At 35.8% G+C, this 144,179-nt stretch overlaps 1 protein-coding gene and 1 long non-coding RNA gene across 2 annotated transcripts; one reads left to right on the top strand and one right to left on the bottom strand.

Annotated features, from left to right (window-relative positions):
• Nucleotides 1–68,164: 68,164 nt before the first annotated feature.
• LOC116813388 (uncharacterized) lies at nt 68,165–81,618 on the bottom strand. The gene is made up of 3 exons (XR_004370958.2): nt 81,504–81,618; nt 81,029–81,182; nt 68,165–69,390 (listed from the first exon to the last, which is right to left on the bottom strand). It is a non-coding gene; the product is annotated as an uncharacterized LOC116813388 (long non-coding RNA).
• Nucleotides 81,619–81,793: 175 nt separating this feature from the next.
• On the top strand, nt 81,794–129,512 carry AHR (aryl hydrocarbon receptor). Its single transcript, XM_032759989.2, has 11 exons — nt 81,794–82,478; nt 93,073–93,260; nt 106,213–106,319; nt 111,767–111,856; nt 113,943–114,066; nt 114,744–114,874; nt 117,902–118,104; nt 118,876–118,985; nt 119,657–119,798; nt 122,425–123,673; nt 126,375–129,512. Exons 1-11 carry the CDS (start codon nt 82,414–82,416, stop codon nt 126,516–126,518), a joined length of 2,553 nt encoding a protein of 850 aa, XP_032615880.1. The 5' UTR covers nt 81,794–82,413; the 3' UTR covers nt 126,519–129,512.
• The last annotated feature ends 14,667 nt before the right edge of the window (nt 129,513–144,179 follow it).

Here is a 144,179-nt window from a genome sequence, read left to right as displayed (position 1 = left end):
TCGACACATACACCCTCCTAAGACTAAACCAGGAAGTTGAATCTCTGAATAGAGCAATAACAGGCTCTGAAATTGAGGCAATAATTAATAGCTTACCAACCAAAAAAAGTCCAAGACCAGATGGATTCACAGCCGAATTCTACCAGAGGTACAAGGAGGAGCTGGTACCATTCCTTCTGAAATGATTCCAATCAATAGAAAAAGAGGGAATCCTCCCTAACTCATTTTATGAGGCCAGCATCATCCTGATACCAAAGCCTGGCAGAGACACAACCAAAAAAGAGAATTTTAGACCAATATCCCTGATGAATATTGATGCAAAAATCCTCAGTAAAATACTGGCAAACCGAATCCAGCAGCACATCAAAAAGCTTATCCACCATGACCAAGTGGGCTTCATCCCTGGGATGCAAGGCTGGTTCAACATATGCAAATCAATAAACGTAATCCAGCATATAAACAGAACCAATGACAAAAACCACAGGATTATCTCAAGAGATGCAGAAAAGGCCTTTGACAAAATTCAATATCCCTTCATGCTAAAAACTCTCAATAAATTAGGTATTGATGGGACATATCTCAAAATAATAAGAGCTATCTATGACAAACCCACAGCCAATATCATACAGAATGGGCAAAAGCTGGAAGCATTCCCTTTGAAAACTGGCACAAGACAGGGATGCCCTCTCTCAGCACTCCTATTCAATGTAGTGTTGGAAGTTCTGGCCACAGCAATCAGGCAGGATAAGGAAATAAAGGGTATTCAATTAGGAAAAGAGGAAGTCAAATTGTCCCTGTTTGCAGATGCCATGATTGTGTATCTAGAAAACCCCATCGTCTCAGCCCAAAATCTCCTTAAGCTGATAAGCAACTTCAGCAAAGTGTCAGGATACAAAATCAATGTGCAAAAATCACAAGCATTCTTATACACCAATAACAGACAAACAGAGAGCCAAATCATGAGTGATCTCCCATTCACAATTGCTTCAAAGAGTATAAAATACCTAGGAATCCCACTTGCAAGGGATGTGAAGGACCTCTTCAAGGAGAACTACAAACCACTGCTCAATGAAATAAAAGAGGATACAAACAAATGGAAGAACATTCCATGCTCATGGGTAGGAAGAATCAATATCGTGAAAATGGCCATACTGCCCAAGGTAATTTACAGATTCAATGCCATCCCCATCAAGCTACCAATGACTTTCTTCACAGAATTGGAAAAAACTACTTTAAACTTCATATGGAACCAAAAAAGAGCCCACATTGCCACCTCAATCCTAAGCCAAAAGAACAAAGCTGGAGGCATCACACTACCTGACTTCAAACTATACTAGAAGGCTACAGTAACCAAAACAGCATGGTACTGGTACCAAAACAGAGATATAGACCAATGGAACAGAACAGAGCCCTCAGAAATAATGCCACATATCTACAACCATCTGATATTTGACAAACCTGACAAAAACAAGAAATGGAGAAAGGATTCCCTGTTTAGTAAATGGTGCTGGGAAAACTGGCTAGCCATATGTAGAAAGCTGAAACTGGATCCCTTCCTTACACCTTATACAAAAATTAATTCAAGATGGGTTAAAACTTACATTAGACCTAAAACCATAAAAACCCTCGAAGAAAACCTAGGCAATACCATTCAGGACATAGGCATGGGCAAGGACTTCATGTGTAAAACACCAAAAACAATGGCAACAAAAGCAAAATTGACAAATGGGATCTAATTAAATTAAAGAGCTTCTGCACAGCAAAAGAAACTATCATCAGAGTGAACAGGCAACCTACAAAATGGGAGAAAATTTTTGCAATCTACTCATCTTACAAAGGGCTAATATCCAGAATCTACAATGAACTCCAACAAATTTACAAGAAAAGAACAAACAACCCCATCAAAAAGTGGGTGAAAGATATGAACAGACATTTCTCAAAAGAAGACATTTATGCAGCCAAAAGACACACGAAAAAATGCTCATCATCACTGGTCATCAGAGAAATGCAAATCAAAACCACAATGAGATGCCATCTCACACCCGTTAGAATGGTGATCATTAAAATGTCAGGAAACAACAGGTGCTGGAGAGGATGTGGAGAAATGGGAACACTTTTACACTGTTGGTGGGACTGTAAACTAGTTCAACCATTGTGGAAGTCAGTGTGGCGATTCCTCAGGGATCTAGAACTAGAAATACCATTTGACCCAGCCATCCTGTTACTGGGTATATACCCAAAGGATTATAAATCATGCTGCTATAAAGACACATGCACACGTATGTTTATTGTGGCACTATTTACAATAGCAAAGACTTGGAACCAAGCCAAATGTCCAACAATGATAGACTGGATTAAGAAAATGTGGCACATATACACCATGGAATACTATGCAGCCATAAAAAATGATGAGTTCATGTCCTTTGTAGGGACATGGATGAAACTGGAAACCATCATTCTCAGCAAACTATCACAAGGACAAAAAACCAAACACTGCCTGTTCTCACTCATAGGTGGGAATTGAACAATGAGAACACATGCACACAGGAAGGGGAACGTCACACACCCGGGCCTGTTGTGGGGTGGGGGATGGGGGGCAGGGATAGAATTAGGAGATATACCTAATGTTAAATGATGAGTTAATGGGTGCAGCACACCAACATGACAGAAGTATACGTATGTAACTAACCTGCATGTTGTGCACATGGACCATAAAACTTAAAGTAAAATAAAATTACATTTATAGAAGATGAAAATAATATTAAATCCATAAATTAAATTCAGTTTTACTCAAAAAAAAGAAGAAAAGGAAATGAATGGACTGTAAACACCTAAGTTCCTGAACAAGAAATATATTCACATTATTCAAGTTAGCAACTAAATGTAATACAAGCTCAAAATAAATATTTTCCAATACAAAAAAATGTACAAAGGATCTGAATAAGCATTTATATATCTAAATGCTTATTTATCTTCTAAATAAGATATATATGTGGTAAATACATGAAAAGGTGCTCAACATCATTAGCTATCAGGAAATGCAAATCAAAACCACAATCAGCTACCAGTTCATACCCACTAAGATGCTATAATATGAAAGATAATTAGAAGTGTTGATAAGGAAGTAGAGAAACTGGATCTCTCATAAACTATTGGTGAGAATGTAAAATGGTACAGACACTTTGGAAAACAGTTTAGCAGTTCCTCAAAATGTTAAACATAGACCCAGCATACATATGTTTCAAGATAACTGAAAACATATGTCCATACACCAATATGTTCATGAATATTCTTAGCAACATTATTCATAACTCAAAAGTATAAGCAACTGAATTATCCATCACCTGACAAATGGATGAAGAAAGCATGGTATATGCAAACAATGAAATATTATTCAGCCATTAAGAAAGAGTACTGATATATGCTATGGCATGGATAAACCTTGAAAATATTATGCTAAGTGAAAGAAGGCAGTCACAAGACTATATATTGATATGAAATGTCCAAAATAGGCAAATCCATAAAGACAAAAAGTAGATAGTAATTGCTTAGGACTGGGACTTGGGTTGGGGGTTGGTGGGAAATGTGTAGCTATACCCTGTATCTATTAGCAAATAGATACAAGGGTTCTTCTTTGAGTGATAAAAACGTTCCAAAGTTGATGGTGTTAACAGTTGCACAACTCTGTGAATATATCAAAAAGCAAGGAATTATATGCTTTATATGAGTTATATTTTAATGCTGATTTTAAAAATTAGTATGATTATAACTGGGAAGTTTAAATAGTACCTTCAGCCCATATGGATTCCATAAATACAAAAATAATACCATTTTATTAAAAACAAGGTAGGAAGTCCTAAGAAAGAGAATTTTAGACTTTGAGAGAAATTTAGAAAATACCTAGTCTTATTTCCTAAGTGCCCCCATTTTTTAGAAAAGCAACTTTAACAACAGGGTGGTGGTGAAGTCTATGGATTCTTGGGGTGACAGACAATGGGTCTCCATCACTTGATGAGTCTCCATCACTTGATGAGTCTCCATCACTTGATGACTGAGTCATTCTGGGAAAGGCATATGAACTCTCAGCCTCAACAGACAGAATGAAGGTGGTCTTAAGGTTTCAAAATGGTCTTGTGGTACTTCTGTCACATCTAGAAGTACAGTTTTGCTAAGACAGTACTTATACCCTAGCCCTGGGGATCATTTTTCTTTCCTCTGAATTCTCACTCTTGTTTGACATTCAATCTATTACATGTGTTAATCTGATAAGATGACATAACATGACATCTGCATATCTTAGGGAATCAAATCTGAAAAACAACTGTAGGAAGCAACTAGCTTTCAGTATTTATCCACAGCTTACCCTCTGAGAGAAATAGAGAATAATAGCTGCAAATATTTCTTAGAGTTTTGATGGCATTCTGCATGGTTATAAGGAATTGGCTCCTCTCATACATATGTTTTTGAGGTTACATGATTAATTTGATTATTTACCTTGGCAAATGTTATCATAGTAGCATTTTGATTAGCAGCAAATAAGTTACTTCTACAGAGGTGCCATGTGAGATTATCTAGGTGATATTACACAGTAGATACGTATTAGGAACACTTTATAAGTGTGCACTTATGCGCTGCTGATTAGATTACCTTTTGATGCAACTGTTCTGAGGGGGATTTTGGCAAAAGATCTCAAAATCCTTCAACCTTTCACTCACCATTTCTATTGCCAAGGATCTGACTAACAAAAATCACGAAATATATGCCCAAATATTTGTTTATTAAAAGTTGACCAAAAAATTATATAAAATCATGACATCTTGAAAACAACTCAAATGTTGCATCATGATGACTTAGGAAATAAAATTAAACATGTCCATGGTTTGTATTTAAAAGATTGTTTCTAATACCTTATGTGAAGATTTTACGTAATATGTAAAATACTGTAATGGGTTTCAGAATAATATTCATAATAGGGTTGCAATATTTTTAAAATAACTCTGAATACATTCTATGTGTGCATATATGTGAATACATATATGCATTAAACTTTCTCATTTGGACTTGATTTGCAAAGCATCATTAGTTTTTTTACTTAACCTCAATAATTCCTTTAGACATGTGAGCTCTGCAAATCTATGGACTTTGCAGCAGAATGCCTTCCTTTAGAAACCACTGTTATCAGAATAGGAACTGTGAAGACAAATGAGAATGCTCTCATACAGTTATTTTATGGTCTATCAGTATTAATGAATTGTATTCAGTTCACCCTCAGTTTTTAGACTCTGAAAATGTAGATACCGTGAATGTTTATGCAAGAGTTTTTTAATGAGTATTTTCAGTGAGACCTATTATTGTGTTAATTGAATATAGAAATCCTTTATATTAATCCTTGTAAAATATAATGATTTTTAAAACACAATAGGAAAAGTAGAAGGTCTTGTCTGCCTGATGTGCTCCCAATGTGATGTGGTATATTTGAAAGAGATCCAGATGTTATCAAGGCTCTTTTCTTGGTATTCTTCTACCTGTCATCCACTGCTAGGCCTTAAGGCTTGGCAATCTTTCAACGTCTTACAGAATTATAGGACATATATCAGACTGCATATGTACTAGATATGACAGACAGTGGTCATTCTCTAAGTCTTGTATATCTTTCCTGTTTCTGTTTTGAGTAAAATGTCCAATACCACTGGGAATGCCTATTTAACATTGCTAAGAGAACAAGAAAATTTATCTTCTTTGGATCTAACCATCTGAGCCAACTCTATTTTTTCCTAACCACTTTACTGAGGTGCAGTTGACATATGAAAAGCTGTGTATATTTAAGGTATACAACTTGGTGAGTTTGGGAATAAGTATACGGCCATAAAACCATTACCGTATTCTATGCCATCAACATATCCATCACTTTCAAAGGTTTCCTCTCATTTTACTTATTATTATTTTTGTGATAAGAATGCTCAGTATAAGAGTTAACATTTTAGTAAATTTTCAGCATACAAGACAGTATTGTTAACTATAAGTGCTATGGTGTACAGTAGCTCTCCAGTACTTACTCATCTTGTAAAACTAGAGCTTTGTACCTTTTGACTAACATCTCCCTGTTCCCTACCCCCAACCATCCCCTGACAACCACCCTTCTATTCTCTGCTTCCATGAGACTATTTTAAATTTGCCATAAAATTGGTATCATACAACATTTGTCCTGTTCCTGGCTTGTTTCACTTAGCACAATGTCCACCACATTCATCTATGTTGTCACAAATAGCACAATTTGCTTCCTTTTCAAGGCTGAATAATATTCCGTCGTATAGGTACATATATATGTATATACCACATTTTCTTTATCTATTTCTGTAAATGGACATTTAGGTCACTTCTGTGCCTTGTCTATTGTGGACAGTAGAATTAAAATCAGAATCTTGAAGAGATTATTACCGCTCCCATGTTCATGGTAGAACTATTTGTAATAGCCAGCTCTATTCTTTTTCCAAAAGAAAGCTGAACTCATGTGAATACATAATACAAAAACTGGAAAGTATAATAATTATACAAAGAAATAGAGAAGCTAAAAAATTGAGATTCAATCAGTGCTTTTATCATCTCATTGGTAAATTCCTTCAGTATGATGGTGAGGTATCTTATGTTACCATGTTCTTGCACAATCAAAACAGTGACTGTGGTCAACAATACCCACATACACTGAACTGATGGCATGCATTCCACTATCAGGTAGCTCTTCCTCTAAGTATTACTCTAACCCTACCCATGGCTTCTCCCCATAACCTCTGCCAATCTGAGGTCAAAGTAATTCCTAGTAGGCTGTTTCACAGAAGCTATTTTGACATGTGCTTAAAAAAAACCATATATATATATATCTCTTGATACACATATATATATGGACTCTCCTGATATATATATATATACATAATCTCCTGATATATATATATAATCTCCTGATATATATATATATAAAATCTCCTGATATATATATATAAAATCTCCTGATATATATATATAATCTCCTGATATATATATAATCTCCTGATATATATATATAAAATCTCCTGATATATATATATCTCTTGATATATATATATCTCCTGATATATATATATCTCCTGATATATATATGTATCTCCTGATATATATATATATCTCCTGATATATATATGTATCTCCTGATATATATATATGTATCTCCTGATATATATATATATGTATCTCCTGATATATATATATGTATCTCCTGATATATATATATATATCTCTCTCCTGATATATATGTATATATATATATCTCCTGATATATATATATATCTGGAGATCTATATCTGGAGATCTATATATGGAGATATATATATAGAGATATATATATGGAGATATATATATATATATATGGAGAGATATATATATGGTTATATATACGGAGATATATATGGATATATATATGGAGATGTATATATGGAGATAAATATATATCCCTCTCCATACATATATATCTCCATATATATGTATATCTCCATATATATATATACACACACACACAATTTTTATATATATATATATATATATATATATGTATATCAGGAACACTATGCCAGCAAATTATTAAATTGAATGTTTCTTGATTTAAAAAAAAATATTTTCCTTCCCCAGAAAGAGAGATGTATCAAGCAATAAAATGGCTATTTTCTTTCCAAATAATTTACACTGATTATTTGAAACATCTTTAAAATTCACATTAAATATCCTAAGAGTCGATGGTGGTTTTATTTTAACAGAAAGATTAATGATTCACCCAAAGTTCGACATTATGTATAACTCAGAACTCTTCATAGCAACTTTCAAATAAGACTATCAGAACTTCTTGCATGGATTGGCACAGGACTCTGGGATACATTATCCTGGTAAGAATTTTGAGACTTACTACTCTGGACAAGAAAGATAAACTACAGAGGATGCTGGCTTCCTCCCCAAACTGGACACTATAGATGCTACATAAGAGAGAGAGGAGAAAGATGGGTCCACTGAACTAACATGATAACTGGATTTCTGCAGGGAGGAAATGCAGATGTGGTTTGTTGTGAAGGAGACAAGCAGCCTGCAGGAGAGACACGGATCAGGTAACACTGTGGGAGCGAGGCCAGCAGAGGAGGTTTTAATTCTTTAGTTTCATTTTTTGGTAAGAGAGAATAGCAGCATCCTACATGGCCACCTGTAAAGGAATAACCTCAGTACAGTCCCAACAAGAGTAAGGAGCTGACGGAAACAAGTCCGACAAGGGAATACTAAATTATCCCTACTTCTCCTCTTCTTGTCCCTGCAATTGCTCCAGGAACTAGTAGGTTATCTCCACCATCTTCTAAGATGATTATTTTAGAATTACCCGATGAATTTAATGGCAATTCCTAACGGACGTCATTTTCCTGGTAGCACGTAGTAGCAATGTCTGAGGCATTCACAAAAAGTGTAATAAGCCTCAAAGGAAGCTTTAATACCTTCCCAAAAGCACAATATCACATTGTCTGTATTTTCTATGGTAGAGGAAAACTTGAAATTAATAAAAAGTAGCTAGAAAAAGAAACTTTTTGTTCTTAAAACTAATACGCTTTCCTCTGTCTGATATGTTTATTTTTATTGAGTATAATTTGTTCATGTCCATCCATTAATTTTCATGACTCTATGATACCTGGATAATATTGCATAAGGATATACTAATATACATGAGAATGAAGTGGTTTAAGAAACCCTCTTCCAAAGAGCCTCAAGTAACTTAAAAAATAGAAGTTTTTATTCATAACAATAATGCAATCATTTATTAAACAGCTATTATGCTTAATTTGTTTCTTATGTATTTTGTGTCTAATTCTTAAAAACAACTTCTCACATTCAGAGTTAAGTAACTTGCTTAATGTCACGTGGTTAGTAGAGGTTGAGTCAGGATTTGAGCTGTTTTGCAAGATCATGAAGTTAACTCTGTTTATAGCAATAACCGTTCAAGCTGAAGATAAATGTTGTCTAGAAGTGGATTTGTAAAGAATTATGTATGTCTGATTGAAAATCATGTTAAGAACGTTAGTATTCTTGTATTTTTAGAACTATACCATTCATTCATGAAACAATTTTTGTTGAATGTTTACCATATGGAAGACATCACAGAAAATATTTACTGATAAAAAAATGAAAAGCTGTAATCTTTAAGATTTCAAATTTAACAAACAGCTATCTACAAATAACAGAAATGAATCTCCTCAGGAGTCATCTTGAAATTATGCTAAAATGCAATTTTCCTTTGAAACTGGAAAATCCACTAAATGAGACAACATTTGGTAATTAGTATTCTTCAGCAACTAGTAGGCTGCATAGTGGGGAAATGAAAATAGTAAAACCATGAAAGATAGAGGGAAAAAAGGCTTATAAACTAAACCATCAACGTAAGTGGCTCTTCTGCCTTTTTACTGATGGTATGTAATGTACTAGGCATGGTACAATTTGCACTCTTTAAAAGTCATTTCTAAACAAAAACCTTAGAGACTTTATCTTTCCTAGTAAACACTTATGATTATAGGTGGGGATAAGAGACAAAATTGTTTATCAAAGAATAGTCCTTTTACACAGACAGATGAATAAGAAGTTTCCTCTCATTGAACTTTGAATCAAACAAGTAGCTTAAATGTAAAGAGTTTAATTACAAACATTAATTCCAGTACAGTCTCGGACATTTTAGCATATACAGTTTCAAAGAAAAAAACCTTCTAATTCAAAACCATTATATATAAAATAAAGCAAATATTTTCTCATTCATTTCAAATATGGATGTTTGCTTAAGTCTTTGGTCTAAATAATATGAAATGGTATACTAACCTATCTAATGCAGACACTAAATATTTTACACTATTTGATCTTGAAATAATATAAAACAATATTTATAGTTGGAGATTTTATTTTCCTCATAATGTGTGAACAAGTAATTCTTTTGATCATTATATGCCATGTTTTCTTTACTAATTCAGAGATTTCTTCATTTATCTTTAGATTTATGTTTTCATTTCACAATTGTTTAATTGTAATACAGACTAGTTTATGTGTATATATTCTTGATTATGTTGTCAATTGTATTTATCATTTATCAAAGATTATTTTTTGCTGGTCATGTGTCAAAATATTTCTGACAAGAGACACAGAATGGAAATATAAGGATGTAATGAAGGGAATTTTTATGGCCAGAAATACAAATCCATGAACCAAAAAATCATTCCTATGTGTCTGTCATCTTTGAGAATTAGGCTTCTCTTCTTATTCGAAGATAAAACCTATACCAATAAAATATTCTTACAGAAAATGTAGATTTAAAGCACTTTACTTTGAGCTCTGCACAAAGAATATGCTTTAAAATGTTGAGCAACTGACTGAGATGTAATTACATTTGACGTATTAAACCTCTCTAGGAATTTTCATTATGATCTTTCCTTTGGGCAAATTGAGCAAGTCTGACCTTTGGCACATTCGAGTTTGAATCTATGTCATAACACATTATTTGAAAACAAACTAAAAATACAATAGAAACATCTCATCTCATGACATCTACATGAAATGACATAAAATAGTTAAAACTCAATTATCCATAAATAAGCATTTCAACTTTCCACCACCAAAGCTAGAATACAAAAACTGGTTTTGAATAATTTGTTGTTGTTATGGCCTCTCAGCTGCCTCCCCACTTTTGGGCCTATAAGGCAGGTCATACTCCTTAACATTGCATCATAAAAGTCAGCTTCAGATAGCAACAACATTGAAGGACATTGTTTGAGACCCCTCAGCCACCAGTCCATTTGATCTCAAGCTGTTTTCACCCTCTGGTTCTGCTTTCTTGACTTGACATCCAGCACGTATCCCTCTGTTTTGTCTTTCTCTTACAGATTTGTTGCTTTCTTTCCACTCTTCTGGCATTTGGGCATTATGGGCTCTGTCTTAACCCACCCCCTTAGTCTTAGCTTCTCTTACTTTTACTTCTTTTTTTTTTTTTTTTGAGACAGAGTCTCGCTCTGTCGCCCAAGCTGGAGTGCAGTGGCGCCATCTCCGCTCACTGCAAGCTCCGCTTCCCGGGTTCATGTCATCCTCCTGCCTCAGCCTCCCAAGTAGCTGGGACTACAGGCACCCGCCACCATGCCCAGCTAATTTTTTGTATTTTTAGTAGAGACGGGGTTTCACGGTGTTAGCCAGGATGGTTTCGATCTCCTGACCTTGTGATCCGCCTGCCTCGGCCTCCCGAAGTGCTGGGATTACAGGCTTGAGCCACTGCGCCCAGCCTATGCTCCTCTACTTCTAAGCCCTGCAGAATAGCATCCCTTTTTGGTTTCCAGAAAAGTCATCACCATGACCATCATCATTATAACTAATGTGCTGTCTCACCTAATACTCATAACAACCTGATGAAGCAGGTACTGTTATTTCCCCATTTTGCCTTGGTCAGTTGTAACTACATTTGAATGGCTGAAAATGTCTCATCGCAAGGATCTTTCTAGGCATAATGCCTTTGCCAGTGCTTGGAGACCTTGATAACATTCTTGGGTGTCTGGCTGTTACTTTCTGCTGCTTGCTACATGACAGATATTAACTTGAAGTGTTCTAATAATAAAATCAACTTGGCTAGTGCAGGCTAAAACTTGGGGCTTAGGATAAGCCCAATTCAAGGCAGTGTTTCTAAACTCTAAAGGAAATCTTGGTCATCAGCTGCTACTCTGTTTCCATCAGTACATGTGACCTCACCAAAACCATCTATCTTCAAACTAGGTATAGACTTAGAGATAGTAAAACCAGGAACTTTTAACAAAAGGGTACCCTCCCCACCCCAACCAGTATCTTAGGTACCTGCCAATTTTGACAGCAACAAGTCAGGTTGGGTTTGGTAGTCCCTGAACAGAGCATGAATACATGTTATTTTTAGTTCTTAAAATACTATAATCACGTGAGGAGCTGGGTGAACCACTGACCTTTCCTAAAGAGTTAAATTTACTGAGGAAAATTAGGAAAAGAGGGAAGAGGGGTGAAATTTGAAGTACAGCTAAGGAAACTTAAGAGTCACTACATATCCTTGTTTGTCCCAGGGGTATTCCAATACCCCCAGAACTGTTACTAACATGTCTAATAGTTATGATTAGTTGACAGCAACCAGGGTCATAGAAGTTGGCCTGGAAATGGTGCTATGCAAGCTATCCCAAGTATTTTCCATAATTTTATTTCTTTGCTCAGATTTTCTATATTTTTATTTGTTTTAAGAGGATTTGTAATTGATTTTTGGTGTGTTTTATGACAGCCGCTTTAAAATCTTTGTCAGATATTCCAACATCTAATTTATCTTGTTATTGGCATCAGTTGATTGTCTTTTCTCATTCACATTGTAGCTCGCCTGGTTCTTGATGAATGATTTTCTATTACATCCTAGACATTTTAGTTCTTATGTTAGGAGACACTTGATCCTATTTACATCTTCTGTTTTAGCAGGCAATTGCCCTGTTTAGGTTCTGCTTGTCAGGTCAGTCCTACTTTTATTGGCTTTAGTTCCAATGAAAGTTTAGTTTTCTGAGCTCTTGCAATGTTATTCTGGTTGAATCGTTTTTCATTTTTCCCATGCTATTGGGCTTACTGCTCAATCAATGTTCTGGTGCCATCTGTGGAAATGGAAGGTACTTCCTTGGGCTACCTACTGTCATTGGGCAACCTGGGGAAGGCCACTGAGGAACAGAGAAAAGCGAGGATATGCCATCTTGTTCCAGAATTGGGATCCAGCCCAGGTCATCAATCATCCCTCTAAGCATTCTTGAGAATCTTGACTGCCAAATGAACAAGGATGTTGTCCAGAAAACACTCAGGTAGAAGAACATCTAGATGACAACTTTCAATAGAGTATTATACTCCTTTCCTTAAAGTCAGTCTTCTATTTCTCAGTCTTACCTTGTGCTTTCTGTAAGGCTCCAGCTTTGTGAAAACCCAGGCTCCATGGAGTTGGCCAGGAGGCCTGCTACCAGGGGATTGGGTAGAAATTCCAAGGAGTAACTCCACTGAAGCCTTAGAATTCCTGGCACAGATAAGCTCTCTATTGTCTTCTCTTTGAAGAAAATGTTTACCCCATAGAGGAAGTAGAGGGTGTTTTTTATTATTTACAAAACATTTTATTCCAAGATTACCTGTCTACACACCACTCAAAAACTACTTAGTATTCCAGATGCTTGTTCAAAGATCCTTCTATTCCCCAATTATATCTCAGCGTGATTTTTCTTCATTTCCTGGCCCTAATCCAGCACTTGACTCAATTGTGCTATTTCTGCCTTAGCTTTCTCAGTATGTCCTGGCATCTTTTTAGTGAGTGTGACTCCTTCTCTAGCTCCAGGTGTCTCAACATACTGCTCTAACAGCTTTGACCAGGCAAGGTCCAAGTTGCTGATATAAGTTTACAGCTCCTCACACTAGTTCTGATTTCCTCTGCAGCAAGTCAAATGGTGCTGATATTTCAGATCTTACAGAAGTGGTGCAGTATAAATCTTGCTTCAAAATAAAACTCCTCTTAAACTTCTGTCCCTGTCAATTCATGCTTATCCCTTATTCCTAGTGATAGGGCTTCTCAAAGACTTGGGTCCATAGCTTTGCGAGTACCCTGACAAAGAAACAGTGGGTGGAATGAGCAATTTATCTTATACTTCTTGGTTAATAGGCCTGTTGCAGAACTTCAGTAGTGATTGGCTAAGAAGCAGGTTAATTTTTTTTAAATTTCAATAGCTTTTGTGATACCAGCGGTTTTTGGTTACATGAATGAATTGTATAGTGGTGAAGTCTGGGCTTTTAGTCTACCCATCAACTTGAATAGCATACATTGTGCCCAACAGGCAATTTTTAAGAAAGAGACATTGCAGCAGATATTTCTTGGTCCCATTGAGAGGTATTGGGACAATGAGAGAAAAAAAAACACATCTTAATCTTTTCACCAGCTAATCCTGACATCAGAGTTTGCGAGACTTTGTTATTGTTGTTCTTTGTTGAACAAATAACTTTAATTTACGTGCATCAGACTTATGGCACGATGACCTTTTGCTTCTTTATCCAATAAGGAATTTTGAACACACTCTTTTCTACATGGCATTATAAGGCACACATATGCAATGTTTATTTACTATTTTACATTTTCTAGTGATGCATTTATTTTAGATTTTTATCTAACAATTATCATAAGGTGCAAAATGGAAGATCTTTAACACAAAGGTATAAACAACTACCATATCCCAGGGACTGTGCAAAATGCTGGAAATACAATGTTTTTTTTTTTTGAAATATGAATCTGGATCCCAGGAATTATGCAGTATAAAAAAAATAAATACAGGCACACAGGATGAAACAGACAAAATATAGCATTATAAAGGCAACATCATAAATATGAACAGGAGTAGTGGTCCTCATAAGAACTGCTTTTAAGTCAGTGAAGACTCAAGACAGCAGGTGATATTTGAATTTTGTTTTGAGGATAAATAGGAATCAATCACGTAGGAAGAGAGGGAAGACATTTCAGGCTTATCAAAGCCTATGCACCAAGTCACAGAGGTGTGGAAAAATAATACGAATTCAAAGCTACAAGTAACTAACTCTGTGATGCTCAAGTACAAAGAAGAACAATGAGATGAGGCCGTCAAGTGCTTTGCATCCCATAAGGAGCTTGGATTTTAATATTCTAAAAAATAGGAGACCTACAATAAATTTTAAGGTAGAAAAAGATGACAAGATCAGACTTGCATTTTAGAAAAATCAGTGTGTATTACACATAATACTTAATACTTTTTAATAGTAAATTTAAATTTATAATCTTATTCAACCATATTGCCTCCTCAAAGAGAAGAAGAGCTATAATGTTATATAAATTTAAGCATAAAAAATATCAGGCATCCCATACCTCTCAGACAAGGCTTTATGTAAGAACAGCTGAGAGCTTCCTTCTGCCCTCATGAAACCATAAAGAGAAAATGTGTTATCTTAACAGGGAAAACTTTCTTTTTACATTTTCTAGGAAGAATCACAGCCAAATGAAAACAGTATATTCCTGGAATGCCTTTAACTGTCTTGTCTTACCAGGACTTCTTGCTGAGAGAGTTCCTGCCCCCTGTAAACACAGGACATGCTTGTCTGTGCTGTTAACTTATATCCTCTATATGTCTTCCTGACAACTATCCGTACAAGCGGCTTTCATTCCCTGTTTCCAGATGAGAATTGAACTCAATGCACATATTGAAAGGAAAGAAACCTAGGTTTTATATATGGAAATATCCACTCATGATTGGTGCCTTCTTATGCATACTTAATGGTATTGATATTTTTATGTTGCTTGATAAAGATGATTGTCAAAAGGGATCCACACAGACAGTGGCTATAAGAGTAAAGGTGCACAGGTCCCTTTGTAGTAGTCAGTCTCTCTCCTTCTTCCTGTCTCATCTCCTTCCCCTGCCACAAGGACCCAGAGAAGCAGGCAGGCTGGCAGTGTGATGATGGTATCTTACCCTGGCTCTGACGTTGACACAGATTTCACAGGCCACTTCTATCACTGCAAAAGCACATCGGTCTGGAGTTTATGAAGAAAATACAATTTCTGTTGGCATGTTAGGGACATTATATAAAATGCCCTGCGTAAAGAAAGCAGTGCAGTTAAAAGTGAATGAAAGATAAAAAAGAGTAACAACATGGTTTCTCAGTATTTCATGGTACTGGTAGATATGACCTTCACAGACAAACCTAAATCTTTCTTATGTAACTGACATTTAGTCCGTTAGCCATTTTTAATAAAAGAGTAGAGAAGTTACTCTACTGTGGCTTTCGCTGGTACTTTTTATAGCCGTCGTGTGGTAGGAAGTAGGCCCCAAGTTCCCTTGGCAACAAGTAGAGTAGAAGCGATACACAGAAAACTGAATCATCGGTGAATCATCTGAGGATTTCTGTTTCCAATCCTTGGAAATAATTTACTGATTGTTTTTTATTTGTGCAATGTTTGCTGACTCTGAGTGAACACCTCAGAAAGTGTAACATCTTTGGTCAATTTGGTTAATCATTTAAGAAACATTCTGGATGCTTCAAGTAGACCTTAAGATTGATATCCAAACAAAACAAAACTCTGCTTGCTTTAAGATGACACTCACTCCTCATCTGAGGAGGAACAGATAGGTGAGTCAAGGTATTGGCAATGGGGAAGTCCCCTTTCTACAAAGAAATCTGATGTCCCCAGAAAAATGTTTCATGACATTGTCACATTTAAAATGTTAGTCACAACAAATTTTCAGACACCTAAAAAGAGAACAAATATGGTCTCATACATTTTCTCTCTCTCACTCTGTCTGAGACTTATGTTCGTCAGTTACTCAATTCCCCCTATTTTTTTAATTATTATTATACTTTAAGTTTTAGGGTACATGTGCACAATGTGCAGGTTTGTTACATATGTATCCATGTGCCATGTTGGTGGGCTGCACCCATTAACTCGTCATTTAGTATTAGGTATATCTCCTAATGCTGTCCCTCCCCCCTCTCCCCACCCCACAACAGTCCCCGGAGTATGATGTTCCCCTTCCTGTGTCCATGTGTTCTCACTGTTCAATTCCCACCTGAGTGAGAACATGCGGTGTTTGGTTTTTTGTCCTTGTGATAGTTTACTGAGAATGATGGTTTCCAGTTTCATCCATGTCCCTACAAAGGACATGAACTCACCATTTTTTATGGCTGCATAGTATTCCATGGTGTATATGTGCCACATTTTCTTAATCCAGTCTATCGTTGTTGGACATTCGGGTTGGTTCCAAGTCTTTGCTATTGTGAATAGTGCCACAATAAACATACGTGTGCATGTGTCTTTATAGCAGCATGATTTATAGTCCTTTGGGTATATACCCAGTAATGGGATGGCTGGGTCAAATGGTATTTCTAGCTCTAGATCCCTGAGGAATGGACACACTGACTTCCACAATGGTTGAACTAGTTAACAGTCCCACCAACAGTGTAAAAGGGTTCCTATTTCTCCACATCCTCTCCAGCACCTGTTGTTTCCTGACATTTTAATGATCGCCTTTCTAATGGGTGTGAGATGGCATCTCATTGTGGTTTTGATTTGCATTTCTCTGATGGCCAGTGATGATGAGCATTTTTTCATATGTCTTTTGGCTGCATAAATGTTTTCTTTTGAGAAATGTCTGTTCATATCTTTCGCCCACTTTTTGATGGGGTTGTTCTTTTCTTATAAATTTGTTGGAGTTCATTGTAGATTCTGGATATTAGTCCTTTGTAAGATGAGTAGATTGCAAAAATTTTCTCCCATTTTTAGGTTGCCTGTTCACTCTGATGGTAGTTTCTTCAGTTACTCAATTCCCCCTATTTTTTTTTTTTTTTTTTTACAAATACATCTCTTATATAATCCCTTTATCTCCACAATTGTTGCTTCTACCTTATATCAATGTTTACCATTTCATTTCTCTTGGCTCAGATTGTCCTTTACTTCATTGGATGTACAAGGAGAAAGAAAAAACCTCCCCTAAAAATGCTTTTTGGCCAGGTGCGGTAGCTCAAACCTGTAATCCCAGCACTTTGGGAGGCTGAGGTGGGTGGATCACCTGAGGTCAGAAGCTTGAGACCAGCGTGGCCAACATGGCGAAACCCCATCTGTACTAAAAATGCAAAAATTAGCTGGGTGTAGTGTTGCACGCCTATAATCCCAGCTACTCAGGAGGCTGATACAGGAGAATTGCTTGACCCAGGATGTGGAGGTTGCAGTGAGCAGAGATCATGCCACTGCACTCCAGCCAAGGCAACAGAGTAAGACTCAGCCTCAAAATAAATAATAAATAAACAAACAAACAAATTAATTAATTAATAATGCTTTTCATCTGCCACCAGGGACCTAATCAAAACTCTTTAATAGTTCAATGGCTTCTTGAGGACCATGACTTATTTATTATCGTATCTGCAGCACCCATCATGGTGTCTGACCTATAGAATATGTTCAATATGTGTTTATTGAATGAATTATAATAATTGTGGTATTTTTGCTTATATGCACCCCCCTCCCCCCCCCCCCCCCCGCACACACGCACGCACTTGTTAAATCTAAAGCTTCTTGTGAGCAGAAGGCTTATCTTGTAAATTGTTGTATCCCTAGCTCCTGGAAGGGTGTCTGGTATGTTACAAACATTCAATCATCATTTACTGAAATGGTGAATGAAATTCAAATGCTGGGCTTATACAAGTATATGGTATCCTCCCATACCTAGGTGAACTCATCTCTCACCACTGCCTTCCTTCCTGTGAGGTGAGCCTTTGTACCATTCGAACTCCATGCAACTATTTCTACCAATTGCCTCATATGAACTACCTCATACAAACCATTGCCTACTTAAATTCTATCCTCCTTTAAGGCCCAACTGAAGTCACATTCTGTTCACAAATGAGACTTCTTGACTCCTTCAGCCCTCACAGATCTTCATGTCATCCAGACTCAGAGTATCTATGGCCTTTACTCAAATTTGTCCCTACTGACTCATTCTTCCATTGTTTGCCTCCTTTTAAATTCCTGGATGATGTTATCTATTTCCTTCACTTTGGCATCTCTCACATGTTAATGCCACCACCCTCCTTCATCTCGAGCCCTGATCTCAGAGCATCAAAACTCATTGTTTCGCAAGTCCTCAGGCTCAAAAATGTTAAGTGAGTTCGTGTTTTTCAATTCTGAATGTATGTTCATTGTATTGTTTTTGTCATAATGAGTCTTTTTGCTTTTAGAGTATATATCAAAATACTTGTGGATGAAATGATATGCTATCTCAAATTTATTTCAAAATAACATGGGAGGAGATAAAATAAAGTGGGTATATTATTCTATCTCCTATTATATGTGTTTGAACTTTTTCATAAGTTTTTAAAAACTTTTGTTTTCTTCAGTCATCACCTTCCATCACTTTGAAGCTGCTCTTCTTTTGCTTAAATGCATCACTGTCCCCTGCATCTCAACTTTCTGGGACACTCACCAGGGGAAAAGAAAGATTGACATGTGAAGCTGAGTCAATTCAGTTGCTCATGAGATAAGTGGCTGAGTAGAAGATACTGGTGCCAAGCCAAATTTTTTTTTTTTAATTTTTTGAAACAAAGGGGTCATCTATATTTTTTAAAGAAAAATAAGAGAGCTGAGTTATCCTACCACCCCACAATGTTTCCAACTTTGTGATTCTCTAAAAAGAAGACAAGAGAACATCCCAAATCCACGGTTCTGTTGTTTCCTTTTTTGAACCACCTTTCCCTTCTCTCATCTACTTAGAAACCATCTACTGAAGCTTTGAGATTCTGCTCAACCATCATCCTGTCTGTTGTATTCCTGAATCTCTGTCTCCCATAGGCAGAATCAAATACTTTTTCATCAAAATTCCTATAGGACATTATACCCACTTGCTTTTTTAGTACTTACTGTGGAATATAAGTTATTAGTTTACATGTGTTTGGCATTGTGCTGATGTGGATGGAGAACTAACTTAGGTCATCTCCCCAAAACTCTAACCTCTGAGTTTTCCTCTCCCTCTTTTCCTCTCCTTCATCCCCCAATTAGCATAGTATATTGGAAAAAGTGGATGTTCAATGAAAGTTTGAAATCAATCAGACAGAATCTAATTTCTTCATATTTGTTGCTCCTTTTTTCTCCTAATATTCATACATCAAATCTTCTTTCCTAATCTCCCCAATCCAAAAGGGCTCCTTCTTCTTCTGAACTCACAATTTTTTTTTTTTAAGATAGAGTCTTGCTCTCTTGCCCAGTGGGGAGTGCAGTGGCACAATCTCAGCTCACTGCAACATCCACCTCCCAGGTTCAAGCGATTCTTGTGCCTCAGACTCCTGAGTAGCTGGGATTACAGGCATGTGCTCTCACACCCGGCTAATTTTTGTAATTTTAGATGAAACGGGGTTTTGCCATGTTGATTAGGTTGGTCTCGAACTCCTGCCTCAAGTGATCCGCCCACCTTGGCCTCCCAAAGTTCTGTGATTACAGGCATGAGCCACTGCGCCCAGCCCACAATCTTTTTTTCCCTTCATAGCACACGTGTCATAATCTGCTTTGATTTTGGTGAGATGTATCCCATCTCCTTTCTTGTCCAAGACTTTTGAGAACAATGATCATGCCTTTTCCTCCTGCTACTTTCTATACTTCTTGAGTGCACTTGATAAATTTGTTGAATTGAATATTTGAGTGTAAAAGAAATGAGGAGAATCTCTCTTTCTTATATGAGATCAGCAGTACCAAATACTTGAAATCCAAGATCTGTCTAAATGATTTCATGAGCTCCATTATTCACTGAGGGAATAAAGAGGTCTGTGTAGGCTGCCACACTTGACAACAAGAGTACTCACGCAATTCTTTAAGGTTTTCAGAATTATGCAATAGACTTGAACCATTTCATTACTTCTCACAAAAACACAATAATTAAGGACTTGTATCTCCATTTTAGAGTTGAAGAAACAAGTTACATTAGTAGCAGTTTCAGAGACAGAGTAAAGAATTTTATCCCAAGGCTTTTTGTGAATCCAACTCCATTGTCCCCTCACTCCTAGATGCCTGTGTATAAATGAGAATGGGCTTAGCCCGTCTAATACTTCTCACCCATTACAGGTATTTTAAAGAAGCATTATAGCAAAGAGAGTTAGGAAAAATCTTCTGAAACCAGATTGTGTTAAATTCTGGTTCTACCTAGCTGTACGACCCAGGACCAGCCAACAATCACTCTGAAGAGGGGGCAAAAAATTACTTCAATCGCCAATACTCCACACTATAGGTAATGGTTTGCTTTGATTACTACTTTGAATATTTTTTTAAAGAGTAGAGCATATGCAATATATTTTGTATAATGGGAAAGGAAGAAGTATTTAGTAGCTTTTTGAGATCAATTTTTGAGACTAGTTCTAAGATATTTATGACATTCACATCTAAAATCCCTTTCATATTCTCTACAACCTTTCCAAACATACTTAGTTTGCAAAATCAGATTGGAAATTATACAGCAATAGTTTTTCTCATAGTATTTCAGTACTTTCAGTTCCATTCCAGCTGGAGTCTAAAATATCATAGGATGCAGAAATGTAAAATTATGTGAAAACAAAATAATCCAAATGTATTTTTTATCCATTTTCAAAAACATGTTTTTGGTTCACATGTGGAATAAAAATAAATTATGCTATTTATTTGATATTATTGGAATATGAATTAATCATCTCAATAACAGGGCAACACACTGAGCACTATGCTGATGTCTGGTTGTGAAATAAAACTAGCAAAGTTATAAACATGGATATAGAATTTATTTAATCATTGAGTCTATAAATATCTATCTCATATGAGAGGTGGTGCTATAGAAAAAGCACACCTTTTAAAAGTACTCCACATGGGGCTTATACCTCCTGGTATAAGGAGAAATAAAATAAGTGAGTAATCACATCCTTTATGATGGATGCTGTGGAAGGAATGCACAGAGTGATATGAGCTGCTAGACTGGGAAGCAGAAGGGTGACTTTACATAGGGCTAATTTGGAAAGCAGCAAGAGGGAGTGGAAAAGACGAGGCAGAGACAGAGGTCTTATGATGGTGACCCTTGAGGCCATTTCACAGAACTTGGTGACACTGTATTATGAAAAAATAAAGAAATATCAACCATAGAGAGAGAAATTACCAACAGTATTGGGTTTTCTTTTTTCATTTTCATGCTCACTCTACATATATTTTTGTTCCTATCAGTAAAATTCTTGATTTGGTTCAAATGTAGTTAAAATAGCTTAGAAAAAGGTCAACATTATCCAAGATTCACGTGGTTGTATGTCCCTTTTTTTCCTTTTGGCATAAAAGTGCTACTCATATTAAAAATTTTTGAATAAATAACAGAAATTAAAAATAAAATTAAGTTCACCCACAATCCCAAAACCTAAAAGTGAATGTTATTAATATGTTGGTCTATTCCTGAAGCAGGTTTGTTTCCAAAGTTCTGTTTGTGGTTATCTAATCTTTGTGAAATGCGGTTAAATAAAGCAGGCAGCAGATTCAGTTTAGAAAAAAGACAAGCGGCAGCAGAGGTCATACTGATACTCAGAGTTCAGATAGTAACAGGCATGCTTTGGCTTAAAAGTTACAATTGATCAGCAAAAAATGGTGTGGTCAGAACAGTATTGCCAGAGAAGTGTTTTGATTTCAAATATTGCTAAATCTTATCTCTCTGAGTAGTTGTGTCAATAAGAGATAAGGTCCTGCCTCACTTTGGAAGTAATAGCTTTAAGAGAAAGAGACCCTCAAGGAATGAGCCTTGTTCTGATGGGCAGAGGCTCCCGTGATGGGTGGTGATGCTTTTGGCCCTGACAGGGTCCCAGTTGGGCCCCAGTCCATAACTAGGCCATGGCAGGGAATATTATTCATTCATATCATTTGAGACCCAGTTTTTCATAACGATCAACATCATATTTCCTCTACCTTCTCTCTCTCCAACTCTCAGACTTAGAAGCCTATAAGTTATAACCTGCTTTTTGAGGCAGTACTGAACTTACAGACCTTAGAACCACCCTCCACTGGACAGTGTGAGACTTGTACTTCAGGGGCTCAGGGCACACAACATGTTCTTCACTTCAACCCTAAGAACAAGCAAAGACATTGAAAACAAAGTACCAGCAGATGCCAAGTCTTTTAACAAGAGGAGTCTATCCATATCCACTCAAATAACAATATGCTGATTTGAAGAATCTTCTGCTGGGAACCAGGGATGGGAAATTAGAGGTAGAGATGATTAGACCACTCTTAATTGTTCTCTCATTTTTTCATTTTACACAATAATGAGACTTTTCCCTTTTGCAGCTCCTAGTGTTAAAGAACTGATTAGACTGAATGATGAACATAGGCTAGGGGAAATTAAAGTAACATTGATTTTATCTCAGGAATAACTTGGAAATTATTTCTTCCAAGTAGGTATGTATGTGTGTATATATATCTCTCTCTGCAAAATTATATGTAGTATATAATATATAATCCAAGTATATATATGTGTGTATATGTACATATATTCTATATATATATATTAGTGTGGGTGTACATTCATTATTATAAATACAATTCTGTATCTTTTTCATTAAACATAAGCATCTCTCCATGTCATAAATTAATCCTCAAAAACACCTTATTGAATGACTAATAATCTATCATCCAGATATATCATAGTTTGTTTAATAAAAAGTACCCTATTGCCAAACTTTCTGTTGGTTTTCAATGTTATAAATGATACTACAATGAACATCCTAGAATATTTATCTTTTTCTAGTCACTATTGGTTTTTTAGATTAAAATCCCTAGATACAGATCCAGTATGATCAATCATTTGTAGATTTGTTAAGTTTCTTGACCTATATTGTCAAATTGCTCTTCTCACTAAACCCAGCAGCATTAACGATCTTTTAAAAAATATTTACTGGCATTACTTTTAATAAAATTTAAGGTATCAGTCAGAGTCACTTTTTATATTCCTATTTCTCTTTATTTCTATATTCTTAGGAGGTAGGGAGACTAAAATAAGACTTGCAAAAAACTATTAACCACAGTTAAAACACACACACACACACACACACACACACATACACACACACGAGCACGTAGTTAAAAAAAAGGCACACAAGGTTGGTCTATGTGTTTATTTTTCAGGAACACTGTTTTCTTAGGGCAATTCCAGTGACCTTGGTTAATACGGCTTTTGAATCCCACACAGCCAACTTTGACTATTTTCGAGTAGAGAAATTCCTAGAACTTATTTGGATACTAACACACTTGAAACAATATGAACCATGGGTTAACATTATGCATTTAAACTACACAGAAGAGGCTGGGTGCAGTGGCTTACACCTGTAATCCCAGCACTTTGGGAGGCTGAGGCAGGCAGATCACCTGAGGTCAGGAGTTTGAGACCAGCCTGGCCAACATGGCAAAACCCCATTTCTAGTAAAAAAAAAAGAAGAAAAAAAAAAGAAAAAATTAGCCGGGCATGGTGGCGGGCGCCTGTAATCCCAGCTACTTGGTAGGCTGAGTCACGAGAATTGCTTGAACCTGGGAGGTGGAGTTGCAGTGAGCTGAGATCATGCCATTGCACTCCAGCCTAGGTGACAGAACAAGAGACACCATCTCATAAATAAATAATAAATTACAAAGCAGAATATCGGAATAGTTTGACTCAGGGAATAATGTAGAAATAGCATGGTTTAAACATTTAGATTTACAATCTACATTGTGCTTGTTTCATTTAACTATTTCTAAGTGAAAATAATTTATCCTTTGAAATATTTTAGAAACATTTCGTTTTACTAAAATATGTAATAAATTAAAACTTCATTCTGTGGGATTCAGCTGAACTGGTAAAACAAATTCTTTTCCATAGCTGTCAAATCAGACAGCTGTTTTACTTCTAACAACATGTTATCTTTTTCATATTTGTCATTTCCTTTGTGGAAATTATAAGAGAGATTGACTAACTTTTCCCCATAATGCTCATTTTCCTCACTCTCTACCTACCTATAATTTATCTATTTTTATACATCCTTCTTATTTAAAATTTAAATATTACAAACAAGGCCACTGTACCTTTGACAATAATCCTAAATTCCAATCCCCGTTCACAGAGCCAATAATTGCTACCAGGTTAGTGTGGATACTTCTACACTTTTTGTTCTATGAATTTGTAACAATCAATAGTTAACAATGAAAATATATAGTGTTGTTTCGTGTTCCTCTTTTATATAAATGGTATAACAATACACTTACTGTGAGACCAGAAATCTAATTGTTTTTCCTTAACAGTGCCTTCTTTCTTTTAACTGCTGCATTATATCCTATATTGCATCATCTAGCAATCTCTCTATACACAGACATTTAATTCTCTTCCAGTTCTTGGCTGTTAGAAATAAGATGGTGCAATGAATAAGCTTGTACATGCCTCTTTTTGCACCTAAGCAAGTAGCTCTAAACAAAAATAATGCAAATTAGAAATTCTGGGCCATAAGTTATGAATATTTGTATTTTAATAAATATTCTACAAAATTAATTTCAAAATGGTTGTACCACTTTAGTTCTCGTCAGTTGATTATGAGAGTACCCATTTTCCAACACTTTAGAATAAACTCGATTTTGTTAAGTCTTTTTTTTTTTTTTTTTTTGAGACAGAGTCTGGCTCTGTCGCCCAGGCTGGAGTGCAGTGGCGCAATCTCGGCTCACTGCAAGCTCCGCCTCCCGGGTTCACGCCATTCTCCTGCCTCAGCCTCTCCGAGTAGCTGGGACTACAGGCACCCGCCACCACGCCCGGCTAATTTTTTTGTATTTTTAGTAGAGACGGGGTTTCACCGTGGTCTCGATCTCCTGACCTCGTGATCCGCCCACCTCGGCCTCCCAAAGTGCTGAGATTACAAGCGTGAGCCACCACGCCTGGCCAAGTGTTTTATTTTTTTCTAATTTAAACAGTTGAAAACAAGTGATGCTGGACATCTTTGAATATGTTTATTGGTCAATTGTATTTACTCTTTTATAAATTGCTGTTTTATTTTCTTTGCTTTTTTATCTCATTGTATGTATATTTTTATTTCTCTCTGGAAGGTCATGTGTATTCTGGCTACTAATCCTTTGTCTATTATATATGTTGTAAAATTTTCTTCTACTGGTTTTAAAAATTTTGTTATATTTTACTATCATGAGTTTTAAATTTTGATGAACTTGAACTGCTTAATTTATTATTCTGTGTCTTTCTATTTTTTTAATTAAAAAACCTTCTTAATCTTAACATCAAAAAGACATTGCAATATAGTATAATACTTCTATGGCATTATATTTATGCTTAGATTATAACCTTCTGAAATTTGTTTTTATGAATAAGAACTATGTATTTCTAAATAAGTAGATAATTCTTCCAAGAACTTACATTAAGTAATATACTTTACCCATTTAAAATGCCACTTTTATCATTGAGTAAATAATCATATATATTTTAGTTTATTCTTAGATTCCTAGCTCATTCTTTTGATCTAGTTTTCAATTCCTGTCCCAGTACTACATTATTTTGATTAGTATAATTCTATAACATGTTTGACACATATTAGGCATATTTTTAGTTTTCTTCTATAGATTTATTTTTATTATTTTTACATATTCTCTCTTCTTTATGGATTTTAGAATAAGTTTTATATTTCCATAACACATCCTCTTAGTTCGTGTTAGTACTGTACTAAGTTCATAGACTATTTTGTAGAGAACAGACATCTTAAAAGTATTGAAACTTCCCATTCACGAACAAAATTGTTTTCCTCATTTATTTAGGTTTTCTTTTATGCCCTTCAGTAAAGTCTTGTCAGGATTGTTCCGAAGTATTTGATATGATGATTATAAATAGACCTCTTCTTCTTATTTTATTTTCTGACTTCTATTGTTGTGAATAAAAGCTATAGTTTATTTTATGTTGAGCATATACTTAGCTATTTTGATTGAACTTTCTTACTGGCTTTAAAATTTGTCACTTTTGGGTTATCAGGTAAATTCTTATCTGCAAATTGTGAAAATGTTGTAACTCCCTTTCCAATATTTGAAATGTTTTTCTTGTTTTATTACATTAGCAGGGACCTTGAGTTAAAAGTTAAACAGTTGTCTTCTAGTCAACAATGGGCCTGCTTCTAATATCTCACTATTAAGGATAGTGCTTATTCTTGGTAGATTCTTTTATGAAGACAAAGAAGTTACCTTATATTTCTTTATTTTACAAAAGTTTTTTAATTATTATAAACATATTTCCTTCAGAACGTTTTTCCGAAATCAAGTGAGATGATTAGATTTCCTTCCCTAAATATATTAATGTAGTGAATTACATAGAAATATTTCTAATGTTGAGCCACCTTTATATTCCCAAGATAAATCCATACTTCATTATGCTATTATTTTTAATTGCTGTTTTCAATGTGTTACCATTTTATTATTCATTTTGTATCCATAGTAATCCTGTTTAAGATAGAAACTTTTAAGCAGTGGCTTATGCCTGTAATCCCAGCACTTTGGGATTGAGCCCAGGAGCTGGAGACCAGCCTGGGCAACAGGGCAAAATCCCACCTTTACAAAAAATATACAAAAATTAGCCAGGCATGGTGGCGCATGCCTATGGTCCCAGCTACTTGAAAGGCGGAGGTGGGAGGATTCCTTGAGCCTGGGAGGCCGAGGCTGCAGGGAGCTCTGATTGTGCACTGCACTCTCCATCCTGGGTGACAGAGTGAGACACTGTCTCATACCAAAACAATAACAACAAAAAATACTTGCTTATAAAAAAATCTGAGACTGGAACAGACAGAGTGAGACACTGTCTCATACCAAAACAATAACAACAAAAAATACTTGCTCATAAAAATATCTGAGTCTGGAACCTTGGTGGGGGCTGAGAGGTAGGGAAAATCATTACTTTATTACCACTTCAATGTCTATTATTTTTTCTCTATTTAGATTTTCCTGTTCTTTTGGAAGTTTAATCACATTAGCCAAATATAGGCTCAACATATAATAAACTGTGGCTTTTATTCACATCAATAACAGCCAGTTAGAAAAAAATATATATACCTCTGTGTCTGTTACTATTTTTTCATTATTTAAGTTTTTCAGTTCTTCTTTTGCCAATTTTAGTAGTTTTGAAATATACAGATATTCCTCTTATTTATTAATTTTTAAAATCCATACTTTATTTTGTCTTAATCCTAATTTTCAAAGGTTGATTTATTTTATATGACCTATTAATGAATTCATTTTTTCCAAATTATTTCAATGAATAGTTTTATTTATTCATTAATTGTTATATTTATCTTTCTTCATTCCTTTCTTGGATTTATTTTTGTTCTTTTTTTTAGATTGTTAGAATGGTTGCTTAGTTCTTTTATTTTTAACCTTTCTAAGTTTTTTTTTTTTCCTTTTTTAGAGACAAAGTCTCGCTCTGTTGCCCAGACTAGAGTGCAGTGGCAAGATCTCAGCTCACTGCAAACTCTGCCTCCCGGGTTCAAGCAATTCTCTGCCTCAGCCTCTTGAGTAGCTGGGATTACAGGCGCCCGCCATCACGCCCGGCTAATTTTTGTTTTTTAGTAGAGACGGCCAGGCTGGTCTTGGACTCCTGATCTCGTGATCCACCTGCCTCAGCCTCCCAAAGTGCTGGGATTACAGGCGTAAACCACCGCACACAGCCCTAAGTTTTTAATAAACGCATTTAAGATGACAAAATTTCCTAAGTATTACACTGGCTCCATATCACAGGTTTTGAGAAATGTATTGTGATATATATCTACGGATAGATATATAGATACAGATAGATATAAGCTTTCATCCACAGTTCCTGGCTTATAATTCCCATAGCCCTTGTTATTTCCTAACTGATTAAACAACGAGCATATATTTTATTAAAGTATTTGGCCTTTGTTCTTGGTTCCTGATGCAGCTTCAGAATAGTTTCAGAGCAATAATGGTAAAAGATAGTATCTTGTAATGTTGGGGCACTTTAGGCCTCAGAAACAGGCCTCAGAAAACAGAATATCTCTCTCTGACTCTCTGACTCCCTCCTTTCACCTTCTCCTTTTTCTCCCCAAGACAAGCTGCAGAAACTAAAATCTACTCTAATTTCCCCCAACCTTTCTGTCTTAGAGCTGGCCATAAAGAAATTCTCTGACCTACTTTGTCTGATTGTAGGTCATAAGACCCTCATTTCAGAAGAGGTCCTGCCCATACCTGGAAGGAATGCTATACAGTGAGACCAAGAAGACTGAACAGAGAGGCCTTTCTGGGTTTCCCCTCTGAGTCTATTAGCATCAGCTCTATCCCTTTTGTTCCAACACATTTCTACATGGTTGCTCAGTCTTCAATCATGCCCATTCAGTGAAATCTCCATAAGACGCCCAAAGAGGATGGGGTACAGAGAGCTTGGACAGCTGAACACAAAGAGGCTTGCAGGAAAGTGAACAAGACTCATCTACAGTAGGGTGGGAGCACCCTAACTCCATGCGAATGGAAGCTCCTGCACTTGGTACCTTTTCAAACCTCGCACTATGAATTTCTTTATCTGGCTTTTTATTTATATCCTTTAAAATATCCTTTATAATAAATGGGTAAATGTGTTTTCCTGAGTTTTGTGAGCTGCTTTAGCAAATTGACTACACTTAAAGAGGGGGTTGTGGGAACCCTAACAGGAAGCTGGTAGGTCAGAAGTTCAGAGGCTCGGACTTGCGACTGGTGTCTGACGCGGGGTAGTCTGGTGGGAACTGACACTATCTCCTGGAAGATGACATCAGAATTGAATTGGATTAGAAGACGCCCAGCTGGTATCCACTACAAAACTGATTGCTTGCTTGTTGGTTGGGAGAAATCGCCACACATTGGGTAAAAGAAGTTTTCTGTGTTGATTGCTGTGGTGTAAGAGCAGAAGAAAAAGTTTTTTTCTACACAGTATGTAATGGTCTTATTTTGAATCTATTCTAAACATACTTTTTGCAATGTTTGCTAACATGAAAATTTACATTTTCTTTAGTTATTTAATTTGCTATATAGCCTTATTATCCTTTGTATTCCTTGGATACTCAGTAGAGATGAAGTGTTTATTCTCTGAAAATAGAAAAGTCATGTAGACTACAGAGATCATGCTGGGTGACTAGAGATTGAATAGTGCACAATATTTCATTCCTATAAACATGAATCCTTAACGTGTGACCCGGAGAAAATATTATCCATGTAATGTCCAAAAAGACTTAACACTCCTTTGAGAAACAGAAGAACAATAATCAGTTGAGACTGGAACTCAACAAGCAGGCTCACATTATTAATATTTTTATTTCTAGGCTCTAGAAAAAAAGCTGCTTCTAATTATACTCAAGGTCCAATCCATTGTAATGTCTTTTAAAAAATATTAACAGTTCCCTCTTGTAGCCTTGGTCAAACATTAAGTCCTAAACTGGTAAGGACGTCTATTGGACTGAAAAAGATATTTCTCAGTGTCTGGGAAAGGAAGAATTGGTCAGATGGTGTGAAGTTCAACTGTGGGACTCATAATCTCTGGCAAATTATGCTGCTTCTAACAAAAACATTCATGCACACTCATATCCTTTCTTACACCAACTTAATACAGAATTCTGCTAATTTAACTAAGGTAAATGTTTCACACAAAACCCAATTTTGCAGACATTTTATTTTTCTTTTATGTTTTGATTATCACCTTTCAGCTCAAAGGGTTTTAGGGAGCTAGAAACTCTATTTTTGCAGTTACAGACTTTCCGTTTCTCCTTTTCATTCACATTTCTAAAGATGATTGGTTATGAATTTAATCTTGTTAACACCATGACCTTTTCACCCCCAAGTTTTAAGAATTACCTGTTAGACCACTGAATAATACCACTAGCAAGTAAAGTACATGGGATATATGAAGTTATCAGGCAGAGCAGTATTTGTTCCCTATCAATGTGTATCTAACAACACATTACACAATACTTTCTGCCTGCTTTAAAACATTTCGATTAATTTTCTTTTTTGTTCTAAGATGAATAATATTTACATTTCAATTAAAATTTAACTGAATTTGGCAAGCCGTGGGGAGTTCAAAAGTTTGTGAAGGTCCAGAAACCTTAATATTTTATTTGAATTGAATACTCACTTTTTAACCTTAGCCATAAAGCTATATTGGTCTGTTTCCCACTTAGAACTCATCAATTCTTGTACATTATTCAATAATTGGTCAAGTACCTGTGACCCAGGAGTTGCTGATGTGACATTGTCCTTAAAGAAATAATATTTTGCAAATAATTTGTGATACCTGTAAAGAATTTTTGGGGTCCTAAGTGGTGGAGACAGATTGTGACTGTATTTACTGATTTTTACTAGAAAGTTGCTCAACTCACTACTTAACCCTTGCCTAAATGGGTAATGTGTTAGCATATACAAATTAAGTGTACATATCAGATTTAATTTGTAAGTTTTATTGGTTGTTATAAAAAAAAAAAAAAAAACTTTCATTTTGGCCGGGTGCAGTGGCTCACGCCTTTAATCCCAGCACTTTGGGAGGCCGAGGTGGGCAGATCACGAGGTCAAGAGATCGAGACCATCCTGGCCAACATGGTGAAACCTCGTCTCTACTAAAAATACAAAAAACATTAGCTGGGCATGGTGGCAAGCGCCTGTAGTCCCAGCTACTGGAGAGGCCGAGGCAGGAGAATCGCTTGAACCTGGGAGTCGGAGGTTGCAGTGAGCCGAGATCACTCCACTGCACTCTAGCCTGGGCAACAGAGCGAGACTCCATCTCAAAAAAAAAAAAGAATAAAAACCTTTCATTTTAAGAGTAAATCCTAGATTAGAAGTAATAGCAATCAACTGCCAAATAATAAAACCTTGTTAATAAAATATTAACAAATTGAAGGAAAAAGCTCTGAAGTTTTTATTAAAAATTGTATACTTATATCTACCTTTTTTCTTTTAAAGAGAAACAGAAAGCCTTGTCTTTGATTTTTAATTAGTAAATATTATGAATTTGTATTAAGTGAAAGAGGTTTTTAATTTCTACTTGTGTAAAACATTTACCTCCCTTAAATTATAGTCATGAAAATGAAGACAAAAATCAAAATACAGTCTCTGCCATCAAAGTCAAAGAACATGATCTTTTTTTATCTCCAGGTTAATTTTTAGTGTGAAAGCAAACTATCTTAGGCACAATCACATCCTCTTATAATGGTGAAATTCACCTTGTTTTGAGGAGAAAGGTTGCTGTGGAACTTCTTTTGAGAATTGTCTATTCATGTCCTTAGCCCACTTCTTTATGGGATTGTTTTTTTCTTGTTAATTGGCTTGAGTTCCTTGTAGATTCTGGATATTAATCCTTTGTCTAATGCATAGTTGGTGAAAATTTTCTCCCACTCTGTGGGTTGTCTGTTTACTTTGCTGGTTATTTCTTTTGCCATGCAGAAGCTTTTTAGTTTAATTAAGTTGCATCCATTTATCTTTGTTTTTGTTGTGTTTGCTTTTGGGTTCTTGGTCATGAACTCTTTGCCTAAGCCAATTGTCTAGAAGAGTTTTTTCGATGTTATCTTCTAGAATCTTTATGGTTTCAGGTCTTAGATTTAAGCCTTTGATCCACCTTGAGTTGATTTTTGTATAAAGTGAGAGATAAGGATCCAGTTTCTTTCTTCTACATATGGCTTGCCAATTATCTCACACCATTTAAACATTTGAATAGGGTGTCCTTTCCCCACTTTACATTGTTTTTTTTTTTTTTGCTTTGTTGAAGATCAGTTGGCTGTAAGTATTTGGCTTTATTTCTGGGTTCTCTATTCTCTTCCATTGGTCTATGTGCCTATTTTTATACATTTCCAAGTTCTTTACACAGTAGATTGTATTTTGATTCTTATGGTTATTAAACACGGAGCCTGTAGCTACTTGGCTGTTGTTTGTTCGTCTAGACACAGCGTCTTGCTGTATTGTCCAGGCTGGAGTGCAGTGGCACAGTCATAGCTCACTGCAGCCTTAACCTCCCAGGCTCAAGTGATCCTCCCACCTCAGTTTCCCAAGTGAGTAGCTGGGACTACAGGTGCATGCCACCACACCCAGCTAATCAAAAAAAATTTTTTAGTAGAGGTGGGGGTCTTCCCTTATTGTCCAGACTGGTCTCAAACTCCTGGCTTAAAGTGTCCTTCCTGCCTCGGCCTCCCAAAGTGCTGGGACTACAGGTGTGAGCCACCATGCCTGACCAAGCCTGTAGCTACTTGTAACTCAGTCCTGTAAATGCTCAATGGTCCTGGTCTTTGCTCTTTGGCTATGGCTGCTTGCCAGCTAGTTTATAAGCTGCATTGGCTTCTCGGCTCAATACATTTATCTTACAAACTCATTCTAGAGCGTAAAAAAGGTATATATTTTTTCCACCTACATACTTATGGCTATCAGCTCACTAATCCAGCTCAATGATGTAGATATCCTGTTGGTATGCATTTATTACCCATGGCCACCTGATCCAAAGTGCTGATGTATTTAGTATCTCTTCAGTGATAAATTAATTTTATGTATAGCAAAGACTAGTTTATCCCCTAATTTGATTAAGAGATAGAAAATCAATTAATGACAAGCCATTCACTTACTCTAGTAACCTTAAAAGTCAGTCAACATGCATGTTCTATGTTCTTATTGAATTTAAGGTATTATCTCTGGGAAATTATCTGAATTGCCAAATTCACCTAGAATTGCTAGAATTAGGCAAACTTATGTTACTATATTTTTCCTTCCTGTATATTTTTCCTTCCTGCCCCCTCTCTTTTATTCTTTTTCTCATTTCATCTTTTGAATACAAAGTAAATAATGATTACATTCCATTTACATGGTCATAAGAAAAATATCTAAATTTCATCTATATACTTGGAAACACATCACTACCAGTCATAAAATGGGAGCTAATATTCATTGTATGTGCTAATTGCTTTACATGTGCTGTTTTGTGGCCATTCTAGGAGGAATGAATACTATCATTATGAGTCCTGTTTTGCAAATCGGCATAGAGAGGTTAATTAGAGTACCCAAGGCCATACAGATAGTAATAGTGACATCAGGATTCACTCAAATTATCTAACTCCAGAGCCTAGAGCCTAGGAGTGCTCACTCATGTACACACACACACACACACACACACTCTCTCTCTCTCATACACACACACACATATATACTATATATATTAACATTTAAACTTCATAGTAACCTTTAAAGTAAGCACAAAAATGTATTCTATACAAATAGAAAATCTGAGGCACAGAGAGATTAAATAATTTGCTCAAGTTAACACAATTGATAGGTAGACAAACTGGGAGCCCAAGCATTTTAGTTTCAGAATCTGTGCTTTTAACTGTTATAGTCTTTCTCTGCGAAAAAAATGCTCATAGCAAAAACATGCCATTTCTAGCAATAAATATGTGTCTACATGGAGACACATTTGCAGAAATAGAATGTACCACAAATACACTTATTTTTGTTCAAAAGCATCTTTATTTTCCATCCCTATTGCCATTTTTTTTTGTAGTACTTCTTTTTTTTTGTATACTTTAAGTTCTAGGGTACATGTGCACAGCGTGCAGGTTTGATACATAGGTATACATGTGCCATGCTGGTTTGCTGCACCCATCAACTCATCATTTACATTAGGTATTTCTCCTAATGCTATCCCTCCCCCAGTCCCCCACCCCTGGACAGGCCCCAGTGTGTGATGTTCCCTGCCCTGTGTCCAAGTGATCTCATTGTTCAATTCCCACCTATGAGTGAGAACATGCAGTGTTTGGTTTCCTGCCCTTGTGATACTTTGCTGAGAATGATGGTTTCCTCCTTCATCCATGTCCCTGCAAAGGACATGAACTCATCCTTTTTATGGCTGCATAGTATTCCATGGTGTATATGTGCCACATTTTCTTAATCCAGTCTATCAGGCAGTTTCCCAGAGCTGGCAAAACCTGTACACATTTGTACTACACAAATTCCACATATGTTTCCGATTCATCCCAGTTATTAATAGTTAATATTTTTGCTGGTCTTTACATTTACATTTGGCTTATTTATTCTAAATGAGAATCAAATACAAAGGGAAGATATATTTGGGGTCTGAGACTGGAATTAAGGTGGATGGAACTTCAATTTGTGAAATGATGTTTAAAGAAATCTTAGTTAGAAAGATGTATTAAAACACACAGTCTGTTCACACCCAGATCACATTCACAGTATGAGGTGCTAATTGATAAAAACATGACATTGGTGACAACAGATTAATTCCAGATACAGTCTCCATAATATTATGACTAGAGGAGCAGTAATGAACTTTTCATTGTTATTATGCAGTAGAGAGAATGATAATTGTTTCACCCAGTGTGACTATTTGATTAATGTTTGTCATAGTCTCCATTCCCTACATTCCATATTCACTCAGATACTAGGCCTGTTTTAAATCACTAGTGTATGCACAATGTTGGGCCCAGAGAAGGCCCTCAATAAATAATGAATAAATGAATGAATGAATGGATGAAAGAATGGAGGTATAATAGTGACTGAAATTTAAGTGCATAGAAGCCTAAATTCAATCCCCCATATACCACATATGAAGCCAATGGCACCAAGTTTAAGTTTATTTCACCGGATGGAGGGCCAAACTGGTACAGTAGCTCCTACCTTGATGGAATGGCTGAGTTATGACTAGGAAGACAACTGTGACCAGAGCTGGCAGCACCTGGAGACATTTGTCTCTATTCCCTGATTCAAAATAAAAGAATCACTCCTCAACTGAAGCTATGACCCTGTGGATCACTCCTTCCTCCTTGACACTATTTCTTTAGTTGGCTCTCAAGACGCCACGTTCTCCTTGGTTTCTCCTATCACACTCTTCACTCATTTGGGTTCTTTTGCTGGTTTCCCTTCTTCTTCCCAACTTCTTGTCTTTTCATTCTTTCAATAGTGTCTTTAGAAGAGTAGACTTTTTAAGTTTGAGGAAGTCCGATTTATTATATTTTTATTTTATGGAGTATGTTTTTGGCGCTACAACTAATAAATCTCTGCCTAACCCAAGATCACAAAGATTTTCTCCCATGTTGTCTTCAAGAAGTTTTACAATTTTCAATTTAACATTTAGGTCTATGATCTATTTAGAGTTAATTTTCATGTATGGTGGAAGATATGAATTGAAGTTCATATGAATCAGCCATTGGGAAAATATAAATTAAAACCAAGATAACTTATTACCACATATTAAAATGGCTAAAATAAAAATTGCTGACTATGTCAAATAAAAAAATAAAAATTGCTGACTATATCAAGTGCTGGTGAGGATGTGGAGCAGCCCATACATTGCTGGTGTGAGTGCAAAGTGATGCTGCCACTTTGGAAAAGAATTTGTAAGTTTCTTGCCAAGTTAAACATGCATTGCCATATGACTCAGCAATCTCACTCATAGTATTTACCCTCAAGAACTGAAAACTTATAGTCACATGAAAATATGTATATGAATATTTACAGCAACTGTTTTTATGATTGCCAAAACTGGAATCAGCCAATATGTTCTTCACTGGGTGAATGGACAAACAGTTGTTCACATATACAGTGGAATACTATTCACCAATAAAAAGGAATGGACATTCAACAACATGGTTAACTCTCAAGGCATTATACTGAGTAGAAAAAGCCAGTTCGAAAGTTTACATAATATATGCTTATATTATATGACATTCTCAATTATAAAATAGGGTGATGGAGAACAGATCAGTGGTTTTCAGGGAAGGAAGAAGGGAGAAACATGACTCTAAGGGGATAGTATGAGAAGGATTTTTGGGGTGGCGGAACTTTTCTGTATCCTATTTTATATGAACCTATACATTTGCCAAAATTCATATAACGATACTGAATAAATAATGAAAAACTGCAAATCTAATAGAATTCTTATGCTCATAAACATGTTCAATTGTGCCTTGGTACCTTCTTTTCTCTGGCAATCTACTCATATCTGAAAGTAAATGGAAAACTAGGAATTGATTGATCAAAATTGACATTACTAATGAAGTATCAGAGATATATATTAACTTGATAAGATTAATTTTAGTAGAAACCGGTTCTTCTACAGATAATTTTAGCTTCTTTCTCATTCTTGTATTTATTCATCTCAGAAATATATAGTAAGTGCCTACTATGGGCCAGGAAGTATTTTAGGTACTGGGTTAGAACAGTAAAAAAGCAAAGTCCCTGTACTCACATATCTTACTTTCTACTGGAGAGAAATGGACCAAAAACAAAACAAATAAAAAACACACAAATAAGTATAGGGAACATCAGGAGTAAGAATTCCTGTGAAGGAAAAAGCAGAATGGAGGGATGGAGAATGAAGATGGCTGGGAGAAAGAGAGAGTTGCTATTTTAGATGCACTGGTCTTGGAAGGGGCACCAAGAAAGCGATATTTATCTTGGCAAAAACGTGACAGAAGATACGGCTATCTAGATGTTCCAGAAGAGGGTAGAATAAGGACTAAGACCCTGAGGGGATTCTGGATCTGAGGTGTTCACAGAACAGCAAGGAAATGAGAGCAGCTAAAGCAGCATTAGGAGAGAAACTGTGGCAGTGTGGTGGCCATGGGTCAGGTCTCACAGTGTAGTCCATTTAAAGAGTGAGTGAGATGCAAAACCACTAGCAGTTTTAAAGAACAGATTCATGATCTGAAATGTGTTTTAAAAATAATTGCTCTGGGCTGGGTAAAGATCAGATCTTAGGGTGGCAGAGAGATCAATTATGGTGCTATTGAAATTGCCAGAGTAAGAGATAATGATGACTTGAACTAGGTGGGGGTAGAGATGATCAATAGGTTATCAAATTACAAAGCACATTAGCATAAAGACTTATATTACATAAATATTTCAGTGTAATAAAAATATTAAAATGCTAATTTTTGTTCCTCGATAGCCTAGTTAGCATTCCGTAACAAGGCATTCATTTTTCTCAGTTTGATTTTATTATGAAATTATTATGTATTTTTCTTATTTGCAGTATTAGGTTAAAGAATAATCTATTTTAAGTGGAAAGATACAGCATATATCAAGATCTCTATAAAAATCCAAGGCCATATTTTGGAAGTTATATTAAATATAATCATGACATAAGGAGATATTTGGAAAAAATGAGATTGATGATTTTCTCCTTGTATCTTACTGGAATTATTTGAGGATAAATAGTTTTTTAGAACAAGCAAGACAAACAAGATCCTCCTCACTGCCAAATCAGTGAACTTCTCAATTTCAAAAGAACTCTTTGGCTACTGCCTAGAGCCATTTCCTCATTTTTGATGACAGCAAATGAGTGGTTCATTTTCTTTTTTACAGTGTTATGCTCTTCAGCAAATTCTGAATAAAACTGCTGCACTTGTTTGGTGAGAAGTTTTTCAACATTTCATGCTGAACATATCCACTGTTCATAACCAGAGCAGATAAGTTCAAAGACTAAAGGCAACTTTCAAAACACAAATGCAAAATAAAATGAAAATATAATAATATGAAATCTTAACATTGATTTGCCAATGATATGTCTTGAGTTGTTTATAAATCTGACCATACCTTTGCAGTGCCAACCTAGGCTGGCAATAAGACATTTAGGACCAAGATTCTGAACAATTCATGCATGTTTCAGGCCAAAGTTCAACTCATCATTTAAAACTTTTACTCAAGATCTTACAGAATCAAGTCATGCTTTCTACAAGTCAAAACATCTGCTGGTGCACTGTTCACCTCCTTGTAAACATTGCCTAATGTATGGAGAAAAAAAGTCATATGAAACAAGGTAGTCATGGTAAATGTTCAACACCGTCAGCATAGTCAAGAGTCACCATTTCTCCTGAATATATTTGGTGCTACTTCTATTAAGCAAAATACCTTCCAAACATAAAACTCTGCTACTTAAAATTCAGGCATAAAAACATTTTCCTGGGGCTAATTTATATTTAAAATCTCTACCAATGTCTATGTGTCAGCACTCAACCATGACTTCAGTTTACTGTCAACACACAGACAAAGATCATGCATAGACCATATTGATCAAATTATTTCTTATCAGAGTCTCATTGAAATGCAAAATGGTTAGTACTTAGAAAACCATATAAATCAATTATCCTAATCTGGAACTTGCAGACAGAATGTCAAATGAAATTGTAAGGTCTTATTTTATCTGCATGTGAAATTGGAAGCTGAGAAATATGAGTTTGCTAAGAATATTTTTGGTTTGTTAATGACAATAACAATGCATACTCATAAAAAAAATTATTTTGTCAGGTATGAGTAACTTCTATGGACTTTCTCATTTTTAGCTCACTTATAATAACTTCTAATTCCTGACTTAAACTATAAGGTAGAAAAGAAGATGTGGGAAAAGAGAAGAGTAGTTCAGATTCAGTGTTTGAATGTGAGGTGTTTGTGGGACTTTCAAGTAGAGATGGCCAGGAAGCACTGAACTTGTGCATGTCATGGTTTAGGAGAGAAATCTGGGCTAAAGATGCAGATTTGTGTCAAAGGATATTGGTGCTAGAAGCAGCTACGTATATGGAAAAATAAGGACACATGAGGAAGAAAAGCCCTGGGCACACCAATGTTTATGGGATAGGTAGAAGGGAAGTCCCTGAAGAGAAGGGAAAATAGAGGACAAAAACAGGACATGGTGTTAAGGCTAGGGAGGAAAGCGTTCAAGGAAGGGAGAATGGCCAACAGCATTATTAGAAGATGCTGGGACATCTGTCTCATGAATTTGACTAGTCTAGGTACTTCACATAAGTGAGATCAGACAATATTTTTCATTTTGTGGCTGTCTTATTTCACTTAGCGTATTATCCTCAAGTTTAATCCATGTTGTAGCCATATGTCAGAATTTCCTTTCTTTTTGAGGCTGAATAATATTCCATTGTACCAGTATGCCATGGATAAGAATTCTTAATGTGCATCTGGTAACCTAAACTTTATGGAAATACTGTCTAAAAAAGTTATTAAAAACTGAAAATTGAATTTTGATTGAATTGTTTGAAACAATTGGAAGATACAGAGTCCTGAAACTGCAACCTAATTTAGACAGTTTCTGATAAATAACATTTGTGCTTTCTCTAGCACTGAACAATTAATACTGGGAGAAACAATAATAAGCATTTAAATTGTATGAGTATATGATTATTCAGATAATTTTGGTCTTCTTAAATACTGTAACAGTTTTAAAATGAGAAAGACAGGTAGTGGTTGCACAACATTGTGAATATACTGATGCCATTGAATTGTACACTTTAAAATGATTAATTGTATGTGAATTTCACCTCAATGAAGAAAAATGCTGTAATAGTGGAAATTTTCTTTAAGCTTGGAATTGAGGTTGTATTTTTACTACAAATGTCATATCCCATGTGTTAGTATACAATGCTGATACATGTATATTATAATTAAATGGATTGATTTAATATTATAGTTCATTATTCATAAAAACAGAAGGAAATGAGCTTTTTAGAGATACCTTTGCACATATGGTTCTCTCTGCTCAGTATCTTTTCCAAAGTTTGTTCATCCTGCAAGACGCAACTTATTTGCCATTTTCTTATGAGAGTCTTCCTCATCACATAAAAAACAAGTGTTTCCAGCTGGGCGCGGTGGCTCACGCTTGTAATCCCAGCACTTTGGGAGGCCGAGGTGGGCGGATCACGAGGTCAGGAGATCCAGACCACGGTGAAACCACGTCTCTACTAAAAATACAAAAAATTAGCCGGGCGTGGTGGCGGGCGCCTGTAGTCCCAGCTACTCGGAGAGGCTGAGGCAGGAGAATGGCGTGAACCCGGGAGGCGGAGCTTGCAGTGAGCCGAGATCGCGCCACTGCACTCCAGCCTGGGCGACAGAGTGAGACTCCGTCTCCAAAAAAAAAAAAAAAAAAAAGTGTTTCCTTCTTTTTATACTCTATTATGGCACTTAGCCTCTGCCTGGTTGGGTCCGTTCCCTCTGCTGAACTGAAGGTTTCTTGAGAACAGGATCATGCTCTCTTCCCCTTTGTATTTATCAATCATATCGTATATATACAGTCCATGCTAGTTATGTTAAAACTTACTGTATATAGAGCATTGAGCAATGTCCTTTTGATGACAGTCACTGTTCTTGAAACACTTAGATATAGTCAGTGTAGATCGACCATTCACACATGAACTCACTTAAGGACAAAAGCAAAACACTTATTCAATGCAAAATTATAAGCAATAGAATAAGTTGGTTATAATACAATTATCTGTAAAATACCATGGGCGTGTATCAAATTATTTCTCATGTAACAAAACACCAAACAGAAGGAATTAATGTGTGTGATCAAATATTGAGCCTTAGATGTGGCTAGTTTTAAAGATCTGAGGATAAAAACATGCAAAACAAGACATTCTGGAGAGATAGAAAAACGACAAAAGGAAATGTGTCATGGGATCCTGGAAAAGAGATTCTTATTAGGGAAGTGGGCAAAGATAATCTGGGTCTCTAGAAAAAGATTAGAAATCTCTGAAGATGTGAATAATGACAAAATGCCTGTAATAGAGTTACAAATTTACTCACATCTCCACTCAGATTTGGAAAGAAAATGTTGTCTCTTCATTTCTCTGTACCAGTCAGATTGTCTCCATGATATGCACCTACAGGGTAAGGAGAACAAAAAAGGAAAAATCTAAAATATAGTCCCATTTGAAAAACTAAATCCATTAGAGTGTTAGTCCCTGGTGGAATGAGCAGTATCTTAGAGGCCCTCTTCTTCAGCCATTATCTAAATGGTATTTGCAGTTTGGGAGCATACAGCTTGTTTGACATCACAGGGGCTGTAGGAAGGGGTTACCTCCTAGGGCCTCACTGGTTTGTGCTGTGGGGCAGCACAAGCCAGTGAGGCCCTGGTCTGCTGTATGGGCCAAGTGGCAGTGGAGCATCTGTGCAGTGTTCTGGCATCTGCTGAGAAAGTGTAAGCTGGGGGAACTCAGGGTGTTGACATTCTGGACTTGGTCAGGGCACAGTTTTCTTCCTGTTGACTCAGCCCCTCCTTAAGCCTCACAACCATTTGGCTACACAGCCCCTGAGCCCTGACTTGAGACCAACCTGACTCTCAATTTACTTCCACCTGTCTCCCTCAGGGCACATAGGCACTTGTGAGTCCTATCTCTGACACACAGGAGGCAGATTACAGGAGGAAGCCACACTCAGGCCTTCTTTTGGTCTACTCTCCACCACCAAGTGATCGGCTCTATTGGGCCAGCCAAATATGAGAGCCTTTGGGGGCATCTCATTCCATGTCACACATCTTCTCCCATGAGGACTTCAGCCTGGAAAGAGGAGATCTAGACACAAGTGTCTCTCTGGCTTCCTCTATCTGCCATTCCCTTTCTCTTCCATTCAACTCTTCGGATCAACCGGACAAGATTTTCCTTCTTCCTTTTTGACTAGAACCTCTTTTTCACAAAACTCTGTGATTAATCTTGCTAGGCCAGCTTCTAAAAGTTTTAAATGGCAAAAAGGGGAATTTAGAAAATCCTCTCAGATATGTAGTTTTCAAGGCTACTGTCTGTCTGCACACTGCCTTTTAGAATATCTTTCCTTCTCTGCGTTTTTGTTGAAATTCGCCTAATTTCCACTAAATTCCCAAGTCTGACTATGGGAAAAAAACATTCACAAGGAAATATATAAATCATAAGCACATTACATTTCTGAAAATATTATGTCCATATATTATAACTATCCCCCTAGAACTCTATTCTTTCTCTAACTGGAAAAATATATAGATTATACTCCTGTGCTCTCTGAAATTTTCCTTAAGAGAAAACTGAAGTTTGATTTCTGAACTTCTAATGTACTTTCTTTTCATTAATTTTTCCATGTTTATAGATTCTTTCTGGATAATTAATGTTACATTCCTTAGTTTTCTAATGTTATAAAAATATGTTTACTTTTAATTATTAAGCAGTTCATATTAATTTCTGGATCTTAAAGATAAAAGCTAACTGAGTTTGTAAAAGTTTTGAATCAAGTATACTAGCATTTAAATACCCTCTTTGAACTCCATTGGGTTTATTTATTTTCTTTATGACCAGTTCAGTTCACAATGCTGATTTTAATCCAAATATTTGCCTTCCAAGATTCTGGTTCTACCATTTATAATCCATACTGTCCCTCTTTGTAGAACACTACTTGGCATTACTGCAAAGTGAAAGAGTATTTTATTTTCCTGATGCTGTTTGATTATATTTACCTACTGAAGATTTCATTGTGAAACAAGCCCTATGAACATTTACAGAATGCATGTTTCCTTTTTTTCTAAACTCTTTCTAGTAGAGTTGGTTCTACACCAGTTGTTTTTAAACAGTGGAAATATAAATATATTTTTGTCAAAAGGAAAAATTTGAGAGTGTACATGGATAGCTTCTGAGAAGGTGGATCAACAATTCAATTATGTGATTTCATCAAATAAAAAAGTAGTAGACACAGTTTTGACTCTAAGTACCAGTCATATCAGTGGGAAAGGATATTTAAACTAGAAGTTATAGACATAAATTCATTTTAATTATTGTGCATTTTCCCTTACTGTTCTATCAGATTACCATGTATAGCAACTTGCCATTCAGCAGTTACTCATTTCTAAGGTTGTAAATGTCGAGAAATACCAGACTATCACCCTGGACTCCGTAGTGTGATGGTTTTATGTGTATGTGGTTTCATACCCAAATGAGTCATTCTGCCAAGAACCTTGAGAATATCGGTCTAGTCTAGACATTTCAATCTTAATGATTGATACTCAGCTTTGGCATAAGATTATGCATCATTAGAAAGAGGATGTAGGTGTAAAATGGTTCTGTGCAAATACAAACATTATATACATAAGCCCACAAAATCTTGACTAGTCATTTCCTCTGCTAAACCTTTCCATTCCCACTATTTTTTTAAAATCATCACTTGTATCACCAACTGCTCATCAGTAAACCTCATATCTCTAGAATAATCTCTGCTGTCATATTTGTATTTCTAGCATATACTATGATGTCTGACTTAGTAGCTTCATAAAAATCTATTTAATGGGCCAGGTGTGGTGGCTCATGCCTGTAATCCCAGCACTTTGGGAGGCCGAGGTGGGCAGATCACCTGAGGTCGGGAGTTTGACAGCAGCCTGGCCAACATGGTGAATCCCCATCTCTACTAAAAATAAAAAATTAGCCAGGCATGGTGGTGGGCTCTTGTAATCCCAGCTACTCAGGAGGCTGAGGCAGGAGAATTGCTTGAACCCGGGAGGTGAGATTGCAGTGAGACGAGACCATGCCATTGCACTCCAGCCTGGGTGACAGAATGAGACTCCATCTCAAAAAAAAAAAAAAACCCGAAAACCAAAACCAAACCAAAACAAAAAAATATATTGAATGAATACTGACTTCAAGGGACTCAGGAGAAAGCCAGCTTGTTCCTATCTCTGATATTTTCATCTAACACTTCTTTTCCTCAATCTTTTTCTTAGGTATTTCTATAGCTTCTAGGGTTTTGTCACTGTTCCTCACAAGGTTCTCCTATTTTGTCAACCAGTAGATATAATAGCTCTGAATGGTCATAGTCATATATATGTTACTGTTATCAGCGTTTTTTTTATAGGAAAATTGAAGAGAATTGGGGATTTTAAATTTGGGAGAGTGTCTTTGGGAATATCAGTCAATTGAGGATGAATAAATCGGCTAGTGATCATCATAGCAATTCAAATGAAAGTTTTAAAAAACTGGATATAAATTTCACCCCATTCTACTCTTTGGGGGCTCCAATCTTTAGAAGAGTTTGGACTCAACTTGGTAAACACATTTTGAAGCTAGTACACCTCTCAAGAAACATCTTGATGAGCATGATATAGAGGGCATACCTTGCCAAAGAGTAAAGATATATATTTTATCTTTAATGAGAAAAATGCTGATTTTTCATGGGATAAGAACAGGAAATCCTTTTAGAATCATCAAGGGCAGCATCAAAATGGGAGATATAGGATGGAAAGTTTGATTTGCCTAGGAAGAGGAGAGTAAAAATGCTCTTTGAGTTTTGAGATTTGGAAAGAAAAAATGCCCACTGCTTTGCTTGAGCCAAAATCAAGGCTGTAAGACAGCTGATATGTTCAGTTGTTAAATTATAAGCAATTCTATACTGGTTGGTATAATAGCTGCTATATTTGCCCTATTCCTTTTCCTGGAAATAGGAAGAGGAGAGTAAAAGTGTTCTTTGGGTTTGGGGATTTGGAAAGAAAAAATGCCCACTGCTTTGCTTGAGCTAAAATCAAGGCTGTAATACAGCTGATATGTCCAGTTGTTAAATCATAAACAATTCTATATTTGTTGGTATAATAGCTGCCTTATTTGCCCTATTCCTTTTGCTGAAAATAGAAGAACTTCCAGTTAAGTAACTAATTGGTGAATGCTCAGGGACTTCCAGGACCCTTTCCCAACACTACAGCTTGCTTTAGTCCTGTTTCATCTATACCCAGATTGTGTTAGCCCAGCTGGAACATTCTGAGTTTAGGCCTGCCAAACATGAGGTGGTAGAGTCCCTTTCACGGCAAACCAGCACCCAAGATAACAAGCAGGGCTTCAGAGGACCCAGCCCCAGCCACTTTGCCAATGTCCAAGCCTGAGGTCAGCTTCACCCCTTACAACTCTAGTGCTCCACCAGAGGGATTCTACAGCCCCCCAGTTCCTCAGGCATAACTGCCATCATATTCTGAAACCATCTGCCTGCAGAAAACAGCAATCCATGTCCATAGAATTGGTCCACCACATCCAAGTCCTCATAGCCTGTGCTCTACCCTTCACACCTATGAAGCAACAAGGAGTAGGAAGATCTTCAACCTAAACAGCTGAGGTGACTTTGGGGAACAGTCTATCATGCATAACGCTGGGACAGGCCTGTATCTACCCAAGCCTAAGTATTACTGGTAACTTGGCCCATAACTGTCCAAGGCTAAACTTTATTCTCTTTGACAGGCAGGGCATTGAGACAGGAACAACACAGTCTGGACTGAGACATCAAACATGCAAAAGCACCTGTGAACTGTGGAGAATTAGGATATATTACTTCTTCCTGAAGTGTACTTAGACAAAATACTGAAAAATAAATAATCATGCTCTCATTTGGAAGAAAATTCTTTGCTGTCTCTTTTCTTTTTTTAACATTGATCAACTTTCCTCTTGATCTCAATAATCTATTGCCTTTTTTGTCTAGCTTTTAACTATAACACCTATTTCTTCACGGTTGTTGACCTCCCAAAGATGTCCATGACCTAATCCCAGGAACTTGTTATTATATGACTATATTATGTTACATGGCAAAAGGTTATTAAGGTTGCAAGTAGAATTAAAGTCGTTTATCATCTGACTTGAAAATAGGGAGATTATCTTGGATTATTTGCATGAGCCCGATCTTTAAAAGCAGAGAAACTTCCCTGACTTTCTGGCCAGATAGAGAGACTTGCCAACAGAAGAATGGCCAGAAAGATGCAACTTGAGAAGGATTCAACCCACCTGTTATGGGTTATATGTTTGTGTCCCTTCAAAATTCATTTTGAAACTTAATCCCCATTGCGATGGTCTTAAGATGTAGGGTCTTTGGGGAAGTGATTACAACATCAGGGCTCTATCTCCGAGATAAATGGGATTAGTGCCCTTATAAAAGAGGCTTCAGAGAGCTGCATAGTTCTTCAATCTCTTCTGTCAGGTGAGAATACAGGAAGAAGGTGCCATCTTGGAAGCAGAAGATGCAAGTCCTCACTAGATGCTAAATCTGCTGGCACTTAATTTAGGACTTTCCAACCTCCAGAACTGTGAGAAAAAAATTCAACTATTTATAAATTACCCAGTGTGTGATATTTTGCTATAATAGCAACAATGGACTAGGACACAACTATTGCTGACTTTGATGATGGATGAAGGGGACCATGAACGAAAGAATGTGAGCAGCTTTAAAAGCTGGAAAAGGCAAGAAAATGCATCTTCCCTAGAGCCTCCAAAAAGGAATGCAGCTCTGCTGACACTTTAATTTTAGCCCAGTGAAACTTGTGTTGGACTTCTAACCTATAGAATTATAAGATAATAAATATGTTTTGTTTAAGCCATTACATTTTTGGAATTTGATACTACAGCCATAGAAAACTAGTATACCAATTATCCCTGCCCCAACCCCACCAATACCAAACAAAATAAGTTAATAATACTAATGACACTACTGTCTTAGGCCGCATTCTCTGAAGCAAAGAAAGATGAAAGCTGTCCCTCTGAATTATCTTTCATTTGGGAGACATTTGTTTTGTTGTTGGTCTCTGGTCACAATAGCCAAGATTTGGAAAAAGCCAAACTGAATAATGCTGTGGTGAATGGGCTTGCAGATATTTCTTGAATATAATGATTTTATTTCCCTTGGATATATACCCACAGTGGGATTGCTGGATTATACAGCAGTTCTTTCCTAATTTTTTGAGGAACCTCCATGCTGTTTCCCATAATGGCTATACCAATTTACATTCCTATTAACAGTATACCAGGGTTCCCTTTTCCAATATCCTTATCAACATGTATCAGGGATGAGGTGATATCTCATTGTGGTTTTGATTTGTATTTGTATTTTATGATTTTGATTTGTATTTGTATTTTATGATTTTCTTGATGATTAGTGATGTTGAGAACACTTGCATATATAGTATCTATTGGCCATTTATATGTCTTCTTTGGAAAAAAAATGTCTGTTGAGGTCCTTTGCTCATTTTTATGTCTTTTATGCTCCTTTGGCCATTTGTATGTCTTCTTCGGAAAAAAACGTCTATTGAGCTCCTTTGCCCATTTTGGGTCATTTGGGCTTTTGCTAGTGAGTTGTATTAGTTGCTAATATATTTTGGATATTAACCCCTAATTGCATATATGGATAGCAAATATTTCCACTGATTCTGTTGGTTGTCTTTTTATTTTGTTGATAGTTTGCTTGGCTATGCAGAAACTTTTTATTTTGATGTAGTCCCAGTTGGTTATTTTTGCTTTTGTTGCCTGTTTTTTTGTTGTCAAATTCAAAAAATAATTGCCAAGACCAATGTCAAGGAGCTGTTCCCTTCAATTTTCTTCTAGGAGTTTTATGGTTTCAGGTATTATATTTAAGTCTTTAGTCCATTTTGAGGTTATTTTTGTGAATGGTATAAGATAAGGGTCCAATTTTTTTTTTTTTGCACGTGGATATCCAGTTTCCCTGTTTCCCCAACATTTACTGAAAATTAATTGACCATATATGTAAGAGTTTATTTCTGAGCTCACTATTCCATTCCATTGGTTTGTGTCTGTTTTTATATCGGTATCATACTATTTTGGTTACTATAGGTTTGTCGTGTAATTTGGAATCAGGAAATGTGATGCCTCCAACCTTCTTCTTACTCAAGATTACTTTAGCTCCTCAGGGATATTTGTGGTTCCATGTGACTTTCAGAATTATTTTTTCTATTTCTGTGAAAAATGCCATTGGGTTTTAATACAGATTACACTAGATCTGTAGATACTTTTGCATAGTACGGACATTTTAACAATATTAATTCTTCCAACCTAGGAATGCAGAATATATTTCCACTTTGTGTCTTCTTCAATATCTGTCATCAATATTTTATAATTTTCAGCATACAGAACTTTCACATCCTAGGTTAAATATATTCCTAAGTATTTTAATTTTTGATGCTATTGTAAATGTTCTGTTATTTTCACATAGTTCATTGTTAGCGTATAGAAATGCAACTAATTTTGTATGTTGATTTTGGATCCTGCAACTTTGCTGAATTAGTTTATGTTTTAAATTTGGGGGGTAGAGTCTTAAAGGTTTTCTCTACGTAAGGTCATGTAATTTTCAAACAGAGATAATTTTGTTTTTTCATTTTCTCTTTGAATACCTTTTATTTGTTTTTCTTGCTTGATTGCTCTAGTAGGACTTCTAGTACTATATTGAACAGAAAGTAGTGAGAGTAGGCACCCTTGTCTCAAGTTCCTGATCTTAGGAGAAATGCTTTCAGCTTTTTACCATTAAGTATGATGTTAGCTGTGGACTTGTCATGTATGGCCTTGTTATATTTCTTTTATACCTAATTTGTTGAGCATTTTTACCATGAAAAAATGTTGAATTCTGTACAATGCTTTTTCTGCATCTATAAACGTAATTATATGATTTTTATCCTTCATTTTGTTAATGTGGTGTGTTACACTTATTAATCTGCGTATATTGAACCACATCCCAGGGGTAAATTCCACTGGTCATGCTGTATGATCCTTTCAAGGTGCTGTTAAATTCAGTTCACTAGTATTTTTCTAAGGATTTGTGCTTCAAAGTTCATAAATAATATTGAACTAATCATTTCTGATAGTGTCCTTGTCTGATCTTGTTATTAGGGTAAGGCTGGCCTCATAAAATGAGTTTGAAAGTGTTCATTCCTCTGCAATTTTTTGTAATAGCTTCATAAGAATTGGTATTAATTCTTCTTTAAATATTTTGTAGATGTAACAAACCTGCACATGTACTGCCTGCATCTAATACAGAAGTTGAAATTATTTAAAAAAATTTTTTTTCTTATATGTTTGGTAGAATTCTACAGTGAAACCATCTGTTCCTAGACTGTCCTTTTTGGGTCATATTGCTTACTGATTCAGTGTCCTTACTTGCTCTTGGTATGTTCAGATTTTCTATTTTGTCATGATTCAATCTTCATAGGTAGTACGTTTCTAAATATTTGTCCATTTCTTCTAGGTTATACAATTTGTTGACATAATTGTTCATAGCAGTCACTTACAATCCTTTGTATTTCTGTGGTATCAGTTGTCTGTCTTCTTTTTCATTTTCGATTTTATTTCTTTGATTCTTTTCTCTTTTTTAATCCATCTAGCTAAAGGTTTTTGAATTATGTTTTTTTTTTAAAAAACCAACTGTTTTGTTGATCTTTGTATTGTTTTTCTAGTCTCTATTTCATTTACTTCTGTTCTGATCTTCGTTATATCCTTCCTTCTGCTAACTTTGGGTATAGTTTGTTCTTCTTTCTCTAGTTCCATGGGGTGTAAAATTAGAATATTTGAGATATTTGTCTTCATGTAGGTATTTATTGCTACAAATATCATCTTAGAAATGCTTTCGATGCATACCATAGCTTTGGTATGTTGTATTTCCATTTTCATTCATTCAGAAATTTTTTGATATTTTCCATTTTGATCTTCTTTGACCAATTGATTGTTCAGTAGTGTGTTATTTAAATTCCACATAATTTTACCTTTTCCATTTTTTCTCCTATTATTGATTTCTACTTTCAAACCAGTGCGGTCAGAAAAGATACTTGATATAATTCCATTTTCTTAAATTTGTTAAGGCCTGTTTTGTAGCCCAACATATAATTTATCCTGGAGAATGTTCTGTGGGCACTTGAGAAGAATGTGTATTTGCTACTGTTAGATAGAATGTTCTGTTTATGTCTATTAAGTCCATTTTGTCTAAAGTATAGTTCAAAGCCCAATGTTTCCTTATTGATTTTCTATCTAGATGATGCGTCCATTGTTGAAAATGAGGTACTGAAGTCCTCTACTATTATTATATTGCTGTTTATTTCTTCCTTCAGATCTGCTAATATATGTGATATGGTTTGGCTATGTCCCCACCCAAATCTCATCTTGAATTCCCAGGTATTGTGGGATGGACCTGGTGCGAGGTAATTGAATCATGGAGGCAATTCTTTCCTGGGCTGTACTTGTGATAGTGAATAAGTCTCACAAGATCTGATGGTTTTATAAAGAGGAGTTCCCCTGTACAAGCAGTCTCTCTTTGCCTGCTGCCATCCATATAAGACATGACTTGCTCCTCTTTGCCTTCTGCCATGATTGTGAGGCCTCTCCAGCCATATGGAACTGTAAGTCAATTAAACCTCTTTATTTTGTAAATTGCCCAGTCTCAGGTATATCTTTATCAGCAGCATGAGAACAAATACAATGTGCTTTATATATTTAGATGCTCCAATGTTAGATGCATATATATTTACAACTGTTATATTCTCTTAAAGAATTGACTTCTTTATCATTACATAAAGATACTCATTGTCTCTTATAACAGTTTTTGACTTAAATTCTATTTTGCCTGAATAAATATAGCTTCTCTCTTCTCCTTTGGTTTCCATTTGCAAGGAATCTTTTTCCATCTCTTCACTTTCAGCCTATATGTGTCTTTAAAGGTGAGGTAAGTCTCCTTAATCAGTATATAAATGGGTCTTATTTGTTAAAATTCATTAGACCACTCTGCTGTTGATTAATTTCATCTGTTTATATTTAGAGTAATTTTTGATAGGTAAGAACTATTTAAATCTATTGGCATTTTGTTGTTTTTGGATTGTTTTGCAGATTTTGTTCTATTCCTCTTCTCTGTGTTCCTTTGTGATTTTATAACGTTGTATAGTAGTATGCTTTGATTCTTTTTTCTTTATCCTTTGTGTATCTACCATAGATATTTTTCTTTGTGATTATCAAGAGACTTATATAACACTTTTTATAGTAGTATCAGTCTATTGTAAGTGGATAGTAACTTTGATTGCATGAAACAACCCTACTCTTTATTCCCCACCCTACCACATTTTATGTTTTTTTGATGTCACAGTTTACATCTTTTTATATTGTGTATCCATTAGCAAATTATTGTGTCATTGTTACTGTTAATGCTTTTGTCTTTTAACCTTTATACTTAAAAGTGATTTACTCACCACCTTTACAGTATAAGAATGTTCTGAATGTGACTATATATGTATCTTTGCCAGTAATTTTTATGCTTTCATATGATTTCATGTTACTAATTAGCAGCATTTTATTTCAGTGTGAAGAACTCTCTATAGCATTTTTTTGTAAGGCAGTTCTAGTGGTGATAAACTCCCTCACTTTTGTTTGTCTGGGAGAGTCTTTATCTTTCATTCATTTCCATAGGACAGCTTTGCTGGATAAAGTATTCTAGGTTGGCAGGGTTTCTTTTTGTTTTTATTTTTGTTTCTGTTTCCTTTTAGCACTTTGCATATATCATCCCACACTCTTATGGCCTACTAGGTTTCTGCTGAGAAATTTGCTGATACCGTTAGATTCCTTTGTATGTCACAAGGTTGTTTTTTCTCTTTCTGCTTTCAAAATTCTCTTTTATTTTTTACAGATTATGTGTCATTGAAGACCTCTTTGGTTTAAAACTGCTTATAAACTTTTGAGCTTTATATTCCTGGATATCCATATTTCTTACCAAATATGGGATGTTTTGAGCCATTATTTCTTTAAAGAAGGTTTCTGCCCCTTTCTCATTCTCTGTTCTCCTTCTGTTACTCTCATAATGTGCATATTATGCCACTTGCTGGTGTCCTACAAATCCCTGAGGCTTTCGTCACATTTTACTTTTTATTCCTTCAATTGGATAATTTCAAGTGACTGTCTTTGAGTTCACAGATTCTTTCCTCTGCTTGATCAAGTTTGCTGTTGACATTTTCTATTGTATTTTTCATTTCATTCATTGTATTCTTCAGTTCCAGAATTTCTGTTTGGTTCTTTTTCATGATTTCTATGTCTTTATTGACCTTTTAGTTTTGTTCATGTATTGTTTTTCTGATTTGTTCAATTTTCTATGTGTTCTCTTGTAGCCCACCAAACTTTCTTAAAATAATTATTTTGAATTATTTGGCAATTCATAGACATCCATTTCTTTGGAATCAGTTATTAGAAAATTATTGTATACCTTTGTTGATATCATGCTTCCTTGAATTTTTCATGTTTCTTGTTCCTTGCATTGATGTCTGCCCATTTGATGGAGCAGTCACCTCTTCTAGACTTTACAGACTGATTTTGGTGAAAAAGACCTTCACATGGAGGTGGGTGCAAGAATGCCATGTAGGTGGGGTGTGACAATTCCAGGTTTGCTGAAGGCACAGTCTCTGTGCAGGTCTGTCAGCTATGGTCAGCATCAGCAAATGTTGCAGTGGCCCTCAACAGCCAAAGCTCTGGGTGTCTGCAGTGGTAGCAAGGACCGTTGGGATCCTTGATGATAAAGGCTTTTGGGGTCCACTTGATCTCTTTTTCTCCCACAAAGGAAGTTGTGGCCAAGGGCATCACTCTGGGTGCCAAGGCTGGCTCATGGACGCTCATGGGGCAGTGGTATCAGTATCTGATGCATGGCATCTATGGGGTGTCACAGAGTTGGGGTCTAGAACGTAGGAACTGCAGCTCCAGAGTCTGTGACAGTTGGTGGCATGGGTTTCCAGGGCTCCTACAGCAGCACTGGTAATATTGCATGAGGCTTGGGTGCTTATGGAGCAGCTAGGGAGCTAGAACAAGAAAACAGGCATGTGTAGAACTGCAGCAGCTCTGGAGTTCAGAATGTGGATGCTCCTGCTGTGGCAGTGACTTGCTGTCCTGGGCACATGTGCTCACAAAGCTGTCACAGAGCTGGGGTCCAAAGAGTGGGCATGCACAGAGCAACCACAGCTCAAGGGTCTTGGGTACAAATAAATCTACTATGGCAGTGGCTCTGGTGTCCTAGGAATAGGTGCTCAGTGTAGCCATGGAGCTGGGATCTGGAGCATGGGCATATGCAAGCAGACTGCAGACTGTTGTTTCAAGGTGTAGAACAATATACCTCTGCACATACCTGCTCTAGCAGTGGCTCTGGTGTCTATGATGCAGGAACTCAGAGAGAAGCCATGGAGCCTGGGTATAGAGCAACAGTAGCTGTAAGGTCTGGGGTGCCAGCTGGCCCACAGCAGCAGTGGCTTTGGTGTATGAAGCTTGTACATGTGTGATGCAGCCATAGAGTCAGGGTCTGGAATGAAGGTATGCACACAATGGCCACAGCTTTAGGGTTCAGGGTATGCATAGGGTTGGAAGGGCAGTGATAGCCCCAATCCTAGAGTAGCAGGAAAGTGGCTCCTTCTTGGCTAGAGGGTTGGGGAAGCAGCTCCCTCTCCCAGGAGGTGCACAGTGTCAGTGGTTGCTGGTTACCTTAGTGGGCAAAAGCTGAGGCATCCGCTGTGGAGCAGGCCACTGTGATCCATGCAGATGAACACTAAGGGAACCTCCATTGCCAAAGCTATGGGGAATCCATGGCTGCGGCAGGGGCTACTGAGGTCTTTAATGGCAAAAGCTTCTAGGTCCTCTGAAGAGCAGGCCACTGGGGAATGCAGTGGCACCTGATGCATGGCTGACATTGGTAGTCCCTGCTTTTCTTTGTTACTAGCCATCTTCAGATGTCTCAAGTGTACAGCTCTCTCCAGCAATCCTTTCTGTGCTGTTATTATCTGATTTTTACTTCACTATGTTCCCGCAGGTTTTTATTTGTACTATTAAGCCCTTCCAGGGCTATTGTCATTTGTGAATAGCTGTCTGTTGTTTCTGTGGGGGAGCAAAGGCTGGTATCTCCTACTCTACCATCTTCCTGATACCACTCTTATTACTTCTGTTTTGAAGGAAGCAGCAAAGTATGATGTGACAGAAATTAAAGAAATCAAACTAACAGGCTGATTTCATATCCTGACCTGGTACAGAGACAGCTTAAAAATATTGTCAGAAAGAAAAATCAGGAATGTGGTATTACTAAAATTTGCTGAACAAGTTAATTACTTGGAATTGCCAAGTAGATTTATAACCAGAAGTGATTTTTTTGAAAGATTAAATATTTTCTTTACAGACTGAGAAACAGGCACTATGACATGTAGCCTGAATCTAGGTCTCATAAATCCAATAAATCCAAAACTGGGTATGCCTCCTGTTAAAGAAACCACATCTAACACTATCCCCTTCCTTTCCAAGCCTTCTGCCTCTGTGCTGCTCATGCTTGTCACCCTCTTAGATCAGACAATAGGAGCTATACCCTGGCTCCCAGTCTCTTACTCTTCTCACCAGGCCACTCTAGCCATCAGTACTCTTTTCAGAAAACACAAATGTGATCTGATCTTTCCCGTGTTCAACATCCTTCAATTAGCAACTGGTCCATAAATAATAGCATGTAAACTCTTGTGGTTGGGATTTAACTTCTCTAGTGTGTGGTTCCTACTTTGCTTTCCAGCCTTACCTCCTGTTTGTAATGTGCCCTCCACTACCACTAACAATTTCACCTCCAACATACTCTAACTGCAAGTGTCCAAACATTTCTTGCATCCTGCTGCCTCTATACAGAATAGAACAAGCTTGATATTTTTAATGGGAAATTCAGGGTTTAGTCCATCATTCACCAACTTTGACTTGGTACAAGTCACCTTCCCTCTCTCTTCCTTGATTTCATCATCTATAAATAGGAAACTAGGAAGCATATATACTTTACAGTGTAGCAGTCAGAGTCAAAGGAGAATGATGGTGAAAGCGCATTTTAACTTGTAAATTCGCTTCTGGATGATAGTTATTATAAATATGGCCATTCTCCTTCCCAATTAGATACTTAGCTCCTGTAGGTAACTGCCTTGTCTTCATTTTGATATCCCAAATTTCGCAATAATATCTCCTCAAAAAGTGTGTGCTGAATCGAATGAAAACATTCTGTATTTTAGGTCCTGACAATTACAACATGCATCATTAAAGGTTTGCAAGATACAGCACTATGGAGGACAGAATTCTCACACCCTCACAAATAAATTTTAAAGAAGCCTACAGATGAAAGAATCCATCTCGATAATATGCATTCTGTTTCCAAAAAGTAATTAGGTCAAAGGAATTAGCACTATTATGATAGGTCTTATTATTACTACTTTTCTTATGCTATTTCTAATAATAATACTATTTACAAGGATCCTGGGAGCTACATAATAGGTAAAGTACAGAAAAAGTCAATGACTATTTTGTAGAAATTTTCACACCTTTAGCATTCATAAGATCCATGAAGTATTAGCATTCATAATTCATAAGATCCATGAAAAAGTTTTCAAGATGAATTATTTTTAAACTAAAGTTTAAAAAAATGAAGGAAAATTGAGAGAAAAAGAAGATAAAAAGAAGAAAGAAGCTGCCTTTGTTCATTCTTAATTGTATAATTGCATTTTATATTACAGTTACCCTTTCTTTCTTTACAAGTGGTACTGTCTGAGAAGGAAAGAATCGGAGAACATAGATTTTGAAAGCTAGAAGTTTCCTTATGGGTTATCAATTCTGCTGTAGTTTGGATATGGTTTGTTTGTCTCCCCAAAAATCTCTTGTTGAAATTTGATCTCCAATGTGGGTGTTGGGAGGTGGGGCCTGGTGGGAGGTGTTTGAGTCTTGGAGGTGAATCCCTGATGAATAGATTAATGCCCTCCCTCAGGGGTGAATACAGTCTCACTTTCTTAGTTTGTACAGAGTTCTTAGTTCTTAGTTCTCATTTCTTGGTTCTTAGAGAGTTGGTTGTTAAAAAGGAGCATGGTAGCTCCCTTCTTCTCTTGTTGCCTCTCCCGCCATGTGATTTCTTGCGCTCAGGCTCCCCTTCACCTTCCACAATGAGTGGACGTAATCTGAAGTCTGTACCAGATGCAGATGCCGGTGCCATGCTTCTAATACAGTTTGTAGAACTATAAGGAAAATAATCCTCTTTCCTTTATAAATTAGCCTCAGGTAGTCCTTTATAGCAACATAGAACAGACTAAGATAAACTCTAAACTCCTTATTTTTCAAATGAAGAAATTGAGGCATAACGACGATACAGGAATGGCCCAGTGGATTAAAATCTAAGAGCAGATTAACTTTCTGCAAATTATTTATTTATTTATTTTTAATTTTTTTAAATTTTTTTTGTATTATTATACTTTAAGTTTTAGGGTACATGTGCACAATGTGCAGGTTTGTTACATATGTATCCATGTGCCATGTTGGTGTGCTGCACCCATTAACTCGTCATTTAGCATTAGGTATTTGATTTGACAGTTATCTTTAAATATATATTCCTTCTAGAAAAGTAGACACTGCTGCTTCTGTCTCATATAATGGTCTCTTTATTTCCTATCAAGTCTCTCCAATGTGACAGGAAGTGGTTTTCCTAAAGCTATGATTAATAGCCTCTATGCTTTGTGAGGCACTGAACTACAATGCAGGGAACAATACTCTAGTGCCCTCACAGAGTTTCTGAGCCTCCCACGGCTACTAATTTACTATGAGGGAGTAGTTTAGAACTCAAGAAGATTAGATTCTTCTTTATTATATCAGTATCCTTTTATTTTGTTAACCTAATGCCCTTAACATTTCCCACCATTATACTTCTTTCCTTTCTTTTATACCCAAAGTCCTTAAAATAAGTAGTGTATGCTTACCGCCTCCTTTAACTTTCTCACTGTTTAATTTGCTTTTTGGCTGCTTTCCATATGCCAATATTCTGCACATCAGGGACTTTTCTTTTAGATGAATTCAAATGTCTTTTCTTAATCTTCTCCCTCTTTTTTATTTTTTTATTTATTATCGTACTTTAAGTTTTAGGGTACATGTGCACAATGTGCAGGTTTGTTACATATGTAGCCATGTGCCATGTTGGTGTGCTGCACCCATTAACTCGTCATTTAGCATTAGGTGTATCTCCTAATGCTGTCCCTCCCCACTCCCGCCACCCCACAACAGTCCCTGGAGTGTGATGTTCCCCCTCCTGTGTCCATGTGTTCTCATTGTTCAATTCCCACCTATGAGTGAGATTCTTTGGTCATATTACACAAGTTTAACTATTGCCTTTCTTGAAACTCTTCCATAATTTGGCTTTTATCATCCTGAACAATAAACTTTCCGACCAACTCTGACCACTCCTCTAATTATAACTTACCCTCTTGTCTCTTTTCTGTGGGTATTTCTAAAGCTTACTGGTCTTGTTGCTCTCTTCTCTTGGCAAATTTATGTATGCTGATGGGTTCAATAACCATGTCAATGTTAATGATCCCCAAATCTTGGTCTTTATTCCTGATCACTCATGAACATTCTAATCTTATAACTCCACCTGCTCTCTTAGATCTTGGCCATATGCCAACTTGTGTCTAAAGCCAAAGTCATTGTCATACTGACCAAATTGTGCTCCTCTCCATTATACCATTTTAAAAAACTAACACTAGAAATTTCTTTTTTTATATGTCAAACATATAGTCATCTTTACCCCTACTTTAAAATGTATTTGAAGAAAGGATTATTCAATTGTATTATTTATTCTTTGCTTTCTTGGTAAATTCCTTCCTTTCCATTATCTGTTGTCATTACCTGCATCCATTCACCCACCCATCCATCCATCCACTCACCATCATGCCCTGGTTAATCTTCCTCCAGATAAACCTACTTATAAGTGATCTGTACAAAAAACCTGCAGTACCAATTTTCACTTGATTAAGTATATTAAGTGTTCCTGAATATATTAAGCAGTTCCATCTGATATAACTGTTAGTTCTCATCTGCTTCTAACTTGAATTCTCTCTAAATTAAGCATCATGTGCCCTAGGCTGTGCTCTGTTACAAAAGGGTGGGATCTGTACAGCCGATGGCAGCTGCACTGTGTCCTTTGTTTCTTCCTATTTGGGTTGGGAGCAGTTCCATGGGGAATAAAGAAGGTGGAGAGAAACATCCCACTACAATGACAGTTTATTTAATAATGTCCTCATGCCAAGGTCATCCTCACTCTTATGAAGTATTAATTCAAAATCTCTAGTTGTCATTTCTAGATTTTGCCAAAGAGTTACTTCCCTTCATGAGGCACAGCTTCCAACAATACAGAGCCCTTGGCTGCTTTACTTGGAGAGTCTGGCTTCTGTGCCAAATATATGTATCATTCTGTGTACTTTCTAGCTGCAGTCTCTTTAAAAGCCAACTGTGGGTAATCATCTCAGGGAATAGGCATCTATGTTGTAACCCCTGAAGAATGTTAGCAATCTTTTATTTTTCTCCATAATTTTTAAGTCTTGTTGTTTCATAAGCTTATTTATTCTCTGACTTCGTTTGGCAAATATTGTTTGACAAATACTCTTGAGCTACTACCATTGGATACCAGGTATTTTGTTTGGTTCTGAGAATAAAATGTTAAATCTAATAGACCCAGACTGTGCCTTCATAGAGTGGGGAAGACAGATACTGGACAAACAATTACAAAGAAGTTTGAGGAGTATAATGAGGGAAGTACAGAGTTCTGTGGAAGCACTTGGTATTAGCATAACTATCTCCGTTGCACTACTTGTTGGCAGAGAGATCATAATAAAGTTGCTTAACCATTCAAAGGCTCATCTACTCTTATGTAAAATTGTGGCCAATAATAGCACCTGCTTCATAGATTATTTTTATTAGGATTAAATTTTTAAAAACACATTTAGCGCAGTATTTGACACATAGTAAGTACCCAATAAATGTTAACTGCAATAATAAAATAACATAAATTTTACATTCCAAATCATTTTATTGCATTAATTTATACTTCTAAAACTTTAAAGTCGGTTTTTTAAATTCTCGGCAGCTATATTTTTTCACTTCTGACTCAAGGCTTTTAAAACTTCTTTATGTTTGTCTGTTAATTCAGTTCCTCAGGCATTATTTTATTCAACAAATATTTATTGGGTGCCCACTACATACCAGACTCTGTGTCAGGCACTGATAATAAAATGCTGAGCACAACAAATAGGATCCTTTCCCTGAGGAGCTTACGGTTTACTGAAACAGATGGGCATTAAATAAACCATCACAGGAAGAAGTACAGGATCACAAATGGTCTCAACATAGGTGTAAGCACATTTAAAGAAAAAAAGATAATGATCTTTAACAGGGTGAAGGCAAATGAGATTCAAGCTATAAAATTAGAACTAGTCCTAATATCATGAAAATATTATACTTTCTTCTAAAGCCCCAATCCTAAAATAATAACAATTAATCTTAAAGGCTAGAATATGTGTTTCCAATAAGCTTCTACTTCTTTGCTCTATAAGGTAGCTGAAAAAAACATACTATTTATTACAATTTTGCAATGGGCTACATTATTCAAATAATGACAGTTTAAACATGGTCATATCATTTAAAATGATAGCTACACTAAAACTCTGTTAACATTAGAAATATACTATTCTATTTCAATCCAACAATGCCAGCTGCAACATACATGTTTGTTTTGCCAGTGAAAACAAGCAGACACATTAATGAATACACTGATGTTTTATTTAATTTGTTTCCAGGCCCCAGCTCAAAGTGCTTTAAAATGTGGATTCTGGAATCTACCCTAACTGTGAAACCTGTGGCCAGTTAGTTAGAATCTCAGTGCTCAGTTTCTTTATTTAGTAAAGTGGGGTTAACAATAGTATGTACTGAAGTGTTAGAAGAGAATGTGACATGCGCCAGGTGTGGTGGCTCATGCCTGTAATCCTAGCTCTTAGGGAGGGAGAGGTAGGAAGATAGCTGGAGCCCAGGAGTTTGAGACTTGCCTGGACAATATAGCAAGATCCTGTTCTCCAAAATAAGGAAACAAAAAAGACAAAGAAAAGAAGAGAATGTGACATGTATTGAGAACCCAGTAGTATTAGGAATGAAATGGTAGCTATAGACTCTAAGCTTAAATTTTTTTTCTTTTTCTTTTTGTTTGTTTTGTTTTTTGTTGTTGCTGTTATTTTGTGTGTGTGTGTGTGTGTGTGTGTGTGTGTGCGCGCGCGCGTGACAGAGTTTTGCTCTTGTGGCCCAGGCTGGAGTGCAATGCCGTGATCTGGGCTCACCGCAACCTCTGCCTCCTGGGTTCAAGCGAGTCTTCTGAGTCAGCCTCCTGAGTAGCTGAAATTACAGGCATATGCCACCAAGCCTGGCTAATGTTGTATTTTTAGCAGAGATGGGGTTTCTCCACGTTGGTCAGGCTGGTCTCGAACTCCCGACATCAGGTGATCCCCAACCTTGACCTCTCAAAGTGCTGAGATTACAGGCGTGAGCCACCACACCCGGCCTCTAAGGTTACATTTTTTAAAATGAAGGATTTGAGGATATGACTTAGGGTGACCAGCCTCCCTAAGTTGCTGGGGACTGTAGGGTTTCACCTGAGGAAGAACTTCCAGTGAGTCTCATGAACCAATGATGAAATGTATGATGAATCAAGAATCATGATAAATCTAATTTGGGATACTTGAGGGTCATGAATTTTAGTCCTTGGATTTTGATTGATTAACAATATTTTAGTGTTTGCCATATCCCAGAAGCAGAAAGCAAGGGAATAATAAATGGCGCCTCAAGCACACCTAGACCAGTCTACTACTTTCTAAAATAGGCAGAATTTACCACCTATGCTTTAACAAAGGCTTGAATAACCATAGCATTTAGAGAGGAGAGTTAAAGGTAAGAGAGAGACCACTGGTCTTTAGATATGTTCTAAGAGCATCACAATAGTTATAGAATGAAGAATAATGCTAAATTAAATTCTGGCATTCTTGCTTTTTTCTTATTCTTCTCATGGAAGGTATACATATTATCTGATGTATTGCTTCCCTTATAAACCTTGAACCTTAATGTGGTGTCTAGCAAATGTTTTGTTTTTAACAAAAAATTGTAGAGTTGAATATTTCTTAAGGCTGAAGAGATTAACTTTTTATATTCATTTTTTTCACTTTACAGATCAGTGCCTGTTGCAAATTTATAGATCAAGTTAAAGAGAATTGGAAAGTTCCAAAGTTTGTTGTCACACAATTGACTTTGCAGATTGATATGCATTTTATCAAACATCACTTACATGTCCTTTACAAATCTAGCTTTGGGAAATTACCATGGTTAGTTTTCTTAGCTCATGCTTCACAGTGTACACAGTTTTGCCACTTGTTGTAATGTCAATATGGGAAATATAATATGCTAAATACAGCTACTGTATTTAGCAACTGTTCCAGTAAAGCATTCTCCAGCTGTCTGGGAGTCACAATCTGTAGTCTTAAATAGATGTATCTGTCATCAGTTTCATTAGCTTCAGATTATATGTGTCATCTGATGGTTTTGGGTGTAAACTGGTGTGTGCAAATGTTTTTCTCATATTTTTTAAAAAGGCACACAATTCCCTAGATATTCATTTTATTCCACAAATTCAGAATCCATAAATTTACTCCTCTACATATTCAGAATCCACAAATAATTTTGTATTTTAATTGTTATATTCTCACTTATTTGATCTATTATTTATTATCATCTATTTCATTTATTATATCCATTATATTTTCATTTCTGATGCCAGAATCCACCTGTGACTATTAAAGATGTAGAGAGGTCTGTTTGCCCTACATCATTCCCTAGCTCCTGCTGAGCATGTGTTTAATGGGAAGCTGCAGCAGAGGACTGGGATAGCCTTAAATTGTTGGGGAAATGCTAACGGAGAGTCTATTTTCATCCAATTGAGAAGCTGAGTGATTAATGTACATGCAATAAACTTAATAGATTTGAGGCAGTTTGCACTGTAAGCACAGATGGGCTAATGACATACAAAAGTAAAAGGAGAAAATCTTTATTAAAAGATCCTACAACACAGAAATAGGTAAGAAAAGACATAGACTTTAACCCTGAGCTTCCTCGTTCACAAGGGTAAAAGAAAAAAACAGGACAGTTACTTCACTTTAATTGTTTAGAACAAGGACTCCCAAATTAGTACTCCCTAAGGAAAGTTAAAGACAAGTAATCAGGACCTGGGTATCTCTCATCCCTGAGTCAAACAAAGCAGCTCCATGTTCACCTGTTTTCCATATTAGACCAGTTTCCATATTAACAGCACTGGGGAATGAGAGAGGGGAAGGTTTAGTTTGTAGTACCTGAGACTTCTGGGGTGTAAATGTACATACTATGTCCAATTTCAAGTTATCAACATGACATAACCAATCACAATGTTGGGAAGAGATGTGCACAGTTGACTCTCGTGAGATAAATTCTTGTCTGGATGACCGGTTGGCCTCTTTAGTACATCTGCTGTGCAAATTACAATTAATTACCAGTGTTATGTTGATCACTCCAAGTAGATCTCTGGCTTCTCTTTCTCTCTTTAGCCTTTAGAATCATTTTCTTTTTTTTTTTTTTTTTTTTGAGACGGAGTCTCACTCTGTCGCCCAGGCTGGAGTGCAGTGGCGCGATCTCGGCTCACTGCAAGCTCTGCCTCCCGGGTTCACGCCATTCTCCTGCCTCAGCCTCTCCAAGTAGCTGGGACTACAGGCGCCCGCCACCACGCCCGGCTAATTTTTTTGTATTTTTAGTAGAAACGGGGTTTCACCATGGTCTCGATCTCCTGACCTCGTGATCCGCCCGCCTCGGCCTCCCAAAGTGCTGGGATTACAAGCGTGAGCCACCGCGCCCGGCCTAGAATCATTTTCTAATTACCTATTGGATATCTTTATTTTCAGGTTCAGCAATTTATACTATGTCCAAAACCAAATTCACTCCCCAATATACACACATATACTCCTGAATTCCCTTTCTCTTAATGGCATCATTACCTGCCCAATCATTGACAAGGAAACATGGGAGGTATACTAGAAAACTTTACCTTCCACATCAGTTGAGCATCAAAGACTATTCATTTTACCCAAAAAATACTTGTCAAATCAATCCTATTCTCTCCTTCTTTATCTGTACTCCGTTAGTTCAGACCTTCATTTTTGTATTATAATAACCTCCCTACTGGTTTGATCTTTTCCCATTCATTTCCAAATTTTTATGAGTTATTTTACCAGATATGGTTTGTATAACAAAACACTCATTGAAAACTACTCAATGAAAATCTGTGGAACTCACAGACACTAAAATGTTTTGCTACAGTTTGTTTCCAGCCTATTTTTTCATTTTCATCTGCTAATGAATCCCCTATAATAAAGATGTTAAAAAATAATTTCTGCTCCTTCTCGACCACAAGCTTAAGACAGATATCACAAATTAATCACAGCCAAGCTTTCACATGGAATAAGGATATAGCTTCAGAAATCTCATCATTCAACCATGGCTTTCAAGCAGCTACCTACACACTCACAGGAATTTGTTGGTGAAAGGCAGCATACTTGGCACCCATTTATCCCCTCTTCCACTTCTTATACCATAACAATACTTGTCATTCAAAGGACATACCGTGTGGAATTATGCCATCATGCCTTTGAACATGCTATTCCCTTTACCTGAATTATCTTCCCCATTCATATTTTTCAGGTATAATTACATTTCATCTTTCAAATTTTCTCTCAGGTGTCATTTTTTCTTTGACATTTCCATGACATCAGCCAATCCCCCAAACTCCAAGGAAGATAAACCCTTTATCCTCTGTGCATTATAATTATCTATATGCTGACTCCTCAACTAGATTGAGTTTTTGTAGAAAAGGAAAGTATCTAATTCGTCTTTGTTTTCTTAATACCTAACATATTTCCCAGGACACAGTAGGTTCATAATAGATGATTGTACAATTATTGAAATATACAAGAACACGCACACAAACCTGCCTCTAGCCTATTCCTCACCCCCAATTAATCTCCCTAGACTAAGTAGTTTTAGATGTTTATAAAGTGTAGAAAAAATATCAGATCCACCTTTAGTCCCCATGATGACTTTACTACTAGTTAAAGTAAGAGGAGTAATTTGGTACTTCCCATAATAGATTGAACTGGTTAATTCCAAAGCATTCTGGCTCAAAGAGATGAGGAGAATCCAGTAAGTCAATAAGAACAACCTTACTTCATCAACAGGAACTAGATAGAAATATAACTCTAAAGCTCTTTATCCTTTCTTTGTATGTCTTTTAAAAAGAAGCAAAAACATCGAGGCTATAAAATACAGAGAACATTTTTAAATCAGAAAGAAAGAAATATATACATTTCAGGAAGATTTTTCTACCACTATATATAATGCTATGTCTAAATAGGATTTTCTTACAAACTTCTGAGAATTAGAAAAAAAATCATTTCCTGAGTATTCTTTGGAATTGTCATTTCAATGGTGATGAGAAACATGCATTTGAAAGACAATATGAATAACAATACGCTTTGTCTAATGTCTGCTCTCAGTATTTGACTGGTATACTTGGAGGAAATCCATGAAATATTTGACCATAAAATTGTGAACACTGCAAGAGGATTTTCCTTGCCTGATGTAAGGTTGCCAGATACTTAGTTTGAACTCAACTATATGGATAAATAACAATCTCCATCCAAGCTATGAACAATTATTGTCCTTGATTTCCTATTCCACATCACCAGCAATGATCCTAGGTTCTTAAATATTCACCACAGAAACAACCTAAGTTTATATATGTTGCAGTACAGACTTTTTTTCCTTCTCCTTCCAAGGCTCATTTTTTTAATTCATTATTTTCTCATTTCTTAAATCAGAGATTCTTAGGATGAGTTTATGGTGTCCATGAACCCTTAACACTACGTATAAAACATGCAAAATATATGTATATTTTCCTTGGGAATAGTATAGTTTTAATATTTTTTACAAAGGTACGTGCACCAAAAAACCCATGAAAGACTGATCCGTTAAAAGTTGCTTTCTGTTCAGTACTCCCTCTTGAACAATATTTTCCTTTTATTATTTGCTATGTGTTCAATCTCTACAACTGTGAGAACTTCATTTCCCATTTATATGTAGATGATATCCCGATTATGGACAACAGCTACCACACTCAGACTCGCTCTTAAGCTCCAGATCTGTATTTCTAAATGCTACTGGACTAACCCCTTAACCTCATGTCATTCCAAAATAATGACTGAAGGCCAATTCATTGGATTTGGCACTGGAAAGACAAGGCGGCCTGCTGTCAAAGACATTTTTATACAACTATCCTTTACTGAGCATATAATATTTTCTAAGAATTGTGCTACATATTTTACCTTAAAAATTGCATCCCATTTAATTCTCACAACAAATCTGTGAGGTTTACAGATAAGGAAATTGAGGTTCAGAGAAATTACATAACCTACTTAAAATTATGTAATAACTTAGTTGGGAAGACCAAATTTGAATTGATTTTGTCTGTCTCTAAGGTCCAAGTTTTTATCACTATGTACTTCTTTTAATAGTTCATGGTTGGAAGCAGGTCATTGCAATAACATTTACACTATGGTAAGCACAGGATCATCTACTACTTAAAAATCCTCTACAATTATCAGTGGCCTCAATAACCAAGTCCATACTCTTTAGCTCAGTTTATAATTTGGCCTCAACCTACATCTCAGTCCTCAATTGCCAGCATGTTCTCCATCTACAGTCTAGCACCTAGTTACACCAGACTACTGATCCTTTCTTCAATACATCATGTTCTCCTCTCATGCTTCTCTGCCTTGTATATGTCATCTAGTAGGCTAGAAATTCATTTGTCCCTCTTGTCTTCTTAGGAGAATTATTTTATTTTCATAACCTATTTTCAAACGAGTGTCACCTTCTAAGTAATTCACTGAGGCAAAATTAGTGAATTTCCCTCCCTGTTCTCCTATAACACTTATGCCTTTACCATAGGGCTTGGATGTAATCATTTGTTTACAGAACTTTCTCCATTCCTAGATACCCTTGGGGAGAGGAGCTATGTTAGGTTTCTCTTGCACCAGTGATGGTAGTGCATTGCCTAGAACATATGGCAGCGTATTCAGTAAGTGTTTGTATAATGAATAGTATTCAAGCTTTATCTGCCTTTGATGTTGAGCATCTTTATAGAGACAGAAAACCTCAATATAACATATCTTTGATATGGCCATTTTCTGTATACATAAATATCATTTAAGTAATATTACATAAATGCTCCACAAAATATGGATAGCTTTTACATTTTTATGTATACTTCTGACATTGTTTTCTAGAAGTTTGACTTTAACTCTTCAACTGTTTGACCAGCTGACACATATATGGAGGGGAAACTTATTATATGGGGCTATGAATAAGGTGATATTTTCTAACTTGCTTGCTTGGTAAAAGAATTTTTTGTTTAAGAAATGAGATTTCAGAAAAGTCACAATTAAAAAAAGAAAAAAAAGAAAAACAAGAAAAGACTTGGAAGAGGTATGAGAAAACCCATGACAGTCTGTTCAAGAAGATGGCAATGATTAATGTTGGAGAGGGGTGCCAATGTAATTCAATGGGAGAAACAATAGTCTTTTCAGCAAAAGTGCTGGGACAACTGGTATCCAGATGCAAAAGAATGAAGTTGTACCCTTACCTCACAAAATTTACAAAAATTAACACAAAGTGGATCAAATATCTAAATGTAATAACCAGAACTACAAAACTCTTAAAAGACAATATAGAAACAAATGTTTATGATTTCAGTTTTGACAATGGTTTCTTAAATAGGACATAAAATTGATGAAATAACAAGCGATGATTTTAAAAAATTAGACAAAATGGACAAACAATGATAAAAGTACAAGCAGTGATCAAAAGCATAAGCAATTATAGAAATTACATAAATTGGACTTTATCAAAATTAAAAACTTTCGTGCATCAAAGAACACTGTCGAGATATAAAGAATTACACTGTCGAGTGTAAAGAAAACCCACAGAATGGGAGAAAATATTTGCAAATCACATATCTAAGAGTCTAGTATCCAGAACATATATGTAACTCCTACAACTCAATAATAAAATAACCAAATTTAAAAATGAGCTAAGAGTTTGAATAAACATACCTCCAAAGACAATAAAAAATGGCCAATAAACACATGAAAACATGCTCATATTATGGAAATCAAAACCACAATGAAATATCACTTTATCCCCACTAAGATGGCTACAATAAAAAGAACAACAATAACAAATGCTGGGAAAGATGTAGAAAAATTTGGACTTTCATATGTTGCTGATGGGAATGTAAAAAGGTACAGCCACTTGGAAAACAGTTTGGCAGTTCCTCAAAAATTTAAACATATAGTTATCATATAACACAGTAATTTTACTCCTAGATATATACTTAAGAGAAATGAAAATACATGTTCACAAAAACTTGTATATAAATATTCATAGCAGCATTATTCACAATAGCCAAAAATAGAAACAACCCAATTGCCCATCAACTGATGAAGGGAATAGACAAATGTGGTATATCTACACAATGAAATAATATTCAGGCATAAAAAATGAAGTATTAATACATGCTACAACATAGACAAACCTTGAAAACAATATGGTAAGTGAATGAAGCTAATCAAAAAAGACCATATATTGTTTAAGCCAACCCCCACCCCCGGCCTTTTTTCTGAGATGGAGTCTCCCTGTGTCACCCAGGCTGGAGTGCAGTGGTGCAATCTTTGCTCACTGCAACCTCTGCCTCCCAGGTTCAAGCGATTCTCCTGCTTCAGCTTCCTGAGTAGCTGGGATTACAGGCGCCCACCACCATGCCCGGCTAATTTTTGTATTTTCAGTAGAGACAGGGATTCACCATATTGGCCAGACTGGTCTTGAATTCCTGACCTCAAGTGATCTGCCCGCCTTGGCCTCCCAAAGTGCTGGGATTACAGCCATGAGCTACCCCATCCAGCCTTTTATGAGCCTATTTATATGAAATTTCCAGAATATGCAAATCCATAGAAGCAGAAAATAGATCAGCGTTTTCTAATAGCTGGCAGAAGGAGGAATGGGTAGTGACTGCTAATGAGTATGGAGCTGCTTTTTGGGATGATGAAAATGTTCTGGAATTAGTACCGATAGCTTCATAATCTTGTGAATATACTAAAAACCACTGAACTGAACACTAAAGTGATAAATGTTATGTCACATAAATTTTATTTCAGTTTTTCAAAAAGTACTTTTTACATAGCATTGTTGTAAGACTAAATTTAAAGAAACTATGTAAAGTACACAGGACCTGTATTCGATAAATATTAATTCTTATTTTTTTAAAAAGGATCAAATGGTAAAGATGGCTTTCATTCATTTGGGGGAATTAAAAATAATTACAGTTTATATGAGATATGGAAAGAGGATACAAATCTGTTAAAATATTTTTTTCAAAATACTTCGTATAGGGCTAATGAATCAAAGGGACCACTTTATCCACATTTTCCTGACTGGTGAAATTTGCGCTAATGTCGGTACACCAAGGTGTACTTCTTATAAGTATCACTACAATAACAAACACCTAGGGATGGACACAGCGCTCCATCCAATAACTGTGTGAACTCATTACCGAATTATTATTATGACTAATATGTTGGTTGCCATATCACATAACAGATATGAAAAAATACAAGGTAATCACAACAACAACGTCAGAGTTTCATATCATCATTAATAGAGCTACTGGCTGTGGCAAAAATATTTCAAATTATCAAAGCTAACCTATAATCTTTTCACAGGTACAATATGTAATGGTGAACATTTAACACAGCACATTGTAAAAGTCACCCTATGTCATAAGAAGTGTATACAAATAACTGTTTATGATTCTACATCCCTGAAAAATGTGCATGCTGCACTAAATGTTTAATGTGTCCTTGACCAAAGGGGAATACAATATTAATTTTGTTTTGAGGACAAGTGGACTCCAGACAAAAATAGGTAAGTTAGGTAGATACAACAATTTTAGAAAATTCTGTTCCTGAAGTGGTGGGATTTTTAGGGAACTTACCTTTCTCAAGAACATAATTTCAAAAGACACTCTGTAAATTCATCAAAGTTTAATGATGAAGAGACACAATAAATGTTACGTAGTGGGGGATACTTTGGAAGTGAATGCCAAAGATTAAAATTTAGTGAAGACCACAACCAAGAAACAGTTCACAAAGTTTTAGTTGAATGAAAAATTTTAAAAAAGCACATCCAACTTCTTCAAACAATTTGTTTCTTCTGAGATTCCAGGTTTGATTTTGGTTATCCCATGATAGGTAGTTCACAACACTGGGAAAAGAAAGGAAAAAAAAGAAAAAATATATTTTATTTGCATAGTTCATATTTTTAATATTAATGTACATATCTAAGAATGTTTTCTTCATAGAGCTTTCATTCTACTTTTGTTTTATGTGTAATTAAAATTGAAGAGGATTTGACATCCCAAATCCTTTTTAAATGTTTTTCTGTATATGGTCAGCAGAAAACACAAAATAAAGTGATCCTTCCACCTCAGTCTCCTAAGTAGCTGGGACTACAGGAACGTGCCACCACACCCAGCTATTTGTTTATTTTTCATAGAGATAGGGTCTCACTATGTTGCACATACTCCAGCTATCATTTATTGACTAATTCTAACCTTAATGAAATAGTTCCTGATTTTCAGATTTACCTCCAATTTCCCCATCCCATCTTAACTACCACAAACTGTTCTGAAAACTTTCCTAAATACACATAAGTTTCCTTCTCAAGAACCCATAATTTCTCCTTGTTCATCAAATCAATTTTAAGTATCAATCCTAAGATACCCCATCAACTAATCTAACTTTGCTTTCTTATCTAATTGCATTTTTCCCATTCCCTAACACACACCTTCCACTTCAGACTAATTTTCTTCATTTCCTCAATATGTCAGATTCATACTTCTCACTTTATCATGTTTAATTAGAAAACCTACTTGCCACTTAAATTGTACCCATTCTACAAGATCCATCTCATGCAGTACTTGCTTGTGCCATATGTTCTTCACAATCACTTATATTTTATCTTGTGTTGTTTAAGACGTTTAATCAATAAGCCACATTTCTCATGTAATTGAAGAATAGGCTGGTGAAATCTCAAGTGCTTAATCAATTTGCATTGAATTGAGCTAAATTTATATACTTACCTTGAATTTATATGCTTCAGTATTGTACTGTTGAGGTTAAACATCTTAAAAATTACTTTCATATTATTTTATATTATTTGGTCACTCCCAAGTTTTCTCAGCTACAGAGCTCATGAGGTTGAGACCACAGTGAGCTGTAGTTGTGCCACTGCACTCAGCCCAGGTGACAGAGCAAGATCTTGTCTTAAAAATAAAAAAAAAATGACAGATGAAAACTTTATTCCATCATATGATGTAATTTTATACATGTGGAAGTAAATGAATAAGATTTCATGCACAGAGCACTGGAAATTTTGATGTAGTTTATTCTGCCCAATATATAAAATTACCCAGGAAAGTAATGAGCACTTAGTGTAATTTTCCTGTTTTCTGAGTTCACCTATTGAGGAAAACTGAAGAGTGTTTTCATAGTCAAGGTTCAACTGAATTTAAGTCCTGAGGGATGAAAACTAAAGTATATACACACATATATATTTTAGGAAACTTTCTTGGGAGATACACACACACACACCTCCTAAGAAAGTCTCAAGGGAAAAAATGTCAGTGGGATGAGCCCTTTTAGGAGAAGCAGAATAAAAGACTGATTACAAATCAAAAAGCCAAAGAAGAAGCCACAGACAGAAATGGAGACAAGATCCAGAAGCCAGGCTGAAACAGGAGGGCAACAAATGAAGTCAGGAAATAACTGATATGAAGCACACTGGTGCCTTAATAGTGGCTGAATATGTGGGCTAGTTTAAAGGTGAAAAAGTCTCTTGACGCCATAAATATAACAACACATATTTCTAAAAAGAAATTCATTGAAAAAGGGGAGGAGAATTATTTTATTCCTTTAGAAAGTATAAAATCAAAGCACAGAGCAACATTTTTCCAAATCTGCTCAAAATCTTGCCAGACATGGTGTTATGTCAGTCCACTTCCACTTACAGAATTAGCCATAGTGCTTCTAATTATGACCACTTCCAAAAAAGTAAAAATACTAGCAAAATGTAAATTGAATTGAAAGCTATTCATTTATAGGAAAGGTATACAAACTCACAGACATTCTTAGAACTGGAGATTTATAAAATTTAGATACCAATTGAATATGCAATTGTTTCTTCTGCATTATTTGCTCAGGAGAACCAATACTTCACAAACTGTGTTTAGACTTTATTAGCTGAGCAAAATTAATGACAAGAGAATGCCACGAGACAATTTTGACAGTTGCTTTTCATATCATGAATACTTATCTTTCAAAAGAGGAAGCAATGTTAAATATGCTTAATATGGTTTAATCCTCTCAAAGACTTTGTAAGGTATGAATGAAACTTGCACATGTGTATCAGTTAGGTTTTAGTACGGGAAACAGAGTAAGTTTCAAGTATTTCAAGTAAATAGGGATTTAAAACAGGGAATAAAATGCTTACTAAATCTTTGGAAAGGCTAGAGAGAGAGGCTCTAGGCTGGGAATTCAGAAATGTTTCCAGAACACTGTAGAACTGACTTATTAGAGAAAGATGACCTTTGCTTCAATCAGGAAAGTGGGGACTTCAGAAGTCACTATAAAATTTATTGACTTCAAAAACACACCACTGTAGCCTCAATTAAGAGATCAGGGAACCACTACTACTCATACCCCTACAGCCTCTCAAACCCTAGAACTTGGATGCTGGAACCCATCACAGAAAAATCATGTTTCCACAATCTCACTTATTAGCAGAAAATGATGGAAGCAGCAGGAAGATGACCTCCACTTGACTTTTGCTTCCAAATCTCAACAAGTGCATCTAATTGGATGAAACTTATTTACATTGGAAGTTTAATGGTACAGGAATCTAGGAAAATTTAGTTTTTAGCTTTCCAGCTGCTGTAGTATAGAAATACACAGTATGGAAAAGTGCAAATGGTTGCCAGTTGGCCATATCCACCATACTGAGATTCAAAGGTTTTAGAAATTTCTTATCCAAGGTCACAGAACTTGTGAGTGCTAGAGCAACAAACTTGAATTCAAAGATTTTGGCCACTTGCCCAGTGCTCTTTCCACTACATCAGTCTACAGCACTGATTACTCTCTGAAGACATTTGCCAAAGGAGACATATTTTCAAATCTTGTGCTAATTATATTTTTCACTGAAGCATTAATTCAGGCATCTGTGAACACTGTTACCTTTTAGTCTTATGTCAAACCTAGTTCTTCTTCCAAACTCAGACTTAATCTTATTTTACAGTAATTACAGTTAAACCAACACTGCTAGGGTTTAATACCTTTGAGTATTTTTCTCAGCAGGCTTGCTGCTTAATCCTTTTAATGTCAGAACAACACAAACCTTCTTATTAAAATGGGGGAAAGGACATTATTAGAGACTGCATTAGTGGTTTTTTCTTCTTTGGTGTAAAACCTACTAATATGGCAATATTTTCACCTTATCTTTATTTTGTTTTCTGCTGACCACATACAGAAAAACATTAAAAAAGGAAATATTTTGGATGTTAAATCCTCTTGAATTCTAATTACACACAAAAGAAAAGTAGAATGAAAGCATTCTGAAGCAAATATTCCTAGATTTGTACTTTAAAATTAAAAATATGAACTATGCAAATATTTGGACAAAATGAAAAAATATAATGCCTCAGTAATATCTCATTCATATTCAATGAAATCATCACTTTCATTTCAAATGCACTTTAAAGTAATTTGGGGAACATATTTTAAAATGCACATACAGTGACCTAAGTACAAAAATTCCTAACATATACCTTAAGAGAAAAATAGAAATTACTACCTAACACTTCTGATTAGACTTAAGCAACAATACTATGTTAAAATTAAAGAGGTGATTAAATTCATATAAATAAAGGTACATATCATTATTGTAGTTAGAAGAGACTTGATTGTGCTGTTTAAACAAGGAGATAATTATTGTCCAAAAGTTGTTAGATCAAGTGGATCTAGTAGTCTTGTGCTAAGAGCATATTGGTGGCGGGCGCCTGTAGTCCCAGCTACTCGGAGAGGCTGAGGCAGGAGAATGGCGTGAACCCGGGAGGCGGAGCTTGCAGGGAGCTGAGATCCCGCCACTGCACTCCAGCCTGGGTGACGGAGCGAGACTCTGTCTCTAAAAAGAAAAAAAAAAGAAAAGAATATAATAAAGAAACAATGTATGCGGTTGTTAAGGATCAAATAAAGACGTTATCTGAGTCTTGTGTAGGTTAGATTACATCAGTATCACAGATTATTTATCTCCGCATATTAATTAGATACAGAATGTTAACTTTATAAGAGTTGGCACATTTTTAAATCAAAAGGAACTATTGTATTCAGCATACAAAGCAGTGAAGGCTGTGATTAACCTCAGGAGAAGTTTGGGGTGCTTACTAGAGAAAACAATTGATCCTGAGATTTTTCTGAACATTTTTGTCATTGGAATCCATCTTTTGTAAAAGACTGTTTTCACTCCTGAAAGTCATTATGTACTCTCTGTGTACACACACACACACACACACACACACACCTCTATATATAATATACACACATATAAATGTTGAGGAGTATATTAGAGAGAGATATCACACAGTAAGGCTTTTTCCTTTGCTTTTTACATAGGAAACTAAGTAAGTTCAATTTAACTTCTAAATTCATTCAGATTAGAAAGAAAAATAATTAAAAATTGTGATAGTATATTCTTTTTTGTTGAAGGATCTTTCACATTAAAGTCAGCAGTATTATTTGGTAAGTGGGCTAGAGAGTAGAACTTAAAAAATATATCCCTATCTGAGTTATCCCACATATTTAGTATCTTATAAGAAATGACCAGGCCGGGTGTGGTGGCACATGCCTGTAATCCCTGCACTTTACAGGGCCGAGGCAGGTGGATCACCTGAGGTCAGGAGTTCGAGACCAGCTTGACCAATATGGTGAAACTCCATCTCTACTAAAATTATAAAAACTAGCTGAGTGGTGGCATGCGCCTGTAGTCCCAGCTACATGGAAGGCTGAGGCTGGAGAATCGCTTGAACCCGGAAGGTGGAGGTTGCAGTGAACCGAGATCACACCACTGCACTCCAGCCCTAGTGACAGACTGAGACTCCATCTCAAAAAACAAAACAAAACAAAAAACAAACAAACAAAAAGAAATGACCAAAGACCGTAAGTTATAAACTACAGAAGTTGAAGGCACCTTTATAATGATTTTATATATATGTAATTATATATTATTTAATATATACATGCTCGTGTGTGTGTACTTGCTTTTTAAACAGACTTATGTTGGACATATATTTCAATGTCAAAGACAGTGCTTTTCATTATTCTTTAGGTAAAATAATGAGGTGTACATGACTCTAGTAAGAGCTAATTGGAAAATTATAGCTTTTGACACTCCTTTTCTGTTTTTGTTTTCTTATTTTTTACTTAATTAAAAGGATGTGTAGAAAATATGGAAAATTAAGTATTAATTTCATGGTGACAGATATTTACCATCTGTTTTTTCTGAGCATAACATATAGTAATATAGAACTCAGAAATTACTGGCTTAAATCAATGCTATTGTTTATTACCAAATTAACCATTATTATTCTAGTCATCTACTGAGCAGTATAGTTTCCAAATAAAACTTAAATTGCCACTTAGAGACTTGACCCTAAAGATGTAATGACATAAAGTGCTCAGTTTTGAGAAGTATATTTCACTTTGTGTACTGATGGATTTTCCTCATCTTGTTGAGCAGATACTAAAAGGTAAGAAAAAGGCTATTAAGTTACAGCTATTAAGTACTATTTCTTATTATTATTGAAAAAAATATCATCTTTAGGTTGACTGATAATGACATTTCTTTTAGAAGGACTGTTTGTGTGCCTAAAAACCACCACCTACTTCATAATTGGCTAATACCTTCAGTATGAACAAACTTTTTAAGTATAAACTGCTGTATGTGAGGCTATTTCTTTTATTAGTATTTCATGTAGGGCATGTTTATAAATATTTGAGAAAATTCTATCAGAATGTCAACCTTTTTTATATCCTAAAATAGGCAAATACTAATTAAAACAAAATGGTCTGGGGGATTGAATGACCCTATACTGACCTCCATTTTTCTCATCATCTTGTTAATGCAGTTCTTACTGAAATTAACATTTGTCTGAACTGTTCAAGAGTAAATAAAAAAAATCAAAGTTTGCATTTTATATCATTCATTTACTTTATATATACAATCAAAGCACTCTAACAGGATACAGATTGGTGTTTTTACTAATATAGGTGTATGTCGACTTTCTTTTATAGGGGAGATTTGCTTCAAAGAATTATACAAAAAGCTGGCATAAATATGACCACTCACAAAATGTGTTTAAATAAGTAAATAATATGGAAAAATACAACACAAATATGTAATGAATATTTGAAAACCCTGGTTTCTGAAGAGTTTAGATAGGGACTGTTTACATTATAATCTATTTGGTATTTCTTTAAATACCAATGTATCCCAAAATAATTATTCGATTCACATGCTTTTCTCTGAAACATATTTGCTTTATGTAATTTTTTTTTTTTTTTTTTTTTTTGAGACGGAGTCTCGCTCTGTCGCCCAGGCTGGAGTGCAGTGGCGCAATCTCGGCTCACTGCAAGCTCCGCCTCCCGAGTTCATGCCATTCTCCTGCCTCAGCCTCTCCGAGTAGCTGGGACTACAGGCGTCCGCCACCATGCCCGGCCAATTTTTTTTTGTATTTTCAGTAGAGATGGGGTTTCACCGTGGTCTCAATCTCCTGACCTCGTGATCCGCCCGCCTCAGCCTCCCAAAGTGCTGGGATTACAAGCGTGAGCCACCGTGCCTGGCCTGCTTTATGTAATTTATTTAAAGACTCAGATAACCAGAATGAATTCAACCTAACGCAAGGATTAAAAGAATGTAAGAGATTTGTCCAAGATCTGGGAATAAATTGAATCCTTCCTACTCCTTTTCATCAGAAGCCCTCGCCTCTATGAAGACAGATGGGAGCTCCATCTACATTCAGGCAGGAAGGCCACTCAACTAAAGTTTAAAGTTTTACAAGGAAAATTCCTACAGCTTGCTTTAGGAGGGAAGGGTGGAGAACATTCTGTTTTACAGGACACTCCACCCTCAGCTATATCCCCTTGATTAATTATGTAACCAGATCTCCTTCATCAACTTACCAATCAGGTAATGGCAGGTATTTCTGATGCTTGGTATGGGGTCTGAGTGAGGAGGGTCCTAAGAATATTACTTATGCAGCTGTTTTGCATAGCATTAAAGTGAAAAGCTTTAACTTGCAGTACAAGTTAACATTTGTTCCAGACTTTTTTTAAAAAAACTATTACTTTAGCATGTAAGTCTTGTAGACATAAATCCTGTCTACTGGTACATTATAAAGTCTTAGAAAAGTCAGTGATTATATACAGGAAAGTAGATAAAGGAGAAATTTCAAATGCATAAGAACAAGCAAAAAGGTCTTCGTACGTTATTAGAAACTATTAGCATTTTAGTATAAATAACTGGTGAATACAGCAAAATGAATAATTTGTGGTTAGTATAAATCAGCTAAATTCTTGCAATGCACAACTAACTACACATATTCTTCAGCCCACGGAGGCCATACAATGGAGATTTGGGATTCTTTGTTTTCAAACTGGAGAAGTGCAGAAACTTTGAATCTTTTTAAATTTATCTTCCATCTGTTTCCTGTAATATCGAGATTTAGAGCAAGGTCTAAAGCTTTATCTTACGTAAAAGCTGGGTGCCTACTATGTCTCTGTCCTGACCTCCCATGGAAACAATTATCAGGCTTCAGATATTTTGGCTCTCAATTTTTTAACTTGAAAGTACATGGCTATTTATTTTTGCACTTATTTTTTGTTTTTATTGTGCAATTTTTCAAAATATGGCAAAGTTGAAAGAATATCACAAATGTATACCTTTCATAATTGTGTATATGTATATGTGTATGTGTGTGTATATATATGTATATATGTATATATATGTGTGTGTGTATGTATATATATATATATATATACATATATGAATGTTGCAGCATGCATTTCCTGAGAATAAGGATCTTCTCTTACATAACCACAATACCTCTATCACCTGTAAAATCCCGATTCCAGGACACAACATAGATAAATTAAATAAAAATTTCTGTAGTGGAGCCAAGGATCAGTAATTTTTACAGTTCTCAAGTGACTACAATATGCAACAAATGTGGAGAACCACTGTCCACACATTAATTAAATTTGTTAAATATTTTCAGTAAAGAATACATTTTGTTTCTTAACATGAATAAGAATGATAGCCTTTTAAAGTTTAGCAAATCTAAATTATATATTTTAGGTCAGCATTACTTTTCCTTAAGCTGTTCTTATCAAGTTAATAATTTTCTTTGTTAAATAAATGTATTTTATCTTAATTTCAGTTTCTTCTATATCATGATTTAAAATGCAGAAAGTATGTATTGTTATGTAGATTCCAAATATATTTATCTCCAAAGTTAAATGGATTTTAGTAAAAATATTTATATACATATATTTTAATAAAATGTTTAATAAATTAGACATGAATCTTAGCATGTGAAACACAAAGCTTTTTTATAACTTTCCCAATAATCAAATTTCAAATTCGTGAGAATTAAAAGTCCGGAAAGAAAAAAAATCGAAATCCAAACTTACTGCATGTTAACATTTTAATAACGTACTTTCATGTGTTAAAAACCTAAATGTTTCTTACAATAAAGCATTATCCGTAAGTGAATAAAAATAATTTTGACTAATAACAAATTATTCCGATCTTGTAGTTTCTTTGTCAGAATTAAGATTAGCATTATCTATTAATTACTTCTCTGTGGCTTCTATGACACCGTTGTATCCAAGCAAGTAAAGAAGACATTAAGCATTTAGAAACAGCCCTTAGATGTCTATGTCTGTTCTTCAGTGTTAGGAGTAAAAGCAAGCAATGTGTAAACTGATTATTTTTAATAAATGAATCAGAACAGTTCAAAGTGAGGTAAGTTATACATTTTAGACTGGAGCAGAAATCACAAGACCCAGATTCTAGGCTATCATTAGCAGGGCACTTGATCTCTCTGGGCCTGAAGTTTCTCACCTGTTAAATGAAGGATTTAGTTATGCCAAAGGTCCCAAACTTTCTCAGTTCACAGCATTCCTAGTGTCTCAGTAATTTTTTCATGGTGTTGCAAGCTAAAAGAAACACCTAACAGTTCCATTTATTAAACAGTTAAATCCAAACTTACGTTTGTCTATCCTAACAACTTAGTAGCTATTTAAAAAATAATATACATTAACATTTTTTGTTCTTAATGGGATGTGCACATTGGGCACTTCATAACTTCTCAAACTTTGGAATAAACTTGGAAACCGCTACCCTCATTCCTGTTCTACAGTAATTTTCCCATAGTCCTTGTGTTTTATTACAGCAATTTACAAAAACACAGCCTCACAAAGATACGATGTCAAAAGGAATGAAGTACAATTTAATGTGTAGAAGTTCTGAACTACCTCAAGATAGTGGTTTGCATGGTTTCCAACTGATGTCACTGTGTTGGCCTTGAAAATTTAAAATATCCCATGATAGTGCCCCTGTGAGTTTGTTGTGGTGCTCCTGGGGTGCCTCAGTACACAGTTTAGGAAGCATGGACTACCCTCTGTAAAATACTTCATATAGCTACAATGTCTGTTGTAAACTGTAAAAGACAATTTTGAGGGCCTGAAATAAGGAGCTGCAGAATTGAAGAGGAGATTAAAAAGTGATACATGTTCGGTCTGCATGAAATACCCCTTCCTCCCCAGGTCACCTATAAAATGCCTACCTATGCCTCAAAACTCAGCTGAAGCTCCCTCAGGGTAACCTCCCCTTACCAAGTCAAATCCACCTATTATACATTCTCAGAGTATTCATTTCACAGTACTTCTCCCAGTTGTAATTATACATTCATTTGTGTAACTATCTGGTTAATTCTTGTCTCTCTCATTAGAATGTAAGCTCTAAGAGGAAAGAACATGTCTGATATCACTACTGTAACCCACAGTGTCTGGTATATTATAGGGGCTAAAATCTTGCTTAGTGAAATGAACTGTGATAGAATAGGTTTAGCATTCATTTTCATTATTTTCTTTTATTCAAGAACAGCTGATATTTATAATAGCATTCCTAAAACATTTTTCTCATACTATTTCGCAGGAGAAAGAAACCCATACACATACAGCTGCATCTGAAACCTCAGAAAGTAAGCTCAACCCAATTGATTAAAAGGATGTTCTTTGCATAAGGTAATCAAATGTTCACTGACTCTTATAGCCAAATTGTTATGAGAAAAAAATTATGTAACTACAAAAAAAAAAAAAAAACTGCTAACAAAAAAGTTTTTAAATCTTAGCAGATGGCCACAAACCATACTTTGAGAACCATCTTCCACAGTGCCCATACAGGAAGTTTCTAGATAATGGCAGCTCATTTTTTAAAAATGGCACTACACTATACTGTATTCACATGCTAGCAAAACTGTTAAGGTAAGTTCATGTCACTATTAAAATAAAAGGAATTCTGGGAATTTTGTTGATATTCAATTTTCATCTTAATTATGCAAAGATCTATTACTTAACTAAGACTATGTAACATAATACAGCATATGACTTCTGGATAATGAAAATAATCCTAAAGTTAAACATAAAAAAAAAAGGGTATGAAAGTCAAAATAAGGTAGACAATGACTGTACCAAATAGCCAACAACCTTAAAAAGGGAAGGATTTTTTTAAATCACTAAATTAAGATTGGTTCATTGCATTTAGTATATCTCTTTTATGAAGAGGAGTTATAAGCTACAGAATCAATAAATTGTTTTGATATAAATTTTTCACCCTTAAAGTTCCTAGCTAGGAGGAAATTATTCTTTTACACTTACACGTTTTAGATAGAATGGCTATGAGTAAGCACAGATAAATGAAGAAATGAAAGAGAAGGGAAAATGGAGATGGTTGATTCTGCCTCTGCAACTGCTAATTCATAAACATCAAACTTTCCCAGTGTACACTGTCTTCTTTGGGAATTTGCTCCAACTTTTTCCTTAAACTGAAAGCTGGTTTACTGAGGCTATCACTTTCCTATAAGTTCTCCCCAATACTGCCTAATTATTTTCTCTTATCACACACCCAGGATATAGGGTGGATGTCCATCTACTTCCTTGTTGTCACTTCCCAGATCACTTTTACTTTATGCTCTTCTAAAATTAAAACAAAGATCATCGACCACAAAACACAGTTGTTCTTTTGTAGCTCATGCTAGAATACCCTCTTTATTACATCTCCTTCATCTTTCTGATCCAAAATTTAGTAGCCTACTATATCTCACCCACCGTCCTTCTTTCCTCCAGCTATGGTAGAGAACTGCTCCTCCAACTTTGCGTACATTTGAATCACCTGGGAGTTCTTGTGAACTTCGGGTTCTGGTTTAATAAGGACACCCAAAGAGTCTGCATTTCTTGTAACTCTCATAAGAAGCTGTGGAGTACTCTGAATAGCAAAGCACTGTAAGTGCTGTTTCTGTTAGTATCTAATCTATTAGTCCTAATCTCCCATTTATGCTTTGGCACTCATTCCCTCCTGCTTTCACTATCTTAGTATCTATCATTCCTTCACTGTTCCCTCAGGTTCCCTACATAGTTTATCTCTACCCCCTCTAAGCTGCTCAGTATCGCCCATTAAAGAAATAAACCAAAACTAGAAAACCCTCATTTAACCCTTCACTCCCCCTACATACCATCTGATATGTCTCTCATCCAGTTAAACTTGGAAGAAGAATTGTCTGCTTGAGGATGCCATTTCGTCATCTTCAACTCAATCCTGTACCCATTTCAATGTTATTTGCAGGCCCGTTACCCCACCAACACTGCATTCACGAAAGTCATCAATGACTACACATTGAGAAGACAAGAATGACATTTTCAGTTCTCATCTAATTTGAATTTCTCAACAGCATTCAATATTGTTAATTACTCCCAATATTTTTCCACATGGTCCTCCATGACACAACACATAATAGTCCCCTTATTATCTATTTTCCTGTCTATTGTAAAGACTTCCCCCACCCCCCCCAAAAAGGTCAAGGAAATTCCTAGCCTTCAAGTCTCAACTCAAATCTGGCCTTCTTAAGTCTCCCCAACTAGGAAAACATACGGTCCCATTGGTTGTCTACCAGTTAATTGTAATCCTTAGCCACAAGTTAGCTGACCCACCGTCTCTCAAACAGGTGAAGTTAAGCTCAATATTTGGCATATCTTGATATACTTTGTACAGTCTAGCTACAATGAGTTTGCTTATGCACGAAGATGGCTACCGGCGGGGGGCGTCCTTACGTCCTACGTCATCACGTGTCGGGATGAGGGTGGGGCCCTCAAGGAAGATGGAATGGAATCCAGATGGGCGGGGGCAAGCAGGACGGGGCGGGGCTACGCGGGATCTGGGCGGGGCGGGGCCGGTGAGGGGTCGGGGGTGCTCCTGCTATTCAGCCGGTGCGCGCGGCGGCGGGAGGCAGTGGCTAGGGAGTCCCCTAGACGCTCTGTTCCGAGAGCGTACCTCGGACCGCCAGCTCAGACCAGGGGCAGCCGTGTAGCCGAACGGAAGCTGGGAGCAGCCGGGACTGGTGGCCGGCGCCCAAGCTCCGCAGGCGGGAAGCACCCAGGATTTGGGAAGTCCCGGGAGCAGCGCGGCCGCGCCTCCCTCACCCAAGGGGCCGCGGCGACGGTCACGGGGCGCGGCGCCACCGTGCGCGACCCAGGCCAGGATTCTAAATAGACGGCCCAGGCTCCTCCTCCGCCCAGGCCGCCTCACCTGCGGGCATTGCCGCGCCGCCTCCGCCGGTGTAGACGGCACCTGCGCCGCCTTGCTCGCGGGTCTCCGCCCCTCGCCCCCCCTCAGTGCGCCAGGCCCAGGCAGCTCACCTGTACTGGCGCGGGCTGCGGAAGCCTGCGGGAGCCGAGGCGCCGAGGCGCGGCGCCCACGCCACTGTCCGGAGAGGACGCAGGTGGAGCGGGCGCGGCTTCGCGGAACCCGGCGCCGGCCGCCGCAGTCGTCCCAGCCTACACCGGGTTCCGGGGACCCGGCCGCCAGTGCCCGGGGAGTAGCCGCCGCCGTCGGCTGGGCACCATGAACAGCAGCAGCGCCAACATCACCTACGCCAGTCGCAAGCGGCGGAAGCCGGTGCAGAAAACGTGAGTGTCCCGAGCGCGTCCTTATCGCGGGGGCTCGGCGCTCAGGCACGCGGGTGCAGGAGGCAGCCCCACCCCGCCCCCAAATCCCTGCGATCCTGGGATTAGGTCCATTCTCGGCACTGACCGTGGAATCGAGGTTTGGAGGCCGGTTGGGAGATAGAGGACTTGGATTCTCCCGTTTTCAATGATTGCATTTTAAAAATTGTCCTCCCACCCATCCTCTTCCCCCGCACCAGTGCATACACACCCTCTCACATTTGCAACTTTGTTCTCTCTGATTTGGCCCTGATTTGTTGACAGCTCTGATCTGCCTTGGGCTAATGGATTAGTTAGTATAAACCTGTCTTGAAATCTCCTTCCACTTTTAATATCCGCATGGGTTAGGTTAGAGGACGGTCTTAATTCTCGTTCTTCGTAGAGTTTGGTAGGGCGAGGTGTTTTAAAGAGCTAAACATATGCTGACTTTTACGAAGGGGCTGAGTGCCTCTAAAGGTACTTTTTGGTCCCCACCCACTGGCTTTGTGTTGCGCTCTTATTTACTTATTTGGCAGCAATTTTGTAGCGTTCATCTTGACCATATCGGTAAAGTGGATAGAAGTGGTAGCAGGTGGGAGTGGATGCAACGGACAGGATACGGTGGAGGATTTGTATTCTTCAGACATCTTTTTCGGAAGCTTGCTTATCACTTTTGGGGTGGCTTTAGGGTCTGTAAAATAAAAGATTTAGAACTGCATTTGAGAGAGGTTTTCATTCTTAACATCTACCTCTAATTCTTTTCCCCTTCAAAGTTTTCTTCTAATTGAGTGAGTACAAACTTGCTTTTGTCGTTGTCGGTTGATTTTGGTGGAATATTTGTGTGAGATGGCAAATTTTTTGTGCATGTCAGAAAAAACTATCCGTGCTCAAAACATTTCCTGTTGTGAGGTGGTTGTATTCATGTGTTTATTCCAATTTTTTTATTTCTAGATCTCTGAGTTACTTTACCTACATGTGTTTCAAGTTTTCATAAACAATTTTAAGAACTCTTAAACGTCCTCAGACCAAATCAGAAGTGTGCATTTTGCTTAGACTCCAACTATCACTAATGGGAACCAGAAAAATAACACTTTAAGATTTATATTTAAAACCAGTTATTGGTTTAAAGTTTCATTCTAAAATTTTAGTTTCCTTTCAGAATTTCAGTTATCATAGTTCTTCAGAACTATACTTATGAATTGGCATTAACAGAGGATAATAATCTATAAATAGACTGATTAAAATTTGGGAGTTTTATGGTACAGTATGTCTTAAGGGAATATTGTCAAACCAGCAGTTTTCTACCTTGGCAGTTTGAGACATCGGTTTATAATACTTTTAATTTCGTAGAATGGTTTCTTATATTAAAGTATGTTTGTCTTATTTGACATTGTCCTTGATGGTTAAAGTTGGGAGGCATCCCAAATGTCTGTTCTATGTGTTTATTCATACAATCATACACTTAGCATCATATATAATAGGGATGTCATGGGTTTTATGTGTATGATGACAAAACATGAAGATCTCCCTGATGTGTTTTTAAGATACTGGGTTTCAGTTAGGGTGTTATCAAAGGACCTGGATGGCTTTGTAAACAAAAACAAATGCCATAATTTTGTATTCATTCTACAGTTTAACATTTATGGATTTTAGTTATTTTGTGTAAAATGTACTTTTTATTAGATTATCCTAATATTATATTTACTTAGTCTTTAATATACTTGTATTAATTCCCTATAATATAACAAAAGTATTTTTTCCATTCACCCACATTTTATTTTGTTAGCGTAGATGTTTATCAGATCTCTACTGAGCACCGTATATTGCTTCTAATCATACAAATGCCTTAAATATCACCAGCTTGCTCTGAAAGAAAAGGCTAGTGCTGGCATTTTCATTATCAAGTGAAAGTGTTTATATAAATTATTTTTACCTGAATGAAAAATTGTTAACTTTATAATGCAGTTAATCAAAGTTTATTTTAGAAATGAAGTCATTAAACCTGATATTAAATTTGAGTTTTAAAATTAAACTACCAGTTTGTGGCCTAATGAGCCCCAAAACATGCCAACATTGGGGAAAATAGATCTTGTTTTGAGCTGAAAATGCTATCCAGACCTACTTAACTTTGACCTCTTAAATGAGAGCCATTTTATTTTATTTACAGATAAAATATGCTGTAGCATTATTATAGGACTGTTTAAGAAGACAGCCAATTAAATATAAATTTTATGGAATATAAGTATTCCATAAAATTTTGGAGTAAAGTAGGTGACAATTGTAACCTGAAGCTCTTTCAATCTTGAGTTGAATTTATTAAGAAAAATCAACCCCCCCTAGTGGCGGCTCTCACATTGAAAATTATCTTTATTAGTAGGAAATACATTTTAAATGTGTTCAATTTAATCCCACTGAAGTATCTCCAACATAGTAGACTCTCAGTAAATGTTTCCTGTCTTTTTGGAGTAATGAAAGTTGGGAAATTAAAGGCTCTGAAGCAACTTTACATCCAATTCATGTTCCTACCTTCAAGAAGAAAATATCAAAGATAACTTTCATTAAAGAATCTACTATAACTTTGCTTAGACTGTTGCCCCGTACTTAGTAACCCTAATCAGAAAAAGAGAACAAATCCTGTGTTTATTTTATTCTCTTTGGAAATGAAAGTGTTTATTTATTTTGTCTCATGAAGAGAGTCAAAAAGGCCATTATAGAATTAAATAGAATGTTTTTCCCTATTGATAATTTTGGATATATTTTTGTATTTTTAAGGTTTTAATCATAAAGAAAAAGTTGTAATGGATTTCAGCTTACCTGTACCTAGAAAGTTAGCACTGAATGTTGGCAAATAATAGGTGTTGAGAAAAGGGGATCTACATTTTAAAATGATACCAGCTGTAGTGGTGATTAAGCCATTATGAAGTGTCAGAACTGGAAGTCACTTCTGAGCCTTAGCTGATCCCTCTTTAAAATACATACTGATAAAAACTTTTACTTTTATTAACATATTAATAATAATATATAAAAGCATTGTCTGTCTTGCTATTCATTCTTTTTAAATGTCATGAATTTCATATATGTAATACTGAATTGTATTACTTACATCATACTCATTAAATGTTTTATATAAATTTATGGTGCCATTTTTAAAATAGCATCTAAGATAAAAGAATGGGTCTTTTCATTTACACAATTATTTCTCCATCATTTTTCTTTCCAATAGCTTGATTTAGATAGCATATACATAGTAGTTACTGACACTTGCTTATTAGAACTATGAAATGAAGTAAGTGAAAGTGTTTAGTTATAGGTAACATTAAATGGCAAAAAGGGGAAACAGGTATAAGTTGAAAGCACTGGATCTAAACTAAAAAATGAGGTCTAGTTTCTTCACTGTGTTATAGATCTGGGCAAGTTTCTTGACCAATAAAGCAGGACAGTCAGCACCTGTACTGCTACTCTCACAACTAAAACAGAACAAAAAAAAATATATATATATATATATATATATATATATATATATAAACACTGTGAAGACTGCTAAAGGTATAAATGAAACAGAAAGATAAATTCTATTCTTTTAGCTTACGTTATCACAGAACAATCAATTCTCCCGTGAAACAGTAAGAGGCAGTATACGATTATGTTCTCAATTACAGCTACAGCTGAAATATGCTACTTCACTGGTGAATAAATTTACATAGTACGTGCTTACTCATGTATTTAATTAAGACAGTTACTTAGAAGTAAATACCATACAAATCTTTTACAACAGTACCTTTCTACTTTTACGCTTCTTTTAAAATTGATACTTTGCTAGTGGCTTAATATGACAAAAGATGACTGTTTATTAGCACTTATTCTGATACAAGCTTGCCCAGTTCTATATATCATTTTTTTCATTTTTATAATAGTACTAAAGAAAGGTAGTATTATTTAAGTTTATAGATAGGGAACTGAGATTCAAATTCAGAGTTGCTCAGGTAATGAAAAAGAGTTTGGATATTGGATCCCAGGTCTTTTTGCTTCAAAGCTTGTGTTCTTACTGACTTGTGTTCGTACTGTCCAGGTGAACAGATTCAGTGATGCATACAGTACAGCCATATCCTAGGGATTTTCACTGTTTCTTCTCAGTGTTATGGCTGAAATAAATTATTTGTTATTTCCCATACATAATTTGTACTTGCTCATCCCCATACTTGTGTTTTACGTCCTTTCCTCTTAGAGTCTTTTCTCCTGTCTTACTGATTTGCTACCTACCTCCCTTCCTCTTTAAAACATTGTTTGTTTTTAAAGGCTGCATAATACTCTGTTGTACTAATATTCTATAATTTATCTAACTGTTTTTCTTTTGGGAGGAAATTTTATTCCCAATCATTTAATACTTTAATATTTCAGAGAATACCCTTGGGACATGTAAATTTTTATGCAAATTTATTTTTTTAGGAAAAAATTCCTGTAAGGGAATTTTGGGATAGAAAATATGTGTTGTTTTAAGGTTGAACCAAATCGTACACTCCAAGAGACAGTATCAAATTAAGAAAAATTTACTAATTACATTCCATCATCAATCTGGGGATGTGACTATATCTTTGCATTTTTGCTTTAAAAATATTATTGTCAATTTCACAGGCAAAAGTGTGGTTGGTGATTAAAGTTATATGTTGGGATTGTGGTTATGTATAGGAGAAGCACTTGTATTTGCAGATTTTCTACTTAGGGTGTCCTTTACGTATTTATTTGTTTTGTCTTACATTTTTCAGTCATCTTTTAGTTTGTTCTTTTTACTTCTTTCTATTGAAATATTGTTTTAAAATGTATTCCTATTAAATAATACTGGCAGATTTCAAAAGTCAATTATATATGTGGCACATCTTAAGTATAGCATGTGAGGCCTTATCTTTTGATGTCTTACTGTGGTAGTTAGGGATTTTAGTGCTCTCTTGTCTCACTTTAACCTTTTTCACCTTCCTCCATCCTCCCAATATATTTTATCACAATTTTGGATTATATACACGTTAGCGTTGTATTATTTTTGACTGTATATTGTTTACTGTTTAGCTAAGTAATATACTGTGATTACATTTTCCTTCCTGTTCTATGCTATTATTGATTTCTTTTCTACCATCTTCCTGTTTATTTGCATCTGGGTTTAGCTGTCTCTTAGGTTCATCGGAGACAGAGTTTGTGTTTCTGGCTCCTGCTTTTCTCGTTTTGGTGTGGTTTTCTGGAAGAGAAGGGTAGTTGCAGAAAGCTAGGTATTCTACCGTCACAGAAACAGAAGTGTCTTGCATGTATTTAAGACCTGATTGAGATGCCACATCTCCATGAACTCTTTTATAGCACCTGTGTTACTGAGCAATATATTATGCTTGATTTTGCCATGTTACAAAATATATTTCCTTCTAGTAGGAAAAAGAATGTCTTTAAAGATAGGACTATCATTTGTCTTTGAAACTACCAGAGCTTCCCAGTACAGTACCATGCACTTAGTACATATTTAAGATGTACTAATTTAACAATTAACTACCACTTAAAATTTTTTTGGTAATATTTTAGTGATTCTGGTAAGGCAGATACATTTTATGTGGGTTCAAGGGGGAATAAAAACGTGTATTTGTGTAGAAGAAGGGGGAAAGGGAAACAATGAGTTTTTCAGGATTATGGAACTAATAGTGGTTTCTAGGCCATATTTCATTTTCCTGATTTTCCCTGCTAATGTCTTGTGCTAGAAACTATGCTGTTTATATCTCATCATCTCTCCTCAGGTATAGCAAACAAAAGGGAAAGGAAAGAACTCATCACAATTATAGGGCAGCAGCAGGAGGGTGGCAGAAGACTTCTGACTCATTAAAAGTGGCTTCCAGCCAGAATTCGCAGAAGTTTTTGTAGATGTTTTTGACTCATACAGGGAAATAAAATATCCAGCTGTGTTCAGCCTAACAATGAAGTTGGGATCTATTTGTGCTATGTGTCACCTCCATTACATTAAGCTCATAGTTTATGACTGTAAATATTTGAAATTTATATTCAGAGATAAATACGGATGCACTGAAGCTGGGGGAAGGAAATGAAGAATGAATGGGGTCAAGAGTTGGGCTTTATTGGGTGTAGGTAGTATGGTAGGGGGATTTTATTGAGGAATACTTCGGATTTCCTAGCTGTTGGATGGAGAGTAGCACCATAGTTAGTGCTGAGAAGCGGGTGCCCAACTCCAGGGGAATGTGAATGAAAGGGCAGTCAGGTACAGGGACTGGAAATAAAGATAAACAAGTTATGGGTAAGTAGACCAAAGCAGTAAGAGTAGATTAAATCACCCCGAGGAAAAATCCGATAGAGCAAACTCAGTACTGTGAGAGGTAATCTCTTGTTAAAAAATGTCACTTTAATCTCATAGGATTACTGAAACCATATCTTTGCATGTCATTTTGAGGTTTTATAATGAATATTATATAAAACAGGTATATTTATGAATAAACTGGGTTAATTTTTTCAGCTTTACTTCAAACACTGGCTACAAATGATGAACCTTATAGACTTTTTTGATGGAGATGTTAAAAAGGCCTTCAAGATAGCATTCAAACTGGCATTGGGCATACTGTTGGGCCTGGTACCACCAGCAGTTAAAGCTTGCAGGGCTTCTAAACAGAAGCATGGCATGCAGTCAGCTGGAGTCTTGATTTCATAACAATTTTGATTACAGATTGGGACAAGATTTTTGAGGTAAAGGTTTCAAAAAATAGTAAGTTACTCCTTTGCCTGACCAACATCATACGGTCTATTTCAGGAGATGTTTGAACTCCAGAGCTCCCAAATCCAATCTTACAGGGATGTTTATTTATATTTCAAACCCTTTTCCTTAAATAATGGTTAGCAGTGTCCTTTCTTATAGATTCGAAGACAATACAAAAGTAAAAATATTAGCATAATCCAAGTCAAGTGTAGTTAATGTAAGATTACTCTATTTTTAATTGTTCTGTGTATCTTCAAGATGTATGGACAGATATTAAATATTTTCACAAAATCTGTACATTTCTCACAAAATCAGTGAAAAGGTGGTTCAAATGCGTTACCTTTGTTAGCTTTAACAATCTGACATTTTAAAAGCTTCAAATCCAGTACATCTGAATTGTTAAGTTCAGAGGGTACTTCTTAGCCCTGACCTTAATTCCTCTATGTATTTGACTTTCTTCTGTGACCTCCAAAATATTCTACCCTGGTTTTTTTCCTATCATTTCTCCTCTGTGTCTATGCCTCTTCCATAGCCCTATACCTAAATGTTGGTATTACTGAGGTCTATCCTCAAGCCACTTTTTTCCTTTTCTGGTACAGCTGTCATTAGGAAGTGTAGTTGTTCTTCCAAGCTACAAATCGCAGAACCATTTGCAACCTCTTCTCACTCAATGGTTTCCTCTTCCTTACTTCCTATAGTGAGTTAGTTTAGTTCAGTGAACATTTGAGTATGGCTTAAATCTCTCTTCAAGACAGTCCTTTCTTAGCCTCACTGTCAGTGCCTTTGGTCAGGTTGTGATCATTTCTTTTTTTGGCACTTTTGGTCAGCAAACATTAATTGAGAGTCCACTCTGTTATGCTGGGCATTAAGGATACAAAAATGATTTAAGCTTACATAGAAATAAGGGTGTTAGGCAAACAAGTATAAGCAATTATGTTCCTTGACAATGGAGATTTGCTGTCATATTAAACATTTTGCAAGACACATAGTAATACATTAGAAATGTAGACAATTTTGCATTATGAAAAGCAAGCCTCAGAATCTAGTGTGAGGCTGAATATTGCAAAGAGCCAGCACAAGACAGGCAGCAGTACCACATAGAGGGATGCCTTTATGTTACTATTAGTTCTCCCTATGTCATAGCATGCTGCCTTCAGTGTTTGTGTCACTCTCTTCTCTCCAGTGTTTCATAATCATTGCTGGAAAGCTACCAAGAGTGCAGGACTGGATTGTATACACACTTTCTATTTATGTGAAGTTGTTTGTATGGAATATTCCTTAATGGAATCATTATATTAGACATTTGTATAAGAAGTCAAATGGGGCAGAGTTGCTAATCTATTGTGAGGTACGTCTGGGAGGACTTCATGAAAGTGATCTGCTTGAGTGGGAACTTGAACCCAATGGGACATAACAAGGAGGTTGTATGAAAGCACTAAACCACATGTTGTAACTGTAAGTAATTTCTTAGCTCTGGGGTAGAATAGACAAAAACGGCTTCGATAGAAGAAATGAAGCCAGGGGTAGATGAAGCTAGAAAGATCATGAAGGATTTTGTGTGCTAAGCTAAGGAACATGGACAGTTCAGAGCTACTGAAGGATTTTAATCAGAGGAGTGACATAGTCAGATTTATGTTTTAGAAAGAAGTTCCTGGCGTCCCAGAATCCTAACTTCAGTGAACCCTGCCCTGCTTTCTGTATTCTCTATCACCAGAGTCAGCTTGGTGAAACACAGGCTGATCTTGTAAATCTCAGCTCACCACTTGAGAACAGATGCCTAAGTCTGATTTCTACCGTTACTTTGCTGTCTCCTCTATCTTGAACATTTTTGCATCAGACACCCACATAGCTCACTTCATTTTACTCATGTCTGCCCTGAAACATCACATCAGAGAGACCTTCCTAGGCTATCCAAACCAGCATCACCTCTGTCACCCTAGTTTCTTACCTTGCTTTATTTTTCTTCTTAGCACTCACTCGCCCTAAAAGTTATATGTTTATTTATTTCTCCATCTTCCCGCTAGAATGTAAGCTCCATGACAACATGAGCTTTTGTATATTTTGTTCACCTGTAAGTGTTCTGTGCTGGGCACTTGATAGGTGTTCAGTATTTGTTGAAAGAATGTGGCCCCAACCGTCTTTCTTCTTTTCTCTCTTTGACCCTGTGCTTCTCCCTTCAGATGGGGGAGTTCTTACAGTTCACCAATCCTTACTTATGCCTCTTCATGAAATCCTGTCCCTCACTCAAGATCCATCTCAGATACCACCTTTTCTGTAAAATCTTTTTTCAAGCAGTTGCTGCTTCTGCTTAGCTCCCATAACACTTTTTGAATAGTTAGGAGAAAAGTGTTTACCTGGGCTGTCCAAGATGTGATGGATATAAATAAATACTTGTCAGCAAGTTATTAATTAACCAGTAGAGAATTACACAATGAGGTAGACAAGCATTATAGATAAAGTTTGAAATTCAGTTGGTTAAGTGGAGAAATGAACTAATTAGGTGTGACTTGAAATTTGTTTATAAATGCAGTATGATTAGGGGAAAATAGCTGGGGGAACCATCACCAATTTCTATTATATACACAGTTGTACAGACAATCTGGAGATGGTATCTGTTGATACATACATAAACACACACACACACACACACACACACACACCATTTTACTGATGTATTACCTTTTTTGTAGAAGTATTTACTTTTCTTTCTGCCTAAAGTATTACTTCTCCACATACATCATTGAAAAGAAATTATCTAGAAATGTTTTGATTGGGTCATATTAATAGCACTATGCCCAGGCCGATTTCTACTTTACAAAAGCTGATATAATTCCATTTGAATTGTCAAAAATGTCTTTGTTGTAAGAAAACGCTGGGTAATTACTTTTCTGGCTAACAGGAAGGTATAGAGGTATAAGGTAGGTTTTCCAGTTCAGCGTGGGTATCTGATGATCTTTAAATTCACTTTAAGTGATTAATGTCTGCTGTGAAATCCTGGCTGGGATCTTTGTGTGAAGTTATTCAACTTTTCATTTCTGAACTCATGTTCCTCTTTGACCCATAAGTGTCTTTCTTCTCAGGTGAAAATCATGCTAAATTGTTTAGGGTTTCATTGAACTTTCTAATTGAGACACAAACTATGAAAGCTAATAATGAAGTATAATTATTGTCTACATGTAAAAGCAAAAGTTGCCGGTAATCACCATTAACCTCTAATATTTGCCAACAAGAAATGTAAATAGGAAAAGTCAAATTTATTCTTCTTTTAATATTTGAGGACCACATTAGATGGCTGGAGGACCATCTGCAGGTGCCAGAGGGGTTTTGGGACATTATCTCTAATGAGTTGAAAGTAAATAAATACAGGAAGCTGGTGATATGAAGATGAATACTTTATTTAGGGTTGTCCCTGTTTATTGACAACATCAGTGATGCTGAGATGCTTCCTGTGGAAGATAGCAAAGGAAGTATGATTTTCATATAATTTATCACAAATTTCTCTTTTTTTTTCCACCAAACAATGGCTAATGCATTTGAGAGGGGAAAAAAATCCCAGTAGATCTGTTAATTGGGAATCACTATGCTACAAATGCACGAAGTATAAGCAAACATTTTCCTATGATGAGTTCATAAGCTTTTTAATGAAATATTAGGAAGAATTTAACCCATTCCCTTGTTTTTTCTTAAGATGTGAAAGGAAGATTTTAGAAAGACTTATGTAAACTTTAAGTAGACTTTAAAAGTTTGTTGTGTTAGAGAAATATTTGAGGAGATGTTATAATGCAATAGAAATTTTTGCTTTATATTTTTTAAAGGATTTTTTATGGTATTTTGTTTGTTTTGCAGAGTAAAGCCAATCCCGGCTGAAGGAATCAAGTCAAATCCTTCCAAGCGGCATAGAGACCGACTTAATACAGAGTTGGACCGTTTGGCTAGCCTGCTGCCTTTCCCACAAGATGTTATTAATAAGTTGGACAAACTTTCAGTTCTTAGGCTCAGCGTCAGTTACCTGAGAGCAAAGAGCTTCTTTGATGGTAAGACAGAAGGGTTTAATTTGTCTACAATAACTTATAAAAAATACTTGTATTAAATATAGCTGTTTCTGTGTTAATAACTACAAAAATTAGCCGTATTTGGAAAATTTATTGCTGTATAGTAAAACTTCAGTGGCAAAGCCAGATTTGTAAGTCTTAAAAAATCAATTTTCCAGTTTTATTCACCCAACAGATGCAGCCACTGAAATGATGCATGGTATCATTCTTTGAAAATCATATATTTAGAAGTTACGCTCAAATTGATTATGTCGAATTCCAGTTTCCCTTCTACTTCAATATTTAAAAGTCTCTTTTTTTTAAAAAAAAAAAAAAAAAAGAAAAGATAAAACACCATCTTGCTGGATTTTCTGTGTTTTCATAGACATATCATTTTATTTATCCCTCCAAACTTGTGTATATTTCTAATCTTTTTTTTTTTTTTTTTTTTTTGAGGCAGACTTTTGCTGTTGTTTCCCAGGCTCGAGTGCAATGGCACGGTCTTGGCTCACTACAACCTCTGACTCCCGGGTTCAAGCGATTCTCCTGCCTCAGCCTCCCAAGTAGCTGGGATTACAGGCGCCCACCACCACGCCCAGCTAATTTTTTGTATTTTTATTAGAGATGGGGTTTCGCTGTATTGGCCAGGCTACTCTCAAACTCCTGACCTCAGGTGATCCGCCCATCTCAGCCTCCCAAAGTGCTGGGATTACAGGCGTGAGCCACTGCGCCTGGCCTATTTCTAATATTTTACATTAATTGTATACCGACTGCAAGAAATATAATTAATACATGTTTTTCACTAGAAAGAACATTTGATTGTAAGAGTCAATAGAATTTGATTTCATTCTCTATTGTGTCACTGAAAACTATTTGTCATTAACTAAACCAGGTAGCATCCCCGTAGCTCAGTTTTCTCAGCAGTAAAGGTTAGGGTTTTGAGCTAGGCGGCTGGATGATATTTGTTACCTTTAAATTGCAATGGAAGTTTTTGTTTGCAAATGATGTTTCAGTGTATTTTCTCATGTAAAATTAATTTTTGATTTATCTTTTATCGGTCTATAAGGCAGAAATAGATTTTTTAAGGAAATGGTCTTTTTAAAATGTCGTATAATTTTACTAACCATAGCAAGTTAATGATAAAATCTCAGTGGGCTATGTCAGTCAATGCTTCTCATACATTAATGTGCTTACAAATCACATAGGGATCTTGTTAAGATGCAGATTCTTGTTCAGTAGCTTTAGGTGTGTCCCTAGATTTTGCATGTCTAACGAGCTCTGAGATGATGCTGATCCTGCTAGTCTAGGTCACTAGGAAGTGCCTAGACAACATGTTTATAGATATTTGAATGGTAATTTGTGTTTAGAATATTGCAACAGTTAATTTCCCTTTAGATTTATGTTTACATAATCTGATGTGTTTCGTCTGAGCATCTTTTTATTTATTTGCTTGCTTGCTTGCCTGTCTTTCTTTTGGATAAAAGCTATTTAGTTTAACAGTTGTGGTCTGGGCAATATACAGATTTGAGGATAGTGATTTCAGGAAAGAGTATATATTTCAAAGTTTCATAGTACACAAATTTTCTCTGACCTATATAAAAAGTGTTTGAATTTTCAGTTGCCTCTATACCAAACCCTTCATGTTGGGAGAAGAGTTACGCAGTATTCAGTGATGGTCTGTAAGTATGTGTGTATTAGCTATAGTCATTTAGCTGACATAGTTGGAACTAGAACTCAGGTTTCTAGATTCCTTATATTGTTTTTCCTGACCAAATAATACCTATTTTTTTCTGGGAACCGTTGCATAGCAAAGCACTGAGGATTTTTTCCTAGACCTGTGGTTCTTAAAAGTGTAGTATCCAGACAGGCAGCATCAGCATCACCTGGGAACTTGCTAGAAATGCTAATTATTGGGTCCAACCCTAGACCTATGGAATCTAAGGTGGTGGGACCCTTGGTGATAGGGCTAGATGCATGTTGAAGTTTAGGAGCCACTGCTGTAGATTGTAACTTCAGGCCTCCTCCCAGCTTCACGGAATGCTGTCCTGATCCCTAGCATTTACTCACATGCTGTGCTTAGTGCTTGACCATGTGGTGGCAGATTCTGTGATGTGTAGGAAGACATGGTTGCCACCCTTAGAGATTCTGGAGTCTAGAAGCCAAGGAGGCATTATTCCCTGACTCTGATAAAGCTTTATTGACTTGAGTCATTTTACCTTTCCATTTCTTGTTCCTTTGTAATGGGGAATCAAATTGTATACATTAAAAGAAAAAAAAGTATAGGTTTTTCCTCTGTTTAGAAATAGTACATATGTGTGTATCTAGACAGATACATATAAATGTGTGTGTGAAACACACATATATAAACAGATATATTTCTATATTTAATGTCTACATTATGTGTGTATGTGTGTTCATGTATATATACACACAGACACATACATGATTAGATATGAGTCCTATTATTCAATGCTTCAAGTAAAGGAGATCTCACAGTCTATCTTATAAAGAATGTCATAGTTTAACACAGGGTTCATCACAGAATTGTTAAAAACTTTTTTCTCAGCTCTTCATTAATGAGTTTGTCTATTTTTTATTCTGGTTCAGTGTATTTGACAGTAGGATCTTATTACCTATTTGCATGATTCCTTCATCAACTACGTTATCATTATCTTTAACGTTAGATTCTTTTCAAACTGCATTGTGCATAAGAATTACCTAGAAAGCTTTCTAAAATGCAAATTCGGAGGCATGCCCCTGCTGATAACAAGTAAGTTCTGTGTAAAACCCAAGAATCAGTATTTTAACAAGCATGTTACGGAGTCTGAGGCAGTGATTTAGCCTAGCCTTGCTTATGCCCTGAACAAGTTAATTTTTGTTTCTTTGCCTTCAGAATGACAAATGCAAACATACAAAATTTAAAGAAGTCTATAAATATTTTTGCTTGTGTTTTAGTGGTGTACGTTCAGCCTAAGCAGTTTCTTAGATTGTTTGATACAGAAACATACAGTTAGATGGAAAATGAAAATAATCAAGTTTTTTTTTTAATCCCCAAATTTCCTCCAGACTACCAGTGGTCTGGAAAGGCAATGCAACATTTCAGAGCACACAGAGAATGAAATTATAAGGGTAACCCTTATGAACTGAAAAAATGGTAGATGCAAACGAAGAGATTTGAAACATGCTAACAATGATTAGGATTTTTGTGTGCAGTTGGACCCACTCTCCCACTATTAGGGAAACAGTATAGCGAAGCGAAGGGAAGCTCAAAGTGAATAACAGGATGCAAACAGGGGGTGTGTAAATTCCTGCGGAAAGAACAATATAAACGAGTAATCATACAATCTTGTTAGAAAGGAAACTCAAGTTTTACTGTAACAATAGATATTTTTCCAAGAAAATACATCTATTTATTGCAAGTTTAAATAATCCAACTTGGATGGATCTTCTTAAAGTTTGGAACCATGACTATACTGCTGCTGCTGTCTGAAAAGCAACACTAAAGTTTTAAGTACTACATTAATATTTATCCATTTCTAATTAATTAAAACATTTTGAAATATAACTTTAAAATACTTGAACAAGGCTTAGCAATTTTTCAGTTATAAAGTTGAAAATAGTTTCTGTGACATGATTTAAGCATTACATTTAAATATATTATCGCTGAGATGGAGGGTATTTTAAAAATTTAAATAACAATGATTACAATCAATAATAGTTTATTAATAGAGACTAGGATTTGGGTGGTTACAGTCTAATCTTTGGAACTGGTTGATGTGAAGAGAAAGGATTGTTTCCTCCTATATCATGTCTCTCAAAATTGTTAAACAGTGTACATTGGGCTTGTTGATCAATCTAATCAGCATCATAATGTTTCATTCCTAATTTCAGCATATCTTTAATACAATTTTTAATGAGATTTCCTTACTGTTTTTTGAAATGCCCATTATTATGTAAATATTTTGTTCAAATTATTCTGTTTTTATACAGCTACCCCGAAATTAAGAATTCGGGAATGACTACTTTTGTTTTCTGTTTACATACAAATGCCTAATGAGCCTGACAAAATGGAGCTTAGGGATCCGAGTTTCTGATTTCAAAATGTTGCATTTGCAGCTGTCATAGGGAATAGTATTATTCTAGTTATTTTTAAAACAAGGTAATGTTAGGGAAAATCTAAGTCTTGAATCATTATACACGCTTAAAATAATCACGATTTTATAAAATGTAGAATTATTTACGTGTTAGAATATTTTCATTCATTAAGCCTAAAAATGCTGTGGGAAGAGAGGATAATAGTTATATTATGTGATGATCTAACATTTATTTGACCCCATTGTTTATCATGGATCTTTCTTGACTTTATTTTAAATTAAAAATTACAATGCTCTGTTCTTGGTCTTCCTTTTGCAGATGCCTTAACAGTTCATTCCCAGTTCATTAGGTTTTCGAAAGAGAGCTATTGTGTTTATTCATCTTCAGCTTGTGCATTTCTCCGAATTTCAGTTGTTTGGTATCTCTCTAGACCAGAACATTATTCTTGAAAAACAAGTATATGTACATGTGTATATGCAAAGAACAAGCTTGAACAAGCAGTAAAAATGAATTAAGTAATGCACTTTTAAGTGTTGATGTTTTATAAAATCTAATAGATTTGTATGTCTGCTTTTTCGTTCATGAGAATTCTATAATTTCATCTGCTTTGTTGTAATTTTAAAATTTCTGTGTGTCAAGTAATTTACCAATGTTTCAGTATCATAGTATCATAGCAAATGTTATTTCTTAATTCTAGGACTATCCAAAGTAGGTTTGTTTGCGTAACAGTTTAGCACATTTGAAATCACCAAATAAAGTATTTGTTGAATTTGATTTACCCATGGCGTTATCCATCTTACATGGTGATTTAACTGTTATCTTTTTTCCTAATTCACATTTTAAAACATGAAACTCTAATTACAATATTCATGATAACTTTCATAGCTAAAACTATATAAATCTAGGTTCTTTTAAAATTTTAATTTATGGACTTCATACAATAAAACCCCCGCAGATTTAAACATGAATAAATACAAAGAATAGTAACGCATTCTTATTGAATGAATATACAAATCCTGGCTCTCATATTTAATATGTGACCTCTTTGGTTCAGGAATTTAATCTCTCTTTTCCTCAGATATCCCAATTTACAGTATAAGATTTATTAGGTTATATGAATAAATGTAATACGATAGAACTTTATATAGGATACTTTTATCTCTGCTTTTGTTTGCTTTGACAAGTATTTTGAAGAACACAGTGACAAATATCTGAGATTCAAACAATCTAAACTCATTGCATCATATATTATGTATTTTGCTGCTTTCCTGTCTCTTTTAAATTTACTGATTTAATGGGTTTCTCTTTGATCATTACCTAGTCTTGCATGGCTCTAGAATCCTTGCTTATTTGGCCATGAACAGGTCATTAGTCGTGAATTTTTTTCTTTTTAGGGAGACTACCATGGGCTAACATTAAAATCACCAACTTTCAGCAATTTTCCTTTTTTTAGAAAATTTTCAAATACAGACATTTAAAAATCTGTAGTTAAGTCTTAAGATATTTCGTGAGGGTTTGTGATCTGGTTAATGGAAATGTACACCTTCATGTTATAGTGTTTTATAAAACATATTTACATATAATATTAATTACATTGAAGTCTGAAGAAATTTTTATTTAGTAATATTTGTATATTATTTTTAAATCTTGCTCTTACAGCCTTTTGACTTTTTGATCAATGAATTTTAATGAGTAACTCAAATTCGTTTATTTGCTTATGGCTGGAAATTTAGATTTTAGAGTCATTATATCGTCAGAATAACATTTTAAGCCATTAAAGTGAATAAAATATTCCAGGGGGGAGAACATGTAGAATAAGAGGAAAAGTACCAAAGATAAGATGTTTTAAGGATGAGCAGGGGTGGTAAAAAGTGAAATCTGTGGAGTATGAAAGTATGCTAAGGTGATAATGAGTTGACTTAAGATACCTTCATTTGATGTGTTCTTAAATTGGAGAACCAGAGAGAAAACTGTACATGAAAATGAAAACTGAAATGAAATGAAAGTGTAAATTGAAATGAAGTGAAAGTGTAAACTGAAATGAAATGAAAGTGTGTACAGAAAAATAATAACATTAGAGAAGGTGATTTCCGTTCCTTGTTTGTCCATAGAGGCCAAAAAGCCATTCATTTGTCAGCAGTGGGAGATTAAGAGGGAGACAAATATCTGGGCTCCGTGGCTCATGCCTCTAATCCCAGCATTTTGAGAAGCCGAAGCAGGAGGACGGCTTGAATCCAAGAGTTCGAGACCAGCCAGGACAATGTAGTGAGACCTCGTCTCCACACAAAATAAAAAATTAGCTGGGCTTGGTGGTGCACTTCTGTATCCCAGTTACTCGTGAGGCTGAGGTGGGGAGATATTTTGAGCCCAGGATGTCAAGGCTGCATTGAGCCGTGATCGTGCCACTGAACTTCAGGAGTGAGACTGTTTCACACACACACAAAAGACGGAGACAACTAGTCTGATGGGATTGGTTGACATAAAGAACCTTAATGAATTGTACATACTGAATTCTTCATGTATTTTCTAGCCTGAAATTTTCTCACACAATTGTCATCTTTATAGAGCATTCTGTTGTCAGCTGGATTTTTTTTTATCGTGTCTAATTTCTGTATTATGGAGACATTTCATCTCTTTATCTCAGCATGGTAGAGGGAGATTGTGTTTTGTGATTAAAGCACTGACAGCAGGAGCTGTGGATGCTAGTTCAGTTAACGAATCTTGTGTTTTTTGATAGACTTTAACCTCACTGTTCCACAGGGTCTTCCATCTTCTCAGGATGTTTGATAATGATGCTTGCTTGCCCTGCTGTATTAGGTTTGTAGTAAATTAATCCTAAAAATGAGAGATCTGTGAAAAAATTTTATAATTAGAATTGTTACTGTTATGGAAATCATAGTTATTTCCTGCAGAATCCTGATATTTCACTTGTTTTAATGGAGAATTTTCTGTTTTTTTTTTTTTTTTGAATATGCATAAGGGCCTTTACCGACCTAGTATTAATATCAATTGAGAATCCCTTTGTTTAATTAATTTCATATTTTTGATTTAGAGATGGAAATTTGTTAATAAACTGTTTTTCCCCTTTTGATATAATACATAATAATTTACTTACGTATATTGTTTTCTTTTTTCAAAAGTGGTACATATTCCAAATTTGGACACTTGGAAAAGTGTGATCGCTTGCTTTGGTGAGGATAGAAATTTTGGGCATTGTATGCTACTTGCTATATTGGGATACATGTCAAATTTTGTGTTACTGTGCTATATCTTAAGATAGGTGCTTCAGCTTTTGTGTTTGTAAAATTGTTATTATTTCCTGAAGACATTCACAATAATAACTGTGCTTAACAGCATGGAATGATAATTTTAAGAAGTATGAGGGAATTCAATCCAGAACATACGTGAGTTATTTTCTAAATCCTAAGGTTCTAAGTCTCTGTTTCTCAAAGAGTGGCACCTCATTCTCAGCATCACTGGGGAACTTGTTACCTATGCAAACTGTAGAGCCCTATCCTAGACCTACTGAATCAGAAATTCTAGAGGTGTGCTAAGCATTGTATTTTAAGCCTTCCAGGTGATTCTAATGTCTGTGAAAGTTTAAGGATCCCTGCCCTCATTGGGTATTTACATTATGTTACTTAAAATGCAATTTAAATACTACTCTTGTATATATGAAAAGCTAATTGCAACTCATTCCCCACTTGTTCCATTAATGCAGAGATTTGTCATATAGTTATAGAGGAATTGTATAAAACTGAGTGCGTACCAATGAGTAACTGGAAGAATGTTAAACATCTTTGGAAGTCAGTTTTCATGTAAGAGTTTGGATAGAACAAACTTTTAAGGACTTTTTGAGCTGGAAAATGATGTTTCCTAGATTTGCTAAAAATACAGTAATACTAGTTTCTCAACCTACAATCATAAATATATAAACTAACATTTGCATTTTAAGAAAACTGAATATTCTTCCATTCTACCGTGGTGATTAGAAATTTGTAGGCAGAAAAACAGTAGTCTCTCAGTATAATTAGAAGCTACTAGACCTTGTAGACCTAATCTCTGTTTCCTAGGAATTTAGAATATAACATAGTTTTCTTTAGTTTCTTCCCTCCTTCCCTCAAAAGAACGCTTCTTTTACAAAAGAAAACAGTGTATTGGAGTGATACATGTATGTTTTACCAGTAGGTATGTAGCAGAAGCTCCTTTTAGGTACACTTAATATATTATTTGGAAATACCCATCATAGCAGACTAAACTAAACTGGGAATGTTTTTCTTAAATTTAAGAAATACTGCATTACTTAACCCTTTCTAATTTATAAAAGTTTATGTGGTTGGTTGGATTTTATAAGTCATAGCTGTGCTCTCCTTTATGTTTACGTCAATATGGGAATGGAATTGAATTTTCCCTGCCAAAGTAGTAAAGGGGATGGTAAATATTATGAAATTAATTGAATTTATAGCAGCAGTTAGGGACTAAAAGGGGATATGCTTTCCCTGGCAAGACTTTTATCATGTCATCTTTCTGTTTAAATGCAAACTATAGTAACAAAATACAAAATATAGTTTACCACTATTCGGTATTCCTCATGAATTTTTTTTTCCTTGACCAATTCAAAGCATGTGGTATGAAGAGATTTGGCATTAGCGAGCAGGGGAAATCTGAGCTTAGATGTCTAAGGAAGGAAAGTACCATATTAGGAAACATGGATATGGTTAAATGCATGTGGAAATAAAACTTGAGTCATCTGGTATGACCATTTGATAATGCTGTGATGTATTTGCACTCTAAATTCCATCATTTGTTAGATTAAATTCTTATTTGTATTGTATGACTCCTTCATAGATCTTTCAATGAGGAAATAGTGGAAATATTTTGGTGGTTTACTATCTTAACATTCTACTGAATGTTCAGAGTCTGATTCTCACACTTTGGAAAGTGGTACATATCCTCACTGATGGGGAAGATTTTAACAAATGCCCATTACGGTACAGCAGATACTTCCCAGCTGGTGACCTATTTTCAGATACTACATTTTGTTTCTGTGGACTGTCATAAATTTAATTCCAGTGGTGTAATGTTTAAAGTGTCATTATGCATATAATTTATGTAACAATTTACAGTTTTGAAGTATAGTTGACCCTTGAACAATGTATTAATAACATAAACAGCCGATTAATGTGTCTTTTGTGTATGTATTATATACTGTATTCTTAAAGTAGGCCAGATAAAAGAAAATGTTACTAAGAAAATCATAAGGAAGAGAAAATATATTTACTATTCATTAAGTGGAGTGGATCATCATACAGGTCTTCATCCTCATTGTCTTCATGTTGAGTAGGCTGAGGAAGGGTTGGTCTTGCTGGCTTGGGAGTGGCAGAGGCATGTAAGAGGACTTGCATAGTTCAAACCCATGTTGTTCAAGGGTCAGCTGTACTTTCAAATGTGTCATATAGTTATCATAGTAATCCTATTAGATACTAATTACTGCTCTCCACTTAAAGATGATAAAAATACTCAGTTACCTCCTCAGGGGCACTTTAATTCTAAGTTTCTCATCATGGTTTGAGGGTGTATAAAGTCAGCATAGACTTTGTTACCTCTGTCCTTGATTGTCAGTGATTGATTCCAGGCATTACCCTGGTATTCTACATGTTATTTTAATCTTCACAAGAATTTGTCTCAAGAGGTAGCATTGTCCTCATTTAAAGATGAGGAAACTAAAGGTCAAAGGTGGTTAGCAAAATGGGCGGTGGTTAATAATAGCTCACACACTGAGGTCTGGCTACCTGAGTTTTTGTCTAAGCTCTGCCACTTAAATCTCTATGACCCTGTGAACATTTTCTCAATCTCCCTAAGTCTCAGCTTTCTAATATATTGAAATAACAATGTCAGTCTCATAGAACTATTATGAAGATTAAATAGGATATAATACGTGGAAAGTGCTAGGTGTACAGTGTGTGCCCATTATCACATATGATTACTAACTAAGGTCACTCCAATGGTAGGAAGCAGCTCTTGTGACAGTGTCTCATGTCACTTTCTTACTCATTGCTTTCTTTCTAATCAGTGCAAGCAATATATACAGGAAAATGAGTAGTATTGATAGAGCCTCTAGTAATTTACTAAAGTAGTAGTAGGCATGAGAGCAAGAAATAGAAGAAAAACTTCATGCAGGGGTAGACATTACATAGTTTAGGCTGAAAGGCCGTGACATAAAATGTTTCCTGAAAAAGCACAGCAGTGTTTTTTAAATGATTTTAAAAGTCCACTCTTCTTGGACTCATCTTTGCACAATATTTACTTCAGTTATTTACCAGTGATTAACCTTAAACACAAGAGCAACAGAAATATTTGCATATTTGTTTTTGGTAGAAACCTCCAGTGATCATTCCCCCAAATGAACTTGTCACTTTTCTTACTTATGTAGTAGTTATACTATATTAAATATCATCCTTCCAACATTTGGAATTATAAGCATTGTTGTTTAGAAAGAATTTGTTCTTTTTATTTTTTCTCTACTTCAAGTTCCTGTAATACTTTAATTAAACTCTATTCTGGTACTTAGTATTTTTGACATTGTTTTCTAGTTATTTCCATAGCTTATATCCCCTACTTAAAGACAGGGTCTGACTCAAGTGTCTAATTACATTGGCTAATACCCCCAGTTCAAGCCCAGGAACAAATTATAAATTACTCTGAGATGAATGGTCTCTTTCATTGCCTAGTCATCTTCTCAGTGATCAAGTAGTTATCTCTTAATATTTATGTTTTTCTACTGCCAGTGACTGTAGGTGGAACTGATATCAATTGTGTTGATTAAATATTAATTTTAAGAGATTCCGAACAATAATTTAGATATATAAAGTCTGACACTGTTATTGTCTGTTTTTAGGCTTATTTCATAATGTAAGGGTTTGGCTTTGTTGTTTTCTTTTAAAAGCAAGTGTTACTGATGCTTCATACCAGAGCTTTTAGAAAAGTAACAGAATATAGTTGATTCTGACATTGTATGGTTTTAGTGCATTCAAGCAAATGTGACCATTAGTAAGCAAGCAACAACATAACTTACAGAATAGAAGGGGAAAAAAGGCCATTCTCTCTTCTGCCATTCTCTCTGTGTACAGATTAAACATTTCTTTTGGTCTTGATGAACTGTTAGGTCAGTTTACCTCAAACTGTTTTTTGGCCTAAGGAAATCTGTTCTCTGGCCTTTTGAAGTTATATTCAGAGACCGTGCTTTTGGCTGTTTCTTGCAAAGAGATATGTTTTAACTTCTGCAAAGGCCAGAATGGCATGAGATTCTGGTGTGACACATTCACTGATGATTTACCAGAAAATACACTGCAAATATGAAAGACTGCAGACAGGTTTTGTATGTGGAACTCTGCTCAAACTGAGAGAAAGTCTAGTTATTAGTAAATCTCTAGTTTTTTCACTGAGCTGGATTATTTTGTCACATAAAAATATAGTGAAATAAGTGTTAAGAGGACTGCCAGAGTCAGTTTTATTTAATGGTTTCTCTTATTTAAATATCACAGGTTAAAAAAAGGTCAGAAAGTGGAAAGTATCTAAAAGATTATACTTTACAACCAGGCAATCCATAAGCTCTGAGAAATATTTCTACTAATTAAAGCTACTGTTTGTTGAACTACTATTGATCCACTATGTGTCAGAAACTTTACGTATATCCTCATTACTCTTCACAACAGCCCTGCAAGATGTGCTTTAAAAAAATATTTTTAATTACCACCACACATATTAGGAGACAGGCTTAAATAACTCCCACTTTTAGTAAATGTCAGAGGTAAGATTTGAGCCCAATTCTGTCAGTTACCAATATCCACATGCTTTTAAGTGAGATAATATTTGAAAGTGCTTGGCAAAATGTTTAAGTGGTAGCTGTTATTATTTCTATTCAGCTGCACTTCCTCTCAGACTATAAATACATACATACCCCCCCGCCACATACACACACACACTGAGAAAAAAAAAAAGAGAGCATATAACATGACACCTCCAATAGTAAGCATCCTATCATGCCATCAGACTTTCCTTCACATATATAATCCCCAGGCAGTTAAAAGCTATACTGGAGAAGCCACTTTACAAGATGTAATACCTAGGAGTAAATATAAAAATACCTGTGCACATCTTTTTTGTAGACAACTTTAAAACATTCTAGCAGGACAAAATATAGACTTGAACAAATGGAAAGAAATGTATGTTCTGGGATAGAATGATTCAAGATTATAAAGACATTAATTCTCCATGAGTTAGTTTATAAATTTAACATGAACCTATTAAATAGTAACAGTAATTAACAGTTTTTACCCAAATGCTGGACAAGAATATCCCAAACATCAGAAATCCGTCTCTTAATAAGGTGCATAGTTGCTTTTTTTCTCTTCACCACCACCAGTTCCCTGATATTTAGATAAATAGATAAAAATGTTGGAATCATTTTTATAGGTTACATTATGGAGAACTTTAGTCTCCTAAGAAAGGAGGTAGGAATGGAGAGGAGTGTTTGTAACAGTGTTGTGCAGTTCTTTGAAATGCCTAAGTTTTGTGACAAAATTATATCGTGAACTCATCAAAAATTATTTTTAACAATCTGTCAGCTGACAACTTGACTAAATCCTTCAGTTTTGTTACTAGCATAGAATAAGGAACTACCCACTGGCAACAGGATTACTTACCTAGTATTTATTATACCTTGTTTTACCCAATTACTAAAAATACCAGTAGATGCCGGTATTTCAAATTGTCTTTGTTTGGTGTTCAGAAGTTTTCTATTATAGCTCTTTACTCTTGCTTACTTTTAAAATCATTGTTTTTCCTTTTTTTTCTGTAGTTGCACTAAAATCCTCCCCTGCTGAAAGAAATGGAGGCCAGGATAACTGCAGAGCAGCAAATTTCAGAGAAGGCTTGAACTTACAAGAAGGAGAATTCTTATTACAGGTAAATTTTAGTAAATATAGTTTCTTACACTAAGGACAGTTGTAAATGGAAAATGAATTAATAAGTCTTTTAATAATTCCCAGTTTAGTTAGGATTTGCTCAATGTTTTTTGCCACTTTCATCTGAACTGCGATAGTGAATGATGCTTAATACATGAAAAAATTGAATTATAGTCATGCACCATATAATGATGTTTCAGTTAACAACAGACCACATATGCGACAGTGGTCCTATAAGATTATACCGTATTTTTTACTGTAATTTTTCTAGTTTAGATACAAAAATGCTTACCATGTGTTAAAATTGCCTACAGTATTCAGTATAGTAACATGCTGTACAGGTCTGTAGCCTTGGAGCAATAAGTTATACTGTATAGCGTAAGTGTATGGTAGACTATACCATCTAGGTTTGTGTAAGTACACTCTATGATGTTTGCATGATGACGAAAATCACCTAACCACATATTTCTTTGAATGTGTCCCTGTTAAGTAATGCATGACTGTATATGAAGTAGATTAGTTAGAAGACTGGTCAACCCCTTCTGTTGTATTAATATTTCTTCAAACAGCAAGAACTCCTAGAGTATTTTAGAGGTTCTAATTTAAGACGTTGAATTTATATATATTTTTATGGAATGTATCTCTATTAAAATTGTTAAATGCATTTCTTAAATAGTTTAAAATAGTTCTTAACCCAAATTTCGTCTTGCCAATATGTTATAACTTACATTTTATTTTAGCAACTGTTTGTGACTTATTAACATACTAAAGATTTTCTCAACAACCCCAATCCTTATTTTTATGCTTCAGAATTTAGTTTCTAATTTGTCTATGAAAGCATTTTGAATCTTTTCATCTTTTTTTAATCTTTTTTTTTTTTTTAGAATTGATGCCATGATTGATTCTCACTTAAAATTCTCAGTTATTTTGTTAAAAAAAGATAGAATAAAGATGTGTGCCATGTGTGCTATCACCGCTGTGTGATCATTATCAGTTTCACCCACTGAACTGACTAGAAAAACTTACTTCACCATTGTTACAAAAAGTAACCCTAAGTTTTGGTAGCTCCACTAGTTCATTCGGTGAGTGGTGATGTGCCTAATAATATAACATTTTTATTACAATTGTGTAATCACATTCAAATTCCTGTTAGCAAAAATTAACTTACGTTAAACAAAGTAAATCTATTAAAGCATGAGTCCTCCCCCAGCCCCAACTGAGGATCTTCATGTATATGTAAACCCAAACATAAAGACTCCTTATTCAGGTCATAGGAAAGCGGTTTAATAATTGTTGTTTAAGATGATTAAACACACCTCTTGGGTTATCTACTAAGGGCATAATGAAATCCTGTATTTCAGGTGAAATAGACAAATATGTACTGATTGACGTAACACTTGGCAAGTTGGTTTAAATTATGGGCCATTTTTATTATTTCCCCCAAAACATTGAGACAAATTGTGTACATACCCTATGTCAGGGAAACAGAATAACAATAATATGAATGCAAAGCTGTAAAGCTATAATTATATGGAATATATATATTTTAAATTATCTGCAAATTGGTAACCCTTAAGAAGTTAAAATAAACTTACCTGTTTATATTGAATACCATTTGTAGATTGCTCTCTTAATAGGAAGACTCACATTCTCTATGATTTTCTTAAGATTGTGCTTATATGTTATCTTTTTATGAAGAAGATGACTAAAAACAGTATGGATATGTGAAAACGGCTGTTTGATTATATACAATTGCATAATGACATCTGACTATGTTGCAACCTACAGTTATCAGCCAATTACCACTACAGTGAGGAAGATGTTACCAGAGGTTCCGTATACCATATGGCCTAAAACTTTTGAGGAGAAATATTTTCCTTTGCTTAGCAAAGGCATATAAAGAAAATGTTACAAAAATTTTTATTAAAGGCTGGGAGCGGTGGCTCACGCCTGTGATCCCAGCACTTTGGGAGGCCGAGGCGGGCAGATCACGAGGTCAGGAGTTCAAGACCAGCCTGGCCAACGTAGTGAAACTCCGTCTGTACCAAAAATACAAAAAATTAGCTGGGCATGGTGGCAGGTGCCTGTAATCCTAGATACCCAGGAGGCTGAGGCCCAAGAATCGCTTGAGGCCGGGAGGCAGAAGTTGCAGTGAGCAGAGCTCACACCACTGCACTCCAGCCCGGGTGACAGTGCGAGACTCCATCTGAAAAAAAAAAAAAAATTATTAAAAATTTGAGACATCTTTCTAGGTTAGCTTCAATTTATTACTATTTTACAAGGAATAAAAATGAAACTGTGAATAACTGTGTCTTTATTTACTTCACATGTTTATTTCATAAGTTTAAAATACATCTCTTGCTATTTAATACTGTACTTGTTAAAATCTTGCAGCTTTGTTTTTCGGTGACAGGAGTTGAAATTTTATATAACAGTATTAATTGCAGTTTATGTTAAATAATAAGTGAGCTTAACAATTTTCAGATGTTAAGTGAATCTTTGTGACTAAGACTAAAAGAATGATGATCTCTTATTTAATTAGCATATTAATTCCTTCTGTTAATTTATTAAGACAAATTAATACAGGTAATAACCTTGTGTCTCCTGGTACTTGAGATCATTTGAGATATATAAAAATTGATATGCATCTATCCTTGCTAGATTTTTATTTCTGATAATTAACATTTGTCTAAAGAGATTTGATAACTGCACTTAAATTATCCTTCTGTCTTCTGGCATGTACACCAAGGAGTTTATTGGAATGTGACTAAATTTGTTTCACTGTTTGAAAAAGTATGATGTTCTACAAAATAATATGAGTGTGATCAATGGATAATCTTCCCTAGAAGCAGATATTTTCAGGATGAATCAGTGCAATGACAGATATATAGTGTTACTGCCAAGAGAATTTAAGAATATTCAATTTTGAGTGTGTTAATCATTAACTATTCAAGTTCTTATGGTTAGAATCACCATTGTTTATCCTAAGGGAATTGCCAGGTATTACATATATTTGCAGTCAAAAACCTGAGAGCCTGCTTGTAGTTAAAGGGACATGGATGGAGCCGGAGGCCATTATCCTTAGCAAGCTAACACAGGAACAGAAAAACCAAATACCACATGTTCTCACTTATAAGTGAGAGCTAAATGATGAGAACACATGGACACACAGAGGGGAACAACACACACTGGAGCCGTTTAGAGGCTGCAGGATGGGAGGAGGGAGAGAGGATCAGGAAAAATAATTGATAAGTACTAGGCTTAATACCTGGGTGATGAAATAATCTGTACAACAAACCCTCATGACACACGTTTACCTGTGTAACAAACCTGCACTTGTACCACTGAACTTAAAAGTAAAAAAACAGAACAAAACAGTCAGAACCATGCACCAATTTGGGATCGATAACACATAAAGGCAGCATATCATGTTATTTAACTGAGTACTCTTTGGAGCCAGACTGAATTTATCTCCTGGATCAGCCATTTTCTGGCTATGTGACCTTGGGCAAGTTACTTTTAAAGGTATAGTCCTTGACCTCAGTTTCTCCTGTTGTAAAACTGGAACATGGCACTTACCTCATTGGGTATTTGGGAGAAGAAACCACTCAAATACATAAAAACATTTCGAAAAAGGAATACTAAATAATAGTTGTTATCTTTGTAGTCAAGTTCTCAGAAGTATAATATAGATCAAGAATCTTGAAGATGGAAAGTAATTGGAGTGGAAAGAGAGACAGTCACTGTATTTCATTTATTTCATCTGATAATGAAGATATCGACTGGACTATATGTGAGCATCATAAGCACTAGGGCAAAGACTTGTTAACTCTTAAATCCCAGTACTTAGCATACATATCTCCTCTTGGGTATGTAATAGTTTATTACGTGTTGAATAAATGAATCACTATTATTTATATAGCTCTTTATAGTTCTCAAAGCAAGGTAATATAAATATTTATTTGCTCATTTCTACAACCTTATAACATTGTACCTTATTACACTGAGTGCTGGCTCTGTGCCAAGCGTTGAGTTAGGTGGGATATCATCATTATATCTACCTGATGAAGTGCCAGTTTTTGAAATAACACTGAAGCCTAAAAAGCAGTAAATACCTTAACCGAAGCCACACAGCTAGTAATAGACAGAGACAGGAGTCCAGACAAAATCTGTCTGACTACACAGTACAATTCTTCAACTAAACCATACTGTGTTCCTCCTTACATGAAAAACAGGGTGTTAGAAGACATTAGCTGTGATCACAAAGTAAAGAATAGATCAAGTACCAAATTGAACTCAAGGAGAAAATAGTGAGGGCTTGTAGAATTGAAATATATGATAATAATAAGGTGATCTGTGATACTGTTGTTATCCAAGAGGACAATAAAGGTATTAGTTGATATTGGACTTGAATTATCCAGTAATAGAAAAAGAGACTATAACTTCCAAACTAAAGAGTACGGGCTAATAAAAAATAATGGACCCGGCCGGGCGCGGTGGCTCACGCTTGTAATCCCAGCACTTTGGGAGGCCGAGGCGGGTGGATCACGCGGTGAAACCCCGTCTCTACTAAAAATACAAAAAATTAGCCGGGCGTGGTGGAGGGCGCCTGTAGTCCCAGCTACACGGAGAGGCTGAGGCAGGAGAATGGCGTGAACCCAGGAGGCGGAGCTTGCAGTGAGCCGAGATTGTGCCACTACACTCCAGCCTGGGCGACAGAGCAAGACTCTGTCTCAAAAAAAAAAAAAAAAAAAAAAAATGGACCCAAAGCAGGCAAAACAGAGAGAAAAAGAAACATTATACATATGGATGTGCTGTGAATAAATAGAAATAACACATATAAAATGATAAATTTAGGTATATGTTCATAATGACATTAAATTTTGGTGGACTAAATTCACTATATGCTTGCTTTACATATGTATTATATTTTAATTACATGTATATTATATATATATAGTGTTTTCCTATAAAAGTCTTAAAATGTTGTGACTTAAAATGTTAGCATCAGTGCTTGAAATGTCTTTGTACAGGAAGAGTTTTCTATTAATGTTCCCACTTTAAGAATCTAATCAACCTCTTTGCCTCCTCTTTCCCTCTAAAAATAGCAGTGTGATAGACTATAGTGAATGATGTCTAGTTTGTTTTTTAAAAAATATGTACAATATATTTAAAAGAGAAAATCTGAAACATGAGGAAGAAGATGTATTCCGTATTCTACCAAAGTTATTCTGACTGAGCACTAAATTTAGCTGTTTTTCCATAGACAAATCAAAAGGTATGAATAGATATTTCTTAGTCCAGGAGTGTATGTTATGGCTGTGTTTGTGAAATGTGATAATTTTAACTATTTTGAAGAGAAGAATTTTCAGAGATAAAAGTAATAACCTTTATCTGACGGTCAATATTAAGTCATATTACTAATTTTAGAACTTCCTTTCCTTGTAGGCTCTGAATGGCTTTGTATTAGTTGTCACTACAGATGCTTTGGTCTTTTATGCATCTTCTACTATACAAGATTATCTAGGGTTTCAGCAGGTAAGTATATATTATTTATATCATTTATATTATTATATCATTTACTTTTTATATATTTAGGACACAGTTGGCCATTTGTATGTATAAAGTGTCAATATATGCTGTAGAATACAGTATGTATTTGTAACTAATAATTTTTTCTAATATTAATAATTTACTGCACTATAATTCCTTTAAACCTTTATGTGATTCATGGTTACTGTGTTTCTTCTTTTGCTTACCAAGAATCTCATATATAAGAAACTTTCAGGCACGTAGGGTCTATGGGAGAAGATACAAAATTATTTGCTGTCAAATAACTTATGGATAGCAGAGGATATATGACAACTATGAAATGAATGAGGTGCTGTTAAAAAGTACAAGTAAAATCCTATGAGTTATACCTTTAATTCTGATTTAATTCAAATGGTATATAATTCAATATGGTATATAAGCTGACCTAAATAATGTGTAGCAGGTGGGTGGTCAAGAAAACATAGGAATATTGAAGTACTGTAAGCATTAGACTGGAAGTCATTGAAGGAAACAAACGTGTCTGGCTTGTTTGATGTTATTGAATGAACAATGAATAGATGGAATTATAAATATTTGATATATTTGAAGGACAAGAAGATCTTTTATGGTTTGAGAACAGATTATAACATTTGAATGCTTGCTATTCTCATATATCTGGTTCTCAAATTGTAATGTGCACAAGAATCACCTGAAGACCTTGATAAAACTTGGTCATCCCTGTGAGCTCCATTGTCAGATATTCTGAATCAGTAGTTCACAGTGGGGGCCATGAATTTGCATTTCTATCAAGCTCACAAGGTTGCCGGTCTTAATAACAGTTATATAGACTAGAGCTTCGACTATATTATATACCCAGTGGAAACCACTGAAGGGTTTTGTTAAAGGGGATGTGTATATTTCAACTTGTGTTTCAGATGCAACTTCCAGAAATTGTGTAATGGTTGGCATCAAGATGATTTAATACGAGAAGATTAGGTTCCTACGAAGATTTAAGTGTAGATGACTAAAGTAGTGGTATCTAGCTACTACTACTACCACAAAGTCTAAACTCCTGATTTCTTGCATTCTAAAGAAAATATATTAATGTCCATAGAAAGCCTGTTTGAAGCCTAATGTATTATGTAACTGTCTTAATCATGATTTGATATTGTGATTTATATTAGTAAGAAAATCAGAGATTAGCCATTTTCCAATCCATTTTTTTCTCGCATATACACATGGATTTTTTTCCTAAAAGAATATTCACATCTGACGCAAGTGGTAGATTAAGACACCATTTTTAAAACTGCAAGTTGTGACTCGCTCATGGGTATGCAGTCGAGACAGTGGATCACTATCAAACTGTTTTTTAGTTGTTTAGGATAGAATAAAATAATATAGAATACACAGTATTATCTCATGTAATAATGGTAAGTGTTTTGTGAAACTTTTCCATGTGTTTATGTCTGTGCACACACCTGTGACAGATGGAAATGTATTTTTTATCATAACTTGCAGTTAAAAGGAAATCTCTGGTTTAAGCACTAAGGGCTCAGCACCGTAGTAAATGGTGAGAGGCAAGAGGAGGAAAGTGGGTTTAATATGGTAAAGGCACAATCCCTTGCTCTTGAGGAGTCTACTTGGAGTGATAATTTTATATGAAGAAAATTTTAGAGAACAGTGAAGGAAATACATAAAGAATACCATTAAGCTTAGAGAAGTCAAAGAGGCCTGGGTGGTTAGGAAAAGCTGCAGGGAAGAGATAAGAATCTAAAAATTTACAAATGGATATGGAACATAAACAGATTTTAATATGTTGCATTTAAGGAATGGGGATGTGACTTATTTGAGCAACAGCATTCATGTTGGGAACTGATGACAAGTATCTTTTGGCTTATCTGTTGTAGTGCCAGTCTCTCTAGCTTTTTCTGCCTTAGGTTCTATCTTAGGTGACTAGGAAATTTTAGGAATCATTCAATTCGTATTCATCACCACTAGCAAGCACCCACTAATCTAAATAGGCTTTAAAATTAATTTAGCCATATTTTTTAATCAGTCCTTTTGTTGTATTCCTTGTATCTTTTTTCTTTAGTCTGATGTCATACATCAGAGTGTATATGAACTTATCCATACCGAAGACCGAGCTGAATTTCAGCGTCAGCTACACTGGGCATTAAATCCTTCTCAGTGTACAGAGTCTGGACAAGGAATTGAAGGTAAGAATTGATGGTACAAAAAATAGTGTTGGTAGTTTTTAAATATGATTCTGTGAAAGGAGGCTGGGAACCTGTAGGGTCATAGAACTCCATGATAGGGAAGTAGTGGAAAGATGTAAAGTCTGCAATCATAGGCCACAGCTAGGTCACAAAGAGCCTGATGAGCTAAGGAATATTTTGGCAAATGAGAGCCATTAATGAGTTTCAGGCAACAGAGTATTGCCATAGTCAGTAATGTATTTTATAAAAATAAGTAGTACCTTCATGAAAGATGGAAGGAAGGTACAAGGTTGATACCTGAGTGCATGTAAATTATTGTGTTTAAAATGCACCAAAGAAAAAATTAAGCTAGCATATGCAAGTATAAAAATGCTTTTCTCAATGCAAAAAATGTTTTTGGAAATTTGTTAGTGTTAAGAAAACAAAAATGCGTTAGAAAATATGAAAATTGTTGACAGTGATAGCTCAATAAAAATTTAAAAAATTACTCAAGTTCTATCTGATAAAAGTGATATTTAATTGACTTTTAGTTTCTTGTCATTAGCTCTTTTGAAAATGATTTTTTTGTATTCAGAACACAGACTCCAGTTTAGAAACTAATACAAATTTTACCTATTCAAGTGCTTAATTTTACAGCAAAATGGAAAGTAAATTTTGTTTTGCCTTTATTTCTACAGAAGCCACTGGTCTCCCCCAGCCAGTAGTCTGTTATAACCCAGACCAGCTTCCTCCAGAAAACTCTCCTTTAATGGAGAGGTGCTTCATATGTCGTCTAAGGTGTCTGCTGGATAATTCATCTGGTTTTCTGGTAAGGTAAAAAATTTTATGATACTGGCTTTTTACTATTGTTACAATAAAAGCTTGAGGCAAATTTAATTTAGCAAAATATAATTCAGCAGAGAACTATTCCCAAATCAGGCAACCCTCAGAACCAGAGAGGTTCAGAGAGCTCACTTAAAAACATGGGCTGGAGCATTTATGAACAGAAAATGCAAGTGAGGTACAGAAATGGCTTGATTGATTACAGCTTGGGATTTGCCTTATTTGAAGATGATCTGATTAGTTGGCCACCTGTGACTGACTGAGACTCAGCTATTTGGTTACAAAAGTTTAATTCTACTGTTAGGCTTTCCGTTAGCTTATATAGTAAATGAAGTTGCAATTCCTTGGTAAGAACTTAAGGAGCAGAGGCATCTTCAGCCCAAATTTAGTTTAACATTAAGTTATAGAAAAAAAAAAAAGTTAAGCCAATTTTCTTTGGTTATCTTTGATTTCAGCTTTAAAAATCTGCTACCAAATAATTTGATAAAGGAAGGTAACATTTTAAAGTAATTATTTCTGATTTTGACGGTCTTCTATAACTCGGAAAACTGTTCTTTAGGATATAGTAGCAAAGATTGAGTGAAATTACATGAAGCCTTGTATTTTGACTATTTTAGGATTTTTAAGGTATGAGAGAATTATGTAGCCCTTTTTTAATAGGAGGATGCTTACCATCTTGGGATTGAATGCCTGCTAGACAGAAAAATTATGGCCTTTCCATATGTTTCAAATAACTGTCACATAGAAAAACGATTGTATATTCATGATTGTGGAATCATCGTTTGATAGGAGACGCTGTTTTCTTGTTGCAAAGTCTGAACACCTGCATAGGAGTTGACTGTAGGGAGCAGCTTAGGATTCCTCAGAGTGGACTTGTCTGTTATCTCATTGTATCCTTAGCTTATGTCACCAAGTACAGGAGAAGAGAATAAAAGTATATTGTATATTCTTTTTATGAATAACAAGGAATTTGAAACAGATAATCAAATCTTAAATTAACATTACCAAGCAATGATTTTTGTTTATGTGTTTATTTCTGAAGAGGATTTTGCTGACCCAGAATTAGAATTGTGCTTTGAGATAGTTTTCCCAGTATTACTGCTCATGAACAATTAGTATGTAGTGTCATGTGCTGCATAATGATGCTTTGGTCAGTAACAGACCATGTATATGATGGTAGTCCCATGAGATCATAATGGAGCCGAAAAATCCCTATCACCTAATGATGTCATAGCATTGCTCACATGTTGATGGTGATGCTGATGGAAGCAAACCTGTGTTGCCAGTCATATAAAAAGTATAGCACATACAATTATATATGTTACATAATACTTGAAAATAAAAAAAAATCACTATGTATTTACTATTAATCATTATTTTACTTTTTAAAAAATTTATTATACTTTTAATTATTTTATTTTAATCATTATTTTAGAATAAGATTAACTGTAAAACAGGCTCAGGCAGGTCCTTCAGGAAATATTCCAGAAGAAGGCATTGTTATCACAGGAGATGACAGCTCCACGCATGTTATTGCCCCCGCAGACCTTCCAGTGGGACAAGATGTAGAGGTGGAAGATAGGATCATTAATGATCCTCACCCTGTACAGACCTAAGCTAATGTGTGGGTTTGTGTCTTAGTTTTTAACAAAAAAAGTTTAAAAAGTAAAAAAAATTAAAAATTAAAAAATAGAAGAAAGCTTATAGAATAAGGATATAAAGAAAGAAAATGTTTTTGTATGGCTGTGCACTGTGTTTAAGTGTTATTACAAAAGAGTCAAAAGTTAAAAATGTAAAAGTTTATAAAGTAAAAAAGTTACAGTAAGCTGTGCTGGGATTACAGGCATGAGCCACCGCACCTGGCCAAAAGGAAAATATTTTTTATAAATTCAGCGTAGCCTAAGTGTATAGTGTTTATAAACTCTATAGTAGTGTACAGTAATGTCTCAGGCCTTCACATTCACTCACCACTCACTCACTAAACCAAAGCAACTTTTAGTCCTGCCTACCTTGTTTACAATAAGTGCTCTTATACAGGTATACCATTTTTTGTCTTTTATTCTTTATTTTTACTGTATATTTTCTATGTTTAGATACACAAATACTTACCATCATGTTACAATTGCTTAAAGTATTCAGTACGATAGCATGCTGTACAGGTTTGTAGCCTAGGAACAAAAGGCTATACTGTATAGCTTAGATGCGTAGTAAGCTATACCATCTAGATTTGTGTACCTACCCTCTGATGTTCACAGGATAACGAAATTACCTAAGGACACATTTCACAGAACGTGCCCCTTTTGTTAAATGACATGTGAGTGTATGTCTGAGGTGGAATATCTGTGTGCAGGAGGGTCTTTTCCTCCTTATGCTGCTATTATTTTGATGTCAGAACCATCCCTTGGACTGGTTGATATTGTTTTAAGCAATTAAATATATCATGTTCATGTTTAAGTTGCCTTTGTTTTCCCTGTCTTCTAAATTTCTTCCATATCTTTACTCAGTAGGGCTCTGCATTCTTTATATGTTTTCATAATGATTCATTTTAGTGTCTTAATAAAATTATATTTTGCCTCTATAGAAAAGATTATGAACTATGCAGCATGCTATGAGCTGTGATACAGTTCATGTATGCTTGAAAATGAGTGTTTACTTTAGGACTTTATCACTATTCAGGATATATTGATTGCCTGGTATGCAAGGAGCTGTGTGAGGTGAAGATGATAGGGTAATGGCAAGCTTGGAAAATGATACAGGTTTTCATATTATGACCGTTAGGAACAAGGAGTGGTTCACTTATCCCTTCAGAATATTTTTCATATTACTCTTTGAGATAGATTTAATGGGCGTCCCATGGAGAGAGGAATGAAAGAAACTAACAGTTCTCAGCTTCAGGAATATTTATGGAATTATCAAGAACCCTAGAGGCAGCCATAATGGAGCCTTTTAAAAAGACACTATTTTATATTGTTAATTTTAATGAACTTTTTTTTTTTGTTATTGCTTTTTTAAGGCAATGAATTTCCAAGGGAGGTTAAAGTATCTTCATGGACAGAAAAAGAAAGGGAAAGATGGATCAATACTTCCACCTCAGTTGGCTTTGTTTGCGATAGCTACTCCACTTCAGCCACCATCCATACTTGAAATCCGGACCAAAAATTTTATCTTTAGAACCAAACACAAACTAGACTTCACACCTATTGGTTGTGATGCCAAGTAAGTGAGACTTTTTCACTTTTATTGGATGTACATTATGTTTCAGTAAGTCTCTCTTAGCATGTAAAACATACAGTGTAGACTGTATGTAATATTGTTTATTATTAGATTGGCTATTATCTTATATTCTGCCAGTGTAGCCTTTTACAGTAAAATAATTTAATCAGGCTCACAAATCATCTTTTTAATTTTTTGCAATACTTATCTCAAATGATGATGTTCTTATATATTAGTAAGGTTTGTTCTTCTGACGACATTTATGTTGGTTTGTTTTACATTTTTAAATGGCACAAATGTTATTTGATTTCTAGCCCCAGAAGTTTTAGTAACTTTCAGAAAGTTGTGAGCAAGAGTCTGATATTAAGCATTTATATCATATCAAACATATCAGTGCTTTTCTCCTTTCCAATGTGGGAATGCAGAGAGGTAATTAGAAAAACCTTCTTCCCTAAAAATAGATTATAAAAACATTCCAGATTTTTATTAAAGATGTTCTGTTACCCATACATCTGCTCTATTAGATTCATTTTTAGCATACTAATTTCCATGGATTTATTCAGGAAAAGAAAATAGGCTGAAACTGAAATTTGCAATCATAAGCAAAGAAGAGCAGTTTACATAGATGTGTTTAATTTCACATCTACTTATGTGAAATTCTAAATGTGAACTAAAACATATTGCAGAAACTAGCGTAAAACCAATGAATTTATCTTGGTTATTTCATTTATGTTAAATCTTAATTCATTCTTATTTTAACTTTATTTTAAACAGAGGAAAAATTGTTTTAGGATATACTGAAGCAGAGCTGTGCACGAGAGGATCAGGATATCAGTTTCTTCATGCAGCTGATATGCTTTATTGTGCTGAGTCCCATATCCGAAGTAAGTTGTAGTTCCTTATGAACATGTCAGAAAAAAATGGCGTATACTACTGTACATGTTTCAAATTCTTACGTAATGTAAAATGTTTAAGTAAAGTATATGGATAAACTTCTGCTTAGTAACATATCATTATGATTAACCAGGGTTACACTCTTTGTTCATTAACTTGTCTACACCTGCCATGTAGAAATATTGTTGTTTAGTTATTAAAAAATGACCATTTTGGCCCATGAAGTTTTGCTTGGGAATTTTTTAATTACATCGTTATCAATTCATAAATCTATGTTAATATTGTAACAATAATAATGTTAATAATTCTAGTTTAAAATTATGAAGTATTAGGCTGTAGGAAAATATTCCCTATTTAAAATGAAAATAATTTTTTAATCTTTTTTTTTCCCAATTTATGTTCTCTCTGTACTTTCCTGTGTTACTAGAATTGTCTGATACATCATCTTCCCTTTAACATTTAAAATAATAAATTTAGTCTGAAATGGAAAAAAACTCTGAAAAACTATTTCTATGCCTTTTATTATTTTTTGTTTAAAATTTATTGTCTTTGGGGATAAAGGAAATACATCCAGGACTATGTCACAAGAGCTTTGTTTTAGGAATAATCTTTAATATATTGATTTGGGGTTTGATAATTTAATTTTTTAATTTTATTTTAGTGATTAAGACTGGAGAAAGTGGCATGATAGTTTTCCGGCTTCTTACAAAAAACAATCGATGGACGTGGGTCCAGTCTAATGCACGCTTGCTTTATAAAAATGGAAGACCAGATTATATCATTGCAACTCAGAGACCACTAACGTAAGCACAAATAATGTTTCCTGTTTTAACAGTTTTGTTTTCATAAGTCCTCTTATGTGAAAGCATAAAAATAATTCAAGCAGAATTTAGTCTGTAAATAAAAATTGAAAAGTTTAAGTAATGCATCTAGAAAGAAGAGCACAGGTGAGAGACATTGAGAAGATAGAATTGACGAACTTGATTGAGCAGCTACGTGTGCAGAGCCATAGAAAGAGTAATAAAACTCTAGGGTTTTATCCTGGGCATATGAAAGACACATGAAAAGCTAGTGTCATTGGTCAAATAAAAGAAAAATATAACAATGCTTTATTTAGAATATGTTCTCTAAACCCAACAGTGATTTTAAGAGTCTCTTACATATGCTGCAAATGAGTCCTTTATCAAATATTTGTATTGCAAATGTTTCCTCCCACTCTGGAGAATTGATTTTTGTCTGTGGCTTGAGGTAAGGATTGATTCCCCCCAGCCCTTATATGTATACCCAATTGACCAGTAACACTGAAAAGATGATTTACCGAGAAGGTCATCGTTTCCCCGCTGCACTGTATTTTGATCAGGGGATTTTGTCTGTGGTTCTCTGTCTGGATTGTGTTGTTCTATTAATAGCTCCATTAGTGCAGTTGTCTATTTTGTCTAGCATTACACTGTCTTAGTTATTCTATCTTTATTATAAATTTCTGTGTCAGAGTGTGTCTTCATTTTGTTTGTTTTGCCTTTTTTGTTCTCCTTCAAGATTGCCTTGGTTCTTCTTTGCCCTTTATAATTCCATATACATTTTAGAAAGCAGTTGTCAGAAAATCTGTTGAGATTTTAAGTGCAATTACCTTGAAACTGTAGATCATTTGGGGAGAATTAACATCTTTTTAATACTGAATCTTTGAACCCATGAACATAGTGAATGTATGTATGTGTATAAGTACCCATGGAAGTACGTGAGTATGTGTGTACCATATGTACATGAGTGCATGGGTATGTGTGTACCTCTACAAATTTGTCCCTTTTCCCTTGATGTTTCTAGAAGGCACTTTTTTAAATTAGATTTTATTAGTCTTTATTAGGATCCAACTTTTGGTTTATTGATTTTTTTCTATTTTATACATTTGTTTTCAATTTTAATTATGTCTGCTCATTATTATTTTCTTCTACTTTCTTTGGGTATAATTTATCATTTTTTGCAACTTTTAAAAAATATATACTTGAACATATATATCGGTTTCCCTTTAAGTACAACATTACAACCCTCATCTTTTGCTATCTTATTTTTATTATTTAATTGAAAATGCTGGCTAATTTTATTTTTATTCATGAATTATTTAGAAATACAATGTTACTGTACTTTTTGGTGTTTGGGGATTTTTCTAGTTGCCTTTTTGTGATTGACTTTTAGCTTAATTCCATTGTAGTCAGAAAATATTCTCTGAATGGATTTCAGTTTTTTTGAAATTTGTGGTGACTTATTTTATGATCTAATACATGGTCTATGTTGGCAAAATATCCCATGTAATCCTATGAAGAATACATGTTCTGTCGTTTGGGAGTATGTTGTTATTTTTATATATCAGAAGTCTAGTTTGTTAATTGTGTTCATATTTGTATACATTGGTTGATATTTTGTGTGCTTCTGTTAGTTACTAAGACATTTTATTTTCATTTATTTATTACTGAAGGGGGCATTTTTTACATCTTTCTACATCTTTCTATGACATTTTTCTTTTATAAATTACGTTTGTATCATTTCCCTGTTTTTCTATTGAGTTGTTTGCCTCTCTTAGACTCTATTGGAGCTCTTTATTATGGATATGAAATTTTATAAGTATATTAAATTATAAATACATTACATATGTTATGAATATTTTCTTTAAGAATTCTATTGCAAAAATACAAATACTTTAATATTAAGTAATTTTCATATTATTATGCCAATCTTTGTCTTTATAGCTTCTGGGTTTTATTAGAGAGGTTAGTTGTTTCAGATTCTTAACTAATTCCTAATTTTTTATTTATTATTATTATTATTATTTTTGAGACAGGAACTTACTCTATCACCTAGGCTGGAATGCAGTGGCACAAATGTGGCTCACTGAAGCCTTAACCTCCAGGCTCAGGCAGTCCTCCTGCCTCAGACTCCAGAGTAGCTGAGACTGTAGGCATGTGCCACCACGCCCAGCTAATTTTTATTTTTTTTGTAGAGGTGGGGGTCTTGCCATGTTGCCCAGGTCTGTCTCAAAATCCTGGGCTCAAGCAATCCGCACACATCAGCCTCCCAAAGTGCTGCAATTACAGGCATGCACCACCATGCCTGGCCCCTAAATTCTCATAGTCTGTTTTTATGTGTAGATCTTTATTCCACACAAATTTATTATTTTTCTTTTTTTGCAGGGTGTCAGGTAGGGATGTAACCTGACCATGGAATTAACTAAGTTATTTTTTAAAAATTAAATCATTTAAATATGCTTGTCTGAAAAACAATTTTATAGCACCAGTCATGAGAATAATTGAGGTGAAAATAACATATGTCCCTTTCTGAATTCAATTACAATGTATTTTGCTTTATGTTTTTTTAATTATTTTTATTTTAAAATGTTTGATAGAATTTTTTCTAAGACTTTTTTGTACACAATTTTAGAGATGAGGAAGGAACAGAGCATTTGCGAAAACGAAATATGAAGTTGCCTTTTATGTTTACCACTGGAGAAGCTGTGTTGTATGAAGCAACCAACCCTTTTCCTGCCATAATGGATCCCTTACCACTAAGGACTAAAAATGGCACTAGTGGAAAAGACTCTGCTACCACATCAACTCTAAACAAGGATTCTCTCAATCCTAGTTCCCTCCTGGCTGCCATGATGCAACAAGATGAGTCTATTTATCTCTATCCTGCTTCAAGTACTTCAAGTACTGCACCTTTTGAAAACAATTTTTTTAATGAATCTATGAATGAATGCAGACATTGGCAAGATAATACTGCACCCATAGGAAATGATACTATCCTGAAACATGAGCAAATTGACCAGCCTCAGGATGTGAACTCATTTGCTGGAGGTCACCCAGGGCCCTTTCAAGATAGTAAAAACAGTGACTTGTACAGCATAATGAAAAACCTAGGCATTGATTTTGAAGACATCAAACACATGCAGAATGAAAAGTTTTTCAGAAATGATTTTTCTGGTGAGGTTGACTTCAGAGACATTGACTTCACGGATGAAATCCTGACATATGTCCAAGATTCTTTAAGTAAGTCTCCCTTCATACCTTCAGATTATCAACAGCAACAGTCCTTGGCTCTGAACTCAAGCTGTATGGTACAGGAACACCTACAGCTAGAACAGCAACAGCAACAACAGCATCACCAAAAGCAAGTAGTAGTGGAACCACAGCAACAGCTGTGTCAGAAAATGAAGCACATGCAAGTTAATGGCATGTTTGAAAATTGGAACTCTAACCAATTCGTGCCTTTCAATTGTCCACGGCAAGACCCACAACAATATAATGTCTTTTCAGACTTACATGGGATCAATCAAGAGTTTCCCTACAAATCTGAAATGGATTCTATGCCTTATACACAGAACTTTATTTCCTGTAATCAGCCTGTATTTCTACAACATTCCAAATGTACAGAGCTGGACTATCCTATGGGGAGTTTTGAACCATCCCCATACCCCACTACTTCTAGTTTAGAAGATTTTGTCACTTGTTTACAAGTTCCTGAAAACCAAAAGCATGGATTAAATCCACAGTCAGCCATAATAACTCCTCAGACATGTTATGCTGGGGCCGTGTCGATGTATCAGTGCCAGCCAGAACCTCAGCACACCCATGTGGGTCAGATACAGTACAATCCAGTACTGCCAGGCCAACAGGCATTTTTAAACAAGGTAAGGGTGTTATCAAACTGAATAAATCTTTCAGTGATTCTTTTTACCTTATAGACATGTTACACATTTTTTATGTCAGCTAATTTTAATCTATTATCTATAGCATTCATGGAGGCAGCATTTTTTATTATATCTGTGACTACCCTTTTTTTTTTTTTTTACAAGCCTGTACTTTTTCCAGTATGTTACTAATATATCATTCACCTGATTCATGAGGGAGAACGATATCAAGGAATGAAGCAACATGAATGTGCCCTTAATATAAGATGACCTAAATTACTAGGTGAAATTAGTTTTTGGAAGTGTTATATTTAAAATAGATAATTTGGTTTATTCTTTCTGGATTCTTTAAAAATTATATGGCTATTTAAAAATTCAAACTTTAAAAAATGTATTGCCATTTTTAAGAATAATTTCTTCAAAGCTCTATTTTTTTATATATGTTTGAAATTGAGTCAAACTCAAATTTAAGTGTGCTTTCTTACAATGCCTCTGAAACCCTAGATTAATTATATCCCTGGAATTCAGTCCTAGGCACCTCCATGTTCTCTAGCTATTCCTCCACATTACCTCCCCTATCCTCATTTCATCCTTTAAGGTAGAATGGCTTTCTTTTCTGGCTTTCTTAAAAGAGGTAACTCAGCTGGCTTTCTGTCATGGAAATCAAGCTTGATAATGCATTTTTGTTGTTTAAATGTGTCATCAGAATCCGTCTGGCAGTGAGCACACTTTAAATCTAAAAATGATCACTTAAAAAAAAAAAGTTAACATAATGTCAGTAACTGCTGTCTCTGGCCACTCAGGAATACATCATGTTTGCATTTATGCTTTTTCCATTAGAAAATATTTAGTTCATTTTAAAGTATATTTAAGTTTAGTTTTAAAGAATATCTTGACTAAAATTAAGCTCCTTGACCCCTGTTTACTCTGTATTAAGAGTATAATAATTAAAAGTATGACCTGAAGCTTTATCTTTAATTGTATTTTCTGGCTTTTTCATACATCTTGCTTGTCTAATCGTATATGAGCTTTTTAATAGAAAAGGATGGTGAAAATTTTTCTTATTCTCATTCCTTACATCCTTCAATTATATTAAAATTGAATAATATTCAGTTATAGTCTGTCTCACAAAATTGCTATGAAAGTATATTTTAATCTTGAGTAAAGCAAATTGTACAGAAGTTAATTCTGTAAAATTATATTTTGAATAAGGAGTTGCATGAGTATCACATAAGTTCTTTGCAGTGTTTTCCCCTCAGTACTTTTTCTTGCTTCTTTGTAAATAACCAAATAATTCTATAGACCTACATATGCTCCAGAGTACATGTTATTGAGCTAAGACACTCAATTTTGAGCCACTGAGGAGCTGTTCAGCACTTGAAATGTGGCTAGTCCAAATCGAGATGTGCTGTGTGAAATACACATTGGATTTTTGGATTTTGAAGACTTGGCTTGAAAAAAGAATGTAAAATATCTCATCTTTTACTATTGATTACATGTTGAAATGCTTAGTTTTTTCAGTAGCCGCATTACAAAAGTAAAAACACGTAAAATTAACTTTAGAAATGTATTTTATTTAATCTACTGTAGCCAAAAACTTAAGTTCTGTATGTGGCTCACATTACATTTCTGTTGGATGACACTGCTCTGCACAGTATGTTTAAAGAGAATGGCTGACATGAATTGTGTTATGAGTAATGAGAAAAAATCATTTAAAACTCACCATTATCCGGGCAGGTAATACTAACTTTTTATTTAAAGAATTTACAGTGTTGCCATTCATTGAAGATACAGGTTATATGATTTTTACTATAGATTTTATATATGTTTTGGAAGATCTGTGAAGTAATTAACATTTTGATTACTGAAGCCAGTTATGTAGGCTCTACAAAGGTAGATTTTATTTGAAGCAATTAAGGATATGATTTTAATCTGTTTTAAAGTTTCCAGAATGTCCACTAACTAAAATATAAAGGCTCTATAATCTATAAAACTCTACAGAGCTATACATCTTCATGTCCTTCCTTTTTATTTTTCGTTTTTCTACTAGCAGTTATAGAAACCAGATTCATTGCAGAGTAAGAAAACAAGACAGAGCATTTTCTTTTGGTAACTTGATTCTGTAATTAGAACTATGCTTTCAGTAGTATTCATTAATTAAAAGTATATTATGAATAAGAAATCGGTTAAGAAAATCATACCTGTGGTGTAATATTTTAGGAATATTTACAAACATTTAGAAAATCAGAAGCTGCCTTTTTTGGAAAAGTTTTGCATTCCAATGTAAGATTACTGAATATAATCAATTCATTGATACCTATAACTTGAAACCTGGTCAAAGCAAACCTACGTATGACAGAGAATATTTAACTGTAATTCGTGACTTGTGCTGTTTGACCCATCGATTCCTACCTGACCCAAAGGCAATCTGAAATGAGACAGCTGCATCACTCATCTGTACTATGTTCAAAATTTCCTGTCAAATTAATGGAAAAACAGGTTATAAATGCAACTAATACATAATATATCCTCAGTACGTCTTCACTGTGTGAAAGATTTAAAATTTAGCAACAGTAAAAGAATTTGAAGTTTACAACTCTCAAGGGTAAGATTTTAAAAATACATGTTAATATGTTATTTAATGGCTTAAGATACTTGGAAGATCTATTCCAATAAGTTGCATCACCATTTTTGTTTTCAGTTTCAGAATGGAGTTTTAAATGAAACATACCCAGCTGAATTAAATAACATAAATAACACTCAGACTACCACACATCTTCAGCCACTTCATCATCCGTCAGAAGCCAGACCTTTTCCTGATTTGACATCCAGTGGATTCCTGTAATTCCAAGCCCAATTTTGACCCTGGTTTTTGGATTAAATTAGTTTGTTGAGGATTATGGAATAATAAAACTGTCACTGTTGGACGTCAGCAAGTTCACATGGAGGCATTGATGCATGCTATTCACAATTATTCCAAACCAAATTTTAATTTTTGCTTTTAGAAAAGGGAGTTTAAAAATGGTATCAAAATACATATACTATAGTCAAGATAGAAAGGGTGCTGCCACAGAGTAGTGAGATACTGTCTACATTTCACATTATTCTGAGCACCACAAAATATACAAAACTTTATCAGGGAAACTAAGACTCTTTTAAATTAGAAAATATTCTCTATTTGAATTATTTCTGTCAGAGTAAAAATAAAATACTTTGAGTTTTGAACTACTGGATTCTTATTAGTTCCCCAAATACAAAGTTACAGAGCTAAACTAGTTTTTCCTATCATGTTAACCTCTGCTTTTATTTCGGATGTTAAAATAAATGGTTTGGTGCTTTTTATAAAAAGATAATCTCAGTGCTTTCCTCCTTCACTGTTTCATCTAAGTGCCTCACATTTTTTTCTACCTATAACACTCTAGGATGTATATTTTATATAAAGTATTCTTTTTCTTTTTTAAATTAATATCTTTCTGCACACAAATATTATTTGTGTTTCCTAAATCCAACCATTTTCATTAATTCAGGCATGTTTTAACTCTAATACTTACCTACTTTCTTCAGGTAAAGGGCAAATAATGATTGAAAAAATAATTATTTATTACATAATTTAGTTGTTTCTAGACTATAAATGTTGCTGTGTGCCTTATGTTGAAAAAATTTAAAAGTAAAATGTCTTTCCAAATTATTTCTTAATTATTATAAAAATATTAAGACAATAGCACTTAAATTCCTCAACAGTGTTTTCAGAAGAATATACCACTCTTTACCTTTATTGAAATCTCCATGATGATAGTTGAATGTTGCAATGTTAAAAATCTGCTGTTAACTGCAACCATGTTTATTAAATTGCAAGAAGCTTTATTTCTAGCTTTTTAATTAAGCAAAGCACCCATTTCAATGTGTATAAATTGTCTTTAAAAACTGTTTTAGACCTATAATCCTTGATAATATATTGTGTTGACTTTATAAATTTCGCTTCTTAGAACAGTGGAAACTATGTGTTTTTCTCATATTTGAGGAGTGTTAAGATTGCAGATAGCAAGGTTTGGTGCAAAGTATTGTAATGAGTGAATTGAATGGTGCATCGTATAGATATAATGAACAAAATTATTTGTAAGATATTTTCAGTTTTTCATTTTAAAAGGTCCATACCTTATATATGCACTTAAATAATTTGTTGGGGCTTTACATACTTTATCAATGTGTCTTTCTAAGAAATCAAGTAATGAATCCAACTGCTCAAAGTTGGTATTAAAAAAAAAAGACAACACATAGTTTGTTTACCTTCAAACTTTAGGTTGTTTTTAATGGTATACTGATCTTCATTACCAAAAGGCAGATTAATCACCCTACCAACTTTACTGTCCTAACAGGGCTTAAAAGAAAAAATGACACCATCTTTTATTCTTCTTTTCTTCTTCTTCTTTTTTTTTTTTTTTTTTTTTTTTTTTTGAGACAGAGTCTCACTCTGCCGCCCAGAGTGGAGTGCAGTGGCACAATCTTGGCTCACTGCAACCTCTACCTCCTGGGTTCAAGTGATTCTCTTGCCTCAGCCTCCCGAGTTGCTGGGATTACAGGCATGTGCCACCATGCCCAGCTAATTTTTGTATTTTTAGTAGAAACGGGGTTTCACCATGTTGGCCAGACTGGTCTCAAACTCCTGACCTCAGGTGAGCCTCCCACCTCAGCCTCCCAAAGTGCTGGGATTACAGGCGTGAGCCACTGCACTCAGCTCTTCTTTTCTTTAGATATGAGAGCTGAAGAGCTTAGACACATTTTGCATGTATTATTTTAAAATCTGATGGAATCCCAAACTGAGATGTATTAAAATACAATTTTCGGCGGGGTGCAGTGGCTCACGCCTGTAATCCCAGCACTTGGGGAGGGCGAGGAGGGTGGATCACGAGGTCAAGAAATGGAGACCATTCTGACCAACATGGTGAAACCCCGTCTCTACTAAAAATACAGAAATTAGCTGGGCATGGTGGCGTGAGCCTGTAGTCCTAGCTACTCAGGAGGCTGAGGCAGGAGAATAGCCTGAACCCGGGAAGCGGAGGTTGCAGAGCCAAGATCGCCCCACTGCACTCCAGCCTGGCAATAGACTGAGACTCCATCTCCAAAAACAAAAAAGCCAATTTTTATTTCTTTTACTTGTTTTAGTAAATTAATATATATAAAAATGGCTTTGGACAAAATATCTCTCAGTTCTGTGTATTTTCAGTCAAAACTAAACCTGTAGAATCAATTTAAGTGTTGAAAAAAATTTGTCTGAAACATTTCATAATTTGTTTCCAGCATGAGGTGTCTAAGGATTTAGACCAGTGGTCTAGATTAATACTCTATTTTTACATTTAAACCTTTTATTATAAGTCTTATATAAACCATTTTTGTTACTCTCTTCCACATGTTACTGGATAAATTGTTTAGTGGAAAATAGGCTTTTTAATCGTGAATATGATGACAATCAGTTATACAGTTATAAAATTAAAAGTTTGAAAAGCAATATTGTATATTTTTGTCTATATAAAATAACTAAAATGTATCTAAGAATAATAAAATCACATTAAACCAAATACACGTTTGTCTGTATTGTTCAGTGCCAAACAAAGGATACTTAGTGCACTGCTACATTGTGGGATTTATTTCTAGATGATGTGCACATCTAAGGATATGGATGTGTCTAATTTAGTCTTTTCCTATACCAGATTTTTCTTACAATACCTGAAGACTTACCAGTATTCTAGTGTATTATGAAGCTTTCAATCATTACTATGCACAAACTAGTGTTTTTTGATGTTACTAAATTTTAGGTAAATGCTTTCATGGCTTTTTTCTTCAAAATGTTACTGCTTACATATATCATGCATAGATTTTTGCTTAAAGTATGATTTATAATATCCTTATTATCAAAGTTGTATATAATAATATATAATAAAATAACAAATATGAATAATATGTTTTAATGTAAATTCTTTCTGGTCCACGTAAAGGAAATTATTTATACTATAGTATTATAACTATGTTAGATGAGGGCAATCTACAATACTTAGGGGTATGTTAAGTCAGTAATTCATAAACTTCTTATACAATTTTGCCCCCCAATGTTTGACCTTTATCTGGATATAAAAAACACTCTCAGTAGCTTCATAAATTAAAATGCTTCTGAAATGAACTTTTTTAAAGCCCTGTGTTATCAGTGTAGTAGTGTATCTTAGATTAAAATCCAAAATCCTGTTTTAATATTTTAAGAATATTTCTGAAGAAATTCGAAATAACCCTTGTTAGGTGTATTTTGTGCTTAGTTTAGAAAAACCATTGCCCAAACTTAGTATTTCTGTTTAATAAGTATAAATGATACAGAAGCCTTTGGCCTTAAATTCATAACTGTTGAACATTCATGAAAAATTCTGCAATTAGAATTGATTGAAGAAAAATTCCTGAGAAAATGTTTTCATTCTTGTGACAGTTATTTTTCTATTAGTTTTATATTTGTTCTTTACAATTAGGCATTTTTCTCGACTAGCATATCATAAGTTAGCATCATACTTAATTCTGAACATTTTAGACTAATCCTGAGTCTTTAAGAATTACATAAAATATTTAGTTTTAACTATTTGATCTGAAAAAAATCAAGTAAAAATCCAGATAACCTGAGTGCATCTCTGCTTGCACTTAGGTGATTTCTGTCACCATGAATGACTCTAGCTTGTCCAATTTCACCAGCTCTACCAAACACCGACCCAGGGATCTTGGCCACTGACAGGGCTGGATGACATCCCTAATTTCTTTCACTGTCTGCAGATGACCTTGCTTCCGTTTTTATTAATAAAATCGAGGGTATCATCCTAAGTTTGTACCTTCACCTCAGCAATTCCTCTGTCCTTGGACTTAACTCCAGTATGTGAGGAGGAGAGGTTCCTGAACTCCAGGGTTAGCCCCCGTCTTCTCTCGTTCTCATGCACACAGCTTCGACACCTCTTTTCTGAGAGGCTCTCCTTCTCTGTAGGATTCCCTGTGAATAGGTCCTCCTCCATCCTGGAAAAAAATTACTTGAACCTGCACTTTCTTCTCTATTAAATTATTTCTTTACCTTCTTCCTTTGTAACAGTTTTTATCTCCTGAGATCTGGTTTTGTTTTCCATCCTTCCATTATACTGCAGTGTTGCGGTTCACTAAACTTCTTAACCATAGGCTCATTTTCTATGGCCCTGCAACCAAACTGATTACACTTTCTTTTTTTTTTTTTTTTATTATACTTTAGGTTTTAGGGTACATGTGCACAATGTGCGGGTTTGTTACATATGTATCCATGTGCCATGTTGATTTCCTGCACCCATTAACTCATCATTTAGCAATAGGTATATCTCCTAATGCTGTCCCTCGCCCCTCCCCTCACCCCACAACAGTCCCCGGAGTGTGATGTTCCCCTTCCTGTGTCCATGAGTTCTCATTGTTCAATTCCCACCTATGAGTGAGAACATCACACATCAGCTCCCTGATTTTCTTAAAAACACATAGCCTCAGTCTAATTATGAGAAAACATCAAACGCAAATTCAGGGACATTCCACAAAATTTCTGAGAGGATTTTTTTAAAGTGTCACTGTCACAGAAAGAGACTGAATAATTATCACAGAGCAGAGGAGGCTAAGGAGGCATGATGACTGAATTTAATGTGATATCTCGGATTGCATCCTTCATAGAAAAAGGGCATTACTGAGAGTCTGCAGAACTCTAAGTCTAGTTAATAGTACCGCATCGTCGTTAATTTTTTGGTTTTGACCAATGTACCATGGTTATATAAGATGTTAGAGGTACCTGGCTGAAGAGAATAAAGGAACTCTATATCCTTTCGTCTTTTCTGTAAATCTAAAATTATTCCACAATAGATTTTAATTACTTTTTTATAAAAATACAGTTTTTTTATTGCCACATAGCAAGTATCTTTATGTCTCTCATTACTATTTTCCTATATCTTCACAACCTCCTCTTAGTTGGAGGTAAAGCTATACATTGACATCAGTCCCCATTAACTACTGATTTGATGAATTTTTTTTTAATTTAAGTTCTGAGGTACATGTACAGAATGTGCAGGTTTGTTACATAGGTATACACGTGCCATGGTGGTGTGCTGCACCCATCAACCCATGATCTACATTAGATATTTCTCCTAATGGTATCCCTCCCCTAGCCCCCAACTGGTGTGTGATGTTCCCTTGCCTGTGTCTGTGTGTTGTCATTGTTCAACTCCCACTTATGAGTGAGAACATGCAGTGTTTAGTTTTCTGTTCTTGTGTTAGTTTGCTGAGAATGATGGTTTCCAGCTTCATCCATGACCCTGCAAAGGACAGGAACTCATCCTTTTTTATGGCTGCATAGTATTCCATGCTGCCAGTTTTCCCAACACCATTTATTAAATAGGGAATCCTTTCCCCATTGCTTATTCTTGTCAGGTTTGTCAAAGATTGGATGGTTGTAGATGTGTGGTGTTACTTCTGAGGCCTCTGTTCTGTTCCATTGGTCTATATATATCTGTTTTGGTACCAGTACCATGCTGTTTTGGTTACTGTAGCCTTGTAGTATACCACATTCTCTTTATCCAGTCTGTCATTGATGGGAATTTGGGTTGGTTCCAAGTCTTTGCTATTGTGAACAGTGCCGCAGTAAACATATGTGTTCATATGTCTTTATAGTAGAATGATTTATAATCTTTTGGGTATATACCCTGGAATGGGATTGCTGAGTCAAATGGTATTTCTAGTTCTAGAACATCAAGGAATCACCACGCTGTCTTCCACAATGGTTGAACTAATTTACTCTCCCACCAACAGTGTAAAAGCATTCTGATTTCTCCATATCCTCTCCAGCATCTGTTGTTTCCTGACTTTTTAATGATTGCCATTCTAACTGGCATGACATGGTATCTCAATATGGTTTTGATTTGCATTTCTCTAATGACCAGTGATGATGAGCTTTTTTTCATGTGTTTGTTGACAGCATAAATGTCTTCTTTTCAGAATTGTCTGTTCATATCCTTCTCCCACTTTTTGATGGGGTTGTTTCGTTTTTTCCTTGTAAATTCATTTAAGTTATTTGTAGATTCTGGATATTAGCCCTTTGTCAGATGTATAGATTGCAAAAGTTTTCTCCCATTCTGTAGGCTGCCTGTTCACTCTGATGATAGTTTCTTTTGCTGTGTAGATGCTCTTTCATTTAATTAGATCCCATTTGTCAATTTTGGCTTTTGTTACCATTGCTTTTGGTGTTTTAGTCGTGAAATCTTTGCCCATGCCTATGTCCTGAATGGTATTGCCTAGGTTTTCTTCTAGGATTTTTATGGTTTTAGGTCTTACATTTAAGTCTTTAATCCATCTTGAGTTAATTTTTGTATAAGGTATAAGGAAGGGGTCCACTTTCAGTTTTCTGTTCCATTGGTGTATATATCTGTTTTGGTACCAGTACCATGCTGTTTTAGTTACTGTAGCCTTGTAGTATAGTTTGAAGCCAGGTAGCATGATGCCTCCAGCTTTGTTCTTTTTGCTTAGGACTGTCTTGGCTATGCGGGCTCTTTTTTGGTTCCATACGAAATTTAAAGTAGTTTTTCTAATTCTGTGAAGAAAGTCACTGGTAGCTTGATGGGGATAGCATTGAATCTATAAATTACTTTCAGCAGTATGGCCATTTTCACAATATTTACTCTTCCTATCCATGAGCATGGAATGTTTTTCCATTTGTTTGTGTCCTCTCTTATTTCCTTGTGCAGTGGTTTGTAGTTCTCCTTGAAAAGATTCTTCACATCCCTTGTAAGTTGTATTCCTAGGTATTTTATTCTCTTTGAAGCAGTTGTGAATGGGAGTTCACTCATGATTTGGCTCTCTGTTTGTCTATTATTGGCGTGTAGGAATGCTTGTGATTTTTGCACATTGATTTTGTATCCTGAGACTTTGCTGAAGTTGCTTATCAGCTTAAGGAGATTTTGGGTGAGATGATGGGGTTTTCTAAATATATAATCATGTTATCTGCAAAGAGAGACAGTTTTACTTCCTCTCTTCCTATTTGAATACGCTTTATTCCTTTATCTTGCCTGATTGCCCTGGACAGAACTTCCAATACTATGTTGAATAGGAGTGGTGAGAGAGGGTATCCTTGTCTTGGCCTGAAATTTTCTTTTTTTGTTGTGTCTCAGCCAGCTTTTGATATCAGGATGATGCTGGCCTCATAAAATGAGTTAGAGAGGAGTCTCTCTTTTTCTATTGCTTGGAATCGTTTCAAAAGGAATGGTACCAGCTCCTCTTTGTACCTCTGGTAGAATTCAGCTGTGAATCTGTCTGGTCCTGAACTTTTTTTGGTTGGTAGGCTATTAATTACTGCCTCAATTTCAGAACTTGTTGGTCTATTCAGGGATTCAACTTATTACTGGTTTAGTCTTGGGAGGGTGTATGTGTCCAGGAATTTATCCATTTCTTCTAGATTTTCTATTTTATTTGTGTAGAGGTGTTTATAGTATTCTCTGATGGTAGTTTGTATTTCTGTGGGATCAGTGGTGATATCCCCTTTATCATTTTTTATTGCATCTATTTGATTCTTTTCTCTTTTCTTCTTTATTAGTCTGGCTAGCGGTCTATCTATTTTGTTGATCTTTTCAAAAAACCAGCTCCTGGCTTCATTGATTTTTAGAAAGGTTTTTTGTGTCTCTATCTCTTTCAGTTCTGCTCTGATTTAGTTATTTCTTGTCTTCTGCTGGCTTTTGAATTTGTTTGCTCTTGCTTCTCTAGTTCTTTTCATTGTGATATTAGGGTGTCGATTTTAGATCTTTCCTGCTTTCTCTTGTGGCTATAAATTTCCCTCTACACACTGCTTTAGCTGTGTCCCAGATATTCTGACACATTGTGTCTTTGTTCTCATTGGTTTCAAAGAACTTCTTTATTTCTGCCTTAATTTTGTTATTTACCCAGTAGTCAGTCATTCAGGAGCAGGTTGTTCAGTTTCCATGTAGTTGTGCTGTTTTGAGTGAGTTTCTTAATCCTGAGTTCTAATTTGATTGCGCTGTGGTCTGAGAGACTGTTTGTTATGATTTCCATTCTTTTGCATTTGCTGAGGAGTGTTTTACTTCCAATTATGTGGTCAATTTTAGAATAAATGTGATGTGGTGCTGAGAAGAATGTATACTCTGTTGATTTGGGGTGGAGAGTTTGTCTTGCAGATGTCTATTAGGTTCGCTTGGTCTAGAGCTGAGTTCAAGTCCTGAATATCCTTGTTAATTTTCTGTCTTGTTTATCTGTCTAATATTGACACTGGGGTGTTAAAGTCTCCCACTATTATTGTGTGGGAATCTAAGTCTCTTTGTAGGTCTCTTGCTTTATTAATCTGGGTGCTCCTGTATTGGGTGCATATATATTTAGGATAGTTAGCTCTTCTTGTTGCATTGATCCCTTTACCATTATGTAAATGTCCTTGTCTCTTTTGATCGTTAGTGGTTTAAAGTCTGTTTTATCAGACTAGGATTGCAACTCCTGCTTTTTTTGCTTTCCATTTGCTTGGTAAATATTACTCCATCCCTTTATTTTGAACCTATGTGTGTCTTTGCATGTGAGATGGGTCTCCTGAATATAGCACATGGATGGGTCTTGACTCTTTATCCAATTTGCCAGCCTGAGTCTTTTAATTGGGGCATTTAGCCCATTTACATTTAAGGTTAATATTGTTCTGTGTGAATTTGATCCTGTCATTGTGCTGCTAGCTGGTTATTTTGCCCGTTACTTGATGCAGTTTCTTCACAGTGTCAATGGGCTTTACAATTTGGTACATTTTTGCAGTGGCTGGTACCAGCTGTTCCTTTCCATTTTTAGTGCTTCCTTCAGGAGTTCTTGTAAGGCAGGCCTGGTGATGACAAAATCTCTCAGCACTTCCTTGTTTGTAAAGGATTTTATTTCTCCTTCACTTATGAAGCTTAGTTTGGCTGGATATGAAATTCTGTGTTGAAAATTGTTTTCTTTAAGAGTGTTGAATATGGGCCCCCACTATCTTCTGGCTTGTAGGGTTTCTGCCGAGAGATCCGCTGTTAGTCTGATGGGCTTCCCTTTGTGGGTATCCCAGCCTTTCTCTCTGGCTGCCCTTAACATTTTTTCCTTCATTTCAACCTTGGTGAATCTGATGATTATGTGTCTTGGGATTGCTCTTCTCAGGGAGTGTCTTCATGGTGTTCTCTGTATTTCCTGAATTTGAATGTTGGCCTGTCTTGCTAGGTTGGGGAAGTTCTCCTGGATAATATCCTGAAGAGTGGTTTCCAACTTGGTTCCATTCTCCATGTCACTTTCAGGTACACCAATCAAATGTAGATTTGGTCTTTTCATATAGTCCCATATTTCTTGGAGGCTTTGTTCATTCCTTTTCATTCTTTTTTCTCTAATCTTGTCTTCATGCTTTATTTCATTAAGTTGATCTTCAATCTCTGATACCCTTTCTTCTGCTTGATCAATTCAGCTATTGATACTTGTGTATGCTTCACGAAGTTCTCGTGTTGTGTTTTTCAGCTCCATCAGGTCATTTATGTTCTTCTCTAAACTGGTTATTCTAGTTAGAAATTTGTCTAACCTTTTTTCAAGGTTCTTAGCTTCCTTGCATTGGGTTAGAACATGCTCCTTTAGCTCAGAGGAGTTTGTTATTACCCACCTTCTGAAGCTCACTTCCGTCAGTTCGTCAAACTCATTCTCCGTTCAGTTTTGTTCCCTTTCTGGCGAGGAGTTGTGATCCTTTGGAGTAGAAGAGGTATTCTGGTTTTTGGAATTTCAGCCTTTTTGCACTGGTTTCTCCTCATCTTCATGGATTTATCTACCTTTGGTCTTTGATGTTGGTGGCCTTCGGGTGGGGTTTCTGTGTGGACATCCTTTTTGATGATGTTGATGCTCTTCCTTTCTGTTTGTTTTCCTTCCAACAGTCGGGCCTTTCTGCTGCAGGTCTGTTGGAATTTGCTGGAGGTCCACTCCAGACCCTCTTTGCCTGGGTATCACCAGCTGAGGCTGCAGAACAGCAAAGATTGCTGCCTGTTCCTTCCTCTGGAAGCTTCACCCCAGTGGGGCATACACCAGATGCCAGCCAGAGCTCTCCTGTGTGAAGTGTCTGTTGGCCCCTCCTAGAAGGTGTCTCCCCATCAGGAGGCACGGGGCTCAGGGACCCACTTGAGAAGGCAGTCTGTCCCTTAGCAGAGCTCGAATGCTGTGCTCAGAGAACTGCTCTCTTCAGAGCTGGCAAGCAGGAACGTTTAAGTCTGCTGAAGCTGCACCCACAGCCGCCCCTTCTCCTGGGTGCTCTGTCCCAGGAGATGGGGGTTTTATCTATAATCTCCTGACTGGGGCTGCTGCCTTTTTTTCAGAGATGCCTTGCCCAGAGAGGAGGAATCTAGAGAGGCAATCTGGCTACAGTGGCTTTGCTGAACTGAGGAGGGCTCCACCCAGTTGGAACTTCCCCATGGCTTTCTTTACATTGTGAGGGGAAAACCACCTATTCAAGCCTCAGTAATGGTGGGCACCCCTTCCCCAACCAAGCTCGAGCATCCTGGGTCAACTTCAGACTGCTATGCTGGCAGTGAGAATTTCAAGCCAGTGGATCTTAGCTTGCTGGGCTCCGTGGGGGTGGGATCCGCTGAGCTAGACCACTTGGCTCCCTGGCTTCAGCCCCCTTTCCAGGGGAGTGCATGGTTCTGTCTCGCTGGTGTTCCAGGTGCCACTGGGGTATGAAAAACAAACAAAAAACCTCCTGCAGCTAGCTCAGTGTCTGCCCTAAAGGCCGCTCCATTTTGTGCTTGAAACCCAGGGCCCTGGTGGCGTAGACACCCAAGGGAATCTCCGGATCTGTGGGTTGTGAAGACCATGGGAAAAGCATAGTCTCTAGGCGGGAGTGCACTGTTCCTCATGGCACAGTCCCACATGGCTTCCCTTGGCTAGGGGAGGGAGTTCCCTGACCTCTTGCATTTTCTGGGTGAAGCGATGGCCCACCTTGTTTCAGCTCACCCTCCATGGACTGCACCTGCTTTTTAACATCCTAAAACGTTCCTTTCTTCTTTGATCTCCTAACATCATCTTTATCAATGGCCCTTCTTGGTTTGTTCTCATAGCTTCTACACATCAACTATAATAACCTATTTTTCTGTTCCAACTAAGTACAGCCACACCTCAGACTTTGAGCATTTGTAACTGCCTTACCTCTATCAACTTAGTATCTCCTTTTCCAATCTTTTCTTCCTTGTTCAACTAGCTCTGCACCCTCCTTGTGCTCCTTGAGTATACATTGTTTTTTCATAGTCCAGCAGCCTGGACCTCAGTTTCAGGATTTCAGAAATATTTTTGCTTATATCCTGGATGTTCTCACTTATTAGTAACTGCTGATCCAGTCCATGGCCCTGGCCAAAAACACTCTGTTTTCCTGATATGCGGTCTTGCTAGAGAAAGTCACAAAACAGAAATAATTGGCTTCACCACAGAGTCTTATCGTGTCAGTGGCAGAGACTGACAGTTGCCTACAGAGATATCTTCCCTTTCTTAGTAAGAGAACCCTGACTTTTCACTGGTTACATTGAGGAAATAAAAGACTACATTTTCCAGCCTCCTTTGTAGATATGCAGAACTAACATAACTTCTGCCCAAATATATGAAAGCAAAAATTTTGTAGAATACTTCCAGGAAGGCTGCTTAAAGGGACTTAATACAACTAAGATGAGCAATTTTAGCCTTTCTGCTTTTCCTCTTTGTAACCAACACATATATATCTAGAGAGCCACCAGCCACTTTGAACCATGATGACAGAAGCCATGAACTAGGATGGTGAAGAAAAAATAGAATGAGCCTGGTTTCTCAAGACTTGGAAATACCAGTCAATCCTTGGTCTGCCTACTACCTCTGTGCTTCCTGTACATAAGAGATAAACAAAGTCTCTGCCCCACCACCCCTAGGTATTTTCATCTTCTCACTCTAGAATGACATTATCTCCAACTTGACTGAAAATCTGAAATAATCTTCAGTTTTCTACTTATGCCATTGGTATTCCTATCAACTATCTCCTCAGATTTTCCTTACCTCTGACTTTTTGTTGCATCTTCTGCCATTAAATACATGAGTTTCTTCCTCTATTTTTTCTAAAATGTGTTCTTATTATGGTTTTCTTCTTCTATAATGGCAGAATATCTCCAATTTTTATATTTTTATTTTTTCTGTTTTTAATTGATATATAATAAATGCAGACATTTTCAAGGTCCATGTAATAATTTGATGTATTCATATAACCACATCAGGATAATTGGGGCATCCATCATCTCAAATATTTATCTGCTCTTTATGCTAGGAACATTCAAATTGTTCTAGCTATTTTGAAATGTATAATAGTGCTAACTATATTCACCCTACTGATCTATCAAACACCAGGTCTCCCAACCCTCTTCTAAAAGCGAAATACAACTACCACTAGATTTTTCTTTCTTTTTTAAGTTGCTATACATTTGAAAGAACAGCTGACTAAGACACTTTCTTTACTTCCTTACCAACCTCTGTTTCTTAAACCTTTGCAGTCTGAATTTATTCCCAATTTTCTAGGTACAAATGGTCTATTAAGTCAAGAAATCTTCATTCCTTGAGACTTTCTTACCTTGGCTTCTGTAACATTGTACTCTCCTTTTTCTTGATTTCTGATTTACTTTTGGCCCTCTTTCTGTAATTCTTGAAAATCATTAGTATAATCTTAAAATGCAATTATTAGACTAAGGAGGCCTGCCCCAGACTACACTGTGACCCTGACCGCACTTCCGACTCTCACCTGAAAAGCAAAACTGCCTCCATTAGGCGAACTGCCCTTCTCTCCTAGTCTCCTAGTAGACCTTTAAGATATCAAAACTTTCTGGATAAAGTTGGCCCCAATAGCTCTCCTGTGCTGTTGAGTTTAGGCTTAAAACCCTATCCTAGGCAAAGCCAGTCCTGTCTGCAGTTCTCACCCCCACCTACAGCCCCACCACCACCATCTTGGGCAGATCCACAGACCCTAGGGCTCAGTTTCTGACACTAGTCCCTCCATCTCCAGCAAAATTTCTTAAGGGGTAAGATGGACCGAACTCTGTGTGTGATGTCTAAAGTATACAGTCAAGCATGAAACAACTCATATATTAAAAAAAAAAAAAAACAACCAGAATTGTGGAGAAACAAATTCATACATATAAGAATCTTATAATTCATACATTATAAGAACAAGTGATTAATATATTGAGAAAGAGAAGAGTGATCTGTGATATGATTACATCCTTCAAATAACTGATATTCTAGCATGGAAAGTGAAGATTCTCATTTGGGGCCCAGAAATTAAACCAGGATCATTGATAAAAGTTAACAGACCTTTACCTTAATGTAAAGAAAACTATCACTGAGAGATGACTGGAGATGAAATAACCTGCTTTATAATGTAATGATCTTGTTTCTAGAAATGATCACTTAGAATTCATAAGAAAATAATTCAAAATTCTAATGTATGTTATACTTTATCACTGCTATGTATCCTTCTACTTCTGAGAGTATACAGTTGCATTAACTTCCATCTTAGATGTGATCTTTGAGATAATGTATTTTACACCCCCAACATTATGTTTGAAAAATACAAAGGCCTAGAGACTGTTTTGTGCAAGTATCATTGTCTGTGATAAAATTATCTCATGAATTCTCAGCTTGGGTTTGAGTATTCATTCCACAGCACAAGAAGTTGGCTTTATTCTTAAGGAAAACAACATATTCACACAATTTTATTTTTAGCTTTGATAAATAAAATTTTTGTTTTCCTTTTATTCAGAATTATGGTTTCACCCTCCTTTCAGGTAAAGCTGAGCATCCCAACGCTTGTGGAATGTCTACAAATTTATCTGCAACTCTATTTTCCCACAGTCCTGTATGGTTACTTAATATTTTTTACTAAAAGGTTAATGTCCTTTAAACATTTTTAAACTACATATTTCCTGACATCTTACAGTATCAATATCTAACTTGGGGACTTCAGCATAAAGATTAGACACTGTGACTAAAACTTGTGTTTCAGAATTAGGTTAGCTTAAATTCTTTTTTCAAGTGTATTAATTTCTACTGTCTTTGAAGACATTTGTCTTCCTCCTTATGGAATCAACTGATATGTAGAAAATTCAGACTATCTTTGAATAGGAAGATTCACTGCATGTAGAAGAGAATAGAAAATCTTACCTTATTGTGAAGAGCTATGGAGATTTTACCCTACTTTGAAGATAGCAAGTTAGCCAGTCACAGTTTGATGGATGCTAGCAAAATGACATGAGACTGTGGTATCAGAGGCAAAGGAAGTTTATTACTCACGGCAATAGCATTTGTGTTGATTCCCCACAAGGCAACACAAAGATGGCCAGGTGGCATCTACACATGTAATTCCAGGAGAGGAACCCCGAGGTTAGGCTTTTGTAATGGGCAGAATGCATACTTGATCCTTTGCTCCGAAGAGGGATACTATCTCTGTCTTTTAAGGCTGCTTACTATACAGACATCCTTGAAAAGTTTGCTCAGATGAAAAGCAGTCCCTCTGCTCACAGGATGTGCAGAAACACAAGAGATTCATGGGGAATTGTCTCCATCTTTTATCATGACTGGCTCTGCCTGCTCTTTCAACTAAAATTGCCAACCTATCCTGCTCTCTTGACTGCATCCCAGTCTAGACTGCAGAGGCAACTGTTATTTGAGATAAATAGCATGGCAAATCTGATAAAATTCTCTGTTTTCAGATTACACCATTCTTACTCCCCATGGAAAAACCTTTGAAACCCTGACTTGAACACTTTGCTCCAAGTCTTTATAAAAGGCAATATGCCATGATATTTAAGATTCAGGGAAGGGTATACTGGGTTTGAATCAGGCTCTGCTCTCTTGCTAGATATGTGATTGGGGAGTTTATTTAACTGTTCTGTGCCTTTGTTTCTTCTTCTGTAAAAAGAAGATGATAAAATGGCCCTACTTTATAGGATCTTTATGGGAACCAAATGAGATAATGCGTTCAACTTGCTCAGCACAATGACTGGTACATGATAATTGGTGCTAAAGAATTGTGAGCTCCTGTTATTCGGGGAGTCTGTATTAGAGTAAAGCCAATCTGGTATAATGAGATACCAAAAAATGCATTCTTTAAACATTAGGTGTTTATTTGTTTAATGTAGGTGGCCTCTGCTCCACCAAGCAAATCCAGGTGGTAAGGCAATTCTTTCATTGTCAATATGCTCCCAACACTGCCTTTTCTAACCAGGAGGAGGGAATGGGAGGGATGTGTGCAGGCCAAGGAGCTATGAGAGAACAAGTTAGACCTTGGTACATATCACTTCTGCGCACATTCTGTACCCATGAACAAAGTCCCATGGTCATACCTAGCGACAACCATAGGCCTAACTACCATCTGTCTGTGGAAAAAGAAGAAACAGACTTTGGTGGAGAATTTAAAGGGCCCTCAAGACTAAGTAGCATCCCTCTTTTTATTTGAATTTTGAAGCTTTTCAGAAATAACTTGACAAAGCATAAACAGATAAAGAAGGGGGAGAAAAAAGTCATCATTATTTTAAAAACACGTCATCATTATTAAACATGTCACCATAACTTAGCCTGAGAGCCAAAGGAGGATGGCCCACCCCATTCCCCCAGCTCCAATCTAAACCTAAGAACAGACTATTCTGGGATACTCTGGATGGAAAGAGCCAACCTACTTGCCATGTCACTGACTCTTACAATTCTAGATAGACAAAAGCAGAGAAAGAGACCAAGTTCTTCATGCCCAATACCATTGATAGATTTGCTTCACATATTTGAACAATGTGGACAGTGGCTGCCACCCACTTTGGCCTTCTACCATGGGGAGAATTAAGTGATGATGAGAAGGGCTATTTCCCTAGATCCCTTCATGGGACTCGTGAAGGGTAGGCTCATTTATTCAGCCCACAGCTCTGAACCTCTCATGGAAGGGGGAGCACGCGGGTCAGCAGGTGCAGGAGCAGGAGTGAACGAATGCTAGAACCAGCCAGTTGCTCCTCTCAGGCGGGGGCAGGTTCTGTGCAGGCCCTGCAGCCGCATCTAAGTGTGTTACAATGCTCTTTTAGCTTTGCCATCCAGGAGGGGGTATCTGTGACCCTGGGACCCCAGAGGGCATGTGTTACAATCAGTGCTCTTTCAGCATTTGCCATCCGTGGAAAACTAAGCATTAACTAGCTCAGTGGAGGTTCAGGGTGGCAGCCTTTTACACCCTGCCCTCTTGGTGCCCACATTCTTGTCTGACATCCAGGAAGAATCAGGTCACACAGATGAATTGAAGGGTGGTGTATGTGGAGGATTTTATTGTGTGGGAGAAGTGGCTTGCAGTGGGCACAGGAGCTGGCATGGGAATAGAGTGGAAAGATAATCTTCCCCTGGAGTTCCACCACCCCTGGCCAAACTCTTCTCTAAAGTCCCACCGTCAAGCCATTTTTCTGACATCCGGCTGCTCCTTCTCTTCTTTCCTTCTCTGCCACTCCTCTTTGCTCTCCTGCCAGTGGAGCTTGGGGGTTTTATGGGTACAGGGTAGGGAGTGGGGCAGGCCAGGGTGGTTTTGGAAAAGGCAACATTCAGGTGGGAAAGCAAGGATGTAAAGTTCTCATTTAGGGCTGCGGGTTCAGGCATCAGGGTGGAACCCTTGTCGGGGACCCCACCCTTTTCTACTTAGTATTTCTCTGCCTGCTGTCCTTTTTAATGAGTCAAGAGGCTAAGAAAATTTATGCTTTTTCATGGAAACTTCATAATAGGAAAAATACTTTTCTAGCAAAAACATCACCTCCACCACCACCACCATCATCATAATTATAACGCAAATGTATAGTTTTACCCATTGAGTAAAAACTTTTCCTAAGGGTTCTTTACATTGCCCATTATTCTATGAGGTGCAGAAGTAAGTCAGAGTTCAGACTTAAAATATACTTGTCCTTTCTGGAAAAATTCTGTATAATTTGCTTACTTCTTGTACACTTCCAGGAAGCATAGAATTCAGTTTTTTACTTATATGCAGCAGCTTCCTTCTGCCTTTATTTCAGGCAAAAGTATGTGTGTTTCTGCCTTACTGCTATTCCTGCTTCATTTGTTACATCCCTCTTGATATCACATCCTTTTTTTAAAGTTTTAATGTAAGCTGCCACATATTCTTTTATGGTAGGATTTAAATTATCCAAATAAGGATGCAGAAAGTAAATACAATGATGTAGAGAGAATATTGGAAGGGAACTATGCTATCCCTGAGTGCTGTTAGATAAAATGTTGGCAAATAAAGCTTTGCAGCCTTTACAGGAGATGAATTGGCTCAGTGTAGAAGTAGTGCCTCAGTAATGGGATGATGGCTATGAATAATGGTTTCAATCCTGTCTTTCCAGAGGCTGTCATTTAACTTATGGTTATTTGCAATGTCTATGAAATTCTTTGCTTTTTGGCTTCTTTAATTTTCCCAGTCACAGTT

This window comes from Hylobates moloch, unplaced genomic scaffold (genome assembly GCF_009828535.3).
Source record: "Hylobates moloch isolate HMO894 unplaced genomic scaffold, HMol_V3 SCAFFOLD_1, whole genome shotgun sequence".
In the NCBI taxonomy this organism is placed as follows: Eukaryota; Metazoa; Chordata; class Mammalia; order Primates; family Hylobatidae; genus Hylobates; species Hylobates moloch.
The sequence above is the reverse complement of the archived record's forward strand: the minus strand, read 5'-3'. Positions and strand labels throughout refer to the sequence as shown.

What these genes read in the sequence shown, in the direction of transcription:
- AHR (XM_032759989.2), top strand. Translation starts at nt 82,414, where the DNA reads ATGAACAGCAGCAGCGCCAACATCACCTACGCCAGTCGCAAGCGGCGG. An exon ending in AGCAAAGAGCTTCTTTGATG is followed by an intron (nt 93,261 to 106,212) that starts GTAAGACAGAAG and finishes TTTTTTCTGTAG; the next exon opens with TTGCACTAAAATCCTCCCCT. An exon ending in TGCTGAGTCCCATATCCGAA is followed by an intron (nt 118,986 to 119,656) that starts GTAAGTTGTAGT and finishes ATTTTATTTTAG; the next exon opens with TGATTAAGACTGGAGAAAGT.